The sequence below is a fragment of the Lithobates pipiens genome, unplaced genomic scaffold (assembly GCF_037356315.1).
Source record: "Lithobates pipiens isolate NorthernLeopardFrog02 unplaced genomic scaffold, aLitPip1_a1.2 Scaffold_13, whole genome shotgun sequence".
In the NCBI taxonomy this organism is placed as follows: domain Eukaryota; kingdom Metazoa; phylum Chordata; class Amphibia; order Anura; family Ranidae; genus Lithobates; species Lithobates pipiens.
Genome location: NW_027507718.1, coordinates 509,224,910 through 509,369,088, shown reverse-complemented (window position 1 = coordinate 509,369,088; position 144,179 = coordinate 509,224,910). Strand labels below are relative to the sequence as shown.

General features: G+C 43.9%; 1 protein-coding gene across 1 annotated transcript; it reads left to right on the top strand.

Moving 5' to 3' along the window:
* Window positions 1–25,416: 25,416 nt before the first annotated feature.
* On the top strand, window positions 25,417–132,939 carry LOC143975925 (extracellular calcium-sensing receptor-like). The gene is made up of 7 exons (XM_077478458.1): window positions 25,417–25,430; window positions 26,730–27,021; window positions 37,188–37,997; window positions 39,489–39,701; window positions 67,272–67,395; window positions 81,765–82,615; window positions 132,649–132,939. The coding sequence occupies exons 1-7, from the start codon at window positions 25,417–25,419 to the stop codon at window positions 132,937–132,939; spliced, it is 2,595 nt and encodes an 864-aa protein (XP_077334584.1).
* Window positions 132,940–144,179: the final 11,240 nt, after the last annotated feature.

Genomic DNA, 144,179 nt, shown 5'->3' with positions numbered 1-144,179 from the left:
GGTATATATGGGAGTAGACTCACCAAATTGACTCAACTTGATTAATAAGACAGTAATTTAAAACCCTGGACATTGATAATAGGAGACCTAGTGCTTCTTATTCATGTACACCTTTTGACAATGAGGCAATCTGTGTATTTCAATTAAGGGTATTAAACACAAATATGCATATTAGTATATGAAGGCAAATGTATATGCTTAGAAAATAGGAAAGAAAGGTGCAGAAACTGAAATAAACAATAAAAAATCAGTCTTGCTGCTCTAAACTGATAAAGCTGAATGTTACTGCAGCATTCCTATATTGATTTGTAAACTTAAATCTTAAAGTGGCTGTAAAGCTTACATTTTTCTTCTAAAAAAAGCAAACATATTTTACTTACTGGCTCTATACAATGGTATTGTACAGAGTGCTCCAAATCTCCTCATCTGGGTTTTCCCTGCCATTGTTCTAGGCACATTCCCTTCTTGATGCACCTCCATTGGTAGCTGCTTCCTATGGGGTCACACCAGTGGGCACACACAGCATGGCTTGGCCCCCGCCCCTGCTCTCTGCTCACCAGATTTGACTGACAGTGGCAGGAGTCAATGGCTCCTCCTATTCTCAGCCAAGCTTGTGAGAGTGGAGAGAGAGGGCCGAAAAGCTTAAGACGGTATCATATAAATGTACTCACCGAGGCCAAGATGCCGAGAGCGGTCGCCTTTTGCGACTTGGCGCAGACCACCCCTGAAGGTGGCACAGAGGGTGGTTGCACCAAGAGGCACAAGCTACCAGTAGGACAGTCACTTGTTAGTAGATCAGCAGGTAGCTTGAGCAGAGCTGAAAGGTGATGTCCTGTGGGAAGGTCCAGAAGCAAAGGTAGCAAGTCCGTAAGGCAAAGGCAGAATCCAGGAGACAGGCCAGGGGTCAAACACAGTCCAGATCAGAAGACAACAAGTACCAGGAATGCTGAGACAGAAGGATAATCCAAGACAAGCCGGTGGTCGAACACAGGAGATAGCAGGTAAGTCCAGATGCAGGCTGAGGGTCAAACACGTTTAGAAAGCGGGAGTCCAAGGTCAAGCCAGAGGTCGGGTCAGGAGAAGATCAGCGAGGTCGATGAGGCAATCCGGGTCACAACGGGTAATACAGATCACAGGAACAGACGTGGGAATCACAGGAAGCTGAAGACAAACCAGCAGTGTGTTTGGATGACCTCACTTCCTTTATAGGTCAGCGAGGGGTCACACCCTGTGTGTGTGTGCTTGTGTGCTTTAGTTTATTCCTATTGCACACAGCTGTGCGCTAGAGCACTTTACCCGTGCGCATCCTATGACAGACGGACACAGCACTGGATTGATACAGGTCTTAGGTAAATGTAACACTGACCCCTGAAGGAGCTGCTGGTTTTTGTTGGGCTTACCGTTACCTCACCTGTCCACTGGTCAAAGAATAGTGCTCCGAAACATAGTCCTTTTTCTGGATGTTTATTTAACAAAACACACACCTTTGCAATAGAAGGTTAGAGGATAAGATAGGATGCAGGTACCTTTGTAGTTTTGCGGGTTAAAGGTATTTCTTTGATCCAGAGGACAACAATTTCCACTGACTGGATCCAACAGCCACTGGATAAGCCTCTCTCACTGACCTAGCAGCCGATGATATGTTCAGTCAAAGTCTCTGCCACAGACTTGACAAGTTTAGCAATCTTGTTATGAAATCCTCTGCTACAGGAAGGCACAATAAGCTTCTGGTTAATGAGTTTCCCCACAGTACCTGATTCTTTCAGCCAACCTGGCGATACTGTGTGGTAGACAACCCAGGATGCATCCTCCAGCTGAGTCTCCAGGCTTTTCCAGGAGGCACCAGCCATGTTGCTCGGTCCTCTTCCGAAAAAGTCCTCCCTGGATTCTCCAGTTGCATGGCTTCTCCCCTCAGGCAAGACAGCACAGGATCATCTCTGGATCAGTAGGCCCCAGAGCCTCTGGGCCTACTTTTCAGTTGCGGAGCCTCAGGCCAGCCAGCCCAAGACATTGAATAAGGCAGCACACACCTCACCCAGGAGGGCCAGGAGCGCCATGAGGTCAGGAAAAACGAACCCCAGAAAATGGCGTTGGTACCTTAAGTACCCTTACCCAAAATGCACGGTGGGTAGACCACTCCCACTGGGTTGTTTCTGAGTAAAAGAGGTACCCAATGCATTTAGCCTGTTGCATTTCCAACACTTACCGATGGTGACAGCGACACCCATGGTCAAGTGGAAATTAGCACAACCCAGCCAAACTGGTACAGAAGCCAGAACTTTAGCATAATTAGTCTGAGCCAAACTGCAGCTTCAGATAAAATTTACATAAATACTAGGATCGGTATTAAAAATACCAGCGCTACAGGTAAATATTTGATGAAGGGGGAAGGAGGAACAGCAGGTCCTTACAGACTACTACACAGAAATACGTTTTTTTTTATCATAAAAGCCCTGCTGGGTCAGTGACTTTAAGAAACATGAAGATGTCTCTCCTTTCTCTTACCTGTAAGCCCTTGTATACACGGTCAGAGATTCCGACAACCAAATCCGTCGGAGTAATTCCGACTGATTAATTCTGGAAGAGGTCCGGAAGTGATGTTGCATACACACGGTCGGACTAAGTTGTCGGAAAATCCTATTGTACATAACGTGATGACGTTATTTCGTTACGACGGGACTACGTTCAGGCTAGTAGCCAATAGCTTTGGTCTAGGTATTTGATCTGAGCATGCGTGGCACTTTGTCCGTCGGAGTAGGCTACACATGATCGGAGTATGTCTGATAAGAGCATTTTGTCGGAAAATTTTACCGGCAAGTTGGAAAATTTGGTCCGTCAGATATTCCGATGGAAACAATCCGATGCAGACCACACACAGTCAGAATATCCGACAAAACGGTCCAATTGGACACATTCCGTCGGAATCTCCAACCGTGTGTACAAGGGCTAAGTGTGTTCAGCTGAAAAGCAACCAAGTATATAGACCCATGCTGTCTCCAATAGCTCTTCCAGCAGAAGTTTTCTTACCAAAATGACCAAAAAGAGATATAAACAGATACTTTGTTGTAATGGTGTGAAACTTGTTTGTACTGAGCTTCTACAGTTGGGCAAAGCTTTAGTCCAACAGTGCACTCTGGAGTGGATACACACCAGATTCTCTGGCAGAAGAAGTCCATTTATCATAGGAAACAGATAGTAATTAAAACAAATAAGCCTATGTTTAATAAAATCCAAGCAAACAAGGGAAACCCACTTGCCAACTTGTTTAACCATAATGTCAATTATTACTGTTAATACATCAATCGGAAACATATTTGTTTCTTGGGATTGGATCAGGCGGTTGAATGTATTGTTCAATATACTGAATAACATGATCCACAGAAGTTTCAACAGGCACATAATTAGTGGATACGACAAATGACAACAGACCAAAATTTTAATTGCCAAGAGTAGTATCTGAAACAGGTATAATCAAGGTGGGTCTTATGTCACATACACACGATCGGAAATTCGGTCAGAAGAAGACAGATGAGAGCTTTAGATCAGAAAATGTGAACGTGTGTATGCTCCATTGGACTTTTGCTGGCCGAATTCCCACCAGCAAAAGATTGAGAGCAGGTTCTCAATTTTTCGGTCTGAAAAAGTTTCAATCGGAAAATCCGATCGTCTGTAAAAATTCCGACATGCAAAATTCCTACGCAGGCTCGGAAACAATTCGATGCATGCTCGGAAGCATTGAACTTCAATTTCTTGGCTCGACATAGTGTTGTACTTCACCGCGTTCTTGACACTTGAAAGTTTAGCGAACTTTTGTGTGACCATGTGTATGCAAGCCAAGCTTGAGCAGAATTCTGTCGGAAAAACCATCCAATGTTGGCTTTCAATCCAATGGAGCATGAAACAAAAAGAAATTGATAGATAGATTCTGGATTCTTTCAAATGAGATAACCTTCAGTAAGACTCCAAGCAGCATGAAGGTTTTTTTTTAAGGTGCACTTTTTCCTTTATTGGTGAAGTATTTTTTTTTCTAATGCCGCGTACACACGGGCGGACTGTATGGCGTACTTAGTCCGTCGAAACACATTTCAGCGGACAGTCCGCTCGTGTGTGGGCTTCAGCGGACTTTTTCAGCGTGCAGTCTGGCGTACTAAGTATTTCGGATTTTTCGAAATTCTGTCCGTCATACTTTGGTTTCAGCGGACAATCCGCTCGTCAGTATGCTAGTTCGACGGACTAAGAATGGCGCATGCCCAGAAAGGATTTACACGGCGGAAGGGTGCTTTGCTGTGTATTGGACTTCCTATTTCTAGTCCCGTCGTACGTGCTGTACACGTCATCGCGCAAGCTTTCGACGGACTGTTTGTGTATCCGTGTGTGGTTAAGTCCGTTCAGTCGAAAATATGACGGACTGTCCGTCGGATTGTATGACGGACTAAGTATGCCATACAGTCCGCTCGTGTGTACGCGGCATTAGTTTTATACTCAATATAGACAAAATATACTGCAGTACTTGGACACATATGGTTAGCAACAATGGCAAGAATTACACCTGTTTAATGCATTTGGAGATATTAACACGGAAGCTGCTTGTTTCACTGTTAAATATTAAAGTTAGTTGTTTCCGGTTTTAGAAAAGGTGTTTACATGGCTAAGAAATCCTTTGCTTACTTCAGCATTTCTTTACATCCCCATATTTTTATGAACAACCCAAAGCCATCAATGACTACTTTATGTGTCACAGTAACATGTTGCACATAAGAAAACACTATGAAGGGAAAACCACATTCTTTATCAGGTAGAACTTCACCATGAAATATAGAACACTCCTTCTCTTTAGGTTTGTATTGTATGGGGAAGGATTAGAACTCCTGTCAGGTTTTTTATTGCTTTTTGTTCTCCCAATGTGAAGATTCACCTCCAACTTGTCAAGGTGACCACAAAGACAGAAAGTAATAGAAAGTGTAAGATTTTTATTTTTAACTAGAATAAGTAAGGTAAAATCTTTATTGGGGCACCTGTCCAGTGACAAATGCCTAGAAGGGAAGTTCCCTGACTTCACAGAGACTTCCTTTCACTTCCTTTTGCATTTCAAGGAGAGTAAGTGAAGGAAAATCTTCTCATTCGTATTTAGACGGAAAAAAATGAAAGGGTAGAGATTCAAAACTCCTCCTTCCCTATTCTACTCAAAACAAAAAATGTTTTTACTTTGCATATACTTTAACATTATGCTGCCTACATATCTCATACAGCATGTGCAGAGCAGTGGCGGCTGGTGCTCAATTTTTGGGGGGATGCGGCACACAAATCCCCCTGCCAAGTCTGCACTTACCCCATCCAGGTTGCAACTTCCTCTGACAATTTGACCTTAAGACCCACTTCCTCTCCTGATTGGCCGGAAGACAATAGTGAATATTGATTCACTAACGTCACAAGTGGGTGGGCTTTGAGTGCAGAGCCCAACCTTTTCTGAAGCCAATTGAGGCCTCAGGCACTAATCATGTGTTTCAGGGGTACCCATAAGGGGCACTCCTGCACCCTTTATGGGCCGGCCGCTGTTAGTGCAGAGGCAAATAGGGTGCCGCACATGTGCATCCATGGGCAGCCAAGGTTTATATGCTGAGAGCACACTCGCTGCATTTTTTCAGCATAGTGACTAATTCCTGCTCTCTCTCTTTTTTTTTTTTTTTTTTTTATAATTCTTTTTATTTATTTAATAACAGGCAAAACAAAACATCATACACATTGGAGCAAAATATTAAATCAAGTTCAAGATCCAAGCACATTACATATCAGCCATCAATTCAAAAATAGAAACAAAAATTAACACAGGAGTATTTTTACTGGGCTAGTATCTAAACATCCTATTTAACAAATTAAATATAAATGTACATATAATATAGCAAAAATAATAAAACAAAGTAAAATAAATAAACTTTAGTCCATTCCAACCACAGTGGCCCCAGGCATCCTATGTATATAAATGTCTATATTAAATCCATTGGTCAGTGGCCCTCGTGGGCATAAGATGCCGTATACGGCTTATCCAGACACTATGCCCAGACTTTGTCAAACTTACTAGGGCAGCCCCTATTCGTGTAAGGCTCTCTATATAGTAGGAGATTATTATTTACTAACTGTTTCCAATATGCAAGCGTAGGAGCAGAGGGTTTCTTCCAATGTAAGGCAATAGCTTTTATGACATAAAATATTGTAGTATTAGCAAACGCTCGCTCTGACACTGTAGGGAGAGTGGCCTCCACCAGACCCAACCAGCATACAGACATTGAAAGCTGCAAAAGAGCAGAAGTGATAGAATTCAACTAATCCACCACTTCCACCCAAAAATAATTATTTATGGGCAAGTCCAGAAGATGTGTGTGTGTGAAATTGCCCTGAATGGCTCCACACCACCAACATTTAGATGAACATGTGGGATTTATCTTTTGAAGTCTGTGTGACATAATATATTTTTTTTTCCAAAGATTTTTATTGTTTTCCAAAAAAACAACATACAGGAAAAAAAATGACATCCTAGAACTGATAAACAGAACAGTGAGTAAGCCAATAGTACAGGCGAACAAACAGTATGAAGTATCTCGTTGGAAGCATAGATATCCACAATATAAGTTTATCTGCTCAAAATACCAGACATATTGAAGGAGATCATTAAGTACATGAGGAGGAAAGAAAAAAAAAACAAAGAAAAAGGTATAACTCCCTTATCAATGATTATGGAGTAGGGTTCAACAATGAGCACAATGTGAGAGTATCAGTGCAAGGTAGACAAAAGCAGAAAAAGGAAAGAGGTAAATTAGGGAAGGAATGGAAGTAGATAGATAGATAGATAGATAGATAGATAGATAGATAGATAGATAGATAGATAGATAGATGGATAGATAGATAGATAGATAGATAGATAGAGGGGGGGTTTACGTCTGTGAAGATAAGTTTATATGAGGCTTGAGGAGGGGGGGGGGAGGAAGGGGAGGATAGAAAGAGAGAATGGGGGGGAAGAGAATTACAGGGAAGAGTAGGGGTGAGGGTGGATTCTTCAGCTGAGTGAGTAGGCATGGTAGGATTCTAGGTAGGGCTATAAGTAAGTACTCCGCCACTCGCCGTCTGTAGGTCCTGCGTAATTGGAAACGATCTTCTGGAGGGTCATGTGATAGAAGTGACGTTACAATAGATGTTAGGAAACAGTTCCAAATGGAAAGGGTCTAGGGAATAATAGGTCACATGAGTTCTTACTAAATTATGGTGAGTTAGGTAGAAGGTTGTGTCAGACGGTGAAAGTCATCAGTGGTTCTGAAGTGTTGCCAAGGGGCCCATTTCGAGGCATATTTAGTCGGTGTGTCATTATTAATGTGAATGAGTTCCTCCAGTTGTGCTATTTTATCTACTCTCCGGATCCATTCTTTGGTGGAGGGAGCAGTAGAAGACTTCCAATGGATTGGGATGCATTGCTTGGCTGCACTGATTAAATGGAGTGTGAGAGACTTACGGTAAGATGTTCTAAAGGAAGCTTCATGGTGCAAGAGATATAGAGCTGGTTGAAAGGGCAATGCTGTACCTGTAATTTTGTTAATTAGCAGATGTGTGTTTTGCCAAAAAGGTTGGATGGCCGAGCAGAGCCACCATAGGTGTAAAAGAGTGCCACGTTGATTTTGGCATCTCCAACACATATCAGAAACTTGAGCATCCCAGGAGTGGATCAGAGCAGGGGTTCTATACCATCGGCATTGAAGTTTGAACCCATTCTCCTGAGTGGACACATTTAGAGTGCCTTTATGAATATGGAGAAAAATGTTTTCCCAATCTTCACTAGAAATGGAGAGATCAAGGTCTTTCTCCCAGGCCTTGCAAGCCAAAGAGTCCCCGGGGATATATCTTTGGTATAGAAGGGAATGAGTTAAGGATATGAGGTGTGTCAGAGGCGTGGTGGAAGAACAGAGTTTCTCAAAGGGGGTCAGAGGTCTAGTACAGTCCGTTTGTTTGTTACTACAATGAAGGTAATGTCGAATCTGTTGGAAGGTCCACATGGGAATAGGAGGCATTTTCATGCCAGCGGCCAATTGCTGAACTGTTAGTAATCGTCCATTTTTGTAAAAAGATGACATCTGTAGTGGTATTTGTGTCCAGTGTTTGAGGAGAAAGGATTCGTGCATACCCGGGGGAAAGTCCGGGTTCATCTTGAGTGGGGTCAGTGGACCGGGTGTGGATGAAATATCATCCTTAGTACAGGCAGTAAGGAAGCAGAGTAAGGTCGGGGCAATGAGTGGATGGGATTTGACTGTGGGGGAAACGTGTCTGCGTTGGATCCAGGGAAGGGAGTGGAGGGGAGAATCTACGAAGGAAGCTTCTAAGTTGACCCAGTCTTTATACGGTGAATGAATATTCCAATCAATTATTCTCGTCAGATGGGTAGCTTTGTAATAACTGGAAATATCTGGGAGGCCTATACCACCTTTACTCTTGGGTAAGGAGAGTTGGAGATAACTAATTCTTGGTCTATGCGTGCCCCAGAGAAATTTTGAGCAGGTCTGCCTGTATGATTTGAAGAAGGCTAAGGGGAGTTTTATTGGTACTGCCTGTAAGAGGTACAACATGCGAGGGAGAATATTCATTTTTAAAATGGAAGCTCTGCCAAACCAGGAGAAAATTGGCTTATCCCATTGTTTTAGGTCCCTTATGATCTTGTAAAGTAGGTATATAGTTTTTGCTGTAGAGATCGTTCAGGTTTGTACGCCCAGGTAAGTGATAGCATCATCAGTCCAATTGAAAGGGAAATTACGTTTACATTGGTCTGTCGTGGTACTGGGTAGGGATATGTTGAGGGTGTAGGATTTATTAAAATTTATTTTTAGGTTGGACAACCTATTGAATAGCTCAAACGATTTCAAGAGGGATGGGAGCGTGATCAGGGGGTTGGTCAGGAACAACAAGATATCGTCCGCATATGCGGCAATTTTGTATTCTCTTAGTTTGGATCGAATTCCAGTGATATCTTGGTTTCGTCTCAAGTGATTCAAAAATGGTTCCAGAGTGAGGACATAAAGGATAGGGGACAAGGGGCAACCCTGTCTGGTCCCGTTTCGGATGGAGAAGGCATTCGATAGGGTATTGTTTACTCTTATTTTCGCTCTCGGGGAGATATACAAAGCATTAATGAAGCGTAGCAGTCGGGGTCCCAAACCAATGGATTGCAGAACAAATTGCATGTAATCCCATGCAACCCTATCGAATGCCTTCTCCGCGTCGAGTGACAGAAAGAAGCCCTTCTGTCCAGTGGTATTGATTAAGTGGTGCAAATTGATAGCTTTGGTCGTATTGTCCCGTGCCTCACGGCCCGGGACAAATCCTACTTGGTCAGGGGAAATTAATGTAGGGATGAGCGGGAGAAGTCTGTTGGCTATAATTTTGGAAAACAATTTCAGGTCGGCGTTGAGTAGTGATATGGGTCGATAATTACCGGTCTTAGTCGGGTCCTTGTCTCCTTTCGGAATGACTACAATGTGAGCCTCTAGCATGTCTTGGTGAAGGGGTGTGGCGTCGGAAATGGAGTTAAAGGCTCTCCTAAAGGGGTCTTGGAGGACGTCTGAAAAGGTCTTATAATAGACCGCGGGCAGTCCGTCCGGGCCAGGACTTTTGCCGTTTTTCGTCTGCTTAAGGGCTTTAGCCCATTCCAATGATGTGATAGGACTATCTAGGTCAGAGATAGTGTCGGGGTTTTGAATGGACGGGCAAAATTTATCCAAGAAATGTTTTATCGACAGTTGTCTGGAAAGAGCGGCGGACGGGGACATGTCAGATTGTTTAATATTATAGAGATCAGAGTAGAAGTTTTCGAACTCTTTAGCTATGTCCGCGTTAGAAGTGAGTATTTTACCAGAGGAGGTATGCAAAGAGTGTACGGTATTTTTTGACTGTTTGGCTCTCAAGGCTCGGGCCAAAAGATGACCACTTTTGTTGCCGAACTCATAGAAGAGTTTCTGGGAAAGCATATATTTTTTCTTAATGGATTTTCCAAGCTCCTCTTGAATGGAGGAGCGAACGTTTTGTAATTCTTGGAGGGTCTGCTCGGCCAACGTACGTTTGTGTGCAGTTTCGAGAGTTTTAAGTTTCGAGTAAAGATCGGATAGATGGCGTTTTCGTTCCCTATTAAGTTGGGCGGAAATAGACATCATTTTCCCACGTATTACACTTTTATGTGCGGCCCATTGAGTAATAAAGGATGTGTCTTGTGTGTTATTTTCTGTGAAATAGTCATTGAGACATTGTCGGATCTGCGAAGCTCGTGCAATATCAGTTAGGATGTTTGGATCTAGTCTCCAGACGTGTGTTCGTTCGTGTGGTACAGGGAAGGTCAAAGTGATCGACGTGGGTGGTGGTCTGAGAGAACCATGGGCTCAATAGTCGCTTGCGTGAGAAATGGAAGATCTGTCTGTGTCAAGAAAATATAGTCGATTCTAGAATATCTGTCATGGGGATTGGAATAAAATGTGAAATCCCTCTCCATTGGGTGGAGGGTTCTCCAGGAATCGTGTAGGAGGAGGGTTTGGAGAGAGAGTTTGATTTGTCTGAGGGCTCTATAGGGGAGGCGGGAGGAACCCGTGGAAGTGTCCATTTGAGGATCCAAGGGGACATTAAAATCACCCCCTAGGATCAACATACCAGATTGAAACGTCGCCAATTGATTCGTAATCGTCCTAAAGAAAGGGACTTGCGCCGTGTTAGGGCTGTATACGCTGGCTAATGTGATAGGTTTGTTGTGTATCGAACCTCTAAGGAAGACATATCTGCCTTGGTCATCGATCACCGTATCTGTAATATGAAGAGGGATCCTTTTAGAGACTAAGATGGAGACGCCTTTTGTTTTAGAATTTGGGTTGGTGGAGTGATATCCGGTTGGGTAATGGTAGTTAGAAAATTTGGGAACCGTTTGAGAGCAGAAGTGCGTCTCTTGGACGAAGACGACATCTGCTTTCATAGCTTTCATATGAGTTAGAAGTTGAGAGCGTTTTTCAGGGGTGTTTAGACCTTTTGCGTTTAAGGACACTATCTTGAGGGAGTCAGAGTCCGGGGAGCGTCGAATGCTACGAGGGTGCATGATGATGAAGATGTGGTTGAGGTTGAAGAAGCGTAGACGACGAGTGGCGGAGTCACAGACGGGGTAGCGGGAGAAGGGGTAAGGGAGGGAAGGAAATCACAGAGGGGGGAGGGGGAGGAGGGGGAGGGGCTACGCAGAAGATAGAGACGGAAACAGGTAGGAGGGAGGAAGGTGAGTAGAGTAAGAGAAGAGGGGGGGAGGGGAAAGAGAAAAAGGTTGGGGTGAAGTGGGGTAAGTACTGGGGTCAGGAGGTCTAATTAGTACCTTCCTGACAGAACACAGAACCAGTGTAGGTCAGGGATATCTCACAGAGATTCCTGTGGTGGAGGGTGATTGGTGGTCGAGCGAGGATGAGAGTGAACTCTATGTCCCTTGAGGTAAAAAAAAGGGATTGGGGAGGATACCCGCAATGCAGGAACTTGATGACTGGAAGATGGGGAGTGAAAGGGCAGAAAGGCAGGGCGAAATTATGGAAGCAATTGCGCACCCACGTGTATGCAGGGAGAAGGGATCGTAATACTAAAGGAAGCCGGGCTGTCGGTGTGTAAATGGACAGGGGCCAGTTGGTGAAATCAAGGGGACCCAGGGTGACTAATGTGAAAGGGGGTGTGGAGCAGTACTATCCTCAGCTGAGTGTCAAGAATTGTGTACAATTGGGGGGAGGATTAGAAAGGACACCGATAGAGTGACTACGTAACCCCGGAGTAGTAACATTAACATAGTCTATACATACAGTAATAACATCTGAATCTGAAACCTAAACATGTCAGCAAAGATATATGGAGAACAGTATCGGATCTGTATTACATAAGCAGAACAAGAAAACTGCGGGATCGTCATGTAAGCAATTATTCCACCATACAAACAAAACATAATGAAACATTCTGAAACATTGGTAGGACAAATCCTGAGCGTCAACATAAGCATGAGGATAGTAAGCTTTGCAGCCAAGGTATTGGCCCGGATAGGTCCAACGTCCCCTCCAATAATGCTAGAGAGGGGATCTTACTGACAGAATGGGTTTAGTAACATTACATATAGTATAACGCTCTGATATTATGGCTGCCGGCTATAGGACTAAGCAGAGCTAGAGAAATGGGAGAATGCACAATTTAGAGCAGGGGTACAATACCTTCACCCGTGGCGTGTGTCCCATTAGGCAAGCAGGCACTAAATAAAAGAAAAAACAAAAAGGAACACAAAGGAACACAAAAAAAAAAATTAAAAAAAGAAGATAGACAAGGGAAGTCAGCAAAGGATGGCAAGACACTCAAAATGTACGTGTGCGCATCTGGGATATATAGTTGTTCATGCCACCGTTGGTAGTAGGTCGGGGATATACGTTCCTCAGGTATGGAGCCAGGGTGTGAGCCAATGATTGAGGCAGAGGCAGAGGAGTAGAGTGTCACACTAACCAGTAGCGATTGGGCAGCAGGTAACATGTCACTGTCAGACATTAATAGCTGGAAGATCCCCCTCTCAGAATACTAGCAGGGAGAGGTAGCGAGGGGTGGACGGCTCCAAAGCAACAGTAAAACAAAGTGGGAACAAGTCCAAACGTGGTTCAGGTGGTGACGGCAACGTTGCACCAAGCGCAGCTTACTGTGATCCGAAATACAGGGATGGCAATAGAAGGACCTTTATGAGCGTCTCGGTTTTCTATGGTCGGGAGAAGCGGTGGGGCTGTGATTGCGTAGGTTGCCCTGGGCCCTTGGGGGAGAGGCAAGGGGGTGAGCTCTCCTGCGCCTGCCGATGTTGAAGTTGCCAGCTTCAGCTATTCCATCCATGGAATCAACTCTGCGGAGCAGGGGAAGGCGGAAGTCACTATACCAGTCAGGAACTTCCATAGGTGGCAAGTTGAGAGTGTGGCAAAAATGTTCTAAATCCTCAGGGACCCTGAGATTCACAGTATGGCCATTATGTGTAACGGATAGGCAAAGAGGGAACTTCCACCTGTATGGGATTGCGCGGGCTCTCAGTAGGTCTAGTATAGGTTTCAATTCCCTCCTTCTCTGCAAGGTGATTGCTGACAGATCCTGAAACAGTTTAATTTCAGTACCTTGATGGTGTATCCGACCCCCGTTTCTGGCCTTTCTCATTATTTCTTCTTTTAGGAGGTAGTCAGCAACACAGCATATAACATCCCTAGGGAGGTCTGCGTCCCTTCCCCTAGGTCTCAGGGCCCTGTGTATGCGCTCCAGTACAATAGGAGTGTCAGGGGGTCTCTCTAAAAGGCCATTAAAGATGGCCGTAACTGAGTGAGAGAGTTGTGTGGGCTCAATGGATTCTGGAAGACCTCTTACCCTCACATTATGTCTCCGTCCACGGTTGTCGAGGTCTTCCAGATGGCGGTTGACGTCCCTGAGGTGAATCGTGTGGGATTCAGAGACTTGCTGAACGTGGCAGAGAGTGGTGTCATGGCGGGCTTGCGTCTCCTCAATGTCTTCTACCCTTAAGACCATGGATTGGAAATCGGCGCGTAATTCCGATACTGCAGCCGCTAGGGCCCCTTTAATGTCCGCGGTCATGGCTCGTAGGTCTGCCAAGCTGAGAGCCTGTGAGGGTGGTGGGTCCAGGGAGTGATCTTGCGGACTGCGGCTTCTGGACCGGAGGGCACCCCTGCCATGTAGAGAGGCCTCGCGGTGCGTTCCGTGCGTGTCAGGCGCCGGGCCTCTAGGCCGCGCCCGGAAGATCTCCGGTATTTGCGGGCTGGTGTGGACGTCTTGGCCCCTGGAAGAGCGGGGGGTTAAGCTGGAGGGGTTTTGCGACGTGCTCCCCATTGTTTTCGTAGTACGGGTATCCGAGATGATGAGCGCTGGACCTCCGGGAGAGAGAGCTCTAGCAGCGTGCGTCCATCTTCCTCGGACACCAAGCCACGCCCCCGACATAATATATGATGTATGTACAAATTTAAATTGAATCATGCGTTCTCTCAAGGATACCGAGGATTGTGACAGGAAATCCCACACACTCTTCCAGTCTTCTAAGTCCAAATCCAGTCACATCCACCTAGCTCTAAGGACCTCCAATGGCAGGAGGGAAATTAAAGTTAAATGACCATATAATCTAGAGGTGGACATCTCCAAACATTTATACCTTAGCACTGATTCTAGAGTGGGTTGTATAATTATTAAGCTATCATGTGGAAACTGGGCATGAAAGGTATGAGAAAGTTGAAAATATAAAAATAAGTGAGAACTAGGCAAATAAAAAATTAAAGCAAGTGTAGAAAAGGTAGACAATTTCCGATCAGTAACCACCTGAGAAAATTATTCAATATTATACTCAGGTAATTTATAATATTGAGAAAGGGTAGGATTAAACCATAATGGAGCATTTGGTGAGATCGCATCCTTAAGATAATGCTCATATCTAAGGCCAGCCTCCCAAGCTTGAATAGTATTAAAAATTGAAGCAGTCAACTGGTAGGGTGCCCTACAGCCCCTATGGTACCTTAAGAGCTTCTATAGAACCAACAACCGCTGCTTCCAACTGGGTAAAGGCATTAGATAAATCTGGATTCAGGCACCATAACCACTCACCGTAACCCGGTTGAGTCACTATTTTTTTTTTTTTTAGATAAATCTGGAAAAGCTAGACCATCTTGGTCACAAGGGTGCATCAGGGTAGACAATTTATACCTGGGGTTCTTGATCCCCATAAAAAGGATGAGAAAAGTTGATTTAGTTTTGTAAAAAAGGAGACAGGGAGCCACTGAGGGTAGTGTCTAAAAAGGTACATACATTTTAGTATAATTTCAATTTTTAGGAGATTAATGCGTCCCAATAAGGATAATGGTAGAGACATCCACATTTTCAACTTTAATCCAATATCTCCCAGGATCGGAGTCAAATTCAAGGAGATAAACTCAGAAGCTTGATGAGAAATTACAACTCCTAAGTACTTGAAATTCTCTACCCACTTCAATGGAATTCCACTCTAAGCCATACTACAGGCCTTGATATCTATTGGGAATAACCAATTTACCTTGAGCCCAGTAACCGTTGAAAAATAGTCCAATATCTGTAAGGCCTTTTGGAGAGAAGGTCCAGCATTATTCAAAAATAACAAAAGATCATCTTCATACAAGGCTACCCTCTCCACCAACCAATCCGCGGCCCCTTAATATTGGGGGAAGTGTGGAGGGCCTCTGCCACAGGCTCCATTGCAATAACAAAGAGGGTGGGAGACAGAGGGCAGCTCTGTTGAGTTCCCCTAAATAATAAAAAGGAAGTTGACAACCCTCCCCTCATTTTCACTGCAGCTGTGGGATGTCTATATAGAACCTACAACCATTTTATAAATACCATTGGAAAGCCCATTCTATGGAGTATCATAAGAATATCAAAAGCCTTCTCTATATCTAAAGAGGCAACAACCCTAGATCCTTAACCGCTTCCTGCCCGCCCTATAGCCGAATAATGGCTATTGAGCAGGCGCTCTCATCCGGGAGGCCGTCCCTGGACATCCTCGTGTTTACTTCCTCAATGTGCGCTGCCGCGGGCACGCATTGGGGACGTTTTGTGTTTGCTGTGTCCCCCGGAGACAGGCAAACACAGATCGCTGTAAACGCCCAATCACTGCGGCCGTTTACAGCGCGATCGGCCTATCCAAGGGGAAATGATCTCATATGTAAACATATGAGATCATCTCTCAGCGCCGCTCTCCCTCCTCACACAGACAGCCTGTGAGAGGGGAGAGATGAACGGCTGCAGCGGCCCTAAGTGGTAAAAAAAAGTGCCATCCGCCGCAGTGTCATCCTCCCCAGTGCCATCCTTCCCCAGTGCCATCCGCCCCAGTGCCATCCACCCCAGTGCTATCCTCGCCCAGTACCACCCTCGCCCAGTGCCATCCTCCCCAGTGCCATCCTCACCAGTGCTACCTGCCCCCAGTGCCACCTGTTAGTGTTATCTGTCCCCAGTGCCACCTGTTGTCAGTGCCATTTGTCCCCAGTGCCATCTGTCATCAGTGCCAGGTATAAGTGCCATCTGTCATCAGTGCCATGTGTCATCAGTGCCACATAGTGCTATCTGTCATCAGTGCCACATATTAGTGCCATCTGTCATCAGTGCCACGTATCAGTGCCATTTGTCATCAGTGCCACCTGTCAGTGTCACGTGCTATCAGTTGTTAGTGTTACGTGTCATCAATGCCACTTATCAGTGCAATCTGTCATCAGTGTCATGCGTCATCGGTGCCACGTATTAGTGCCATCTGTCATCGGTGCCACGTATTAGTGCCATCTGTCATCAGTGCCACGTATTAGTGCCATGTGTCATCAGTGCCACGTATAAGTGCCATCTGTCATCAGTGCCACGTATAAGTGCCACCTGTTATCAGTGCCACATATTAGTGCCATCTGTCATCAGTGCCACGTGTCATTGTCTTGGTGCTCCAGGGCCTTCAAAAGTGTAATAGGTAGTCAACAAGTTAGATGTGTAATTTATGCTCCTAGAACACCTGATGACGCTCCCTGCATGTTGGGCCTCTCTATGTGGCCAGGCTGTGAAAAAGTCCCACACAAAAGTCCCACACATGTGGTATTGTAATACTCAGGAGGAGTAGCAGAATTTTTTTGGGGGTGTCATTTGTGATATACACATGCCATGTGAGAAAAATAAGCTATTACAATGACAATTTTGTGGAAAAAAAATAAAAAATAAAAAATCTTAATTTTGCAAAGAATTGTGGGAAAAAAATGACAGCATCAAAAAGCTCACTATGCCTCTTGCTAAATATCTTGGAATGTCTACTTTCCAAAAAGGGGTTATTTGGGGGGTATTTGTACTTTCCTGACTTGTTCGGGCCGCAAGAATTGAGATAGGCCACCCACCAGTACATCAGATGTGATCAATTTTGTGCGATTCGCACCACAGCTTGTAGACTCTCTAACTTTCACAAAGACCAAATAATATCCACTAATATGGGTTATTTTTACCAAAGACATGTAGCAGTATAAATTGTGGCCAAAATTTATGAAGAAAAATTAATAATTTGCATAATTTTGTCACAGAAACAAAGAAATATGCGCTTTTTTTTCAAAATGTTCGGTCTTTTTTCATTTATAGGGCAAAAAATAAAAACCCCAGAGGTGATCAAATACCACCAAAAGAAAGCTCTATTTGTGGGAAAAAAAGGGCAAAAAATTTATTTGGGTACAGTGTTGCATGGCTTGATGAGTAATTGTCATTCAAAGTGTGAGAGCACCGAAAGCTGAAAATTGGTCTGGGCAGGAAGGGTGTTTAAGTGCCCAGTAGGCAAGTGGTTAAATAAGATTTGAATCATGAATATTAGTAAACAATCTCCGCAAATTCACATTAGTGGCCCTACCGGTCATAAATAATATCAATTATGTTGGGCATCATCGGTTGTTTTTCGTTGGGAGATAAGTTTTGTCAAACTTTGGGGGCTTATAAATTAAGACTATATGGGCATGACTCATTGAATCTGGCAAAGCTCCCTCTTTTAAACAGTTAGAATAAAGGGAAGCCAGTACGGGAGCAAGAAGTTGAAAAACAGGAATATGATCTAGTTATTGTGTTTTTCTACTAATCCTACCACCTGAGCCCAAGTAGAGAGCTCTCCAGAGAAATATTTAGGGGGATTGGTCTATCCAAAACAAGTATAGTGTTAAAAGAGACTATTTAAAACAGTCCCCGCAAAAGGAAGCAGTATATACACACTAACAACTATGTATCTCTGGCCCCACAGGAGAAACACAACCAAAACATATTTACACTGGGGGTCCGAGAATACATCTTCTTCCATACATGGTAAAGATTTACTAATCAACATTGACACCCCTCTATAAAATGTAGAATATGTAGCATGGTAAGCCTTCTGTACCCAAGGCTTCGTAAGTGTTAGATGCTTGCTACCTATAAGATGGGTTTCTTGGAGTAGCACTATATGTGGAGAATAAACTTTTAAATATCTAAATAGTAATGCTCTTTAAGATTTTGAATTAAGGCCGTGAACATTCCACAACAAAATGTAAAAAAAACTATTGGTCACGTGATGTCATCTAAAGAGTAAACAATATGGTACTTCAGTGATAACGTGCATTACAGAATGATGGATCTTGAAAGCATCAAGCATTTACATCAACAAATTAAAACAACCAAAAAAAAAAAAAGGGAGGGAAATGGAAAGAAAAAAAGAGGAGAGGAGGGGCAACCCCCACAAGACAGCTTCCCTCCCACCACCCCAGATCTATATTCTGGGGCAGGGAGGGAAAGCTGTAGTTGGTACTATGGGTATCTCAATAAAGTCAGAGGGAATGCTTATTGGAGCTCCTGATAAAGGGTAATAATTTCTTAGCATGCATCCAGCCAAGTGGAAGCTGCATCCAGAGTATCAAAGAAAAATGTTTGGCCGCCCTCTATAATACACAGTCTGCTGAGATAAAGGAGCCTAAACTGTATGCTCTTTTCTCGTAATCTCTTGTGGATCTCCGTGTAAGACTTGCGGCAATGCTGAACTTCATGAGAATAATCCAGAAAAAATAATACCTTAGTATTTTCAAAAGGCAGGTCTTGTTTAGCCCTAGTGGCCACTAGGACCCTAAATCTATCTCAATAATTCACTAGTCATAATAAAAAGGGCCTAGGAGGAGCCCCCCAGTTTAGATATTAAAGAGAGAACAGGGAAAGAACCAAAAAGGGAGCTGGAGGGTAACCAACCCTGGGACTTTAAACGGTACCAAATAGAGTCAGTCTAAGCATTCAAATATAAAAGATTATTATTTTTATTCACAAAAAATAAAAACAAGGAAAAGACATCGATAAAAATATCAATACATCACAGTACATATAGGATTGGTACAAAACATAGATAGATGAAATGTTACCAATCCTACAAATAAGACAACGCTGCTATTTTCTCTACATGTTTCGCTCCCTCGAGCTTCCTCAGGAGATAGGTGATGCAGCTTACAATAGATACTAAATCAACAAAAAATACGAAAAAGAAAATTATAAATACATACGTATGAATATTCTACATACAAATAATTGAAAATACAATTTCATTCCAAGGGCATCAACAGTATATAAACTGGGGGGTGCAGAAACTGAGCACATAGAAAAATGTATCTCACCACATATATACGGACTCCAAGAACTTTGTTTATAAGATCAAAAATCTACAGGTCGAGCCGGTAGGAGCTAAAATAAAGCAGTTGAAATGATGGTGGCCGCTAAATAAGGTATACCCCGGAGGGCTTGCAGAGAGGGGCAATATATATATTATAAAAAATAAAAACAATGATAAAAATAAAATAATATAATGAAAATCAATAAAATATCATGGAAACTCCAAAAAAAAAAAAACCGGAGAATACCTGAATAATAGTAGAATGAGACAAATAGAATCAATCAGTAATGGCCAAAAAGCTTAACAGTGTGTGAACAGGTATATAGTAAATATTGTGTTGTCAGTCCTATCCAGCCTCATGCCAGTTGAATCCAACCACCAGACATCTATCAAAGAAAGACCCATGAAAGGAATATTGTTAAAATCACTGAATATATGGAAGAAGCTACAGCGGCCTCTAAAAGAGTCAAATCACATAAGTAAATACCTGTATTTGACCAAAGTGAAAAGATTGCCTTGATTGGGAAGAATCACAGATTGTAGGGCTTACACTAAGGGTAAAGTTTCTTCCGACCAGGTAAAGATGGAGATGAGACTTCTCCAGTCAATTGTCAAACAGGCAAATGAACCAGGTTGATCCACTCTTGCAGGGGGTCAGTATAAATGACATCAAAGCTATAGAAGAACTAATGGAACTCTGGGAGGAGGGGCACATCGATGAGACGGATTTGGAGGAGGCAGATTAGCTGTCTCGGGAGGCATCCGATTCTCCTCGGTCTGCCCCTCCCTACATTGTATCCGTCCCAAAGGAATACAAGCCCAAATCTACTAAGTTTCCAGCCCTACAAGGCAATCCTAACATCTGGGCCTTTACACAACAGGTAACAAATTAAATATGTAAAACCAAATGGTCGGGCCTAAGACAATCGAATCTAACTGTTCAACAAAGAGAAGCTCTTGCCTCGTTATAGCGTGATACACGCATTAATATTAAGCCCTCGAATAAGGGTGGAAATCTGGTGGTGATGGATAGCATCCAATATGAATTGATGGTTGGGAAACTCTTACAGAATATTGAATGGTATCGGAAGATTCCGGAAAGTCATGTTAATTATACTATTATCCAATATAGGAAATTAATTGGCTCCGCCTATCATAGGGGACTAATTAATAAGAAAACTTGTGAATTCCTAAATGTTTAGAACCCTAAAACTCCCACCTTATATGCATTGCCTAAGGTCCATAAACATCCATCGAATCCACCCGGACGTCCGATAGTGTCTCACCGAACATGCCAGTGCTCTTATTGATGATTTTCTCCGCCCACATGTGGAAGGTTTAACGTCCTATTTTGAGGGTATTAGATGGGATTTCGATCCCTAAGGGCTCATGGCTCGTCGCTCTCGATGTTGAAGCCCTCTACAACTCTAACCCCATGATTTGGGGGTCCGAGTTGTGGAGGGCTTCATTTCCGAGAGCGGCGAGGCCTCACCGGATTACAATCAATTTATCTTGAAGCTTCTACATTTTATCCTGACCAACAACATCTTTCTCTTTGGACCCTCCCATTACCTCCAGGTGCAGGGTGTGTCTACGGGGACTAAATGTGCCCCTTCATATGCCAACCTGTACCTGGGGGGGTGGGAGCGACACATTTTCCATCGAGATGACCTGCAAAGGTTTTTTGATGTGATCCCCATATGGAGAAGGTACATTGACAATATTTTCTTCATCTGGACGGGGACTGAGGAGGACTTGTTTACCTTTGTTGACCTTCTTGGGGTCAACATGTTCAATATCAAATTCACCATGGAGAGGAGTCTTTCGCGTTTGACCTTTCTTGATATACAAATCTGTTAACTCCACTGGCGACATTCAATCTACTTTGTTCCGAAAACCATCGGCAGCAAATATAGTTTGCTGCACGCCTCTAGTTCCCACCCTGCTCCCTTAGTGGCGAGCATCCCATACGGCCAGTATCTTCGTTTAAAACAAAACTGCAGCAATGATGCAGATTTTGAATTGGAGGCCAAAAAGCTCCAATTACGATTACGTCATCATGGGTATAGTAATAAATGTGTTAAAAGATCCTATTTGAAAGCCAAAAAACAAAATCGAACTATCCTTATTCATGGTCAGAAACCACTTAAATCCAACTCAGGAGTGAGATTGATAACACGCTTCTGTGGTCAACATTCTCAAATGCGTGATATTCTCAAAAAATATTGGTACCTTTTAAAAGGGGATCCCAATGTACCAAAACATCTGTTGGATTATCCCGAAATTACCTTTAGAAGGTCTCGGTCATTGAGGGACACTTTGGTTAGAAGCCATTATGCTCCTCGGTCACAAGGGGGCAATAAATGTCGGGGATGTAAACCCTGTCACAAATGAAACTGCTTCAGATTGTATTTTATTACCCAATGGGCGGGTATACAAACCCCATTTTCATGTTACTTGTCAATCTATTGGTATTGTCTATATCATGATTTGTGAGTGCAACGCATACTATGTGGGCAAAACAAAACGCCCTTTTTTCCACCGCATCAGGGACCAAGTTTCCCTGGTATGGGGCAAGAAAATGAAAACTCCTATTAGCCGTCACTCAGGTTTATATCACAATTTCAAAGGCACCAAGATGCATTTTTTTGCACTTGAGCATGTGCCTCCTGGTGAGAGAGGGGGCGATTATAATTGCACTTTGCTGCAATGTGAAGTAGGATGGATTTTTGACCTCAAGGCGACTCACATTCCAGGCGTGAATGATGCTTTTAGTTACAAGCCGTTTCTATGATAGAATGCCATTGTAATAATTTTCACCTTGGGGAACAATATTGGCTGGAGATTCTATTATTGTTTTATTTTTTTAGAACAATATTTGTAATACATTTAAAATAAAGTGTGAAAAATGGACCCTCGCGCTATTAAGTGCTCAAACGTGCAAAAATGACTAAATACGTGTCAAAAAATGGAAAAGTAAAAATTATAGCAATACAAAATCCACAGTGAAAGTGATACAAAAGTGCAAGTGTTGCTAAAAAATGCAGCGGGACAAAATAGTTAACACCAACTATCACATAAGAATAAACAAAGTAAAAAGTCCTGCGCAAATGGTGCCACTAAAAAATAAATGTATAAAGAAATATAAATGTATAAAAAATATAATATATAAAGTCAATAAATCAAGGTGAACACACCGATGTGTGAAAACAGTGAAAAATAGGAGAAAAGGCGGGACCAGCTGTTCAAAAATAGATAAATCCAGGCTCTCAGAACTCTCACCTCAAAGATGGAATAATCAGGCAAAGTAAAATAACCCCAGAAGATTCTCCTTAATATTTCTCTATGTAATAACCAAGGAATAATAGATGAAGCCTGTAGTATATCCTTCTGCCACTAGAGGGCCATTTCCAATACTGGAATACAACACTGCAGCTTGTAATTCCGTGGTATAGAGCTTGAAAAAAACACAGAGGAGAGGGGGATAGGGAGAAAGAGAGGGGACTCCAATAGTGTAGTAGTTGAATGAATGGAAAAATTTATTAAAGCATAAAAAATGGACTCTCACATAAGCAAAAAAAAAGGTTAACACAGAGCAGATAAAAATGAAGACCTGGCGTTTTCAGCCAGTCTTACGCTGTTTCCGGTTGTCCTACGGCCACTCCCTACGTGTTACGTCACGTCATGTGACTTCTTCAATGTAACTTTGTTTATTTAAAATAAAGTACCACATTTATTATAGGGTGTAGAAGAAGCGCGTAGTCTATCTCACCATGTATATGGATATTCCATTTACAATCCAAATATTGATAGTATCAAATGAGCTATGGAACACTTAATACTTTTTGTATTCAATTAGTTATATTTGTATTTAATTATTTATTTGCAGTGCTATTGGCCGATAGCTGTTTAAAACTTTTTTTTACGCATGTCCCCTTTAAGAGGCTTGAACGGGCATCCAGGGGCACTAGTGGGGAGGATCTCACTAATCAATCGAGTGTCCCAGTTCTATGTGCCCCTTTATTGTTTGGTTTTGCTCCTTGCACCGTTCTGTCATCTGTTTTTAGATCTGCTGGTCTTGGGATCTTTACGGGAAGAGCGGGACTCTACTTTGTTGTTTCCTGTTTTTCCCTCCTTTTTGCTCCATGCCCTTCCCTGTAGGTTAAAATGGGCATGAGGATCGTCTAAGATGGCCGCTGCACGGTGATGATGCATTCAGCGTCACTCGCGCATGCGCAGTGCTGCAGTATGAGCTCTGAACGGGACGGAGCTTCTCCTTCTGCGCCCGCAGTTTGGCGGTGAGGTCAGACGCTGTCGAGCTGGAGAGGGCTTTAAAAATCCCCAACCTGGTTCATTTGCCTGTTTGGCAATTGACTGGAGAAGTCTCATCTCCATCTTTACCTAGTCGGAAGAAACTTTACCCTTAGTGGAAGCCCTACAATCTGTGATTCTTCCCAATCAAGGCAATCTTTTCACTTTGTGATTTGACTCTTTTAGAGGCCGCTGTAGCTTCTTCCATATATTCAGTGATTTTAACAATATTCCTTCCATGGGTCTTTCTTTGATAGATGTCTGGTGGTTGGATTCAACTGGCATGAGGCTGGATAGGACTGACAACACAATATTTACTATATACCTGTTCACACACTGTTAAGCCTTTTTGCCATTACTGATTGATTCTATTTGTCTCATTCTACTATTATTCAGGTATTCTCAGTTTTTTTTTTTTCTTCGTTTTTTTTGGAGTTTCCATGATATTTTATTGATTTTCACTATATTATTTTATTTTTATCATTGTTTTGATTTTTTATAATTATATATTTTCCCTCTCTGCAAGCCCTCCGGGGTATATGTTATTTAGTGGCCACCCTCATTTCAACTGCTTTACTTTAGCTCCTACCGGCTCGACCTGTAGATTTTTGATCTTTTAAACAAAGTTCTTGGAGTCCGTATATATGTGGTAAGATACATTTTTCTATGTGCTCAGTTTCTGCACCCCCCAGTTTATATACTGTTGATGCCCTTGGAATTAAATTATATTTTCAATTATTTGTATGTAGAATATTCATACGTATGTACTTATAATTCTCTTTTTCGTATTTTTTGTTGATTGATTTTTTGTTGATTTTTGAATCTATTGTAAGCTGCATCACCTATCTCCTGGGGAAGCTTGAGGGAGTGAAACATGTAGAGAAATTAGCAGCGTTGTCTTATTTGTAGGATTGGTAACATTCCATCTATCTATGTTTTGTACCAATCCTATATGTACTGTGATGTATTGATATTTTTATCGATGTCTTTTCCTTGTTTTTATTTTTTTGTGAATAAAAATAATAATCTATTATATTTGAATGCTTTGACTGACTCTATTTGGTACCGTTTAAAGTCCCAGGGTTGATTACCCTCCAGCCCCCTTTTTGGTTCTTTCCCTGTTCTCTCTTTAATACATAATATTTGGGAAGTGGTACCTTAATTTTTGATCTCTCCATTTTTGTTTTGTTTCCCCGGTTTAGATAGTTTTAATGGGATTCTATGTGCCCGCTCCAACGCAAAGGTGGTTTGCATATTACCCAGGCCCAAAAAATTAATAAGTAATTGCTCTGCAAATTCTGTTGGTTTGTTCCCTTCTGGTCTTTCAGGTAGACCCAAGATATGAATATTATTCCTTCTAAGATGGTTTTCAGTATCAATGGCCTGTTTCTGCAGATGTCTAACTTGTAACTACAGTACCCTCAGCTCTTTAGAGTCACACTGAGTTGAATCTTCCAATGTGGAGACCCTACTTTCCACCTCAGAGACCCTGGCTTTAAACCCATCTAATTCCTGATGGATATGGGAAACATCAGAAGCTATAAGATCCATCTGCCCCTTAAGAGTCTCTTTGCACTCCACAATGGCTGCCAAAATAGCTGCAGCCAAAGAGGAATCTCCCACAAAGGTAGTCAGTGCATCATTAGATGACTTCAAGGTACAGGTAGCGGTCATCCCTGTTTTTACTGTTTTTCCTTTCCTTGTAGGGTAAATAACTGTTGCATCAATTGAGTCTGATTCTAGCTTACTTGATGTAACTGAATGAATCTGAGGCTGAGACATCTATCACCAGCCAGGAAAATAAATAAATAAATGAATGAAAAATGAATGAATGAAAAAGCATTCCTTATCCCCAGAGATAACGACAGTATTTATTACCAGTAACCCTATCACTGGCAAATTAAATGTTTGAGATACGGTAAGCAAAAAAAAAAGGAGTAAAAAAAAGGAGGAAACTGAATCTGAATGAAAAACACATCAATCAATAGCCAGAGGAACTGTCTTTACACATAACTCAAGAACCACTTATATATCCAGGCATGTATGCAGCTGAGGAGTCCCAAACAAGTCAGAGATTTTTTTTTTCCATAGACATACCTCAGGGTGTAGCACGAAGACCGCTGCTCACACCACTGGGTCAGGAACTGAAGCTCAGCCGTCCATCCACAAAAGGATATATGGTCAGTCTCTTCCAATTTCTTTTAATTTATATGTCCTTATGACATCACACACAGTTACCAGCAACTGATGAACCAATAGACAAACAAGCAGCCAACAGGCAGAAAAGCTCAGGATAATGCAGAATACCAACTGAGCACCTCAGGAGCTGAGAACCGGGAGCTGGGAAACAGCATCAAAGGACACAGCAGGCTATCGCAGATTAATGCAAATTAATGTTGCCTTTATAACTGGCAAAGAAGCCGGGCCGAGCCAGGATCAAAGGACCGAGCGGGAGGCCGGGTAAAACAGGATGACAGGATGGCAGCCCCTCTCCACTCACCACACTCCGTGCTCCACACTGAAGCCAAGTGACGCTGTAATCTCCCAACACTTTCCAGTCCTCCGTCCTCCAATCCATCCTTGGCTGAGTCAGCTGAAACAGCAACCAGCGGCCTCCGCTCGGCTATCTCCGACTATCTCCGGTCATCAGAGTAAGCATCATAGGAGCATATCAGGAGCTCTCTCACAGATGTCCACTCAGAACCTCATCCGTTCACACCCCCCTCTCATCCGGATCCCACACCCCCTCATCCATTTCTAGGAATGATCAGGAACTGGTGGTACTGGCTCACAATTATGTAACCGCTGTGGCATCTAATCACAGTGGTCATGTGACTGAAAGCCCTTTGTGCCCCTGAGCACAAAAAATATGTTAAAATGATGTCAGAGAGTGTGTAAAGTAGTAAATATGAGGAACATGCTGATATTACTGAAATAAGGTAAGAAAAATATGTATTTTTTTCATTGCCACTGCATAGGGTCCCCGAGAATGAAAATAGGCCTCCTAAAATTATTATCTATAAATATTTTCTGTGGTGCTATACCACAATTCAAAAATATCTTTTTTTTGGGGAGTTATATAGTTAGCATGGCAGCAACTGACCTCTCACCCTCTGTCACTCTGAGTGTCAAAGCTACCTGGCTATTACCATACATTCTTCACAAGTGTATTTGTTTGTAGTACTTCATCATGCATTTTTTTTCATCTCTTTTCCAGACCTTCCTTTCAAAACTACAAATATATAATTGCTTTTATATTTGCCATAGATGAGATAAACAAGAACCCCAATATTTTACCCAATGTGACTCTGGGATATCACATATATGATTCCTGTAATGATGTGAATAGGGCCATAGAGAGTGTCTTGAACATCCTGTCTGGAGCCAAGGCCTCAGTTCCAAACTACTCCTGTATGGATCAATATAAACTGGCTGGTGTTATTGGAGATTGGTCTTCACAAATATCTATGCACATAGCACAGGTGCTAAATCTATATGGAGTCTCACAGGTGAGAATAAATTATTGTTACAAATTAGTCAATATATTTAACATGGGTACTAGAATGGAAATAAAAGGCAAAGGACACTTTTTTCGATTGGGTCCAGCTCACTAGAAGGGATCAGTCATTGACATAGGATGATTATCTCCATTAACAGATGTATTTTTTTTCTATTAAAAAACAATGTAATCTTAGTTAGAATTTGATCAATATTGAATCAAATTGGAATATGTCTCCTTAATTTGTCTTGTATGTAATTGCTCCTGGGGATGTTGGAAAGGTGGTGATTTTAATGTAAACCTGCCAGGGAGGTATCTTGGTTATGGTGCTTACCAGTAGACAATTGAGTGTCTCGTTCACTTATCTAGACAATGCAAAATAGACTTTGCAGGGGAGTTTTCCCCAAAGACTAGTGAATGAGGTAAAGTTCTGCTGACTTCCATCATCCAATCATGTGCAAGCAGAATTATTTTTTTTTTTTCACAAACTAAGATTTCCCAGCACACCTACCAGCTAGCCTGCAAAAAAAAAAAAAAAAAAAAATGACCCTGTTTAACAATTCACATTAAAAACTGAGGGTTTTGTTTGTACACAATTATAAATATATGTGTAAGCCAAAGTGCCTGCCTCAATGCTCCACTGTATACTATGGTCCTAACACTATCATTTTCAGAGTCTTCAAGTTGGTAGACATATAGCAGTGAATAGAAGATGGCAGGCTTGCCTGGAGGGAGCCAACCCCTCCTTTAAGGCACATGGATGAAAGGGATGCACAGGAAGCCAAGCAAGAGCGCAATGGCAGCTGAAGACATCCAGTGAGTCCCTGCATCCAATTCGACCAACTGTACAAAAAAGTGGCAACAACCCCAACCTATAACTAGCCTTTGCACTAACGTGCACATCGAAGGGCAACACACATAACATTATTTTTCCTTGCATGTGATTGAGTATTCTTAGAAAAGTACAATTTCATCACATTAACTAATTTCATTACACATTAACTATCACAATTAACCATCAATATCACATTAACTAAGTTCTAGAGAAAATACCCTTGCAATATGCAACTTATGCCCCGTACACACGAGCGGAAATTCTGCCAGCAAAAGTCATGTGCATGGTCAATTCCAGTCTGGAGCCAGCCTAGTGCCTGCTACAGTGTGTTCGGTCAGTGCCAGCAGGGGACTGGACTGGCAGGGGCGGTGCCTGAGCATGTCATGTTATGTCATGGTGCAAGGGAGCCAAGTGAAGCAGCCAGAGCCTTGTGTGCGGGTCTGCGGGACGGGAGCAAGGCAAGCTAGGATCGGAACTGTCAGTGCTGTTTGGAATGGAGGGACCACCTGGTGTGGAGAGAGGCTGTCAGTGTAACTCAGGAGGGGACGTGGCGTGTCAGTGATCTGTGGTGCTGCACACTACTGTTAGTGTCACTGTGAGAGTCAGTTTCATGTGTGTGCGACGCCCATTATAATTTCTTGCCCTCCTGTGTCCTGTCCCTGATCGACTTACTATATCAAAAATGACAGTGCCTTGCAAAAGTATTCATAGCCCTTGGCTTTTTACCTATTTTGTTACATCACAGCCTTTGGTTCAATTTTTTTTTAAATCAAAATTATATGTGATGGTTCAGAACACAATAGTCTAAGTCGGTGAAGTGAAATTAGAAAAATATATACATAAACATATTTCTTGATCATACATCACGGGACACAGGAGCTTCATCACATAGTGGGTTATATAGGCACCTCTGGTGATTGGACACTGGTTAACCGCCAATTAAGGAGAATTCCTCCCCTATATAACCCCTCCCATATGGGAGGCACCTCAGTTTTTTCGCCAGTGTCTATGGTGGTTGGTCACGTAAAACATGTGCTCTGAAGAAAGCTCTGTGCAGGTCCCTGCAGGGGCCTAAGGGCTACAACAAACCGGATCCATATTTCGGGCCGATATTTTGACTCCCAAGATGGTATGGTACCCGGGCCTCGTCATCTGAAGAAACTAGGTTTTGCCTGTAAGTCCTCTCCTATTGGAAGACTGGGCTCTTGGAAAACAAGACTTGGTGTACTATTTACATAGTGGCACGAAAGTTTCTGGCAGAGTCTTTTACAAGGCCCAGGTAGGAGGTTCTTCTGAGAAGGAACCCCAAAAAAAGTGTAGTTGAGTTGAGTAGTTGTATGTCTTACCTGGTTTCCACCACTAGAGGGAGTAAGAGCAGCCTAATGCATACTTGCATGCCTTTCAGATACACACGCTCAGTGAAGCCTGGTTCTCCCAGATGACTCACGTTTCCACTGCACTCCCTGCCACAATAAAGGTAATACAGGGGTCCCATGTAGTCTGGGGGTCCTGCGCAGCTCTGATGGTGGCCCCCTACCCCCTGAATGTTCAGTGGTCCTTGTGCACACGCGCTAAGCGCGCTCCCGTGCTAATGGAGGGGGGAGTGTGGTTGCGAGCCGTGCACATTGGTGTGCACGGCGCTGTACTGCGCAGGCGCCAGGCGGCAATTTAAAAAAAGCCCAGAGCGCCAAGGGGCTGTAAGTGGAGACACAGGAGCTGTGGGCAGTAAGCATCCCAAGGGATTGGATCCAGGCAAACCTAAGACACCTACTCAGCATCAGGTTGCGCAGTTTAAGCATATATATTTATTGTGAGACTTTGAGCACAACAGTGATTGCACTTTGTACTAGTACCTCTGCTTTGTAGCTTAGGACTATGTCTCCTCGTAAGAGGGTCTCAGGGGGAGGTAACAAAGGCACTGGTAAATCACCGCCTAGGTCTAGGGGTTTTAAAATGCCTGTAGGTTACCATCCCCCCCTGCAAGACTGGAGCCAGCCTCACAGTGCCCCTGTCAGGTTTTGCAGCCTCTCCTAATATTTCAGCCCCGGTATATGTCACTGAGGACTCCCTTAGGGCTACATTGGAGGGTTTTGAAGGGAGAATCATGAATTTTATTTCAGCTTCCCTGAAAGATAGCAGGAAAAGGGGTAGATCCCCTCCCTCTGCTGAGATTCCTCTTTCAGATGACACCTCTGACAATGAAGAGAGATCCCTATCTTGGGACAGGGATCACGAGCAGTCGGATGAATCAGAGGAAGAGGAGAGAGTCCCCTCCTCCCAGGCACTCAGAAAACAGGTGCAATATTATACTGAATTGGTGCGTACCACATTCAGAATGTCTGCTGTTGAGGTCGCTACGTCCTCTGTTTCTTCCCTCGGATTCAGGAAAATCCCACAGACTGCCTTTTCCTTTCCAATTCATCCCTTAATGGATAAATTGTTGTATGAGGATTGGGGACATCTCGATAAACTGTTTGCTCCTCCTAAAAGGTTTTCTATGCTTTATCCTCTGGAGGAAAGTTTTGTCAAGAAATGGGCGGTCCCATCTGTCGATGCGGCTGTTTCTTGCGTGAATAGAAACCTGACCTGTCCTTTGGATAATGCTCAGGTATTTAAGGATCCAACTGATAAGAAGCTGGAAACCTTATTGAAAGCCTCCTTTTCCATGACTGGCGCAGTAGTGCAACCTACAGTCGCAGCCGCGGGGTTGTGTCAGTTCCTCAAGGAACAAGTTAAGCAGATGCTTGGCCTCCTTCCCAGTGAGGAAGTGGAGAACTATGCAGAAATACCTCAAATTCTGTGTTTTATGATTGATGCAATTTTGGATTCTGTCCAACAAGCATCTCGTTTGTCTCTCCTTTTGATACACATGCGAAGGGCCCTATGGCTAAAAAATTGGGCAGCTGAGCTACCATGCAAGAAGCATTTGATTGGGTTCCCGTTTAAGGGGGAACGTTTATTTGGAGAAGAATTAGACAAGTTCGTCCAAAGAATTTCAGGGGGTAAATCTACTCTCCTTCCAATCAAAAGGAGCAAACGTCCATCATTTAGGCGTTCTCTCTCTCCCGGAGCATCAAGCTCTAAGCAGTGGCGACGGCCTTCCCAACCTCCCTCTACAGGAAAGGCTCAAGGCCGGGCCCAGGGGCAGAAAAAGACTTGGGGGCGAAAGCCTGCCAAGCAGAGCCCAAAAGCTTCCTTGTGAAGGGGTGCCCCCCGCTCGGCCGAGTGGGGGGAAGGCTCCTGCAGTTTGCAGAAGCCTGGCGGGAAGAGATCCGGGACAAGTGGGTAGTCTCCTCTGTATCTCTGGGCTACAAGCTAGAGTTTCGGGAGATTCCACCTTCTCGCTTTCTAAGGTCAAGGATCCCCCAGGATCCAGTGAAGCAAAGACTGCTATTCCTGGCCTTAGATCACTTACTATCCCAGGGGGTGATAGTGTAAGTGGACCCAAAAGAACAGGGTTCAGGCTTTTACTCGAATCTCTTCACCGTTCCAAAGCCAAATGGAGATGTCAGACCTATCCTGGATCTGAAGGATCTGAACCGGTTTTTACGCACCCGGTCCTTCCGAATGCAGTCAATACGCGCTGTGGTCTCCTCCCTGCAAGGGGGAGAGTTTATGGCATCAATAGATATCAAGGATGCATATCTTGATGTGCCAATATTTTCCGCACACCAAAAGTATCTAAGGTTCGCGGTAGAGCAGCACCATTTTCAATTTGTGGCTTTGCCGTTCGGGCTCGCTACGGCTCCTCGAGTCTTCACAAAGATTCTAGACCCTCTCTTGGCAAACCTAAGAGCTCGGGGTATAGCCGTCATGGCGTATCTAGACGATTTGCTTCTCATAGAGAAAACAGTAGCACTCCTGAACCACAATGTTACCAGAACACTAGACCACCTGGAACGCCTAGGTTGGATTATAAATCTAGAAAAATCATCCCTACAGCCTGCTACCAGGTTGGAGTACCTGGGTATGGTCATTGACACCGCTCAAGGCGGGGTGTTTCTACCAAGGCCAAAGGCCTTGGCCATTGGGGCTCTGGTGCACCTAATTCTGGGCAGAAGATCTTCCCCATTCGGTTGTGCATGAGACTGTTAGGGAAAATGGTTGCCTCCTTCAAGGCCGTTCCATTCGCCCAGTTCCACTCAAGGCCTCTGCAAAGATGCATCCTTGCGGCTTGGAACAGGAAGCCCCAGGCCTTGGATCTTCCTATGTGTCTGTCCCCAGGGTTACAAACTGAGAATTTGCTGAAAGGCAAAACTTTTCTTCCTCTTCCATGGAAGATTATTACGACAGATGCCAGCCTGACGGGCTGGGGAGCAGTGTTGGAGGAGACGTGCTCGCAGGGGAAATGGTCTGCGATCGAGAAGCTATTGCCCATAAATGTCTTGGAGATCCAGGCAGTTTATATGGCTCTCATAAAGTGGTCTTACAGACTACGGGATCTCCCTGTTCGGGTTCAGTCCGACAATGCCACAGCAGTGGCCTATATCAATCACCAGGGTGGTACCAGGAGTCTGGTTGCACAAAAAGAGGTGAATCTCATACTTGCCTGGGGCAGAAAGGCATGTTCCATCCCTTTCTGCAGTCCTCATTCCAGGAGTGGAAAATTGGCAGGCGGATTTTCTGAGCCGCCAGCAGTTGTGCCCAAGAGAATGGGCTCTGCACCCCGACGTGTTTCAGAACATATGTCGCAGGTGGGGTACTCCAGACGTAGATCTGTTTGCGTCCAGATTCAACAGTAAGCTGGACAAATTCGTGTCAAGGACAAGAGATGTTCTTGCTCAGGGGTCGGATGCTCTGACAGTTCCCTGGGATCAGTACAATCTAATTTATGCCTTCCCCCCGTGCCCGCTTCTGTCACGGTTCCTGGGAAGAATCAAGAAGGAAACAAAGTCGGTGCTTTTGGTAGCCCCGGCTTGGCCCAGGCGACCTTGGTACGCAGAGATCATTAAGTTTGCAGTAGGCAGGCCATGGATCCTTTCTCTCCGGCCAGATATGCCCTCACAGGGTCCAATTTACCATCCTGCTTTACACAGTCTGAATTTGACGGTTTGGCTGCTGAGACCCACATTCTGAGGGATCGTGGGCTTTCGGGGCCATTCCTTTCTACTCTGGTCAATGCCAGAAAGCCGGCCTCCAGGCTTATTTACTACAAAATCTGGAAGGCATATGTTTTCTCGTGTGAACTCAGGGAACGGCATCCTAGAAAGTATGTCATTAGCAGGATCTTGGCCTTTTCTCCAGTCAGGCCTAGAAATGAATTTGGCCGTAAGCACTATCAAGGTGCAGATTTCGGCCTTGTCAGTGTTTTTTCAGAAGCCACTTGCATCACATTCCCTGGTGCGGGCTTTCATCCAGGGGGCCATGCGGATAAGACCGCCAGTCAAACCTCCGGTATTCCCATGGGATCTGAATTTGGTTCTCTCAGCTTTGCAGGGGCAACCATTTGAACCTTTGCATCTGGCTTCATTAGTTCTTTTGACTAAAAAATTGTTTTTTCTTGGTAGCCATTTCCTCGGCTAGGAGAGTGTCAGAGCTAGCAGCTCTCTCCAGCAAGGAACCGTATCTAATTATTCATAAGGACCGGGTGGTAATGCATCCCAACAGGTCCTTTCTGCCTAAGGTGGTTTCAGGATTCCATTTGAATCAACATGTAATCCTACCATCCTTTTTTCCAGACCCACAGTCCGCAGAAGAAGAATCTTTGCACACTTTGGATGTGGTAAGGGCAATCGGTATCTATCTCCAGGCAACTGCTCAGATAAGGAAAACTGATTGCTTATTTATTTTGCCGGAAGGCCCTAGGAAGGGCCAGGCGGCATCAAAATCCACTCTCTCAAGGTGGATTAGACAGATTATTTCTCAGGCCTATAGTGTTAAAGGGAAGATCCCTCCTTTTCAAGTGAAAGCGCACTCAACTAGGGCTGTAAGTGCTTCTTGGGCAGTGCATCACCAGGCCTCCCTGGCTCAGATCTGTAAGGCTGCAACTTGGTCATCAGTCCACACATTCACCAGATTCTATCAGGTGGATGTCAGAGGGCAAGAGTATATCGCCTTTGAGCGCACTGTACTGCAGGCTGCAGTTTAGGTCCTCCAGTCCATGGCAGTCTATAATTATGATCTGTGTTTCCCTCCCCTCAATCTGAGCATTGCTTTGGGACATCCCACTATGTAATGAAGCTCCTGTATCCGTGATGTATGATCAAGAAAATAGGATTTTTATATACAGCTTACCTGTAAAATCCTTTTCTTGGGAGTACATCACGGGACACAGGGCTCCCGCCCCTCTTGGGTTTTGCGTGGTTTCCTATTGCTTGCTACAAAACTGAGGTGCTTCCCATATGGGAGGGGTTATATAGGGGAGGAATTCTCCTTAATTGGGGGTTAACCAGTGTCCAATCACCAGAGGTGCCTATATAACCCACTATGTAATGAAGCTCCTGTGTCCCGTGATGTACTCTCAAGAAAAGGATTTTACAGGTAAGCTGTATATAAAAATTCTATTTTTTCAGAAATAGAAAACTGATAATTTGCGTGTGCGTATGTAATCACCCCCTTTGTTATGAAGCCCATGAAAAGCTCTGGTGCAACCAATTACCTTCAGAAGTCACATAATTCGTGAAATGATGTCCACCTGTGTGCAATCTAATGCCGTGTACACACGACCGGACTTTTTGACAGCAAAGGTCCGACAGAACGAATCATTTGGACAATTCGATCGTGTGCGGGCTTCATCAGACCTTTGCTGTTGAAAAATCAGACGGACTTTAGATTTAGAACATGTTTCAAATCTTCCCGATGGATTTGAGTCTGGTCGAAAAATCAGTCCGTCTGTATGCTAGTCCAACGGATGAAAACCGACGCTAGGGCAGCTATTGGCTACTAGCTTTGAACTTCCTTATTCTCATCACGTTCTAATCCATCGGACTTTGATATGATAGTGTGTGTCCAAGTCCGTTCACTCGGAATGTCCGTCGGAACTCCGCTGAAAAGTCAGTCGGGAAGACCGTCGGACCTAGTCTGCCGGAAAGTCCGGTCGTATGTATGCAGCATTAGTGTCACATGATCTGTCATTACATATACACACCTTTTTGAAAGGCCCCAGAGGCTGCAACACCTAACCAAGAGACACCACTAACCAAACACTGCCATGAAGACCAGGGAACTCTCCAAACAAGTAAGGGACAATGTTGTTGAGAAGTACAAGTCAAGGTTAGGTTATAAAAAAATATCCAAATGTTTGATCATCCCTAGGAACACATCAAATCTATTATAACCAAATGGAAAGAACATACAGAAAGAGACAGCCGCACACCAAAACTCACGGACCAGGCAAGGAGGGCATTAATCAGAGAGGCAGCACGGAGACCTAAAGTAACCCTGGAAGAGAGTTCCACAGCAGAGAGTGGAGTACCTGTACATAGGACGTCAATAAGCCGTACGCTCCATAGAGTTGGGCTTTATGGCAGAGTGGGCAGAAGAAAGCCATTACTTTCAGCAAAAAACAAAATGCCACATTTTGAGTTTGTAAAAAGGCATGTGAGAGACTCCCAAAATGTATGGAGGAAGGTGCTCTGATCTGATGACACTAAAATTGAACTTTTTGGCCATCAAAGAAAACGTTATGTCTGGCGCAAACCGAACATATCACATACCCAAAGAACACCATCCCCACAGTGAAACATGGTAATGGCAGCATCCTGCTGTGGGGATGTTTTTCAGCAGTCCGGACTAGGAAACTGGTCAGAGTTGAGGGAAAGATGGATGGTGCTAAATACAGGGATATTCTTGAGAAAAACCTGTACCACTCTGTGTTTGATTTGAGGCTAGGACAGAGGTTCACCTTCCAGCAGGAAAATGACCCCAAACACACTGCTAAAGCAACACTTGAGTGGTTTAAGATTGCTGTTCACAAGTGCAAACTATCCAACTTGAAGGAGCTGGAGCAGTTTTGCAAGGAGAAATGTGCAAAAATCCCAGTGGTAAGTTGTGGCAAGCTCATAGAGACTTATCCAAAGTGACTTGGAGCTGTGATAGCTGCAAAAGGTGGCTCTACAAAGTATTGACTTTAGGGGAGTGAATAGTTATGTACATTGACTTTTTCTGTTATGTTGTCCAATTTGTTGTTTGCTTCATAATAATAAAAAAAAAATCTTCAAAGTTGTGGGCATGTTCTGTAAATTAAATGATGCAAATCCTCAAACAATCCATGTTAATTCTAAGTTGTGAGGCAAAAAAAACACAAAAAATGCCAAGGGGGATTGGGGGGAAATAATGTTACAAGGCATTTTAAATAAAAAAAACGTTTTTTGCCTTAAAGCGGAGTTCCACCCAAAAAGTGAACTTCTGTTTTAAGGGAAGGTGACCCCCTGACATGCCACATTTGGCATGTCATTTTTTGGGGGGGGAGCTGTGCCAGTAAATTTTGGGCATTGTGTAAGTCAATTTCAATCTGGTAGGTTGGCAGCAACGATCTCAGTAGTGATTATCTCAAACCCCATCCCTATCCAACACTTCTGTTTAGTGTCAGAGCTTTCCAACTTTTTTCTGTATCCACGCATCCCGATTGGTTAATCATTGTTATAGGCTGCCTCATTTGGTAGGAGTGTAGGAGTTGGGATAGGGCAGGGCAAGCTACTTCATTGCCAGGTAGTGCTAAAGCTTTTCCAATTCAGAACAGTTGGGTCAAGGAGAGCTTCTGCTTTTTTTTAAAATAAAAGACAGACAAGCAGCGCCTATCTAAGTGCAGCAATATTAATAACACATTTAATTGAGTAGAATTGCACTCACTGGAAATAGGATAAAAGTAGCCACATCTTTATGAGCAGCAGATGGCCATCAGGGATCCAGTGCAGTAACCAGGAAGCGCTGTGGTTTCCGGTGTCCCTGGCTAGATGTGAAGGGTGTAGGAGGAAGCCGTCATACAAGAGGTCCCTGGTCTCTGGGAAAGAGGCTGTGATGTGCATGCGTTCGGAGCATGCATGCTCCTTCATCAGGCATGGTCTTTTGTATTCATCCCAGAGTTTCTTCTGCTCTTCAGCATGCTGCCTTCCCTGTGTCAGATGTACTCCCTGTGGTCATTACCAAGGCTATGGATCCTTGTATTATATCTACAAATACAATTCCAATAGTGACTCTTTGCTCCTCACTGGTTAGAACTTGGACTATTTTTTTCAGTATTCTGGCACCACATTTTTTCATCATCCCAGATGACACAGCTTTGCCTGCTGGAACACCCTAGCACAACAATTATTGTATTTTTGCTTTTTTTTTAAATAAAATGTCCTGTATAGTTAATACTGGAATGTTAATATCACAAAATTCTCCTATTATTTATTTAGATCAGCTACGGAGCACCCTATGCTGCACTGACCAACAGACAACTCTATACATCCTTCTTCCATACCCTGCCCAGTGATCACATTCAATTTCTGGCAGTTGTTAAGCTACTCAAACACTTTGGCTGGACATGGATTGGTGTCATCGCATCCGATGATGATTATGGAGATAGTCAGACTCAGGAGTTAATATTGAGCGCTGCCAGCCATGATATCTGCATTGAGTTTATTATTAAAATTCCAAATGATCAAGAAAATCAAATCAGAAATGTATTTTATGAGAAAGCAGAGATTCTAAACAATTCAACTTCCCAAGTTGTTGTACTTTGTGGGAAAGCTTCATATTCCGTGAAGTACTTTCTAGAATTGGAATGCAACATTCAGAGTAAGACATTTATTATGCCAGTAACATGGACTGTTGAGAAGTTTCTTCACCGACATAAAAAACCATACCATGGAAGCGTACTATTTACACCACCTAAAAAAAGTATACCACGTTTAAAGGAATCGTTGCAAAATGTTACCTCTGCCAATTGTACTGATGACTTTTTACTAGAACATATTTTAGCATCCTGCTACAATTGTTTAACATCAGATTCATATTTCAATAGGATATATGAAGATACATTCAAAGTTAAACTTCATAAATGTAATGCTATTCCTGACTTCTGGAAAAACGTTAAACCTTTTGGAACCACATACCATGTGTATAAAGCTGTCTATGCCTTGGCACATTCTTTGCACAATATGGAAACCTATTTGTCCAGAAATGCCAAAGGCACCTTCATGAAAAATCTGAAGCTTATGCAAGAGGTAATGTGTTTATTACTGTCTTGTACACATAACTACTGCTATGTATTTTTTTACATCTTATTTTTACCACAACATTTGGTTAAAGCAGTATTCCACCGAAAAGTGGATGCTCTGCTTATCTGCTTCCTCCCCCCTCCGGAGTCACATTTAGCACCTTTCAGGGGGGAGGGGGGGAGCAGGTACCTGTTTTTTGACAGGTACCCATCCCCATTTCCGAGATCTTTCTGCAGCAAAATCACTCAGAGGTTTGGCCCCCCTCCTCCTGCCCCCACCGCCAGGCCATTCAGAAAGCAGAGCACGCTTTGCACATGAGCAGTAGGGAAACAGCTGTGAAGCTGCAAGGCTTCACTGACAGTTCAATGTACAGGCAATGGTGGCGGAAGCACCTGAGAGCCAATGGAAACATTGACTGGGGTGCCAACATCGCGGGATTACAGGACAGGTAAGTGTTCTAATATTAAACATCAGCAGGTACAGCACTTTCTTTTTTTTTTTCTTGCTGGGGGGGACACTTTAATTTACTTAAATTATATCTAAATCCAAAACAAAACAAACAAAAAAATATACAGTAATATAAAATCATATCATATATTGCAGATTGCCTTTCCTTAGATCTGCTGACTGCAGAAAAAGTAGTGCATCCCAAACAATAATAATACATTTTTTTCTTAGCTCTGATGTTCACTGACTCCATCCCACCACTAATATATATTTGGGCAAACGTTTCTGGACATCAAACCATCACATTTATATAAACATGTTGGACATCTGATTACAAAACCATGGCCATAAAATCAGGCACATATCAATGCAATCTCCATTGAAAAACATTACCATTCAAAGACATTTTAGACAATTGTACATGTACACTTCCAACCTTATGGAAAGCATTTGGGAAGGCCTTTGTTTTTGTTTCAGCTTAATTGTGCCAAATCTGGCTTCATAAAAGGCAATAAAGAGATGGTTTGAGTGGTGTGGGGGAACTCAAGTGGCCTGCATAGAGCCCTGATCTCAGTTCTAGTGAACACCTTTGAGATAAATAAAGACACTGATTGTGAACCAGATATTTTCATTTAACATCTGTACCTGAATTCACAAGTATTCTTTTGGATGGATAGGTACACTGAGCACTTTATTCTATTTAAGTCCTGTGTGCAGGTACAGCAACACTGAATATTAACTATACAAAAAAACACAGGCCCCTTATAAGGTAAATATTGTTTTATGTGTGTTATATTCTAGAAGAGAGGGGTTCCTTACATGATACAGTATCATATAATATATATATTTTTGTTCAACTGATTGCATGTTGTGTTTTCAAGCTAATTTAAACCCTAGATGTATCCACAATATCCCCTAATCTGGATGATTGTTTCATTTATTGGAGAAGGAAATAATAATAAATATGTATGTAAATTTAAGTTTAAAATATTGAACGGTGGAAAAGACTTGGTATAGTCTTGTGCAATTTCGTTTTTTGTTTTTTTTTAGTTTTTAAGAAGAGTCCATTTTCAAGATCCCACTGGAGAAGAAGTATATTTTAATGAGAGAGGAGATATGGGCGCGTTGTATCATATTTACAGTTTTGGAATACATTTTAATTTTGAACTTATATTTGCACTTATTGGACGTTACAATGCATCTTCTCCTGATGGAAAAGAATTTGTGTTTGGTGGATTACCACCGATATGGAAACATGGTGAGGTTTGTGTTTTCACTTGACTACTGATTCCTACATAGATAGAAGCTTGCCACTAATTCTCTCTAACATTCCTATTGACCTATCACCAAGATGGACTGCATAATTAGGCAGAAGGGATGTGCAGGAGGTAGGAAAGGATGGACAAGCTTTAGTACTTTGAGAATGTTTTGGAGTTTGCATGACTTCTGTAGGATATTAAAGACTACTGTATGTGTAAGCATCTCTTGGAGCCCACATAATGCATTTGCAGTCCCCTAGAGATGTCTACAGAATGGTTAAGTTAGCAAAGTGCATTTTTTTTAGCTTAGTTAAGTAAGGTGAAGATATGGCTATTTTAGCCACTGCCTGACTGACTGATGAAAGTATGTACAAAAACATTTTTTTTTTTACCATTTTTTTTTTACCATTTTTTTTTTTACCATTTTTTTTATAAACTGTGACCAGAGCAGTGCCGTGTTACCATAGTGAGGTGGTGATAAGGATTTTTTTTTAAAACTAAGATTATTTATAACACTGATGATCAATGTTATAAGGGTAGCGCCATCCTCGTACAGGTCGCTGGAGGATTACTGACCTCAAAGGTTGTGCTGACCTTCCAAGCCTCCTGACACCTCTGACACTCTGGGTTCAGACATAATTCAAAGAAAGAATGCAATTGCAAAGACACCAGACTGTATCAAATAAATGAGTATTTTACTAAGGATTCTTCAGTCAACAAGAAGAAAGGAATATGTTAATGCAGATATCTTTCAATCTCAAACTTTAGTCTTAGCAAGTATACAAAGCATAGGCAATGCAAAGAAAGAACACAATAAATAAAAAGGTAACCAGTAGGCCCTGGAAGAACCTGTGACCCCAGGTATAAAAGCGAAGAGAATGACCTATCTATGGCAAACTGCTCCCTTAAAATCCTGAACACAATATGTGAACAGTGCAGTGAGCAAATTCTGAGTAAGAGTTCCTCTTAATGAGCACAGGTGTTATGTATTTAATCCTGCATGTGGGGGGAGAGTAAATAAGTCCTTGTAGAGTAGGTGTACAGAATTTTTAGCTAGCTCAACAAGGGCTCACGGAGGTTGCTGTGCAATGGCGATCAGCAATAGGGGATAGCATATGCAAGGTGTTTCATGTTAAAAGCTTTTGTGTAAAGAGATGGAGTAAAGGTGTCTGCATGCAGTGTCTTTTGTAGGATGAACTCAATTTAAAATGCACCGTAGGAAGATTCAATAATGGTGGTTGAGAGTAATCTCACTTCTGGGGACACCAGAGAGGAGGACCAATGAGGTTGTATCCATTAGGCATGGGCAAGACATGCCAGTAGTTAAAATGGCTGATTAATTACTTTGGGTAGAGCAGAACTAATGATCAGTCTCAAAACATGAAATTTTGACTATAAATAGAGTTCCTGCCAAACCACAATGAGGCTTGAAACACACGCCACAATAGGATCATACAGCGCTTTGATGATAATAGGAATAAATGATGATATCTCCATCTAAACTGCTGACAAAGTTTGGTGCCGACATATGGGCACACTATAATGTGAGTGAAATAGCCTTCTTTTCAACTTTTTTATAATACATTATATATATATATATATATATATATATATATATATTGTGCAGTGATTTTTGTCCATTTTTTATGAGGACGAATATTCCCTATATTCAACTACTGGGAGGCAGCATAGACCTAAGTGGAGTGGTTATCCCTGTTAATGAACCAAAGGCAATTTCTATACAATCCTCTGCAATGCCCTGCCAATACTCTGCAATACCCAGCAATACTCTGCCAATACTCTGTCATAAACTGCCATACCCTGCCATACCCAGCAATACCCTGCCATACTCTGCAATACACAGCCATACTCAGGGATACCCTGCAATACTCAGCCATACTCGGTGATACCCTGCAATACCAAGCCTTACTCTGCAATACCCAGCCATACTCGGTGATACCCTGCAATACCCAACCATACTCTGCAATACCCAGCCATACTCTGTGATACCCTGCAATGCCCAGCCATACTCTGCAATACCCAGCCATATACAAACAATGATGGCTTTCCGGGGTCCTGTAAGGACAAAATGCTGGATGCCGGCTAAGTATAGCCTGAGGATGTTATGAGATAGAGCCAGCTGCATGTGGTAAAACAATAAGGCTGGATGTGCTTGATGTCTCCTGTTGCTTCTCCGGGGCATGAGGCTAGGCATTCCAAGCAGGCCTTCTGTGTGTTGTGGAAGAACGCCTGATTTAACGAGATGGGTTGCGTTGTGAAGGCGTGTCTTTATCCCATGGTCAGCAGCAACCAGGATGGGATAGGAGAAGTGATTGAGTCGGCTCTTGGTTTATGCTGAATGAATTAAGTAAGTTAAGAGGGAAAGTGCACTTGCTGAGACGTTGTGCCTGCTCCGGATAGAAACGCAGTGAACATTAAATTGATGCTGCAGAGACAATTGCATCTGCCGCATAGGAAGGACATGATGGCGAGCGACTTGGACTTGCCTTGTTTATAATTTCGGCCATAGCTTGATTGCCTGTGGCAAGCCATTGTTTGCCCTGTCCAGGTATGGCCCCAGACCTGAGCAGGTGCCACAATGGGATATAGTTAAAAAAGTGAGGGAAACTGACCAAACCGGGGAATTAGAAGGATTTCTGGTGGCCATGGTCCTACAAACCAGTGATGGACAAAATTTGCAGTGAAGCCTGTGGAGGCTGCGGCATCAGAGAATACCTGAGGTGACAAAGCTAATGTAAAAAACATGAATATGCCGTTACAGTTTATGAGGAATTCGTCCTACATGTCATTGTCAATCTGCTGTAGCTGCTGGGTCAAGCCTGAGAACTTGATTTGGGTCTTGCACCTTCCATTTGATGCCATGCCACCCCCAGAGACATGGTTAAATGGACAGTAATTAAGATGCATCTGACATGTCCACTTTAGACAGCCATATGCCTGGCAGCTGAGAGGAGATTCCTGCACTCGTGGGTCAAGTGGGGTAGCGCGATGAGGCTGGTGAAACCCTGACGTTAATCCATGGATCAAGAAGGAGGTCAATGAGGGGATGGGTGGGAGGAAAGTTGAAGCCCCAGCCATCGGACATCCACTTTGCCTAGCCATGAAGTGTTGTGCTGCTTGAGGTACCACGTGACCTTAGGATGTACTCTGTGGCCTGTGACGCAAAGGTGAAGCAGCTAGCATTGGCTAAAGTTGCAAATCTCATGCATTCCTGGAGGGAAGTCTGGATTAAGTTTCAAAGGCGTAAGCGGTCCCGGAACAGAGGAGATCGAGTGTTTCGCGCATATAGTGCGGAAGCATTGTAGCGTAGGTGCAATGAGTGGGTGTGTGTCAACGTCTGTCTTGTGGTGTAGATGATTTATCCATGGTAGAGAGCGTAAGGGGAGTTTGGTGAGGGAGGACTCTAAATTTACCCATTCTTTTTGTTGTGCGTGGATGTTCCAGTCCACAATTCTGGTCAAGTGTGCAGCAGCGTAATAATTAAATAAGTCAGGTAAACCGATCCCACCTAAATGTTTAGGAAGGGTAAGTTGGGTATATTTGACTCTGGGTCTGTGCGAGCCCCACAGGAATTTAATGCATGCGGATTTATACGCCTTAAAGAAAGCTGGGGGGAGACGTATTGGTATTGCTTGTAACACATATAAGATGCGTGGTAGGACATTCATTTTTATTATTGCAGCTCTTCCAAACCAGGAGACGGGGAGTTTATTCCAATTTTTTAAATCGTCATTAATCTTTTTGAGGATGGCCGGATAATTAACATTATATACCGTATATACTCGAGTATAAGCCGAGATTTTCAGCCTCTTTTTTGAGGCTGAAAGTGCCCCCCTCGGCTTATACTCGAGTCACCGCTGTCTGACTGCCCGAACAGCGTGTCGAGCAGACAGACAGCGGCCATTCTACCTTTCAAAAGCCGCGCCTCCGCCTCCGCCTGTGATAGGCGGAACACTCAATTTCCCAGCAGTCAGTGTTCCGCCTATCACGGACATCGGCTCATCCTCGGATGAGCCGATGTCCGTGATAGGCGGAACACTGACTGCTGGGAAATTGAGTGTTCCGCCTATCACAGGCGGAGGCGGAGGCGCGGCTTTTGAACAGGGGAATGGCCGCCAGGGCGCCGACGAAGAGCGGCGATCCTGGCATGGGACGACACGGAGGCTCGGGACGGGACGACACGGAGGCTCGGGACGGGACGACACGGAGGCTCGGGACGGGACGACACGGAGGCTCGGGACGGGACCGGACGGGACCGCTCGGGACACAGGTAGGCTGGACACACAAGGCTGCACGGACACACACACACACACACACACACACACACACACACACACACACACACACACACACACACACACACACACACAGGGATGGATGGATGGACACACACACACACACAGGGATGGATGGATGGATGGACACACACACACACACACACACACACAGGGATGGATGGATGGATGGACGCACACACACACAGGGATGGATGGATGGACACACACACAGGGATGGATGGATGGACACACACACAGGGATGGATGGATGGACACACACACAGGGATGGATGGATGGACACACACACAGGGATGGATGGATGGACACACACACAGGGATGGACGGACACACAGGGATGGACGGACACAGAGGGATGGACGGACACACACAGGGATGGACAGGCATATCTCACCCTCGGCTTATACACGAGTCAATAGGTTTCCCAGTTTTTTGGGGGTAAATTGGGGGCCTCGGCTTATACTCGGGTCGGCCTATACTCGAGTATATACGGTAGATTAGTTAACTCTCTTGGTATTTTGATACCTAAGTATGTAATATCGTTTGCATTCCACTGGAAAGGAAAGTTTGTTTTGCATTGGGCTACCACGGTTGGGCTAAGGGAGATGTTAAGAGCATACGATTTATCAAAGTTGATTTTGAAGTTAGAAAGTAGGGCAAACCGATGAAATTCTTCTAAAAGGATCGGGAGAGTGGTATGTGGATCAGAAAGAAATAGTAATATATCGTCTGCATACGCGGCTAATTTGCTAATCTTATCTCCTGTATGTACACCTGTGATGTCCGGATTTTGTTTAATACTGTTTAGCAGGGGTTCCAGGGTTAGGATAAATAAAATAGGGGACAAGGGACATCCCTAAAGTTGCAAATCTCATAGCTAAAATTGAGTTGCATATCGTCAATATTGAGAGTACGTGCATGGATGGATTGAGTAACTACTGGTAGCTGTCGTGTATGTGAGGTGAACGTTTTGTGAAAGAGTGCTGCAGGGTTTATGTGACACCTAGCTGGTGCGATCCCTGCATGTGTGTTTCTATCTATGTGTGTGTGTGTATATCTATGTGTATATCTATGTGTATGTATATGTGTATATATATATATATATATATATATATATACACATATATATATATATATATATATATATATATATATATATATATATTAACGTCCAACCTGGTGCAGTCGAATGACCTAAGGGAGAAATGACAGACAGAAAATGGTGAGTGGCCGTTGTGCCACTAGAGACAGTGAGTGGCCGGTTTGAGTGCCACTGGAGACGTGCTTGCAACGATTGCAAGAAAGTAGCCTTTTCAGGAAGGTGAAAAAACAAGGATAGCAGAGAATTGAGTATGTAGGAATAAGCGACCGTATTCAAACATACGAATAGATGAAGTGAGATATGGCTGCAGTGTGCATGAGCTATGTCATGTTGAGCTGAAGATTCGAATCGTCATGCTGCCGACATGACAAGATTTGGATTGGGCTGTGAGGGGACTAAATGGCGAAGTTTTAAATCGTTAAGCCGGCGGCACGACTAGATTTGAAGCGGCCTGCGGAGTGTACAAATAGACCCGATACACATTGATGTGCCGCGGATGCGATTGGATGCGAATCAAGCTGTAGAGTGTATGTGATGAAACCGACGTGAATCGCTGTGCCGTAGATGCAACTGGACTCAAATTGGACTGTAGAGTGTGCAATATGTAATTTAAATTAATGTATGCAATAACCGATATGCAATGTTGTGCAGCCGATGCGGGACTCGACACGGGCTGTGGTAGAATGAAAGCTGGATACACCCTAAATAATCTCCTCCCCAACATTCCCCAAAACCATGGGGCCAATCTCAATGGCTTCAATTTGCATGCAATTGGGCAGGCTCCTTCACTACACAGCTCTGGTAAACCTAAAGGACATCAGACAACAATGTCGCACAGTGTGTATGGGTCTTAGGGTTGCTACATCACCCCTCCAAACTGAACACATACCAACCACTCAGGTGGGCTAATTACCACCTCAATGAGCCTCCGAACCTGTGCAATCAATACCTGCTGGCTCCAACCCCATATACTGTGAAACCTGCAAGCAGCGACATCTGTGCCGAGTAATGTTGGGCAAGGACTGACAGTGACTCGGAAGCTTGGGTCTACGAACTAATCGTATGTTCGTAGATGGGGTGACGAACAAAGCAAAGAGAACCTATGGATGCACTGGCCTGTGCTGAATGATGTCGGGACATGACCCAAAGCGACTTAGCGGCTTGGATCTACGAACGAATCGTATGTTCATGGATGGGTGACGAACAAAGCAGGGGGAACCTACAAATGCATGGGCTAACAGCTAACTACAAAAGGGATATGGTATAGGGAACAGAACGAATCACAACTTGCGTATATAAATGAAAAAGGGTTTGAATCCTACCTGCAACAGCGAGCGAGAACCGCTGACGAAAACTACGAACAGAGATGCCACAACACCCTGGAAACGAACACACAGACTTGTAAGCATGAGGTGAGCTGGGAATAGCCAGCCTAGAGACATGAAGTATCACAAACCGGAACTGACAAGGACCACAGGTGAGTGGTGTGCTTTGAATACCCCCTCCCCAGGCTCCTCCCAGAAATCCAGTCCACCATACTGGCCTTCTCATACATATATATTATATATATATATATATATATATATATATATATATATATATATATATATATATATATTGATGCACTGACTGACTATAGAGTATACACTGAATATACAGTCTATGCTAAATATATATTTTATATATAAATATATATATATATATATATATATATATATATATATATTAGACTGACTGTATCTATCCATCTATGTATCCCACTCAATAACCTGCCTGCTTAATCTAACTCAAGCTCTCTCTAAGTCCATGCAAACAATATTACACGCAGACTTATACAGTGTGGGGCGTGGACTTATTCCCTGTAAGCCATGTTGTCCACACCCTGCTTTTGGTCAATGATAGCTCTCACAGCAGAGCATGCTGTGATTAGTCAAAGAATGCAGGTCAGGTGCATGCTTTGGCCAATCATCATACAGCAATACACTGCAAACTCACAGTGAATTATGGGGGATTTTGCGGCGCTCAAATTTGCCGCAAATGCCCCATAATGTTCGCTGTTCAGAGAAAGGGCAAACACTCCCTAGTTGGCACAATGTTGCATAGTTACATAGTTAGTCAGGTTGAAAAAAAACACAAGTCCATCTAGTTCAACCACAAAAAAAATAAAAAATAAAAAATAAAATAATATCATACAATCCCATATACCCAATTCTATACCCACAGTTGATCCAAAGGAAGGCAAGGAACCCCAGCAGAGCATGTTCCAATTTGCTAAAGCAGGGTAAAAAATTCCTTCCTGATCCCCCAAGAGGCAATTGGATTTTCTCTGGATCAACTTTACCTATAAATGTTAGTACCCAGTTATATTATGTACACTTAGGAAATAATCCAGGTCTTTCTTAAAGCAATCTACTGAGCTGGCCAGAACCACCTCTGCAGGGAATCTATTCCACATTTTCACAGCTCTTATTGTGAAGAAACCTTTCCATATTTGGAGATGAAATCTCTTTTCCTCTAGACGTAAAAAGTGCCCCCTCTTTGTTGACTGTAAAGTGAATAACTCAACACCAAGTTCACTATATGGAGCCTTATATATTTGTACATGTTGATCATATGGGGGATATGATCAACATGTACAAATATATAATCTCCTCTTAACAAAAATGAATAAATTAAGTTCTTCTAATCTTTCCTCATAGCTGAGCTCCTCCATGCCTCTTATCAGTTTGGTTGCCCTTCTCTGCACTTTCTCCAGTTCTCCAATATCCTTTTTGAGAACTGGTGCCCAAAACTGAACTGCATATTCCAGATGAGGTCTTACTAATTATTTGAACAAGGGCAAAATGATATCTCTCTCTTTGGAGTCCATACCTCTTCTAATACAAGAAAGGACTTTGCTTGCTTTGGAAACCGCAGCTTTGCATTGCATGCTATTATTGAGCTTATGATCTACCAAAACCCCCAGATCCTTCTTGACTATGGATCCCCCCAGTTGTACTCCCCCTAAAATGTATAATACATGCATATTCTTAGCCCCCAAGTGCATAACTTTACATTTCTCAACATTAAACCTCATCTGCCACATAGTCGCCCAATTAGACAGAGCATTGAGGTTGGCTTGTAAATTAGAGACATCCTGTAAGGACGTTATTCAACTGCATAGCTTGGTGTCATCTGCAAACACGGAAATGTTACTTTTGATCTCAGACCCAATATCATTTATAAAGATATTAAAAAGTAAGGGTCGCAGCACTGAACCTTGGGGTACACCACTGATAACCTTAGACCAGGGGCGGCCAACCTTTTGATGAGCAAGGGACATCGAAGCGATTTGGTAACCAGTCGCGGACCAAAATAAGTGTAATGGGCGGATGACAGGTCTGTATCTACCCTGCATATGCAGAACGGATATGGACACAGCCCATGCTACTCTATGGGCCCTACAATTCAATCTGACGGAAGGGGGCGGTTCCCCTTCTGTTTATTTATTTTTTTTTAATTTTTTTTTGCGTATTGGATTGAAGGTAAGAGGTGAATAGAGGGTCCGATTTAGTTCTAAGGCTGCTTCCACACTGATGCGTCATGCGCACTTGTGGCTTTCCTGCAGGTTAGATGCCACTTTGCCATAGACTTCTATTATATCCTGATGGTATAGTGCACTTTCTGAAAAGCGCACCAAACTCACAGGTAATAACAGAAGTCTATGGCTCAGTGCAGGTAACCTGCAGGTGCAGGATTAGTTTAACAGCAGCCTTGTAACCACTGAAGAACAGATATGCCTATATATACACTGATTTCAACAAACGCACCTTCAATAACAGTCTTCTATTTCGTTTTCCCTGGCTGTTGCTGTCCCAGGCAGAGTGCAGTTGGTATCGATTGTGACAGGAGATGGCACTATACAGGAAGCATCAGCTTATGTGGCTCTGCTCTGCAGCTTCTTGCTTTCTCTACCGCTGGCTTCATTCACAACACTGATGCTCTGGGATGGTGGGTCAGCAACCTGCATTCTGGGCTTGTCAAAACACCATCCCAGAGCAGGATCAGAGGACTCCACGGGCCACATGTGGCCCCCGGGCCCCTGGTTGGGCACCCCTGCCTTAGACCATTCAGAGTAAGAATCATTAACCGATACTCTATGAATTCTGTCTTTCAGGCAGTTTTCTATCCATTTACAAACTGATATTTCAAAACCTGTAGACTTTACCTTACACATGAACCGTGTGTGCGGAACTGTATCGAACGCTTTTGCAAAGTCCAAGTATACCACGCCCACCACCACCCCTCTGTCCAAGGTTTTACTTACCCCCTCATAAAAAGAAATCAGGTTTGTCTGACAACTTCTGTCTTTCATGAATCCATGCTGTCTGTTGCTTAAAATATTTTTTTTCCTGCAAGAACTCGTCTATGTGGTCTTTTATTAATCTCTCCAGTATCTTCCCAACTATAGAAGTTAAACTAACCGGTCTATAGTTACTTGGTAAAGACTTTGTTCCGTTTTTAAATATAGGCACCACATTGGCCCTGCGCCAATCCAATGGTACTATTCCTGTCATTAGTGAGTCCCAATGTGATGTATATAAAATGGACAAAGGTACTGTTTGTGCTGCAGAATCCCAGGTGCCTCCAAGAGCAGGTGAGGAGGTGCTGCTGAGAACTCATAATGGAAGCACAATGAATTTGGACATTTGGACCATTACTAGCCATGCTAGACAAGGCTATGTTTAGCAACAAGGGTGTAGACACAAGAACTGCTATGCCAAGCAGGGAGATCACAGAGTGGCTGATGGTTGAGCGTACATTGGTACTGCAAAGTTTTTTTTTCCCTCCAGTCGGATGGACCAGATAGGCGCATGCATAGCAGATGTGTTGCCCACAGCCCAACAGCTCAATAATGTCAAGTGTCAATTGTCAATAACAATGTAATGAATGTTGACTTGCAAAGGCTCATTGTTGAGTTAGAGGGGATGAGTGGGAGACATGCATCTGACAGTGCTCCAGGGGAGCCTCAGGCTGTGATGGGTACTTCCAGTGAGGTGGAGGCCCCTATAAATGTCTTGGCTTCTTAACCACTTTCAGACCGGACCATTTTGCTGGTAAATGACCAGAGGTCTTTTTACACTTTGGCACTGCGCTGCTTTAACTGGTAATTGCGCGGTCATGCAATGTTGTACCCAAACAAAATTTGCGTCCTTTTCTTCCCACAAATAGAGCTTTCTTTTGATGGTATTTGATTGCCTCTGCGATTTTTATTTTTTGCGATATAAACGTAAAAAGACCGCAAATTTTGAAAAAAAATGATATTTTCTACTTTTTGTTATTAGAAAAATCCAATAAACTCAATTTTAGTCATACATTTAGGCCAAAATGTATTCAGCCACATGTCTTTGGTAAAAAAAAAGTCAATAATTGTATATTTATTGGTTTGCGCAAAAGTTGTCACATCTACAAACTAAGGTACGTTTTCTGGAATTTACGCAGCTTTTAGTTTACGACTGCCTATCTCATTTCTTGAGGTGCTAAAATGGCAGGGCAGTACAAAACCCCCCCAAATGACCCCATTTTGGAAAGTAGACCCCCTAAGGAAATTGATAAGAGGCATGTTGAGCCCATTGAATATTTTATTTTTTTGCCTCAAGCGATTGAATAATGACAAAAAAAAAATTTTTTTTTTTTTTTACACAAAGTTGTCACTAAATGATATATTGCTCACACATGCTATGGGCGTATGTGAAATGACACCCCAAAATAAATTCTGCTGCTTCTCCTGAGTATGGGGATACCACATATGTGGGACTTTTTGGGAGCCTAGCCGCGTACGGGGCCCCGAAAACCAAGCACCGCCTTCAGGCTTTCTAAGGGCGTAAATTTTTGAGTTCACTTCTCACTACCTATTACAGTTTTGAAGGCCATAAAATGCCAAGATGGCACAAAACCCCCACAAATGACCCCATTTTAGAAAGTAGACACCCCAAGCTATTTGCTGAGAGGCATGTTGAGTTCATGGAATATTTTATATTTTGCCACAAGTTGCGGGAAAATTACAAACTTTTTTTTTTTTTTTTTTTTTTTTAACAAAGTTGTCACTAAATGATATATTGCTCATGCATGCCATGGGCATATGTGAAATGACACCCCAAAATAAATTCTGCTGCTTCTCCTGAGTACGGGGATACCACATATGTGGGACTTTTTGGGAGCCTAGCCGCGTACGGGGCCCCGAAAACCAAGCACCGCCTTCAGGCTTTCTAAGGGCGTAAATTTTTGAGTTCACTTCTCACTACCTATTACAGTTTTGAAGGCCATAAAATGCCAAGATGGCACAAACCCCCCCCAAATGACCCCATTTTGGAAAGTAGACACCCCTAAATTTAGGGGTACACTAGTGAGACTAGGTAATAAATGGCGGGTGCCCTGAAACTATAAAAAAATAACTAATCAACCAGCGTCACCTGTAACAGTTATATGGTGATCACTGGTGAAAGGGTTAACTAGGGGGCAATTAGGGGGCTTTATGCGGTAGTATATGGGGGTCCCTGGCGCTATAAAAAGCTGCAGCGAACCTAAATACCTACCTGCCTAACTAGCGTCACCTGTGACACTAATACAGCGATCAGAAAAACGATCGCTTATTAGGCTGGGTTCACACTGGAGCGATGCGGGAACGCCACGAATGCGCGGCGGGTTCCCGCATCGCATGCCTCCCGGCGGCAGTTCACACTGCCCTATGCGAACTGCTGGGAGTGTCAGTGAAATGTTACTGACACCCCCAGATCAGTTCGCATATCGCAGTGCGATCTGCAAACTCGGATCGCATGGTGTGAACACCCATGCGATCCGATTCTGCTGCGGGCCAAAAAAAGGGTCCCGTGCGAATTTGCGGCGGGTGCGGCGGGTGCGGCGGGTGCGGCGAATGGCTGAACTCGAATCGCACAGAGATCGGATGTGATTTGCACTGCAGTGCGGTGCGAATCACATCCGTTCTCATAAACCGCTGCAATGTGAACCCAGCCTTAGTGACACTGGCGACGGGGGGTGATCACGGGGTTAAACCTTTATTGGGGGGGTTAGGGGGGTACCTTAGAACTAAAGGGGGCTAACCCTAACTGCCCTAACAGTTATTAGTCACAAATGACACCCGCCGGGTGATCAGGGGGTTAAACCTTTATTAGGTAATAAATGGCGGGTGCCCTGAAACTATAAAAAAATAACTAACCAACCAGCGTCACCTGTAACAGTTATATGGTGATCACTGGTGAAAGGGTTAACTAGGGGGCAATCAGGGGGCTTTATGCGGTAGTATATGGGGGTCCCTGGCGCTATAAAAAGCTGCGGCGAACCTAAATACCTACCTGCCTAACTAGCGTCACCTGTGACACTAATACGGCGATCAGAAAAATGATCGCTTATTAGGCTGGGTTCACACTGGAGCGATGCGGAAACGCCGCGAATCCGCGGCGGGTTCCCGCATCGCATGCCTCCCGGCGGCAGTTCACACTGCCCTATGCGAACTGCTGGGAGTGTCAGTGAAATGTTACTGACACCCCCAGATCAGTTCGCATATCGCAGTGCGATCTGCAAACTCGGATCGCATGGTGTGAACACCCATGCGATCCGATTCTGCTGCGGGCCAAAAAAAGGGTCCCGTGCGAATTTGCGGCGGGTGCGGCGGGTGTGGCGGGTGCGGCGGGTGCGGCGAATGGCTGAACTCGAATCGCACAGAGATCGGATGTGATTTGCACTGCAGTGCGGTGTGAATCACATTCGTTCTCATAAACCGCTGCAATGTGAACCCAGCCTTAGTGACACTGGCGACGGGGGGTGATCACGGGGTTAAACCTTTATTGGGGGGGTTAGGGGGGTACATTAGAACTAAAGGGGGCTAACTCTAACTGCCCTAACAGTTATTACAGTCACAAATGACACCAATGCAAAAAAAAAAATAAAAAATGACATTGGTGTCACTGTGACTGGGGGGCAGGGGTAATTGGGGGGGTGATCGGGGGGTAAAGGGGGGGTGTGAGTGTGCCTGGCATGTTCTACTGTGTGTGTAGAGTGTTGGTGCAACTTACTGATCCGCTCTCCTCCGTGTCGGAACGAAAAATACCGACACGGAGGAGAGAATACATCACTTCCTCTCCTGTGTTTACATTACAGGAGAGGAAGTGATGTCACCGGGGATTTCTATTCGTCGGGAGCGATCGCGAGGGGGTGGCCATGAATGAATGGCCGTCCCCTCGTCCGGGATCGCTCCCGTACGAATACCGACCGCCGCAGGCACCGGGCGGGGGCCCGATCGGGCCCCCGACCCGCGGGAGGCAAGGGACGTACATGTATGTCCTTATGCCTGCCCGTGCCATTGTACCGACGTACATCGGCGTGCGGCGGTCGGCAACTGGTTAAGCTGCAGTGAATGAGCCCCTCCATGTCTCTGATAAGGGAAAGGTCACTAAAAAGGTTTTGCAAATTGAGGATAAGGGAAAGGTCCCTAAAAAGTTTTTGCAAATTGAAGTGGAGTGTGTAGAAATTACAGATATGCTAGTGGAACTGCTTGAACTGGTGAAAGCACATTCTTTAAATACCTGGGTGCCTCCATTATAGTTGGATGTAGTGGTACCAATGGGTGGAGCCAGGTATTACAAGCTGTGCCATTGTTAGGGCTGAGCTCAGCCCTTCCTTTTTAGAGCTGGCTAATTGCCAGCTCCTATCTCTCCGCAGTTACTCAGCTGTTGATGATATCCTGCTCATCAGTCCTGCCTACTTAAGCCCTTCAGCCCAGTGAATCTCTGCCTTCGCCTTGGTCAACATCACAGAGACATAAGACTTGCTTTTCTGACATCCCTTCTGGGTCCAGATCCTGCTTGCCGTTCCACTACATTGATCCCTGACTTCTGGCTTGGCTGACTATCCATTCCAGTTACTGAACTTTGGCTATGTTTTGACTACATTTGTTCTTTTTACTTTTATTATTAAACAAGTGTGATTTAACTGTACTTCTGTCGCAGTCTGATGTTATGGTTTCTGACAGTAGGTGAAGGCCATGAATTCAGAAGATGCAGTCAATCCACTCGTTGGTAATATTTTTTCCAGATTGGATGAACTGGATCACCGCATGTATCAGTTTGCCATGGAGTTACAAACGCTCCTGAGTCATGTGGCTCCCCTGGAATCTTCCACTGTGGCCGCCCCAGTACATCCTATGTTGCAGGCCAAACATGCTGCTGCTCCAGTCTCTGTGCAAGTGCCCGCCTTGAGTATTACCTCTATAAGAGGTATGTCTGGTTCTGCTCCTCTTCCCCAGCGATTTGGGGGCGATCCAGTCCAATGCAGAGGGTTTCTCAACCAAGTTGAGGTATACTTTGAGATGCTGCCCCAGGCATTTCCCATGGATAGAAGGAAAGTAGGTTTCGTGATATCTTTGCTTTCTGAGAGAGCCTTGGCCTGGGCAAACCCTCTATGGGAGATGCAAAAACCTGTTGTCTTGAGCTACCCTGAGTTTGGGGCGTTGTTTAAAAGGGTATTTGACATTCCCACACTCTCTGCTTTTGCTGCCAAGTGCCTCATGTCCATTGAACAGAGTATGAGAACAGTTGCTGACTGAATTCTGCTGCATGAATTCAGAGAACCTTTAGGAGGAGGGAGAGATTGTGCCTTTATTGTGGCCAGGCAGGTCACTTTTTGAAGTCCTGTCCTACCAGTCCAAGGAATACCCAAACTTTGAGGTCCTGTCATGGACAGACCTTAGGTGGCATTGTTTCATCACCAGTTATCCAGAAGGATAAGCTCTTGGTTTGGGTCACCCTTTCTTGGGCTGAGTCGTCCGTCGAGATACAGGCTCTAATCGATTCTGGGGCTGCAGGCCTGTACCTTGATGCTGCCTTTGTATCAAAGCACTTGATTCCGCTGCAGCTGCGTGACACTCCACTTGCTATTGAGGTTCTTGACAGGAGACCTCTACAGCCTGCCTATGTGACTCATGAGACGGTTCTGTTGTCTATGGCCGTAGGGGCTCTTCACCATGAGATAACCCAATTCCAAGTTATTTCCTCACCTAAGTTTCCGCTGGTAATTGGTCATCCTTGGTTACAGTGGCACAACCCCTCTTTTGATTAGCTCTGTGCTGAGGTTCTCTCCTGGTCGCCACAATGCAGTGAGACATGCTTCCAGAAGGTAGCCAAGGTCCTGTTCACCTCTTCACTCCCCTCCCCGTCAAAGGAGTACCGCGATTTTAGCAATGTCTTTGACAAAGTTCAAGCGGGTAGTTTGCCTCCACATTGGCCGTATGATTGCGCAATTGACCTTCAACCTGGTACCATACCCCCTCGTGGCTGGGTTTACCCTTTGACGGTCTTGGAGGATAAGGCCGTGGAGGAGTATGTTGCAGACACACATTTTTGAGGTTTCATCTGCAAATCCTTGTCTCCTGCTGGTGCTGGTTTCTTCTTTGTGAAGAAGAAGAGTGGTGATCTGAGACCTTGTATTGATTATAGGGGTCTCAATTGTTTCATGATAAAGAATGCCTATCCAATTCCATTGATTATGGAGTTATTTGACCACCTCAAGGGAGCAACAGTTTTCATGAAGCTTGATTTGAGAGGGGCACACAATTTTGTGAGGATTAAGGAGGGCAACGAGTGGAAAACTGCATTTAATACCAGAACAGGCCATTATGAGTACCTGGTAATGCCTTTTGGTTTTTGTAACGCCCCGGCAGTTTTCCAGGAATTTATTAACGATGTACTCCAAGATTTGTTGCAGTTATGTGTGGTGGTTTATCTCAATGATATCCTCATTATTTTCAAGTCCCTGGAGAGCCACCACACAGATGCCTGTCGTGTGCTTCAGAAACTAAGAGAGAACAGTCTCTATTGTAAACTGGAGAAGTGTGAGTTTCATCGTGAACAGGTTAAATTCCTGGATTATGTCATTTCCACTGCTGTTTTTTTTGATGGACCCAGAGAAACTTTCAGCAGTCATACAGTGGCCCTGACCCATAAGTTTACTACCTCAGCAGGGTTTCTGGGCTTTGCCAACTATTCTCAGAAGTTTATTCATAATTTCTCGTCTCTGGCCAAGCCCCTGACTGATATGACCAGAAAGGACAGTAACACACAGAGTTGGTCTCTGGAGTCTGTTAAGGCCTTTGAAAGTCTCAAAGCTGCCTTCATTTCTGCTCCTGTGTTGGCACATCCTGATCCAACGTTACCTTTTATCCTTGAGGTCGATGCTTCTGAGACTGGTGTTGGTGCCCTTCTGTCTCAACGTCCTACCTCTAAGAGTTTTATGCATCCTTGTGGCTACTTTTCTAAGAAATTGTCACCTGCGGAGTGCAATTATGAGATTGGAGACAGAGAGCAGTTGTCGATCATTTTAGCCCTGAAAGAATGGAGACATCTCCTCGAAAGTACCACTGTGCCAGTTCTCATTCTTACTGACCATAAGAATCTCACATTCTTGTCTGAGGCTAAATGCCTCTCTCCCAGAAGGGCGCAATGGGCTCTATTCTTGTTAAATTACATTATCTCATTCTTACCTGGTACTAAGAATGTAAAGGCTGACGCTTTGTCACGACAATTTTCCTTCACTTCCAAGATGGAGTCGGTTAGGGTTCCTGTGATTCCACCTGATTGTATTCTGACTACGGTTCGCACCAGTCTCCCTTCTCCTTTCAGTGACAACATTCTTGCTGCTCAGGTCCATAATCCTCCTGAGAAACCTTGTGACCACTGCTTTGTCCCATAGAGTCTCTGTACAGCCATGCTCCAGACCTACCATTCACCCAAGGCTGCTGGTCACCCTGGGAAGAATCAACTCTTTTGCCATTTCCCAACAATTCTGGTGGCCTAGTCTACATGCTAATGTAACCGCCTTTGTAGCTGCCTGATCCGTGTGTGCTCAGCTTAAGACTCCACGGCAGCTTCCAGTGGGCCTCTTACAACCCATACCCAATGGAGAGAGGCCCTGGACCCATCTGTCTATAGATTTCATTGTGGAGTTACTCGACTCCCAGGGCAACACAGTTATCCTTAAGGTGGTTAACCGTTTCTCAAAAATGTCTCATTGTATTCCACTTAAGAAGTTGCCCAATTCTAAGGAACTGGCTTCCATTTTTGCTTGGGAGAACTTTTACTTACATGGGCTACCCAAGGTGATTGTCTCAGATGGGGTAGTCAGTTTGTGTCCTGATTCTGGTGAGCCTTTTGTGCACAGTTGGGAATTCAGCTTGCCTTTTCCTCTACGTATCACCTGCAGTCTAATGGGACCGGAGAATGAGCCAATCAGTCCTTGGAGCAATTCCTACGTTACTATATTTCTGACCATCATAACAACTGTGGAAGAAAAATTGCAGCTCAAAAGCTCCAGACCTGTTGAAGACACCCGCCCTATACGATGTTGCAGGTGTTGGAAAAAATCCTGGAAGGTGGCACACCACTGAAGGCATCTTTATTGAAAGATTAAAATCCAAAAAGAGTCGTATCTTAGGCATAGAAGACAGGTGAACACAGCTAATGTCTTTCACATCACAAACAGATGCTTAGTCATAGCTTAGCTATGCATAGTCATAGCATAGTCACCTGCCTTCCTACCAAGTTGGGGACAGGGTCTGGCTGTCATCAAGCAACCTCTGACTTCATGTTCCCTCAATGAAGTTTGCACCTCAGTTTATTGGACCTTTCCCTATTCTTTGCAGGATTAACCCAGTGGCTTATGAACTAGACCTTCCTTCTAATATGTGCATTTCAAATGTCTCCTTATTAAAACCTTTGATCTGCAACCACTTTACCACCTCGGTGTCACGTCCTCACCCTGTACAGGTTGAGAACCATGAGGAGTATGAAGTACAGTCCATTGTTGACTCCGTGGGCACATCCAGTACCTGGTGCATTTGAGGGGGTACGGTCCAGAGGAATGCTCTTGGGTCTCATCCACGTACGTACATGTCCCTATCCTCCTCCATGATTTCGATGGATGTTTTCCCCTCAAGCCTGGTGGTCCACTGAGGGGGAGGGGTTGTTGAGTAGGGGGTGCTCTCAGGGCTCAGCCCTTCCTTCTAAGAGTTGGCCGCTCAGCTGTCGGCTAACTGCCAGCTCCTATCTCTCCACAGTTACTCAGCTTTTGATGATTTCCTGCTCGTCAGCCCTGTCTACTTAAGCCAGCTCCTATCTCTCCACAGTTACTCAGCTGTTGATGATATCCTGCTCGTCTGTCCTGCCTACTTAAGCTGTTCAGCCCAGTGGATCGCTGCCTTCACCTTGGTCAACATCACAGAGAAATTCTACTGTGTTCCTGTTTAAAGACTTACTTTGCTGACATCCCTTCAGGCTCCAGATTCAGATTGCTGTTCCACTATATTGATCCCTGATTTCTGGCTTGTCTGACTATCTGTTCCGGTTACTGAACCTTGGCTATGTTTTGACTATGTTTGTTCTGTTTACTTTCATTATTAAACAAGTGTGGTTTAACTTTACTTCTGTCTCAACATGAGTTCATGGTTTCTGACAGCTGGGTAACATTAATCACCAGTGTAACTGGTTGGTTTGATGCTTTTTAATATTGTGGCAAGGGATTTTCTAGTTCCTTGTGAGGGTGTTTCCAGAGACGGTTCGGTAAAGAAGGCGCCCTGGAGAGCTGATGGAGACATTGGAGGTCTCACCTGCTAGTGTGATCTGAGGTACCTCTGAGCAGGGATTAGTAAATGGGGCAGATACTGCCTCACCCATTAGACCTCCTAAGAAGGAATATGGATGTGGAAAAAGCTGAGATCCTGTCTGTCACCTGCAAAGAGGTACAAGTTGAGGTACCCAGAGACACTCTAAAATATAGTATGGAGTGGAACAAAAATTGCGAAATGGCAAAGTGTGAGCTGGCAAAGGTTGATACTGCTAGCAATGGGTCATGCGTTACTCAATATTAGTTGTTAGGACAACTGACAACAGAGATTTGGATAATAGGTGAAGTGAAGGTCCCATAGGGGATAAGTGATCACCCGTGTGTTTTCCCTCCTTGAGCCTGGCCCTAACAAACCCTGAGAAAGAAAGAACTGACAGTATTGGTAATTGTAGAAATGGTTATTTATTACTGAATATTAATGTAAATAATGGCCTTGATATGAAAATGAATACTTTCTTGGTAAATGAGCGTGATAAACAGATGTTGAGCTCTGGGGATATGGTGGTCAAGGGTAAGGGCAAAGGCTTTGGTAAACCTAAGAGATCTAAGTGATGGGGAAAACATAAAAATGTAGGACCCCATTGAGGTTCAGGCTAGGACATGCCTGGAAAAACACCCTAAAAAAATATTGTGCCACGCAGCTGATAGCTGGCACAAAGGTGCCCCAATCATGAATTTGGGCTGGTGTGTTCCGCCCCCTACTGGGTCGAAACAAGGGGGGAGGATATGTGATAGGATGAGATGCTGTCACTGTGAAATTTGTGATTTAAAGGACATAGTGTGCACATTGGCTCAGTGCATAACTACAGAGTGTAGCAGGGGAGTGGAGAAAATTGTTTTTGCAGATTTCTCCAGGTTTTGTTATACCTGGATGGGACTCTGTAGTTTGGGAGATTCCATAGTGTCTTGGGTGGGATACAATCTCCAACCCTTTGTGCAGGATTTGTGGAGGACCAGCAGGGTGTGCTCAGGTGAGCACACTCCTTATAATGAAGGTATGGGAATACCTCATGCCTCCCAGTTGGAGACATCTCCACCAAGAGAGACAAGAGGTCTCCAGGTGTCAGAGGCTGCAGGTGGCAGACAGAGCGTGTGTGTAATACACATAAAGGGAAGGGGGAAAAGGGGAGAGCTGGGGATTTTTATGTGGTGCTGGATATAACAAAGGATCCTATCACAATGTACTAAAAATTCATAGAAAAATATTTATTGGTATACATTAAAAAAGCATAGCATCAGCACATACGATGTGTGAAATTATTAAAAACAATATACACAATGTTTACTGAGCGGATGAAATCCCAAAGATACTGGTTGACAGGCTGTCAGCACTTATTCCCAACATGTTTCGCAGATTGCTTCGTCAGGGGAATTATGCAACTAACAACAAACAATAATAGTAATTAATATTTAGACAGAAAATGACATTCACTGAATTATTAATGCATCAATGATAATTTCAAATAGCAACCTCACAAAGAAAAACACCCTGTAAGGTAACAAGCTTCAAAAGGTGTGATCTGAATGGAATGGCGCTTACCCACCGTTTGCCAGAAAGACCGCCTGCCGCAAAAAGACAACATAGATGTAAAGCAGGGTCTGCACCTGACCTAATCAAATCACCAACCGCCTCATCCTAAAGGAGGACATAGATGGGGGTAAGAGCAGTGCTAAGGTAAAGGAGAAAAATAATGAGGGGTAATGGAGAGAACAATAAAATAGATAAATGAGATGAGTAAGGAAAAGTTCTGATATAATTATATAACAACCTCAGTATTCTGAGGAGAACGGGCAGCAGCCTCAATAATTAGAATAAAGAAAAAGAGACAAAGCTGATACAAGAATGAAATAATAATGGAAAAAGGAAATACATAATAGTAAATTGAATAGGAAGTAAGAGGGGGGAAAACAAAACATTGAGAGGAAAAGGAGCTTGGTCAAGGAATTAAAGTACATTGTACCCAAAGTAAATAGACAATTAAAATGAACTTACTATTTAATGGTAAACTTAATAATAAAGCTGGTGCAAGTGTCCATTAAAGGGTTGCTCACACAGGTGATTATTAAGGGCTCACAGAGTGCCCAGCTGAGCTGATGGAAATGTGTAGAGCTAGGTTGCAGCTCTGTAAGAAATTAGCCTAAGGAACGACCAAGAAAGGAAACATAAGAAAATAAAAAATAAAACGGCCAATAGGGATACAATGTATTGATGTTGAGTAAATACAATTACCTAGAATGAATGGGATGGCGCTCTAGCGTGCAGGGATAGCACACGTCCCGCACGTAGAGCGGAGAGGAAAAGCCTGCCTTATATCTCCCCCATCCATCGAGCCGGCATCTTACGTCACCGGCTCGATGCGGACAAGGTGGGGAGGGAACTGAGCATGTGCGGGAATAGCATGGCTGTCGGCAAGGACTATGCTACCCAGCATTCCGCTGTGCTGGGAAAGAAAGCAATCAAAGCAGAGCGGACGCCAGCAGAGGGTGGAAACAGAAGGACTGGTCGTCCTCTCATTCGGCAAAGCGAAGAGAGGGGGCGGGTGCAGTCCTCCCGAGCCAATGCGTCATCCCGCACCAAAGAAATTGTGCCCTCGGACCCTCCCAGAACGGGTGTCCCCGGAAGTGAGAAGCCCACGGAGACACCCTGTGTGTCCGTATGCCCCCCAACAGTGGGCGAGGCGGTATAGCAGCCATCAGCCAGGGAAACCAAAAAATAGTTGTAGTAAGCAGAAAGGGATACCGGCAACAAGTGGGCCCCCATAAATGGATAAAAATTATTGAGAGCGGCGGAGAGTCCATATAAAGTCGCCCCCAGAGATCACACTACAGAATATACATATACAATATGCAGAATTAAAGAAAAATAGCAAGTGTATATAGTGTATTTACAGACAATAATAACATAATATATTTGGATAATGAGAAAAGAAAAAAGAAAAAAATAATATACAAAAATAGTGTAAGGGGAAAAAAAAAAAGGGAGAAGGGAGAGTTCCATGTTATTCATGGGAGCCATCAACGGGAAGTGGGGAAGAGCTGTAAAAAGGGATATATCCTCGAACAAATTGGGGGTAGAGAAAGAGGAAAAATTATAAGAAGGATCTAAAACTCATATTTTCATTAAAGCCAGGATATTGAGTGGCCTTTAGAGTGTAAATCCATTTTGCTTCGGTCTGCAGTAGTAGTTTATCGACAGACTCTCCTTGTGAATTTAGGGGTATGTGATCCAATGCTAGAAAACGGATCCAATCAGGGTCAAAGGAGTGATAAATACCAACATGCCTACTAATAGCCGTTACAATTTTTTTATTTAATATAGGTTTTATGTGATCTTTAATACGAATTGCAAAAAGTCGTTTGGTCTTACCTACGTAAAAGCCGCCACACCTGCACTGTGCCAAATACACAACGCCTGGTGTGACGCAAGTTACGCAGGACTTGGGAAAAAAACATCTACCATTGAGTAGTTTAACCTTACACAAATTATTAATATATGGACACATCTCGCAATGACCGCAAGAATATGTACCAAGTTGTGTCGCTGGATTAGGTACTGAGTTATCGGTGAAATGGCTTTTGACTAGACAGTCTTTTAAAGATTGTGCTTTTTTGAAGGTAATTTCAGGTGAGTCATGTATGTATTGATTCACAGTAGGATCCGCCTGTAACCGATTATGTTGGTTAAAAAATTTAGTGACAAGCCGAACAGTATCAGTTTTAGTTAGATTTTTGGTGGAAAAAAGCAACGTAGCTCTATCATTGTCTTTCACTCTATTGTACGATTTTTTCAGGGAGACGTGGCTATATCCACGTGCCCTGAGTCGTCTGTAAAGGTCCTTAGCTGCCACGCGAAAATCTTCATTATTACTACAATTACGTTTGATTCTTAGATACTGACTGTAAGGAATGCTTTTCAATAGAAGTTCAGGGTGAAAACTGGTGGCCTGCAATATAGTATTGCCTGCGGTGGGTTTTCTATACAGAGCAGATTGAAGATTACCTTGCGAGTCAATTTTGATAGTTAGATCCAGAAATTCAATTGATTCTTGGCTATATTTAAGTGTAAATTTGAGATTAAAGGAATTCAAAGAGATTAAATCAAAAAAACGTTTTAAGTCGAGTTCCGAGCCTGACCAAAAAAACAAAACATTGTCGATGTACCTGTGCCAGGTTAAAATATTGTCCAAAAGTACGGTAAGATCCTCACGTGAAAAAATGTCTTTCTCCCACCCCCCCCCCCCCCCCCAGGTACAGGTTGGCATACGATGGGGCACATTTGGTCCCCATCGCAACCCCCTGCACCTGGAGGTAGTGGGACTGATTGAACTGGAAGACATTATGTTTGAGAATATAGTCCAACAATTCAAGGACAAAAGCATTATAGGCCGATGCCGCTGAGCCTCTTTCTTCCAAGTAGGTGCGCACAGTATGTAAACCTTTGTGGTGTGGAATCACATTATACAGGCACTCCACATCAATGGTCACCAGCCAGCAATGTTGGGGTAACGAGATGCCTTCAAGTATTTTTAGGAGATCAATTGTGTCCTTGACATAGGAAAACAGGGAAAGGACATGTGGGGTTAAATAGTTATCGACAAGACAGCTGGTGTTTTCAGTTAGACTTTCACAGCTCAAAACAATAGGGCGATCGGGAGGGTCCTCGAGCGATTTATGCACCTTGGGTAGGGCATAGAAAGTGGGAAGTTTAGGGTCCTTTATATTTAAAAAAGTCCCATGTGTTTTTGTCGATGATGCCAGACTGGTATGCTCTAAAAATGATTTTACGATACTGAAAGTCATAATGAGAGATTAAGGAGATGGAGATAGGACGGTACCAATCACGATTTTTGAGTATTTTAGAACACATAGTAAGGTACCGAACAACATCCATAATTACGATGTTCCCGCCCTTATCGGCGGGTTTGATGACAATATTAGAATTAGTTTGAAGTTGTTTGAGAGCTGACTGTTGATCATGGGTTAAATTATGCAATTTGTTAGACAAAAAATTATTATTTTCTATTGCTTTGCAAACTTGTTGGGTAAAAGCCCAGATATTCGGATTGGTATTAAGAAGTGGAAAGAGTGTGGATTTTGATTTAAAGGTCTGCGGTGGGGGGAAGGAAACGGACCCTATCGACAAACCAACAGGGCTAATTGGCCCCTGGTCCTCGGAAACCCCGTGGCCTTCCTCCCACAAATCCATCAAATTAGAGAGCACCTGATGTTCCAATATATCATCCACCAAAGAAGGGTTGGATATAGACGGCCCTGTGCAATACTAGGTTTATGAAAAATTGTTCTAAACAATAGTTTGCGAGCAAACAAGTGTACATCCTTGATAAGGGAAACTTATCTTATCAGTGTTAAAATTGGGACAGAAAGTTAGTCCCAACTTTAAGACATCTGTTTCAATATCCGTAAGAGCATATGATGATAAATTGATAACTGAGAGTTCCATACCCAGAGAAGATTCCTGATCAACAATTGCATCATCAATTACATTGGTGTCAGGGGAGGTTCTTTCCCTAAAAAAATAGGGGCAAGGCGGAGGTCCGCCGGTAGGGGAGCACCACTTGGTGAAATAATAATGTTTTTGTCAGTCTGTGGTGTAGGGAGTGGGAGAAGTGGGGAGGTAGTGGAGGAAGAGGTGTGAGAAGTGGGGGGAAGAGTGGTACTATTAGGTATGGGGAGGGTACGTGATGGAGGTAGTGCAGGATGATGAAACATAGTGATGGGACGGGCAAGTGCCTGTTTAGAAAAAGAATGTGTACGAGGTGGTAAAGGGGTACTTAAGTGTGAGTTGGGTGCTTCCGTAGCGGCGGGGTCCGGATCGCCCTTACGTCTCTTCGGGAGTCTGTCTCCTGAGAGGTCTCGATAAATTGTAGAGTGGCTTGAGAAGATGCATTAGATCTGGTGTCCTCATCATTATAACCTCTGGCATTGAAAGGACGTGAAGATCTAGAGAATTTATTTTTATTTCCGGTACCAGATGGCCATTTATAGGCCATCCCATTTGAGTAGGAATTATTATCCCGAGTAAATTTGTTCTCTTTTGTACGGATAATATCTAATGTGTAGCTCTCAATATGTTTAGATAATTCTTGTTCCTTACGTTTAAATTTAGAAGTAGTGATCAATTTGGCGTGATCATCGTACCATTGACCTATGGATTTATCCACAAGATCAATGTCATGAGCGTATTGGATGGAGAGCAGGGACATCATGGCAAATGAACAGGTTTGGAGGTTCTCCTCCCATTTTAATTTAACCAAGTCATTAACTTTACTTAAGTTTGGAAAAATTTGAATTCTTAGTCCCCATGGGACAATTTGTTGCTCTATATATTTAAGAAAAAAATTTCTATGCCAAAATATCCGAGCCTTACGTTCCAAAAGGCGTTGCAAATATTGTAGAGCCAAGTCAAGGTCTTTTTCAGATAATTCACTATTTTTTTGAAGCTCATGGACCTTATCCATAAGACCCTCCCAGGCCTCCCCGCTGAAGGCAGCCATGAACAAACGGAAAAGAGGAGAAAAAAAAAAACTCAATAGTGAAATGCACAAAAATCAACGGTCAAAAAATGAACACTCTTATTTCAATAAATAATTAACAGTATTGTGTCATGAGGGAGTGGACCAAAGAAGGACAATACGCACTAAAACGCTAAATAGAATGATAGAGGTATGGTCCAAACTGCCTAGTGGCACCTACAACGATAGACACCTCATCCCCAAAAAAAGTTATTTAATACACATAAAGGGCAGGGGAAAAAGGAGAGAGCTGGGGATTTTTATGCGGTGCTGGATATAACAAAGGATCCTATCACAATGTACTAAAAATTCATAGACAAATATTCATTGGTATACATTAAAAAAGCATAGCATCAGCACATACGATGTGTGAAATTATTAAAAACAATATACACAGTGTTTACTGAGCGGATGAAATCCCAAAGATACTGGTTGACAGGCTGTCAGCACTTATTCCCAACATGTTTCGCAGATTGCTTCGTCAGGGGAATTATGCAACTAACAACAAACAATAATAGTAATTAATATTTAGACAGAAAATGACATTCACTGAATTATTAATGCATCAATGATAATTTCAAATAGCAACCTCACAAAGAAAAAACACCCTGTAAGGTAACAAGCTTCAAAAGGTGTGATCTGAATGGAATGGCGCTTACCCACTGTTTGCCAGAAAGACCGCCTGCCGCAAAAAGACAACATAGATGTAAAGCAGGGTCTGCACCTGACCTAATCAAATCACCAACCGCCTCATCCTAAAGGAGGACATAGATGGGGGTAAGAGCAGTGCTAAGGTAAAGGAGAAAAATAATGAGGGGTAATGGAGAGAACAATAAAATAGATAAATGAGATGAGTAAGGAAAAGTTCTGATATAATTATATAACAACCTCAGTATTCTGAGGAGAACGGGCAGCAGCCTCAATAATTAGAATAAAGAAAAAGAGACAAAGCTGATACAAGAATGAAATAATAATGGAAAAAGGAAATACATAATAGTAAATTGAATAGGAAGTAAGAGGGGGGAAAACAAAACATTGAGAGGAAAAGGAGCTTGGTCAAGGAATTAAAGTACATTGTACCCAAAGTAAATAGACAATTAAAATGAACTTACTATTTAATGGCAAACTTAATAATAAAGCTGGTGCAAGTGTCCATTAAAGGGTTGCTCACACAGGTGATTATTAAGGGCTCACAGAGTGCCCAGCTGAGCTGATGGAAATGTGTAGAGCTAGGTTGCAGCTCTGTAAGAAAGTAGCCTAAGGAACGACCAAGAAAGGAAACATAAGAAAATAAAAAATAAAACGGCCAATAGGGATACAATGTATTGATGTTGAGTAAATACAATTACCTAGAATGAATGGGATGGCGCTCTAGCGTGCAGGGATAGAGCGTGTGTGTCTCTGCAAGAGGCAGTAAACGGAGGACTAAGGACTAAGGCTAGAGTGGAGCTGTGGGAGCTAGAATAAAGCCGTCCACACTGAAGAATCCTGTGGTCTGTGTGACCAGCATAAAGAGCAGAGGTACTGCTAAAGAGAGTCAGGTGGGCTAGAATTTTTGTGAATTTACTGGAGAAGAACCTCTGCAAGGGGAAAGCGTTGTTACTGACTTTTTTGGTGCCTTTTAATAAAAATGGGCTACCAGGCCCTTTAAAATATAGTTCCTGACTACAGTGAATCACTGGAAAATGCATAGAGCTAGAGCTAATGGTCCTCCATGTCAAAATATATATATATATATATATATATATATATATAAATTATAAAAAAAGAAGAGGGAAATAGATATCTATTAGACTTGTTGGGGCACTTGATCTTTATTCTGCCATCAGTCCTCTATGTTTCCTTGTTTCCATTTAATGCTTTATAAATATCTCCTTTAAGTTTTATGAATGAGCCTATATAATGTAATACAATGTTCTCTCTTTCTTTTCGTAATATGATTGGTTTCTAGGTTCCAGTGTCAACGTGCTCTGAAGACTGTCCTTTGGGTTCCAGAAGAATGATGAAGAGGGGGATTCATCGTTGTTGCTTTGAGTGTGTTCAGTGTCCAGAGGGGGAAATATCCAATGAGACAGGTGAGAAAATGAAAATTTTCATAGCTTTGTAACATTCACCTACATAGATAAAAAATAATGCAATGTGGTGCAATACTATGGCCTTTGTGTTGTAAAGCTATCTGTGTGTGTGTGTGTGTGTGTGTGTGTACACACACACTATAAGGAAGGGACAAGATCTCCAATACAAAAAGTTTTACTGAAATGTCTTCATCCAATACATGTGAAAAAGCTACTGTACAGTTTCAAGAAGTCCATGCTCTTCATCAAGCTTTGTGTAAATAGCAAGAACAAACATCCTACCTATACACCCAAATCACAAAGTGTGCACACAAGTGTATCTCACATCGCCCTTCTTATCGAAATTAACCCTCTCAGTTCACTTTATATACACACAGGTCTATCTAACTATCCAAAGCCATTCATCAAAGAACATACAAATTTTACCAATCATATTCCGCCTCTAAGTTTACTTATCAACTACACTAATCATACATGTGTACATAATATCCTAATTCATCACATCTTTGTATATTATTTCTTCCTGTGTAATCTTCTTCAAGTACAGTCAGTATCTTTCTTAATGTATATCTGTTCATACCTAAAAAGAGGGCACAGCAATTAATCTTCATGTCTACTATTCATAAAAAAAATGTAGATCCTAATCTCTGTTCATCCCATTCGGATGCAAGGATTGGAGTTTATTGATCCACCGTACTTCTTTGTTTTAGTTTGAAAATCCTGTCCCCACCTCTCCTGTCCCTAGGCACTTCTTCCAGAATCATAAATCTCAAGTCTAAGGCTATGTTTCCACTATTGCGTCCCCAAAGTCGTGCAATTTTTCCGCAATTTGTTTGCCACAAATTGAAGCAATGCCTGTGTATTCTTGAGGTCTATGGACCTCAAGTCGTATCAAAGTGGGACCAAAGTAGTGCAAGGACTACTTTGAAGTCGCTGCATCTTGACGACACACATATATGAACGGCACTCATTGGAAATCATGGGGTACGACTTGTCATGCGACTTTTCAGTCCCAAATCGCATGAAAAGTTTCACTAGTGGAAACCTAGCCTGAGTTTTTATGTCTATGTTCTACAAACTGGCAATCCTGGTTGTTTCCTCCTAATAGAGGTACGATGTTGGGCTATTCTGTCTTTTATCTTTTGCGTGGTTTCTCCCACATACATCAGCTTACATGGGCATGTGAGGATATAAATTACATATGCCGACTGGCACGTCTGGAAATATTTTATCATACATTTGTGACCATTTCCAGGATGAATATAATTATCCCTTTCATTATCAATTTACACTGTATGCAGTTAAGACAGGGAAAACATCCTTTCCTGTCTTAACATGATGATTGCTTGATGAAGAACATGCCATGAAACTGTACAGTAGCTGTTATTTTCACATGTATTGGATGAAGAAATGTCAGTAAAACTTTTTGCATTGGAGATCGTGTCCCTTCCTTTCTTCCATTGAATATTGGTGGGTTAATTGGAATATATATATATATATTCCACAAGTAGCTAATAAGGGTCTATGGAGTAATAGATATAAGTCCATCTGAGGATGGAGTCACAAAGCCACAGGGGTGTCAGCATATTAGGGCAAGCCTCTTGTTAGGAGCAGAAGCAGTCTCCAGGATACATGCAAAAAAATTAGAGATATAAAGGCACCTCTAAATGTGGATTGTAAACCATTTATTCAATAAAAGAAAGGTATATATCAACTCACATTAGATAGAATAAAAACAGGCACTGGTTATTTTTCGTCTGGTGAGATGGGGAACAGGGCTCACGCTGTTGGTGTAGCCACCACCACTCAGCTGGGTCCAGGAAGCTGACTAGTCTGTGGAAGGGAACCAGAACGAGGGGTGGAGGGCAGCATGGAACGCAATGACGTCACCAGACATATCGCAATGTGTTTCAGAGCATGCGCACTAAGGATCCTGAAAACAGCTCAGTTCCTTTGTCAAGCTACTAGAAAAGGACTAAAAATGCCATTATATAGCATGCTATTTAGTGGCCATAATTGTGAACACTTGTTCTATAGCAGTGATGGCGAACCTTGGCACTCCAGATTTTTGGAACTACATTTCCCATGATGCTCAAGCACTCTGCAGTGTAGTTGAGCATCATGGGAAATGTAGTTCCTGAACATCTGGAGTGCCAAGGTTCTCCATCAACGTTCTATAGGCTACAGATATAAACCAAATCTACATAAAAATAAAGATTAAAAGCAATAACAAATAATTGTATTAACCAAATTGTTGACAGTAAATAGTAAACAGAACAGAATTAATTCATGATTAATCAGTTGCTATTGGATAAAAGACAGTCTATAGATATCTAAAAGGTAATAACCTAATATTAATAAAAATGTATTAGTATCATTAAGTTTTTATAATAAAGCTTCTATAATTAAACATTCTATACCAAAATGCACCAAGGCAATTTATTGTTTAAGTAATGCAAAAATCAATACAAGTTGAAAGATATACGTATGTATCGCCCACCACCTTTGGGTGCTAGTTAAAGCGGTAGTAAACCCGCAATTTTTTATTTATTTTTTTTAAACCTGCAAAGCAAAATGCATAATGAGCTAGTATGCACCGCATACTAGCTCATTATGAAATACTTACCTTAGAACGAGGCCCCGACATCTGGCCCGATCCACGCCGAGGGAGCCGACATGCTCCCTCAGCGTCTCTTCCGGGTATCGCGGCTCCGGCGCTGTGAGTGGCCGGAGCCGCGATATCGTCACTCCCGCGCATGCGCGCGGGAGATTTCAGTCCGGCCGCACGAGCGCTGCCGGATTTTCGCGGAGAGAACCCCCTTGTGCGCATGCGCCGCTGCAGTCAGCGGCGCATACCGAGGGGAATATCTCCTAAACCGTACAGGTTTAGGAGATATTATTTTTACCTACAGGTAAGCCTTATTATAGGCTTTCCTGTAGGTAAAAGTTAAAAAATCGACCATACTACCACTTTAAGTAAGTGATAGGTAAATTTGCCAGGGCCTTGCACTTTAAGGCCTGGTTGTTCTGTTTGGTTTGGATGGGAGGAGTGACAGAGTAGAGAGAGGAGGGTGTGGCCACCTGCATTCTGCCCTGAAAGATCTCCCTTACCTTCTATTGAAAGTTCTAGAAGGAAGGCGGGCTGGGGAGGGGATGTAGGCAGTTTGTATGGAGAGCCCTGGTTGAATCATTAACTTGTATTTGCAAGGGCAGGCATCGCATATAAACTGGTGGTCACATATTTCTAGAAGGAGATGGGAGGAGTTGGATCCAGAGCAGCAGCAAAGATGTAACCCACAAGGAGCAGGCTTGAAGACCTGGGGGTTCAGAGACCCCAACGCTGGATAGCAGGAACAAAATCTGAAGGCCTGAGGGTTCAGAGACCTCAGTGCTGGATGGTTCTACAGAACCCAAGTCACCAAGCATCCCCATCCGGGATGATTCTAGCCATGCGGAAGTAGCTGCAAAGAGGATGGAGTAGACTGGGATATCATCCGGGACTTTCCTGAACTGACGCGGGAGGATCGCAGGAGTCAAGGTAGGCAGGTGAGGCCTGGGGCTCCTGCATCGATTTAACACGGTGCTTTTCAGAGGGACATTGGTCAGTTCACTATGGGAAAAGGACTTTAACTATTCTCAGGAATTAGGAGGAAGAGGCAGCTCATATTTCTCAAATATCCCTGTAACATACTGCAACTAAGAAGAATAAAGCTCCTTTGAAAAGTTTGATCGTCTGTTGTGCTATTCGGGCAGGGGTGGAAGAACGGAGGCATGTTATGTTAACAGTAAAGGTATGAACTAACTTAGCAACTCCCAAGGGAGTAGTGCGCTACAAATATATATATATATATATATATATATATATATATATATATATATATATATATACAGAGAGAAAGAGAGAGTGTATCTCTCACAAAAGTGAGTACATGACTCACATTTTTGTAAATATTTTATTATATCTCCACAGGTGACAACACTGAAGAAATTACACTTTTGTAGAATATAAAGTAGAGAGTGTACAGCTTGTATAACAGTGTGAACTAGCTGTCCCCTCAAAATAACTCAACACACAGCCACTATGATCTAAACCGCTGGCAAAAAAAGTGTGTACACCCCTAAGTGAAAATGTCCAAATTGGACCAAAAGTGTCCATATTTTGTGTGGCCACCACTATTTTCCAGCACTGCCTTAACCATCTTGGGCATGGAGTTCACCAGAGGTTGCCACTGGAGTCCTCTTCCACTCCTCCATAATGACATCATGGAGATGGTGGATATTTGCGACCAATATACAATCTTTGAGAAAAATGGCATAGGTCTCATCAGCCCATTACAAGGATCTTTGGGTCTGGTATGGATACTAAGGGGAACCCCGCACCAAAATCAAAAAAAAAATAAAAATGGTGTGGGGTGACCCCCAGGCACTATATACTCTGAACATAAGTATATATACTATACGACCTGTCCTAAAAACTCTGCAGAAAATTGGGCCTTAGGTGTTGGTGGTGCCAGAACACTGTAAGCCCTCATAGTTATGCTTGTTGGGCTCAGGAACAGATCCTGCTATGAAATATTATATCAAGAATTGTAATTGCATGCCCCTGTTAAACAAGGTCAGAAACATTGGGCCTTAGGCAGTGGTGGTGGTGCCAGAACATTGTAACTCCTCACAGTTATGCTTGCTGGGTGCAAGAACAGGCTCTGCTGTGAAATATTTGATCAAAAATTATAATTACATGCCCCTGTTAAACAGGGCAGCTAAATTGGGCCTTGGGTGATGGTGGTGCCACAACACTGTAAGCCCTCACAGTTACTCTTGGTGTGTGCAGGAACAGGCCCTACTGTGAATTATTATATCAGGAATTGTAATTACATGCCCCTGTTAAACAGGGGCAGAAAAATTGGGCCTTAGGCAGTGGTGGCAGTGGTGGTGGTGGTGGTGGTGGCACAACACTGTAACCCCTCACAGTTACGCTTGTTTGGTCACAGGAACAGGCCCTGCTGTGAAATATTTGATCAAAAATTTTAATTACATGCCCCTGTTAAACAGGGGCAGAAAAATTGGGCCTTAGGCAGTGGTGGTGGTGCCCTAAACCAAAAATATTGTTGGTCAGCTAGCATAATCAAGACTGAGGAGGAATAGGATAGTCAATCAGCACAGGCAATCAGCACGAATCCTAGGGTTCTTTCGCAGACTTTGCAGAATCAGGGAGGCTGTGCAGCATAAATTTGCAGGCACATTAGATTGTGAGTCCTCTGGGTCGCTGAGGATGACTCTGTCAGAAACTACCTTCTCCCAACCATGTACAACTCCTTGGGTTTCTGGGGACTGAAAACCATCTCTTAAAGACTGCTGCTGAGTGTTATCCTTTACATCCATGCTGACACAATCCTCCTCCCCCTCCTCCTCCTCTTCTTCCTGTGTGTTTGGCTGTCCCACAGGAATACTATCTGGATAAAGGGGGCCTTGAGAGGTAAGGAGGTCCTCCTCTTCCTCCTGCTGTTCTGCCTCAAGTGTCCTGTCCATTATTCCACGAAGCGCGTGATCCAACAGGAAGACTAGAGGGACAGTATCACTGATGCATGCTTTGTCGCTGTTCACCATCCTCGTGGCCTCCTCAAATGGTGACAGGAGAGTGCATGCATCCTTGATCAGTAGCCACTGGCATGGCGAACAAAAGCCAAGCTCCGCTGACCCTGTCCTGGTGCCATAATTACACAGGTACTCATTGATGGCCCTCTGCTGTGAGTACAGCCGCTGAAGCATTGCCAGTGTTGAGTTCCACCTGGTGGGCATGTGCAAATGAGGCGGTTGGTGGGCAGGTTGAATTCCCTTTCAATGTCAGCCAGCTGAGCACTGGCATTGTATGACCAGCGAAAAATGACCAGAGACTTTTATGGCCTGCCTCATTAGATCCTGTAAGCCTGGGTACCTGCTCAAGAACAGCTGCATCACCAAATTCAGAACGTGTGACAAACATGGGACATGGGTCAAGTGTCCCTGTCAGAGGGCGGAGAGAAGGTTGGTGCCATTGTCGCATACAACCATTCCTGGCTGAAGTTAGCGTGGCGCCAACCACCTCTGAGCCTGCCCCTGCAGAGCTGACAGAATCTCTGCCCCAGTGTGGCTCCTGTCTCCTAAGCAGACCACCTCAAGCAGTGCATTGCATCTTTTTGCCTGAGTGCTTGCATAGGCCCTTGACCGCTAACGGAGCACCATTGGTTCTGAGGACAAATCAGAAGAAGAGGCCATAGAGGAAGAAGAAGAGGAGGGAGTGGAGGAGAGAGCTGTGGCAGAATGACCACTAGCATTTTTGGAGTCATGGTGGCAGAACAAGCTCTAACAAAAATGAACCCTGTCCTGTATCCTTCCCAGCTTCCAGCAGAGTTATCCAGTGTGCCGTGAAGAAAAAGTAACATCCCTGCCCATGCTGGCTGGACCATGAGTCAGCAGTAATATGCCCCTTACTGCTGATCGCCCTGTCCAACGAGGCCAAAACATTGCCTTCCACATGCCGGTAGAGAGGCAGAATGGCCTCCTGTGAAAAGAAATGGCATTTTGGAACCTGCCACTGAGGTACAGCACATTCCACAAATTCACGGAAGGGGGCAGAGCCTACCATCTGAAAAGGCAGCAATTGCAGTGCTAGCAATTTAGTCAAGCTAGCATTCAGACGCTGAGCATGTGGATGACTGGGACCGAATTTCTTTTTCTAGTTTAGCAACTGGGGTAATTTGCCTGATAAAATCAGATTGAGGTGTACTGATAGCAGATTGGCTGCAAGTATTTGGGACACCTATTATAAAAGGGGGGATTTTGGATGGGATTTTTAAGGGTGCCAGTGAAGAGAAACAAGTCATTTCAATCCATAGTAGGTATAAAAATTACAAGATTTGTATTGTTACATTTATTTCTCTTTGCTGGCACCCTTAAAAATCCTGCCAAAAATCTCCTTCCTTTATAATTATTTACAGGAAAGTTGGTGCCTCTTGTCATTGTCATCTACCCATATTGCTACTTTCCATGTGCTTGGGACACCTATTACTACACCTTCATTCCTCTCAGTGGAGGTTTTTGAGAGGACTGGAGGTATAGTGGGGTTGGAGATCCCAGATGATGAACAAGGAGAAGTCTGCCTTTTTCTTTGATGTGGGTCTTTCAAGTGCTGTTGCCAATTGGTCAAGCAAGTGGTGCTTAAGCGGCTGCTGTTCTGGCCACGCTTGATCCGCTTCAGACATATGCTGCAAATCTGCTCCACACATGTCAAAAAAGGCCCACACCAAGGAACTTTTCAAAATCAGTGAGGAGTCAGCAGCGCCCTGCACCTGCGGAGCTCTGTGGAGTGATGCAGTAGGGGGATTGCCCTTAGACTGCCCCCTAGAGGACATCCTGCCTTGTTAGAGTTGTGCCTCCTCTCTTCTATAAGGCACCCAAGTAGAGTCAGTGACCTCAACGTTCCCTCCCTCCTCATCACTGGAGCAAACTTGGCAGTATGCTATGGCTGGGGGAATATAACTGTCAGTTTCTAGTCCTTCCTGGGCACCCCCACTCTGTAGGCTCACGTTATTCCCTTCCTCAACCTCAATCAACATCGGAGCCTTCTAATTTCTGTGCATCCTCCATCAGCATGAACACAACACTGTGGTCAAATAGTTCGGAGGACTTTTGCATGCATGATGGTGGGGCTATGGAAGGAACGACTGTGGACAAGGAGCCGGAGGAATTGGCCACTTTGGTAGCTGTATTGGAAGGCAAACTACTCTGAGCCTGCGTGACAGAGGATGAGGAGGATGAGGACGGCATTGTTATCCACTCCACCAACTCTTCTGCATGTTCTGGCTCAATAACAGGGCCAGCAGCAGGAAAAAATTACAAACATGCCCCACGGCCACCTGCAGAGGATGCACCAAATCCGTGACCAGCACTGCTGACTGTAGACACAGAGTCTGCTTGAACATCTCTTTGGAGGCCTTCTGGACATGATGTATATTTTGTTTGGCAACACCACACTGAACTGTATTGTGTGCTGTGTACACCACCAGTAAAGTAGGAGCAACTGCACTACAATTGCACTGTTTTGTGTGCTGTGTACACCACCAGAAAAGTAGTAGCAACTGCACTAGAGTTGCACTGTTTTGTGTACTGTGTACACCACCAGAAAAGTAGGAGCAACTGCACTACGGAAAAATTAGCAGATTTAGAAGACAAATCCAGAAGAAACAATGTCAAAATACGTGGGATTCCCGAAATGGTACAATCCTCTGATCTGCGCTCCTACACTACTGCAAAGCTCACTGTCCTTATGCCTGATCTCTCTGCCATTGAGCTTTCTATAGATAGGATTCACCGCTTGCCAAAGCCCTCATTCATCCTAGAAAATGCGCCCAGGGATATTCTATTCTCAATGCATTTCTACCAAACAAAAGAATGCTTGATGTTAATTACACGCAAAGGGGACCATCACAATACTGACTATTACACATTGCAATTTTATGCGGATTTGTCGCAGTTCACCTTGCAACTGTGCAAAAATCTGAACAACATCACTAAAGCATTAAGAAACCACAGTATTACTTACAGATGGGGATATCCAACTAAACTGTTTGTTACTAAAGATGAAGAAAACCACGTGATTACATCCCCTGCCAAAGGCTACTGGTTACTCCATAAATGGAACATCATTTCAGATGAACATTCTACCCCCTCTGATACAGGGAACTTCAACAAAATTCCACCTGAGTGGAAACAGGCCTCTGCCTCTAAATAGCACAAGTCATATGAAAAATTTTCTCATTGTGCCTCAAACTGCCTACCCTAACATAGGGCCCCGCTTTTTGGAGCTTCTTCCACGCCACAGACTTCCACAACCTAAGCAGACATGATATGCACCTGGGTTATAATTACCCTTCTTTTAAGTTCCAGTTTATGTTGTTGTTTTTTTGTTTCCCAGTTTTATTTACAGAAACTATTTCTGCCATTCTACTCAGAACTTCTCAACTATACTCAAGCTGCCAGACACGGCAACGACAAACCTTGTGTGAACTGCTACAAACAGAACAACCAAACAATCATCGCCTGCAGATTGCCTGCACCTAACCCCAACTGTGAGTACACTTACCTGACACAAAAAGCACCACCTAAAAACCACCATGCCAGTTAAAATTCTCTCTATAAATGCACATGGACTGAACCATCCAGCCAAAAAGGGCATCCCTCTGGAAAAGAGGCGGATTCCTCTCAGTGTGATTTGCTATGCGTCCAAGAGACAGATTTCCATCATAATACACCAAAGTGTACTCACAAATCCTTTCAACACTATTTTTACTCCAATATGACAGCCAGAAAGAGAGGAGTGATGAATGCAGTAAAATACACACTTTTCTTCCACCTAATTTCAGAAACAAACAATTCATCGGAATAATACCTTATTATCATCTGCGACATAAACAATGTCCGCTACACTCTGCTGAATATCTATGTTCCCAATAAACACCAAATTAAATTTCTCAATGGACTATATATATATATATATATATATATATATATATATATATATATATACACATATACAGTAGGGAGAACAAGTATTTTATACACTGACAATTTTGCAGGTTTTCCTACTTACAAAGCATGTAGAGGTCTGTAATCTTTATCTTAGGTACTCTTCAGCTGTGAAAGACGGAATCTAAAAATCCAGAAAATCACATTGTATGATTTTTAAGTAATTAATTAGCATTTTATTGCATGACATAAGTATTTGATACATCAGAAAAGCAGAACTTAATATTTGGTAATGAAACCTTGGTTTGCAATTAAAGAGATCGTAAGTTTCCTGTAGTTCTTGACCAGGTTTGCACACACTGCAGCAGGGATTTTGGCCCACTCCTCCATACAGACCTTCTGCAGATCCTTCAGGTTTTGGGCTGTCTCTGGGCAATATGGACTTTCAGCTCCCTCCAAAGATTTTCTATTGGGCTCAGGTCTGGAGACTGGCCACTCCAGGACCTTGAGATGCTTCTTACGGAGCCACTCCTTAGTTGCCTTGGGTAGGGTCATTGTCATGCTGGAAGAACCAGCCACAACCCATCTTCAATGCTTTTACTGAGGGAAGGAGATCGTTGGATAAGATCCTGCAATACATGGCCCCATCCATCCTCCCCTCAATACGGTGCAGTCATCCTGTCCCCTTTGCAGAAAAGCAGCCCCAAAGAATGATGTTTCCACCTTCCTTCTTCATGGTTGGGATGGCGTTCTTGGGGTTGTACTCATCCTTCTTCCTCCAAACAGTGGGACCTTGCGTGCACTGCAGGATTTTAATTCATGATGGCGTAATGTTTAATTAATGGTTTTCTTTGAGACTGTGGTCCCAGTTCTCTTTAGGTTATTGACCAGGTCCTGCCGTGTAGTTCTGGGCTGATCCTGATGAGGTGAGATCTTGCATGGAGCCCCACACCGAGGAAGATTGGCCATCATCTTGAACTTCTTCTATTTTCTAATAATTGCGCCAACAATTGTTTCCTTCTCACCAAGCTGCTTGCCTATTTTCCTGTAGCCCATCCCAGCCTTGTACAGGTCTACAATTTTATCCCTGATGTCCTTACACAGCTTTCTGGTCTTGGCCATTGTGGAGAGGTTGGAGTCTGTTTGAGTGTGTGGGAAGGTGTTTTTTATACAGGTAACAAGTTCAAACCGGTGCAGTTAATACAGATAATGACTGGAGAACAGGAGGGCTTCTTAGGCCCCTTTCACACATGCGGACATTATGTCCATATTTCATCCATCCGTTTGCGGATGAAATACGGACATACATGCATTCCTATGGGATAGCGGGTGTCTGCGGATAAACATCCGCAGACACCCGCTATCGTCCGCCTCCGCTACTGTCCGATTCTGCAGACGGAGGAAAAGCCTATTTTTCTATCCGTCTGCAGTGCGGATCGGATGAACACGGACAGATGGTCCGTGCTCATCCGATCCCCCATAGAGGAGAGCGGAGAGCTGACAGGGTGGTCCCTGCACAGTGCGCAGAGACCGCCCTGTCCACCGCTGGCTCAGCGGGGACAACGGAGCAATCGTGTGAAAGGGGCCTTAAAGAAAAAATAACAGGCCTGTGAGAGCCAGAATTCTTACTGATTGGTAGGTGATCAAATACTTATATCATGCAATAAAATGGAAATACATTTTTTAAGAATCATACAATGTGATTTTCTGGATTTTTGTTTCAGATTTCGTCTCTTACAGTTGAAGAGTACCTATGATAAAAAATTACAGACCTCTACATGCTTTGTAAGTAGGAAAACCTGCAAAATCGGCAGTGTATCAAATACTTATTCTCCCTACTACATACAGGAATGTACAATGTAATACTGACATAGAAACACACACACAGATTTGACTTGATGGACTTGTGTCTTTTTTCAACCTCGCTAACTATGTAACTATGTAACTGGAAGGCAATAGGGAATAACCCACAGTCGATTTGCTATAGTTTTGGGTATGATATTATAGTATTATCTTCACGACCTACCTCAAGGTCCAAAAAGGCTAGTTTTTCTGTATCCAATACAAGTGTTCGACTAATGCTGCAACCAGGTCTTGAAGACTGTCCCAGATGATAATAATGTCCTCTGTGTGCCTCTCAAAAAATATCAAGTTTTCTGTATAGGAATTGTTGTGCCATATGTACTGGGATTCCCAAAATCCCATAGCCAGATTTGCATACGAGGCTGAACAATTTGCAGCCATGGCAGTCCTTTAAACGTATCCATTACTAAAACTAAAATAATTATGTGTGAGACAAAATTCTCTGCCCTCTAATATGAAGTTGGCCTGTCTCTGATTAATGAAAGAGTCTGTATACATAATTATTCAAAGCTGAAAGACCAAATTGGTGGGGAATACACAGTACGTTTTAAAATGAGCTGGGGTCTAAGGACACCCATGAATAATTAGGTTCCTATCTGTAGGGTTGTAACAGTTATAGTAAATAGGTACTGTCCCTTATGTACGATTACAGGCAGGGGGGGTGGTCTGGTTCTTATGGATCTTGGGTATATAGTAGAAGTAGGTGGTTTGGTAGAACTTCCTACACATAAAGGAGGCTTCAACGTTGTCTATAATACTGCTCACCAAAGAGTCTGCCTCAATTTTGTATTTAGTTAGGGGATCTTTTTGACATAACTGGATGTGTCTGACAATAATCTGTATGCCTCAGCTATATCATTTATTTTGTCTTGGGTAACTATGCCCCCTCTCTTATCGGCAGTTGTGATGATGATATCATTGTTGTCCATGAGCTTTTGAAGTGCTTGATGTTCAATAGAGGTTAAGTAACCTGAATGATTACATTTTAGTGTAGGTTGTTGACAAAGTTTTATAAAATTAATATATACCATTTTGTAAAATGTCTCAAGGTATGGGCCCTTGGCATGATATGGGTAGAAAATGGGTCTGGTCTTAAGTGAAGAGTGTACTATAGGGGGAGAAGTGATGAGATGTTGGGTGTACAAGCTGAGGTCCTCATAAGAGCTCTCTTGGTATAGTTGTTCAAATGTGTCAATAATATCAGCTTCAAAATCAAATTCTATGGGGCAAGAAGGGTAAGGTGTGGGTGCAAGTCCCCGATTCATGGAAAGGGAATGATTTTGTTTTGACCTGAAAAAACCTTTTTAAGAGTCAGGTTTCGTATATATCTATTAAGATCTTAACACAAAAGGTAGGGGGTGGGTTTATTTTAGGGGGCAAAATAAGTCCATGATTCAGCAGTAGTTTTTTGACTTCTGAAATATTTTTATAATCTGCAACATTTTGTTTTGTTGCTTCCTATTTGTTCCTCGTACTCCTATATAGCCTCTCTTATGTGTTTTCTTTTTTGGGAACTGTCTAGAGGGGGGTTTATCTCTAAAAAAAAGTCTCTACCACTGTGTTGTAAAACAATAGAGACAGTAAAAGGTGTCAGGACGGTATGGTTGACATAAAAGGACTTATACAGAAGGACTATTGCGTCATTGATGGAAGGTTGTTAAACTAGCACTCCAGCCTTCATTCTGGTTCCCTTTCACAGATTAGTCAGCTCTCAACTGAGCAGCTGACACTTGCAATGTAAACAACCTATTTGCCTTTCATAAATAAGCCCCACAATTTATTACTGTGTCGCTGTGTCTGTAGCCATCTTGGTAGAACCAGGGCTTTTGCTCTCTCATGTCAGAGCCAGGGATGAGTCAACAGATTTGATCTGAACCTAGGTTTTTCTATAGGTATTTGTACCACTTCTATATATGACAGCTTTCTGCTGTCACTGGTTCCTAAGAAAGGAGTGGGTGCTATTTCTGTCTGAAAGTATTTTATCTTACCTTCTGCTCTGCTAGCAAATATTAGGAATTCAGGAGAAATCTCTCCAACTTAGAAAAAAAATGATAAAATAATTTCTGTTGCGAAAATGTGGGACCGTTTCAAGTTTTTATTGCAGTGCCTCTGCTGAGGAGATTTCTTCAGCTTACTGCCCAAAAGTCAATGATAAAGGGGGGAAGGAAAATGGAAAAATCTTGTCAAACAAATCACAGATAGCAATTGTCCCCAGCAGAGGTTCTAAAATCCCCTATTCTGTTGCCCCCTGATATTATAAACTTATATTTTTTTACTGTTAGATATTATTTAAAATGAGTCCTAGAAAAAAGTATTTGAAATTATCTAAATATATTGTGCATCTATAAATAGTATTACCTTACTGAAAAACTATTCTTTAGGTAAAAACATGTAAAAACATTACATCGTCAGTATTCACAACAAGAATGCATGGTTACATTTAAGTCCATGTTGGTGAACTGCATCAGTGGGAAGTCAAGTCAAGTCAAGTCAAGCTAAGCTTTATTGTCATTCTACTACACCCATCTAAGGGAAGTCCTTAGATGGGTGAATACTCATGATGTAATGACTGTGCATTCTTTCCACTTGGTCTAGTAGAAGTAAGCACGACTCCCTGTACATCTAGCACCTGACCCCCGGGAGATGTTGGAAAGCATTTTGGAGCGGAGGATGGTCTTTATCTTCTAACTGTTAGTAAACATAGGGGATTATTTACGAAAGGCAAACCCACTTTGCACTGCAAGTGTACTTGAAAGTGCAGTCGCTCTGAATCTAAGGGGTAGATCTGAAATGAGGGGAAGCTCTGCTGATTTTATTATCCAATCATGTGCAAGCTAAAATGCTGTTTTTTATATTCCTTTCATGCCCCCCTCGGATCTACAGCGACTTTACTTCCAATTGCATTTGCAGTGCAAAGTGGATTTTCCTTTAGTAAATAACCCCCAAAGTGTTTGAAATAAAGATCTTGCATTTGTTTTTCACACTGTACACTTTTTCTTTAGATAAAGATGTGTGTCATAAGTGTTCAGAAGAGGAGTGGCCAAATGATCACAATCAGTGTGTGCCAAAACCCATTGAATTTCTGTCTTATGGAAATGACCCGGTTCCTCTCGCAGTCTCAATTATTTCTGTTTTACTGTTGGTTAAAACATCTGCTATTTTTTGTGTTTTTATTGTATTTCGAGAGACTCCATTAGTCAAAGCTAATAACCAAAACTTGAGCTTCATTCTCTTGGTCTCCATTTTCTTGAGCTTCCTCTGTGTGTTTTTGTTTTTGGGTAGACCTGGACCTATCAGCTGCATGTTTCGTCAGACCTCCTTTGGAATCATCTTTTCTGTGGCTGTATCTGCCATTCTAGCCAAAACCATTATGGTCTACATGGCCTTCAAGGCCACCAAACCTGGAAATTTCTGGAGAAAATATATTGGAGTAAAAATATCAAACAGTTTTGTTCTTCTTTGCTCATTTATCCAGGTTTTAATTAGCATCATTTGGCTATTGACTGCCTGTCCATTTCCAGAAATGAACACTGACCTATATGCTGATAAAATTATTATTCAATGTAATGAAGGATCTATGCTGGCATTCTCCATACTCCTGGGTTACATGGGCCTTCTAGCAGCTGTGAGTTTCTTTGTGGCTTTCCTGGCCAGAAATTTACCAGACCGTTACAATGAGGCCAAATACATCACCTTCAGCATGCTGGTGTTCTGCAGTGTCTGGATTGTTTTTATCCCAGCCTATATGAGTGTTACAGGGAAGAACACTGTGCTTGTAGAGATATTTGCTATAATAGCTTCTAACTTAGGAATTTTGGTTTGCATATTTACTCCTAAATGTTACATTATACTGGTGAGACCAGATTTAAATTCAAAAAGTAAAATAGTAAAACAAACCAAAACCTGACAATATTTTTTTTATTCAATTTTGTTTATAAATTATTACATTGTATTTGAATGGAGATCCACTTCATCATTTCATTTATACATCGAATATGATTTTTCTGTAGGATTGATTGGGCAAAACCGGTTCTCCAAAAAATTATTGTCACAAAGAATTATTATTGATATTTTTTTATACAATACTTATTTAAACTGTTATTTTGCTCTCTTTATTTCACAAATACTAGAGAAACATGAAACATTGAAAGTTCCATTAACCGCTTCCGGACCAGCCGCCACAGTTTTACTGCGGCAGGCTGGCTTCTCTGCGTGAAATCACGTTACTGTGCGTGATCTCACGAGGTCAGGATAGCAGGCACGCACCCACTGCACAGAACAGGGAAGTGTGTGTCTACACACACTTGTCCATGTTCTGTGTCTCCTGGTCATGATTGCTCATGGCCGACGGTCTATGAGACCATCGGCCATGAGCAATCGTGACCAGGAGACACAGAACAGGGGCGAGTGTGTGTAGACACACACCTCCCTGTTCTGTTCTGACAGGAGTGACAGATCGTGTGTTCCTATTTGCTAGAATCACCTCCCTAGGACACACATTTAACCCCTTCACTGCCCCCTAGTGTTAACCCCTTCACTGCCAATGACTTTTTTACAGTAATTAATGCATTTTTAATCGCACTGATCCCTGTATTAATGCCAATGGTTCCAAAAATGTGTCAAAATTGTCAAATGTGTCCGCCATAATGTCGCAGTCATGATAAAAATGCTATAAATCTATCTCCTATTTTGTAGACGCTACAACTTTTGCGCAAACCAATCTATATACGCTTATTGCGATTTTTATTTTTTATTTTTTTACCAAAAATATGTATAAGAATACATATCAGCCTAAACTGAGGAAAAAAGTTTTTTATATATTTTTGGTGGATATTTATTATAGCAAAAAGTAAAAAAACAAAATGCCCTTTTTTCAGAATTGTCGCTCTTTTTTTGCTTATAGCACAAAAAATAAAAACCGCAAAGGCAATCAAATACCACCAAAAGAAAGCTCTATTTGTGGGAAAAAAGGACCTCAATTTTGTTTGGGTACAACGTCGTACGACCGTGCAATTGTCAGTTAAATCAATGCAGTGCTGAATCGCAAAAAGTGCTCTAGTCGTCAGGAAGGGGGTAAATTCTTCCGGGGCTGAAGCAGTTAAACAAATAAAATATAAAATCAATTGAAAAGAAAAGATATAGGAGTATGTTTTAATACTACCAGTTAAATTTCCTATTAAAAATCTAGCTTCTAGTTCTTTTACATTTTGGTGTTGTAGTAACTGTAAGCCCTTGTACACACGGTCGGAGATTCCGACGGAATGTGTCCTATCGGACCATTTTGTCGGATATTCCGACTGTGTTTGGTCTGCATCGGACTGTTTCCGGCGGAATATCTGACGGACCAAGTTTTCCAACTTGCCGGTAAAATTTTCCGACAAAATGCTCCTATCGGACATACTCCGATCATGTGTAGCCTACTCCGACGGACAAAGTGCCACACATGCTCAGATCAAATTCCTAGACCAAAGCTATTGGCTACTAGCCTGAACGTAGTCCCATCGTAACGAAATAACGTCATCACGTTATGTACAATTGGATTTTCCGACAACTTAGTCTGACCATGTGTTTGCAACATCACTTCCGGACCCCTTCTGGAATTAATCAGTTGGAATTACTCTGACGGATTTGGTTGTCGGAATCTCCAACCGTGTGTACAAGGGCTAAGTGTCAAAATCATGTTTTATTCACTTAACGCTATACTAATTGTAGATTATTGAATCTAGTTGATGTGGTTCCTTTTTCTGGATGATTACTTTATGAAACAGGCCCTTAATCTTGGGGTTTCTATAAATATGCTAAATAATTGCCTTATTCAGTAGAAAATGTAAGACCTTCATTTAAAGTGGTTATAACGTAGAAGGTTTTTTTTTTATCTTAATGCATTTTATGCATTAAGATAAAAAAAAAAAAAACTTCCGTTTGCAGCAGCCCCCTTAATACTTCTCTGAGGCCATCTCAATCCAGCAATGTTGCAGGACAGACTCTCCCTTCTCATTGTGGTTATAACGTAGAAGGTTTTTTTTTTATCTTAATGCATTTTATGCATTAAGATAAAAAAAAAAAAAAAAAAAAACTTCCGTTTGCAGCAGCCCCCTTAATACTTCTCTGAGGCCATCTCAATCCAGCAATGTTGCAGGACAGACTCTCCCTTCTCATTGTCTGAGACAGCAGCGTGGTACCATTATAAGTATGACATGTTTGTTATTTTTAAATAATAAAACTGACCTTATTATCACTAAAGTCAACCATAAGGTTTTGTTCTTGGATAGAAAACTGGCTATGGGGCATGTCCAAAGGGTTTTGGTAAGTAACGTATATACTCAGAATGGTCTAGAGTGGTTAGTGGGGTACACCAAGGCTCTGTCCTGGGACCAATTCTGTTTAATGTATTTATAAATGATATAGAGAATAGGATAAATAGCTCGATCTCAGTGTTTGCGGATGACACAAAAATATGTAGGACAATAATAACACAGCAGGATATAGAAAATTTACAGGAAGACCTGAATAAATTAATGGAGTGGGCTACAGCATGGCAAATTAAGTTTAATATTGAAAAATGTAAGGTAAGTCACTTGGGGGTATAAATATAAGCGCAAGTTACTCATTAGGGGGAGAACCTCTAGGGGCTTCAAGGATGGAGAAGGATTTAGGGGTCCTAGTAGAAGACAGACTGAGCAATAGCATGCAGTGTCAATTTGTGGCTACCAAAGCCAGCAGAATATTAGCATGCATTAAAAAGGGAATTTACTCCAGAGATAAAATGATTATTCTGGCACTTTATAAAACTCTGGTTCGGCCACATCTGGAGTATTCCATTCAGTTCTGGTTGCCAATCCTCAGAAGGGATGTGCTGGAGCTGAAGAGAGTCCAGAGAAGGGCATCTAAATTAATATGGGGACCTCAATTCTATGAAAGGACTACAAGAGCTAAGCTTATTCTTCTTGGAGAAAAGATACTTGAGAGGAGATATGATAGCGATATACAAATATAACAGTGATCCCAGCGTAAGTATGAAACTTTTCATTCACAAGGAGTGTATGAGGGCACGGGGGCTACACGATGAGACTGAAAGAGAAGTGGTTTAACCTTCAGCTACGTAGGGGGTTTTTCACTGTCAGGGTGGTAAGGATGTGGAACTCTCTTCCACAATCGGTGGTGTCGGCAGGAAGTATGGATAGTTTTAAAAAACTCTTACAGGGATATGGGAAATGATTTTTCTACACACAGGCATCTACATACGTTGAACTGGATGAACCATTGTCTTTATTCAACCTTACCAACTATGTAACTTTAAGTCTAAACAATATTTCTACAGCACCAATAATTTTCCCCTTTTCTCCCAAAAAACACAGAAGATAAGTTAATTTTTAGGTGAGGGAACAGATGGTATTTCTATGGTAAAATTATAGGTAAAAAGGGAAAGCAGAAGCATGCATGGCTGCAATAGCAATTGCTACAGTGTGAGTTAGAACCACTCTTTGGGAAAAATGTAGATTTGTTGCCACTACCTTTCAGTCAGAAATAACAGATTTCACATTCCTTGAAAATGGTGACCTGGCATGTGTCAATTGATGTAATTCTAAATAAAATAATAATAATAAATTTCATCTCTCATCCTTATTTTTTTGAGTGCTCTCTAGCTATGTAGAAATCTTTTATTACAGCTTAGAAGTTCAAGTCTTCAACTATATTGAAGTTGGATGTAGAGCTTACAAAGTGAGAAGCTCCAGTGATGTCTAAATGAATAAAAGTCATTAAGTGCTTTGAGGTATTGATTTGGCCCCTCAGAATTAATTACAGTCTTCTAATAAGTTTCCAGATATTTCCTAGTCTCCCTCTCTCTCTTCAATGACATCACCACCATAAACCAAAGTGATACTATAGGGTAGTATGTTTATTCACCATATTAAAAACCATCAAAAGTGTTGCACTTACATACGTGTGCCCTGTATAATGTATACAGCTTTGTGTTTTGAATACCGTCTCTCTTCTCCCTCTCTGGATCGGTGAGCATTCCACCGCCAAGAAGTCTGGGCCAGAGGTGATGTCAGACATACCCGGAGGTGGTGGCGGCTGGACAGCTGTATACATTTGTGCCGAGTCAGAGCACATATATGTAAGTGCAATACTTTTAATGTCTTTTAATATGGTGAATAAACATACTACACTATAGTATCTCTTGGGTTTATGGTGATGTCATTGAAGAGAGAGAGAGGGAGATTAGGGAATATTTGGAGGCCTAATGGAAGACTGTGATCGATTCTGAGGGGCCAAATCAATAATTAAGTACATGGAAATCAACTGCAGATGAATAATTCTTGGAACCAGCATCTTAGTGACATCACCTATACCATTTATCAAACAGGCAGGTTGCTATGTATTTTAAACACATATGTTCATATTTCTCCCCAAATTGTCAAAATGCACACAATCATAAGGAATTAATTTATGTTTTGGCCAAAATTAAAAACCACCATTCTTGCCAAAGGTTCTCATGTCTGTGAAGTCTACAATAAGGACCTGTTCACACCAGCCCAAACTGCTGCAGTGAATTACACACAAGTGCCACAATTTCATATTACAGTAGTATGAGTTTTGTCAGGGGCAATCATTTTGAAAGAGCTAACCAACACACTAAAAACAAGCATTTTTGTCAGCCCAGAGCACTTCTGTGGGTACATTGGGGAGGAAGTCAGAATGAATAGTAGCTTTTTGCAAACGTGCACATAACGCATGTTACCAAACTTTACGAGTTACCACACTGCAAAGATGTTAGTGTGCCCTGATACTTTACAAATAAATATATACTTTTTTGGCTTACCAGATCTATGTCTGAAACCACACACAAGTAACCCCTAGATAGCAACATAATGAAATACTAAGAATTTAAAGCTGGAGTCCGCCGGGACCCCGCGTTTTTTTTTTTTTTAAAGTCAGCAGCTACAAATACTGCAGCTGCTGACTTTTAAAATAGTGACACTTACCTGTCCAGGGCACCCGCAATGTCGGCACCCGAAGCCGCTCTCTCGATCATCTCTCGGGTGCTGCCGCCATCTTGGGTATGGGAATCAGGAAGTGGAGCCTTTCGGCTTCATTTCCCGGTTCCCTACTGCGCATGCGCGAGTCGCGCTGCGCAATAAGGATGGACCCGCTGCCTCTGGGATCTGTGTGTTTCCCAGCAGGCAGCGGGGCACTTGCGGGAAGGGGCGGGCACTTGCAGAAAGGGGCGTAAGTTACGCCCCTTTCCGCAGAGAGCTATCCCGGAAGTGGGTGCAGTTACCTGGATTATCCAGGTAACTGCACCCCCCTCCCCCCTGAAAGGTGCCGATTGTGGCACAGGAGGGGGGGAGGGTTCCGATGAGCGGAAGGTCCACTTTAGGGTGGACCTCCGCTTTAAGCCTAATTGGTTCCCTACTGCGCATGCGCGAGTCGCGCTGCGCAATAAGGATGGACCCGCTGCCTCTGGGATCTGTGTGTTTCCCAGCAGGCTGCGGGGGGACTTTCGGAAAGGGACGTAATCTACGCCCCTTTCCGCAGAGATCTATCCCGGAAGTGGGTGCAGATACCTGTACTGTACAGGTACCTGCACCCCCCTCCCCCCTGAAAGGTGCCAATTGTGGCGCCGGAGGGGGGAGGGTTCCGATGAGCGGAAGGTCCACTTTAGGGTGGACCTCCACTTTAAATGTGTATGCACAATACTTATAAACAGTATTTCATTTTCCCTTCTTTGATATGTTTGGAAGCATTATACCTGCACTATATAGCTACGCTACAATGCAGGATGTTCAAGAAAGAGCAGAGTTGATTGTTTTAAGCTCTGTTTATTGTTCTTAAAATGGTTGTACAACATTTACAGATCTATATATATTTAGTATGTTATGCACAAAATGTAAAAAATGTAACAGTGGTTGATAAAACAAAATACAATAATTAAACAAACTTCAACAGTATTGAATGAGTCATTATAATATAACAAAAAATTAGTCAGATACACCTTTTATGGAAAACTTACTGTGAATTTCCAAGATCCTAACCTATCTACAACCCCTTGAGATCCAGGGCTTCTTCTAGGTTTTGGACATATGATAGATTCTCTTATGATAATTTTTTTATTTTGTAGTCAACTAAGCCAATGTTGTTTTTTTGTTGTTTTTTGGAGACAGATAGTACTTTCTTTTAATACCATACTTTAAAGTATATATTCGATAATCCAGGGATATATTCCCTGTGCCACATTTAACAAATATCCCATTACACACATATATATACTGTACCCAGTTATTGAATTATATACTTAACTGTTTATTTTGTCCACATAAATACGTAAAAGGGGGGGGGGGGGGGGATAAATGGTGTAGAAGCAACGATGAATGAATTTGATTTTATTTACAAAGCTTTTTACTCATACAATGACATAAAATGAAGGCACTTTGTCAGAATGTGTGTGTATCCGAAATTACTTTAAATTTGATTGACATGACTTTCTGACCTTGGCTTAGCAAAACACCATTAATTGTGTAAAGGTTGACAATCAAGTGTCACTATCCCCAGCCATCCTGCCACTTCTTTAAAATATATAGGCATGAGAACAAGCACCCACACAATTAGTTAATGGCAAATGCCAGTAAAGTGAATTTATACCTTGAATTACAACCTCGCAAGTACAGCACCTAATACTTTCATGTCAATGCAATCTTAGAACCTGAAGTCAGTATTCTAATGATAAACATAACAGTTTCATGAACAAAATTCTTCATAGGAACCCACACTTCACCCACACTTGCAACCTTATAATAATATATAGGTTTATATATGAATAACTAATACAGATATATTTATAACCATATTATAAAAGAAAACATTATTTAAAATACAATACGATAGTAATTGTGAATAAGCCCTCTTGTCTCTGTTGCTTAATTCTGGAAATACCAATTAGGTCTGTAAAGCTCAAGTTCCGTTATCTTGACTAAGTGTTCAATTTATGGTCTGGGAAGGTGGTACAGACAAGACTTATACAATCTTCATGTAAGACAGAAAAACAATGTCTTTTTTAACCACTTAAGCCCCGGACCAATCTGCAGCCAAAGGACCAAGCCCCTTTTTGGGATTCGGCACTGCGTTGCTTTAACTGACAATTGCGCGGTTGTACGATGTGGCTCCCAAACAAAATTGGCGTTCTTTTTTCCCCACAAATAGAGCTTTCTTTTGGTGGTATTTGATCACCTCTGCGGTTTTTATTTTTTGCGCTATAAACAAAAACAGAGCATCAATTTTGAAAAAAATGCAATATTTTTTTACTTTTTGCTATAATAAATATCCCAAAAAATATATAAAATTTTTTTTTTTCCTCAGCTTAGGCCAATACGTATTCTTCTACATATTTTTGGTAAAAGAAATTGCAATTAGCGACTATTGATTCGTTTGCGCAAAAGTAATAGCATGTACAAAATAAGGGATAGTTTTATAGCATTTTTATTAATATTTGTTTTACTAGTAATGGCGGTGATCAGTGATTTTTATTTTGACTGCGACATTATGGCGGACATATCGGACATTTTTTACACATTTTTGGAACCATTGTCATTTATACAGCAATCAGTGCTATTTAAATGCAATGATCCCTGTGTAAATGACACTGGCAGTGAAGGAGTTAACCACTAGGGGGCAGTGTAGGGGTTACGTGTGACATTATGTGTTTTTTATTGTAGGGGGCGTGGCCTAGCATGTGACATCACTGATTGTCTTTCCCTATAACGATCGGTGACAACCACAGTAGGAAGCATGGGGAGAGGTTTCCTCCTCGTTCTTTAGCTCTTTGACCCGATCGCGGTACACCAGCGGCGATCAGGTCTGCTGGTCCCGCGGCCGCGGTCACGGAGCTTGGGACCGAGGCGGGAGCGCGCCGCCAGTTGTGCACTTAAAGAGCCACGTACAGGTACGTGATTGTGCCCAGCCGTGCCATTCTGCCGACGTATATCGGCGTGAGGCGGTCCTTAAGCAGTTAAAGACAGTGAACTCAAATTAACTCTAAAAAGAAACTCCATGTTACAAGATGGCTTTGGTTCTGCTCAAAGCATCCATGAAAATATACATAATATAAAGGTCTGTATATATTCTTTCAACCCCAAATGTTCTGACAACTTTTTGAAAATATGCTGTGAAAGGGCTCAAAAATTATGCAATTTTGAACAGTAAAAAGTTGGAAGTTTCAAAGTTTTAAATATTTGTAATTTACGGTTTGATACGTAGCTTGTTTGAAATTAGAGTTAGAATGCTTCTAGTTGTTTTTTTCTTAGTTTTTAATGTGGCTAATAAGACTAAAAAGTAGTTAATACTAACACTCCTATACTCAAGAACACCACATATGTATGCTTTGATCACTTGGTGGTAACATGGCTGAGCCCAGAAACGAGTGAGTGTATTTTGGTCATCAATGAGTGAGACCTGCCATGTAAATTTTTTGGCACTGTACTGCATTTCCAGTGGCTCAGAAATAAGAACACAACAGAAATTACCCCCAAATAACTTTATTTAAAAAAGTAGCCACCCTAAGGTTTTTGGCAAGAGTTATAACTTGGAATTTAAAAAACTATTTTCCATAATGCATATGGCAGCAAAATTAGGTAAAAGATGGAAATACCACATTTTCAACCAAAAAGAGGAAAATCAAACAAAACGCAGCGATGACATGGTCAAAACATCCAACAATATGTTCAGCTATCTCTCCGGTGCACAGAGATGCCATAGAATTATGCCTTAGTCACTTGGTTAGAACATGACAGGATCCAGAAACAAGGGCTTTCAATGGCTGAAAACTGCTATGTCATTAGGTTTTAAAAAAACATATTTTTTTTTATTCCAACTACCCCCAATACTGGCTTTCTGACAACCACCCAACCTCAGACATAAACTAATCAGCAGTAAACTTTACTCTGATTATGAGGTCACAAATAATGAAAGCAAACCCTGCAATAAAAACAGCTGCACACAACTATGAAAACAGATCAATCTATCAAAAAGTGTCACACACAAATGGGGCCTTCAATATCATGGGGTCATATAGCTGTACCTCTAGTAATGCTGTGTGCCTCATTCAATGCAAAAGATGTTGCAAAGGATCTTATGTTGGCCAAACAGCACAGACGTTACAGACAAACAATGAATTTTCACAGAGACGCCATCAAGGAACGTAAAGAAGATCATGTCTGCACTCCTGTGGGACATATTTCTCACAACTGGACCATACTATAGAAGACCTCAATGTTTTAGTTCTTAAAGGGAATTTCAGAACTATCCAGAAAAAGGAAAACTTTTGAACTAAGAATGATACTTCTATTTGACACAAAAATTAAAGGCCTAAATTTAGATATGGGTTTCCTTACTCATTATCCAATAGTTTTATGTCCCCCTATGTGACTATAACCCCCACCCCGCCCCCCCCAGTTTATGGCTTTACCCCTGTCTTATCTCACTAATTATCCTGGTTTTGTTACCATTACCAATGAAAAAAAGTCCCTGTAATATTTTCCCAAATCAACATTTACATATAAAGACGTAAAAGACAAGACAGATTTTTTTTTTCTTAAATGATTTCTTTAATTTGTCTTGCATCATACAACACCAAATGTTATGGGGAAAAAATTGTAGAAACAATGATGTATGAATTAGATTTTATTTACAAAGTTTTTCACTCATTGAGGTATAAGTTGGTATCAATGACAAAGTTAGATGAAGGTGGAGCATCCTAAAAAAGGAATTTAAGGATTTAGTAGCTACATTGAAGAGAAGGACATCGAAGGTGGAGAAACGGCCTGTGTCTCCAGCAACACGAAAGAGGCAGCAGGAGCAGCAGGAGTCTTTTGCTTGGTCCGAACTGTTCAGCCGATTTTAGTCTCAAGCCCCAAAAATTATCGTACAGGGGGACAGTATTAGCCCTTGTACATACGGTCGGAGATTCCGACGGAATGTGTCCTATCAGACCGTTTTGTCAGATATTCCGACTGTGTGTGGTCTCCATCGGACTGTTTCCGTCGGAATATCTGACAAACCAACTTTTCCAACTTGCCGGTAAAATTTTCCGACAAAATGCTCCAATCGGACATACTCCGATCATGTGTAGCCTACTCCGACGGACAAAGTGCCACTCATGTTCAGATCAAATTCCTAGACCAAAGCTATTGGCTACTAGCCTGAACGTCATATAACGATATAACGTCATGACGTTATGTACAATCGGATTTTCTGACAACTTTGTCCGACCGCGTGTATGCAACAGTTTTGGACAAAATCCGTCTGACAAAATCCAACGGATTTAGTTGTCATAATGTTAAGATTTTAGGAATTGTTTTTAATGAGGAGAACTTTGTATGTTACAATTGGGAAATGGTTCTTAACCACTTCAATACTGGGCACTTTCACACCCTTCCTTCCCAGACCAATTTTCAGCTTTCAGCGCTGTCACATTTTGAATGACAATTGCACAGTCACGTAACACTGTACCCAAATGAAATTTTTTCACACAGATAGAGCTTTTTTTGGTGGTATTTAATCACTGCTGGGGTTTTTATTTTTTATGCTACAAAAAAAAAGAAAGAAAATGTATCAAAAAAATGCATTTCTCTTAGTTTCTATTATAAAATTTAGCAAATAAGTAATTTCTCTTGAAAAATGTTGACCAAAAATGATGCTGCTACATTTCTTGTTAAAAATAACCCAAATCAGTGTTTATTTGGTGTTGGTAGTTATGGGGGACAGACAGATTTTTTTATTGGGACGCTGAAATGTGTATAGAGACAAGGGTATATCACTGGTTCTTGGTGTACTTTGTGGGGTGATCTGTAACAGCTCTCTGTGTAAAATCATCCTCACACAGAGATCTGTCACAGATCTTGCAGATTCCCCCCCCCCCCCCCACCCCCAGCACTGAGCTCTCAATGAGCTTGGCGGGGAGAACTGTCACAGAAACATGTGTCTCTGTTTACATTTTAACAGCTGTGATTGGACTCAGCCATCAGGTGATTGGGACCCAAAGGGCCTGGTAATGGATGGGGGGGATCCCATGCTCTTTTTTTCAATGAGTTGTATCTATATTGCTGAGACTTGACAATTCATTTTAGCCGCATTCAGTTTTAAATGACAATTTTTTGCTTTAGAAATGTCATTTTGCTGTAGTACTGTTCTAAACATGGTAAACATGTACCACTTTACAGGCATACTATAGACACCCTCCCAGGCATGATATTTAAAGGAATATTTAATTTTTATTGTTTCACTTTAAGCATTAAAAAAATCACTGCTGCCAAAAAAACTGCAATTTTAGAAAAAAAATATTTGCATTGATACATGTCCCCTGGGGCAGGACCCAGGTCCCCAAACACTTTTTATGACAATAACTTGCATATAAGCCTTTAAAATGAGCACTTTTGATTATTCATGTTCGTGTCCCGTGCACTTTAACTGTGTTCGTGTGTTCTGCCAAATTGTCTGCCGTTTGCATGTTCTGCTGCGAACGGAACAGGAGGATGTTCGGCTCATCCCTACTTGTGACCACAAAACACGTTGACCGTGTAATATGTGACAATGGGATACAAACATGTGAAAATAATCTTTTACTGTTGTATGATACACAATGAATTCTGTCTTACTCTTTGATAGTTTTTATGCTGTTTTGAATAAATGAAGATTTTAATAATTATGTTTGTGAGCCATTCTAGACCACGCAGCTTTGTTCTTTTTTTTTTTCCATGAAAAATGTATTTATTGAAAATCAGAACAACATGTAGCTGCTGCTACATCTTTTTTTTGTATCTGTTACAAATTGGTTTATCTATTTTGAGATAGTCCTTGCTCTGTGGTAGAGAACAGGGATCCTTTAAATGTAAAACTTTAAACAATGAACTCAGTCTGTCTCTCTAAGCCCTTGTACACAGGATCGAGCATTCCGACTACAAAATCCATCGGATTTTGTCTGACGGATTTTGTCCGAAACTGGTGTTGCATACACACGGTCGGACAAAGTTGTCGGAAAATCTGATCGTTCATAACATGATGACGTTATTTCGTTATGACAGGACTACGTTCAGGCTAGTAGCCAATAGCTTTGGTCTAGGAATATGATCTGAGCATGCGTGGCACTTTGTCCGATCGGAATTCTCTACACACGATCAGATCATGTTGTCAGAAAATTTTATAGCCCAGCTCTGTTTCCGACGGAAACAGTCCGATGGAGCCCACACACGGTCGGATTATCCGACAACATGGTCCGATCGGACATTATCCGTCGGAATGTCCGATCGTATGTACAAGGGCTAACAATTTTTTTTTTAAGTAGAACCTGGATAACTGTAAAAACAAGACAGAGGTTCTAACCTCTAAGCAGGGAAGTGATTCCTCTGGTGGTGGTAGTGATACAGCCACTAAGTCAATGGCTTCCAGCTGCAGTAGAAGCCAGTTGTTCAGTGCAGGTGTACAGACCAATTTAGGTAGTCCATTTGGCAACCTTGAACAACTAGTGTTCGGCAAAAACTGGAAGCTAATTCCTAGTTTATTCAATGTATCTTTGTGATACCAATATCTTAACATGTGCCAATCGTGTGCATGCACATATTCAGTAAATCCAATAATTGTAGTTTGCTGATTAACTATTCTCTGAAAATGAATTCCCCTTCTCTTTTGATGATATCACTATTATCCACCTTAAAGCTGAACTCCAGGAATTCAGCTACTTTGATAAAAGTGACAGCATTTTATAAGTTAGGTCCACCAAGCTGTATGCCACCTCTTGGACTTATCTCTTTAATTTACACTCTGACAGTTTTATGGACCTTCAGAAGAATAGCTATCGCTATAGTTCCAGAGCTCTGATATTGGACCTTCTGGTCTCAGCTACGTCCCCTGCAGGCCCTCATGCAGCTGCTCTGCCCGCCTCACTCCTCTGCTGCCCATGTGTACTCTTTCCCAAAATACCCAGTCTTGTATGAATGGACAGCAGAGGGTAGAGGTGGGCAGAGATGCTGCTTCTCAGAGCCTTAAGCCTTGTACATACGGTTCAATTGTCGTACGACCGAGTGTCTGATTTTTGTCAAAAGCACATGTGCAGGATTTTGTCTAGCATACTATCTGCAAATTGTCGTTCGACAAACACGAACGTAGTGACGTACCACAAGAGTATAAAGAATAAGTTAATTTCTCGGGTGTCACCCTTTGGGCCCCTTCTGCTAATTTTGTGTTAGTAGAAGTTTGGTGAGCGTTGATTCACAAAATTGTTCCTGATCTTCAAATGACAGTTTGGGAGTAGGCAGTTACATTAAAAACAACACAATGGAAAATTAACAAGGGGCACCAAAATAGTTGTATCTTTGATCTTAAAAACTCAGGGATAATGGTGTTGTGGTAACTTCCCCAAAAAATCAAACAACAACCATAATATTAATATTATTTATATCACTACAAAGCAAATGTCTTTTAAAATAGTTTGGCATAACTATATCAGCAAAGAGGTACTCACCGAGGCCAAGATGCAGAGAGCGGTGGCTGTTGCGACTCAACGCACACCACCCCTGGAGGTGATACAGGGAATGGGTTGCACCAAGAGGCACAAGCCTCCAGCGGGATACCTGACTTGAGTGAAGGTCTGGAGGAAGGCTTGTGCAGGATGGACCGGACCAGAAGGTAAGCAGCCAGCAGGTCTGTAAAACAAGTAAAAAAAGTGCAGAAACAGGCCGAATGTCAAACACCAGTAATCAGTCCTGGAGCCAGCAAGGCTGAGTGCAGAGGATAATCCAGAGGCAGGCCGAGGGTCAAACACAGGTGATCAGTCCTGGAGCCAGCAAAGCTAAGTGCAGCAGACAGAGAATAATTCAAAGGCAGGCCGAGGGTCATACACAGGTGATCAGTCCTGGAGCCAGCAAGGCTAAGTGCAGCAGACAGAGAATAATCCAGAGGCAGGCCGAGGGTCAAACACAAGTATCAGTCCAGTGCGCAGCAAGGCTAAGAGTAGAAAGTCCGTTTAAACAAGCCAGGGGTCAGGTCAGGAGAGAATCAGCATAGTCTTCAGGCAATCCGGGTCAAAACAGGAAGTGGCAAACAGGAACAGGAAGCAGGGAAACACAGGTGAGCTGAGACAAACCAGCAACTTGTCTGTGTGCTAAGGATCCTTTTAAAGGCTGGTCAGGGAATTCACGTTATGCGTGTGCTTGAGCGCACTCGCACACGCCTCTCAGTAGGGCTGCGAATGTGCGTGCGCCGGAGCGCCGATCCATGGCAAATTTGTGTGCATCTATGCGCAGGTAGATGGTGAGTTTGATTCAAATTACTTCCCTGATAAACTACATCAGTAAAGCAGCTTCATTATTATCCCATTAAAGAAGATGCATTTCGACATTTCATCAATTGCCACATCACGAATGTTAATTCTATATTACGAACACTAGTTTACAAGACCAAAATCTTCCCAGTTGTCCCTTGATTCCAAGCATGCATGTTTGTACTTTCAACATTTGTGTGATGATTTCTGTACTGACCATCTGAAAATCAGATGTTGAGTTCACATTCTACAAAAAATGTACAGCCTGCACATCCAGCTTTTGTGTGATGAAAAAGTCAAATCACCTGTCGAAAGCACCATACTAACGATCCGAAGATCCGCAGACAGCTCGTTTTTTTCCCTTCTGATTTTCGTATCATGTATCTGTATTGGAGTTCAAATTCCCAACTGTTTGGTTGTTCTGTGTTCATTTATCCAGGTTTTAATTAGTATAATTTGGTTATTGACTGCCTGTCCATTTCCATAAACTAACACTGACCTATTTTCTGATAAAATGATTATTCAGTGTAATGAAGGATCTACTTTTTGGCATTCTCCATACTCCTGGGTTACATGGGACTTCTGGCAGCTGTGAGGTTCTTTGTGGCTTTCTTGGCCAGAAATTTACCAGACAGTTTGAGGCCAAATATATCACCTTCAGCGTGCTGGTGTTCTGCAGTGTCTGGATCAGTTTTATCCCAGCATATATGAGTGTAACAGGGAAGAACACTGCGTTAGTAGAGACACTTGCTATAATAGCTTCTAGCATGGGAATTTTGGGTTTCATATTTATTCCCAAATGTTATATTATGCTGCTGAGACAAGATTAAAATAAAAAATAATATATATATATATATATTAAAACAAAATGTGACAAATACATTTTATTATTGAATTTTTTTTAAAAATCATTACATTGCATTTGAATGGAAGTCGACTTCATTATCCCCATTATGCATGGAATATGTAAGCAGATTTTTCAGTAGGATTGATTGCAATGGGACAAAAGAAAGAAAACTCGCACTCTAGAGGTAAAGTAATACAAATAGCATTGATGTGGCCACATTGGTAATTTACTTCATATCCTCTGGACTTTTAAAAATATGCATAGTTTTTGGCGGAGTGTGTTCCAGCTTCTCTCCAGTGTCTCTGGTATCCTTACTGCCCCAAATCCGACTTTGGAAATCCTAAATCTTAGAATCAACAATTTCCCCCCTGCTTTCTGAAAAATAATCCCTTGTATTTTGATGGCGGCCAAACTTACCATCACAAGACATGCGGGAGGTCATATCTATTGTTCAATCCCACTATACCTTTGAAAGACTAATAGCTCTTAGAACGGATTCATTGAAGACTTTTGAGAAAGCTTGGCAACCTTGGATAGACTGGTACAGTGAATAACTTACTGACTTCAGAACTTTGTATTGAGAAATAATTTATGTGGATACCCTACTGTCTTGTGAGGCAAACCCTTATGTTTACTTCCTTTGTTGTGCTCCTTCTGCGGTTGCTGGTTTCTTGTATGTACACTTTAAAACTTTAATACAAAAAACGTTAATACAAAAAAATACGTCCTTGCTTCCGAACATGTGTGTTTGTACTTTGGACTTTTGTCCGACAGACTTGTGTACACACGCTCAGAAAATCCAACAACAGACATTTGCCTGTGGAAAATTTTAAAACCTGCTATCCAACGTTTGTCTGCGGAAAATCCGACAATTGTCCGATGGAGCATACAAACGGTCAGATTTTCCGGCAACAGCCTGGCATCACATAATTCCCGCCAAAAAATCAGATCGTGTGTACGAGGTTTAACTCTATAGTGCAAATATAATGATTCCAAACATATCTAAACAGAAGGGAAACTAAAAGACTGTTATTAAGCATTGTGCATCCACTTTCAATTTCAATTTTTTTTTGTATTTGTATTTTAATATGTCGCTGTAACCAAGGGGTTGATTGTGTGTGATCTCAAATTTAGATCTCATAAGCCTTGAAAAGTATTCGTTTTTTGTAGTCTATAAAGTGTGTTGGTCAGCCCTTTCAAGCCGAATGGCCCTAACAAACCTCACATTACCATGACAAACAATGCACTTGTGTGTAATGTACTGCAGCAATTTGGCTGCTGTAAATAGGCCCTTATTGTAGACTTCATAGACATGAGGACCTTGAGCAAGAGTAGTGAGTTTATAAATTCTGGTCAAACACAAACGAATTCCTTATGACTGTGCATTTTGATAATTTGGTGTGCACATTAAAATGACAGGTTTTAAAATACATTACAATGTGCCTGCCTTGATAAATGGTATAGGCTAGGGTTAGGTTAGGGTGACCAGATGTCCCCGATTTCCAGGTACAGTCCCTGAATTGAGGACACTGTCCCTGGAGACTGTGTGTTCCCGGATTGCAGTGGCATGGGGAGGGGGGGCACATGCAGCATGCCTACTCCGGACATCTTCACGTTCAATGAGGCATGTCCCGGGCGTTGCTCTGCACCGCCTCTCCCCCTCGCCACATGCCAGGGACTCCTATGGTCCAGCCAGTCCTGTGTCTCCCATGATCCCTCAGCTGCGGATGGCCTGTGTGTGTAAGAACAGCAGAGGGGGAGGGGCAGTACAGAGGATGTGGCAGTGGCTATTGGAAGAGCTCTCAGCAGAGGAGCTGCTGGATGTGCTGGGGAGAGCCCTGCTCCCATGGATTATCATAGAGGAAATTAAGAGGTGAACAACCAAATCTACACTGTACATTGGGGTGTGTGTGTGGGGGGGGGGGGTGAGTAGTGTAGGAATCAGTTAGGTATCAGGTAGGACAGTGTAATGTCAGTGTAGGGATCATGTAGTTCAGTGTAGTGAACGGTGTAGGGATCAGGTAGGTCAGTGTAGTGGACAGTGTAAGGAACAGGTAGGTCAGTGTAGTGGACAGTGTGGAAATCTGGTAGGTTAGTGCAGTGGTCAGATAGGTCAGTGTAGAAATCAGGTAGGTTAGTGCAGTGCTCAGGTAGGTCAGTGTAGGAATCAGGTTGGTCCATACTACTGTACTAGTAGAAAGGACTCAAGGAGTGCTATAAGTCTGCATCTTAGGGGGCACAAATTTCTTGTCTTGTCCCGGTGCTGACAACCCATGCTGCACCATTGACTGCATATTTAATTTGAGGTAAATATGCATATAACATAGTTTACCATTTGCAAATAAAAATCTGGTCATGTTAACATAGGTGACATAACTAAGATCCTAGTTCCAAGCATTGTTCATATGCAATTGAGTAACATGCTTTCTGCATTTTAGTGTATTGCTGTAAGTAATCAACAACATACCTGGAGGTCTAGCACCAAACTCACATAGCCCTTGAACTACTGTCTTTGTGCTTTGAAAGGGAAAGACTATTTTTATACTGTCTTTAGATGTTACTCTTAATCCCAGACATCCACTGCATTTTATAAAGTGATATGAATTCAATACACCTTATTAAAAAAACAGAAAGTCCGATTGTCATCTAAGTTAGAAATAAAGCTCAAAATGGTGCCCAGCCAGTCTCTTCATATCGACATGCATAATGGATAACAGAAGTAGTTCAATCTGGAGAGCTGTCAATAGGTTTGTTAGTTGTCGCTTTGTTTGCCAAGGATACTAAGCTAATCAGGGCAATAACTTCTCCGCAGGATGTGGAAACCTTGCAAGAAAATCTGAACAAATTAATGGGGTTGACAACTACATGGCAAATGAGGATTAATGTGGAAAAATGTAAAATAAAATATTTGGGTGGTAAAAATATGAATGTAATCTACTCACTGGGGGGGAGAACCTCTGAGGGAATCTAGGATGGAAAAGGACCTGGGGGTCCTAGTAGACGGTAGGCTCAGCAATGGCATGCAATGCCAAGCTGCCTCTAACAAAGAAAACAGAATATTGACATTCATTAAAAAGGAGATTAACACCAGAGATAAACCAATAATTCTCCCACTCTACTAGACTCTGGTCCCGCCGCATCTGGAGTATGCTGTCCAGTTCTGGGCACCAGTCCTCAGGAAGGATGTACTGGAAATGGAGTGAGTACAAAGAAGGGCAACAAAGCCAATAAAGGGACTGTAGCATATTAGTTATGAAGAAAGGCACTGAACTTATTCTCTCAGGAGAAGAAATGCTTGAGAGGGGATATGATTTCAATTTACAAATACCACACTGGTGACCCCACAATAGGGATAAAATGTTTCCATGGAAGGGAGTTTAATAAGACATATGGTCACTCATTAAAATGAGGTTTAACCTTAAACTGCGTAGTAGAGGGTTCTTTATTGTAAGAGCGGCAAAGCACCGGAAAAAGACGAAAACATATAGGCATATTTTTACGTAAACGGGTGACCCGCCCCCCCCTCTGACATCACAGAGAAAGCCATAGAGAAGTTCTTGTGCTTCAGAGGGGGTGTGGTCACTGGGTAGCCCCGCCCTCCATTATAAGAGCTGTCACCTGAACAGAAGCGTCACACAACGGGAGACTCCCATTGAGGCGGATCGTCCGTAGTGGAGAAGAAGCTGGAGGAAGATGCCGGACGAGAAGACTGGAGGAAGAAGCGGAGGAAGATAAGAGGAAGAAGCGAGGGAAGAAAAAGATGGAGGAAAAAGAAGAACGCCGAAGGAAGGCCAGAAGAAGATGGAAGAAGTGGGGAAAGAAGAAGACATTAATAAAGGAATTGTCAAAAACCTTTTATTGTCTTTTTTTAACATTATTGACACTTTTTTTGTGAAATGGTAGAGGTACATTTGTACCCCATTACCAATTCCCACAGGGGGGGCTAGGATCTGGGGGTCCCCTTGTTAAAGGGGGCGTCCAGATTCCGATAAGCCCCCTGCTCGCAGACCCTCACAACCACTGGGCAAGGATTGTGGAGATGAGGCCCTTCTCCCCATCAGCATGGGGACAAGGTGCTTTGGGGGGGCTACCCCAAAGCACCCTCTCAATGTTGAGGGCATGTGGCCTGGTATGGTTCAGGAGGGGAGGACTGCTCTCTTGCCCCCCTCTCTTTTCCTGCGGCCTGCCAGGTTACGTGCTCGGATAAGGGTTTGGTATGGATTTTTGGGGGGACCCCATGCCATTTTTTTTTTATTTGGTACGGGGTTCCCCTGTGGGGAAATCCCATGCTGTTTTTATCAATGAACTATTATGTGTATTGCTGGGACTGACAAGTTGTTATAGCCAAGAGTAGTTTTAAATTACCTTTTTTCCTTTAGAAATGTAATTTTGTGCAGGGACTGTTCTAAACACAGGAAACGTGCCACTCTACAGGCATACTATAGACACCCCCCAGGTATGAAATTTAAAAGAATATTACACTTTTATAGTTTCACTTTAAGCATTATTAAAATCACTGCTCCCGAAAAAACTGGAGTTTGTAAAACGCCTTTAAAATTAGAACTTTTGATTTGTCATGTTTGTGTCCCATAGACTTTAACGGTGTTCGCGTGTTCAAACAAATGTTTTGCCTGTTCGCATGTTCTGGTGAGAACCGAATGGGGGGGGGGGGGGGCGTTCGACCCATCCCTTATACAGTATATAACAACCCCAAGATTAAGGACCCATAAGAATATTATTTACAGCAAAAGCAAGACATTTTGAGTCAAGTGAAAAGTACCTGAGCAAATCAAAGTCATCTTGTAATTGTTTAAAAGATGCATAATGTGTATATGGTTTCATCCAGAAAAGGCAACCATTTTAAGTGGATTCAGTTATAATTTTCTCCAATAAATATAGAGTTATATAAAAGAACTAGAAGGTATATTTTCTTATTATGAAACTAAACTGGTGGTACTAAAACATACACATATATAATATATATATATATATATATATATATATATATATATGTATATATATATATATATATATATATATATATATATATATATATATATATATATATATATATATATATAAATATATAAAGATAGAAAGCAAAGTAACAGGAATGGTGCTCCAACTCACACTTTAACATTTGCTATTGCTGCTTCACCCTAGAAATAACATCCATCTGATTCCTAATCTAAAAATCAACGTATCCTCTGTGTCTTTTGGGAAGAAAAAGAAGATTATTGGTGATGTGGAAATATTGGCACCCTATTTTTTTAAAGGCAATACCAATGTGGGGGTGTCACTGGAAAGATTGAAAGTCATAGTAAGGTAGAAAATGTATCCTTAATATTTAAAGGAAGGGCATCTTTTTTTTTTTTTTTTTTTACTGAATAAAGCAATTATTTAGCATTTACAGCAACCCCAAGATTAAAGAGGAGGTAAACCCTGATGGGTTTTACTTCCTCTTTTTTCCTCTGCAAAGTAAAAGCATAATGGGCTAGTATGCATCCTATACTGGTCCATTATGTTGCACTTACCTCCAAACAAAGCCTGCCATATCACCATTGTCCCCGCTGGTAGGTAAAAGTGGTGTAACTAGGTTTACAACCACTTTAAGGACCCATAAGAGTATTATTTACAGCAAAAGCAATACATTTCCAGACAAGTGAAAAGTGTCTAAGCAAATAGAAGCCATCTTGTAATTGTTTAAAAGGTGCATAATGTGTACCGTATATACTCGAGTATAGGCCGACCCGAATATAAGCCGAGGTCCCCAATTTACCCCCAAAAAACTGGAAAAAATTATTGACTCGTGTATAAGCCGAGGGTGAGACATGCCTGTCCATCCCTGTGTGTCGTCCATCCCTGTGTGTGTCCATGCATCCGTGTGTGTGTGTGTCCATGCATCCGTGTGTGTGTGTGTGTCCATGCATCCGTGTGTGTGTGTGTCCATGCATCCGTGTGTGTGTGTGTCCATCCATCCCTGTGTGTGTGCATGCATCCGTGTGTGTGTGTGTGTGTGTGTGTGTGTGTCCATGCATCCGTGTGTGTCCATCCATCCCTGTGTGTGCATGCATCCGTGTGTGTGTGTGTGTGTGTGTGTGTGTGTGTGTGTGTGTGTGTGTGTGTGTGTCCGTGCAGCCTACCTGTGTCCAGCCTGCCTGTGTCCGTCCAGCCTGTGTCCGTCCCGGCCTGTGTCCGTCCCGGCCTGCGTCCCGTCCCGGCCTGCGTCCCGTCCCGGCCTGCGTCCCGTCCCGGCCTGCGTCCCGTCCCGGCCTGCGTCCCGGCCTGCGTCCCGTCCCGGCCTGCGTCCCGGCCCGTCCCGCAGCTCTTCGTCGGTGGCCATTCTAGGATTCAAAAGCCGCGCCTCCGTCGGTGATAGGCGGAACACTCAATTTCCCACTGACTGCTGGGAAATTGAGTGTTCCGCCTATCGGATGTCCGTGATAGGCGGAACACTCAATTTCCCAGCAGTCAGTGGTCCGCCTATCATGGACGTCCGCTCATCCTCATACTACGGACGAGGATGAGAGGACGTCCGTGATAGGCGGAACACAGACTGCTGGGAAATTCAGTGTTCCGCCTATCACAGGCGAAGGCGGAGACGGAGGCGCGGCCTTTGAATCCTAGAATGGCCGCTGTCTGTCTGCTCGACACGCTGATCGGGCAGACAGACAGCGATGACTCGAGTATAAGCCGAGGGGGGCACTTTCAGCCTCAAAAAAGAGGCTGAAAATCTCGGCTTATACTCGAGTATATACGGTATATGGCTTCATCCAATAAAGGCAACCATTTAAATGGATTCAATTATAATTTTCTCCAATAAATATAGAGTTATATAAAAGAACTAGAAGCTAGATGTTTTATTATGAAGCTAAACTGGTGGCATTAAAACATACTCCTTAACCACTTCCCGACCGCCGCACGACGATGTACGTCGACAGAATGGCACGGGCAGGCATATTGGCGTACATGTACGTCCCTGCCTTCCCGCGGGTCGGGGGCCCGATCAGGCCCCCGCCCGGTGCCCGCGGCGGTTGGTATTCGTTCGGGAGCGATCCCGGATGAGGGGACGGCCATTCATTCATGGCCACCCCCTCGCGATCGCTCCCGACGAATGAAAATGCTCCGTGACATCACTTCCTCTCCTGTAATGTAAACACAGGAGAGGAAGTGATGTAATCTCTCCTCCGTGTCGGTATTTTTCGTTCCGACACCGAGGAGAGAGGATCGGTGAGTTGCACCAACACGACACTACACAGTAGAACATGCCAGGCAAACTCACACCCCCCTGATCACCCCCCCAATTACCCCTGCCCCCCAGTCACAGTGACACCGATGTCATTTTATTTTTTATTTTTTTTTATTTTTATTTTTTTTGCATTGGTGTCATTTGTGACTGTAATAACTGTTAGGGCAGTTAGGGTTAGCCCCCTTTAGTTCTAATGTACCCCCCTAAACCCCCCAATAAAGGTTTAACCCCGTGATCACCCCCCGTCGCCAGTGTCACTAAGGCTGGGTTCACATTGCAGCGGTTTATGAGAACTAATGTGATTCGCACCGCACTGCAGTGCAAATCACATCCGATCTCTGTGCGATTCGAGTTCAGCCATTCGCCGCACCCGCCACACCCGCCGCACCCGCCGCAAATTCGCACGGGACCCTTTTTTTGGTCCGCAGCAGAATCGGATCGCATGGGTGTTCACACCATGCGATCCGAGTTTGCAGATCGCACTGCGATATGCGAACTGATCTGGGGGTGTCATTAACATTTCACTGACACTCCCAGCAGTTCGCATAGGGCAGTGTGGAGTGCCGCCGGGAGGCATGCGATGCGGGAACCCGCCGCGGATTCGTGGCGTTCCTGCATCGCTCCAGTGTGAACCCAGCCTAATAAGCGATCGTTTTTCTGATCGCTGTATTAGGCCGCGTACACACGCACGGACTGTTTGCCCAACCTTGTTCGTCAAACAGTTTGGGCAAACAGTCCGCTCAAAATTTGCATGAGCGGACTTGCCCACACACGAGCGGACTGTTTCAACGAACTGTTTGCCAAACAGTCCGCTCAACTTTTGAAATGAACGGACTCGCCCACGTAAGGCGGAGGCAAGTCCGCCCATTTCGAGCGCGTGTACAGGTAGGCGGGGCCCGCGAAGGAAACGTCGCGGGCTCCGCCGCCTGGAATGGGCTTAAAGGGGAACCCCAACGCCGAAAAAAATCGGCGTGGGGGTTCCCCCCAAGTCCACACCAGACCCTTGTCCGAGCACGCTACCCGGCCGGCCAGGAAAGGGGGCGAGCGAGCGCGCCCCCCCCCTCCTGAGCCGTACCAGGCCGCGTGCCCTCAACATGGGGGGTGCCTTGGGGAAGGGGGGGCCGCGCGGACCCCCCCACCCCAAAGCACCTTGTTCCCATGTTGATGAGGACAAGGGCCTCTTCCCGACAACCCTGGCCGTTGGTTGTCGGGGTCTGCGGGCGGGGGGCTTATCGGAATCCGGGAGCCCCCTTTAAGAAGGGGGCCCCCGGATACCGGCCCCCCACCCTATGTGAATGAGTATGGGGTACAATGTACCCCTACCCATTCACCTGTGAAATAAAGTACAAAAAAAAACACAACACATGGAAAAAGTATTTTATTGCACAGCTCCGGGGGTCTTCCGTCTTCGGGGGTCTTCTCGCCGGACTCCTCCGCTATGTGTGTGTAGCTCTTTTGCTAGCGGAGGAGTCCGGCTTTCTTCCTCCCCGCCGCCGGCCTCTTCTCCCGACTTCGGGGGTCTTGTCCCCCTCTTCGGTTCTTCTGCCGGGCCACCGCGCCTGGTCCGGTGGCCCGGTCTTCTGTCGCCGTCTTCCGTTCTTCTGTCGCCGCCTTCGGTTCTTCTGCCGGGCCACCGCGCCTTCTTGTAGCTCTTTTACAGGCGGTGGCCCGGTCTTCTGTCGCCGCTGTCGTCGTCGCCGCCGCCGCCGCCTTCCGTTCTTGTTCTTCTTCTTGTTCTTCTTCTTCTTCTCCTGGAGATGTTGACTCGACGAGCTCTCCGGCCGGAATGCCAGGGACACGCTCCGCTGCCACTTATATAGTGACAATGGGGCGGTGTCACATGGTATATGTCACATGGGTTGGTCACATGGGTTGATGTCACATGGGGACTATGACATCGTAAGGGGGCGGGGTCACCATGTGACCAACCCATGTGACATATACCATGTGACACCGCCCCATTGTCACTATATAAGTGACCGCACAGCGCGGCTCTGGCATTCCGGCCGGAGAGATCGTCGAGTCAACATCTCCAGGAGAAGAACAAGAAGAAGAACAAGAAGAAGAACAAGAACGGAAGGCGGCGGCGACGACAGCGGCGACAGAAGACCGGGCCACCGCCTGTAAAAGAGCTACAAGAAGGCGCGGTGGCCCGGCAGAAGAACCGAAGGCGGCGACAGAAGAACGGAAGACGGCGACAGAAGACCGGGCCACCGGACCAGGCGCGGTGGCCCGGCAGAAGAACCGAAGAGGGGGACAAGACCCCCGAAGTCGGGAGAAGAGGCCGGCGGCGGGGAGGAAGAAAGCCGGACTCCTCCGCTAGCAAAAGAGCTACATACACATAGCGGAGGAGTCCGGCGAGAAGACCCCCGAAGACGGAAGACTCCCGGAGCTGTGCAATAAAATACTTTTTCCATGTGTTGTGTTTTTTTTTGTACTTTATTTCACAGGTGAATGGGTAGGGGTACATTGTACCCCATACTCATTCACATAGGGTGGGGGGCCGGTATCCGGGGGCCCCCTTCTTAAAGGGGGCTCCCGGATTCCGATAAGCCCCCCGCCCGCATACCCCGACAACCAACGGCCAGGGTTGTCGGGAAGAGGCCCTTGTCCTCATCAACATGGGGACAAGGTGCTTTGGGGTGGGGGGGCCCGCGCGGCCCCCCCTTCCCCAAGGCACCCCCCATGTTGAGGGCACGCGGCCTGGTACGGCTCAGGAGGGGGGGCGCGCTCGCTCGCCCCCCTTTCCTGGCCGGCCGGGTAGCGTGCTCGGACAAGGGTCTGGTGTGGACTTGGGGGGAACCCCCACGCCGATTTTTTTCGGCGTTGGGGTTCCCCTTTAAGCCCATTCCAGGCGGCGGAGCCCGCGACGTCTCCTTCGCGGGCCCCGCCTACCTGTACACGCGCTCGAAATGGGCGGACTTTCCGAGCGGGAACAGTCCGCTCATTTCGAAAGTACAGCGGACAGGCCCACACACGGGCGGACTGTTCGCTCAAACACAGTTTCAGCGGACAGTTTTTCGGAATTTCCGAAAGACTTTGTCCGTCCAACTGTCCGCTGAAACTGTCCGCTGAAAGCCCACACACGAGCGGACTGTCCGCCCAAACACTGTTCAGCGGACAAGGTTGGGCGAACAGTCCGCCCGTGTGTACGCGGCCTTAGTGTCACAGGTGACGCTAGTTAGGCAGGTAGGTATTTAGGTTCGCCGCAGCTTTTTATAGCGCCAGGGACCCCCATATACTACCGCATAAAGCCCCCTGATTGCCCCCTAGTTAACCCTTTCACCAGTGATCACCATATAACTGTTACAGGTGACGCTGGTTGGTTAGTTATTTTTTATAGTTTCAGGGCACCCGCCATTTATTACCTAATAAAGGTTTAACCCCCTGATCACCCAGCGGGTGTCATTTGTGACTGTAATAACTGTTAGGGCAGTTAGGGTTAGCCCCCTTTAGTTCTAAGGTACCCCCCTAACCCCCCCAATAAAGGTTTAACCCCGTGATCACCCCCCGTTGCCAGTGTCACTAAGGCTGGGTTCACATTGCAGCGGTTTATGAGAACGGATGTGATTCGCACCGCACTGCAGTGCAAATCACATCCGATCTCTGTGCGATTCGAGTTCAGCCATACAGATAGTATGGCTGAATTCGTGTCGCACCCGCCGCACCCGCCGCAAACTCGCACGGGACCCTTTTTTTGGTCCGCGGCAGAATCGGATCGCATGGGTGTTCACACTATGCGATCCGAGTTTGCAGATCGCACTGCAATATGCGAACTGATCTGGGGGTGTCATTAACATTTCACTGACCCTCCCAGCAGTTCGCATAGGGCAGTGTGAACTGCCGCCGGGAGGCATGCGATGCGGGAACCCGCCGCGCATTCGTGGCGTTCCCACATCGCTCCAGTGTGAATCCAGCCTAATAAGCGATCATTTTTCTGATCGCTGTATTAGTGTCACAGGTGACGCTAGTTAGGCAGGTAGGTATTTAGGTTCGCCGCAGCTTTTTATAGCGCCAGGGACCCCCATATACTACCGCATAAAGCCCCCTGATTGCCCCCTAGTTAACCCTTTCACCAGTGATCACCATATAACTGTTACAGGTGACGCTGGTTGGTTAGTTATTTTTTTATAGTTTCAGGGCACCCGCCATTTATTACCTAGTCTCACTAGTGTACCCCTAAATTTAGGGGTGTCTACTTTCCAAAATGGGGTCATTTGGGGGGGGTTTGTGCCATCTTGGCATTTTATGGCCTTCAAAACTGTAACGCCCTTAGAAAGCCTGAAGGCGGTGCTTGGTTTTCGGGGCCCCGTACGCGGCTAGGCTCCCAAAAAGTCCCACATATGTGGTATCCCCGTACTCAGGAGAAGCAGCAGAATTTATTTTGGGGTGTCATTTCACATATGCCCATGGCATGCCTGAGCAATATATCATTTAGTGACAACTTTGTGAAAAAGAAAAAAAAAAAAAAAGTTTGTAATTTTCCCGCAACTTGTGGCAAAATATGAAATATTCCATGGACTCAACATGCCTCTCAGCACATAGCTTGGGGTGTCTACTTTCTAAAATGGGGTCATTTGTGGGGGTTTTGTGCCATCTTGGCATTTTATGGCCTTCAAAACTGTAATAGGTAGTGAGGAGTGAAGTCAAATATTTACGCCCTTAGAAAACCTGAAGGCGGTTCTTGGTTTTCGGGGGCCCCGTACGCGGCTAGGCTCCCAAAAAATCCCACACATGTGGTATCCCCGTACTCAGGAGAAGCAGCAGAATTTATTTTGGGGTGTCATTTCACATATGCCCATAGCATGTGTGAGCAATATATCATTTAGTGACAACTTTGTGAAAAAAAAATAAAAAAAAATTAAAGTTTGTAATTTTTCCGCAACTTGTGGCAAAATATAAAATATTCCATGGACTCAACATGCCTCTCAGCAAATAGCTTGGGGTGTCTACTTTCTAAAATGGGGTCATTTGTGGGGGTTTTGTGCCATCTTGGCATTTTATGGCCTTCAAAACTGTAATAGGTAGTGAGAAGTGAAATCAAAAATTTACGCCCTTAGAAAGCCTGAAGGCGGTGCTTGGTTTTCGGGGCCCCGTACGCGGCTAGGCTCCCAAAAAGTCCCACATATGTGGTATCCCCGTACTCAGGAGAAGCAGCAGAATTTATTTTGGGGTGTCATTTCACATATGCCCATGGCATGCGTGAGCAATATATCATTTAGTGACAACTTTGTGTAAAAAAAAAAAATATTTTTTTTTTTGTCATTATTCAATCGCTTGAGGCAAAAAAATAAAATATTCAATGGGCTCAACATGCCACTTATCAATTTCCTTAGGGGGTCTACTTTCCAAAATGGGGTCATTTGGGGGGGTTTTGTACTGCCCTGCCATTTTAGCACCTCAAGAAATGAGATAGGCAGTCGTAAACTAAAAGCTGCGTAAATTCCAGAAAACGTACCTTAGTTTGTAGATGTGACAACTTTTGCGCAAACCAATAAATATACAATTATTGACTTTTTTTTTACCAAAGACATGTGGCTGAATACATTTTGGCCTAAATGTATGACTAAAATTGAGTTTATTGGATTTTTCTAATAACAAAAAGTAGAAAATATCATTTTTTTTCAAAATTTGCGGTCTTTTTACGTTTATATCGCAAAAAATAAAAATCGCAGAGGCAATCAAATACCATCAAAAGAAAGCTCTATTTGTGGGAAGAAAAGGACGCAAATTTTGTTTGGGTACAACATTGCATGACCGCGCAATTACCAGTTAAAGCAGCGCAGTGCCAAATTGTAAAAAGACCTCTGGTCATTTACCAGCAAAATGGTCCGGTCTGAAAGTGGTTAATAAATATATACCTTTTGTTTTCAATTGCTTTTTATATCTTATGTAACTTTCAATTTTGCATATTTCTCAAATATGAAATATAGAGCAAAGTAACAGTTTAAATATTTTTATTGCATAACAAATAACAATAATAAACCTTTGTGACAACAATTTTTGGAAGAACCATTTCTGCCTTATCAATCCTACTGGGGAAAAAAAGTGCAATGCTTAACAAATTATACCTTGCACAATCTAAGCCAAACAATATGTGTAACAGTGCTAATGTGTACCATAAATAAATTCATCAGAACATGTGTATCAATAAATTCAATTATAGTGCTACTGTGCAAAAATAAAAATAAACTAAAAACATTACTCAAAATTATCAGATGACAATAAAATCCAAGTGCTTGTGCATACTAATAAGCCAAATATTACATGTAGCAATAAAGTCCTTATCACATGATTATAAATAATTGTTACCAAAAGAAAAAAAGGGAAAAAAAAACTGCGCTAAGGTAAAATATATAGAAATGTGAATATACAAGATGTGAAAAAATATGTGAAATATATTATGAGATGAAAGATGAAGGTATTCAGCTGCGGCTCAACTGTGTCACATAAATACAGGATGGATAAAACAAAAGAATCATAAGCCACGCTAAACAAATGCTAGCAACTAAAAAGGCAATGTGTAATAATATTAGAATGAATATTATACAGGGTATAGCAACCCTATATGTTTACGTGATGCAAAGCACATATGTGTAAATATATCAAAACCAGAACCTAGCTAGTATGATTTAACATATACATATACAATAAGGTTTTTTAACATAAACCTCTAAAGACATAAAAAGAAAACTTAAACACCCAGTGTGCACAAATAAGTCCGTGTATAAGAGCCGCCAAAATGGTTGAAGTAAAACTGTACATAGGAATCTTCTATAGATAAACCACAATATTCCTAGAGGTTCACTGTTAAATCCAAACTTGAAAACGTTGTGTTCAATCCACCACCAACATATGGTAAGGTTTACTGCTTACCAGATAGATATGACCCCCCACTACAGAGGGTCACACGAGGCTTTATGGAATTAAACGCCACTTCCAGCCAAGGGGGGGAGGGTTCCTCGATATCCTCCTGATTCCACTGCTCCAACAGATCTCAAAAAGGGGACTCACTCCCAGATGCTTCACTTTGAAGTCCAAAGGAAGAACTCAAAGGCAGGGGCACCAAAGATCATAAAGGGAAAAAGAAGGGCTCGAGATAGTGTAAAACCCTTTATTTATAAAGATAAAAAAGTAAAAATGCACTTACAAGTATGTAAAAGAAAATAAGCCTTAAGTCCGTGGCGCCGGCCGGACGCACACAGACAGACCCGTTCTCCTGGAGCCCGTCACAAACACGAGGTGATAAGTAGCGTACCGTTCAGCCCTACGCGTTTCGCAACAAAATTGCGTCATCCAGGGGCACGAGCGGCACGCTGTGTCACCTCCATTTATATGTCTCCAACCATCCAAACCTCACTCTGGGCACCTGGCTTTTTCCCGCCAAACCAAGCCTCATCCTGATGTCAGTACCTGATTCGTCAGGCACTGACCCCAACGACCAATCTGGGAACTAATCCCACCCCGATGAACGCCCCCATAATCAACCAATCATATTAGTCTTAGTAATCAGCCAAATCATGTCAGGACAGGTGATCCAATGTGTGTAAAAATACTGGTCAATGGTATCTAATTGTATCTTTGGGCTATATATCAATCCACATAGGTACATACCTCTATTATGGCAAAGATAATGGAGAGGAAGGGAAGAAAGTAAATGTGGGACGCCATAGTGTGTACATGTACCGCCCCACTTCCGGTTCATGACCCTCCCGAGTAACCAAGCCTCGCTGTCAATCTCCTATGACTTCCGGTCCAGCAGAACCTGATACGCCAGTTAGTGGTAGTGAAGTGCACATAAACCCCCAGATTACTACTCCTTAATAAGTAGGGATAAGTCTCCAACCTACTCCGAACAGAACGGCTGGGAAATTTGTCTAAACGGACCTGTATGTCCGAACGAAAAAAAACCATGCCCCACTTCCGGTTTCCGGTTCTCGGACACAGGCCCCACTTCCTGTGCCCACTCACTTCCGGTTAGGTGTGTACTATTAATAGCTGAGCCAAAGGCAACCAAGCCTTGCTCCCACTCTATGAGGTCACTTCCGGTATACGGCCGAGACGACCTCACCCGCACCAATCCGCATTGTACACAGCGTCCGTACCGACGCAAGGGACGGGCCACGACGTCACAAACCTACATTCCCCTAAACGGATTACATCTAGTAATCCCTCAATCTCCGCGCATGTGCAGGACCGCCTAAACTAGCTAAACTAGCAACACACTACACTCCACATAAATCCCAATTGAGACAGCCATAACAGCACCTCCCAATGTACTAATAAGGGACTGCACCCTCCCCACTTGTAACAAACCTACATCACTGGTTTATATTGATAGATATCCCCCAATCTCACCAATTCGGGCACCTGGTTCCGGCCATTACAATAGCCACCCAGCATACCCCAAGGGGGGGGGGGAAGTGTGGAGATGTCCCACCCAAAAAGAGGGAGGAAGAAAAGTTAAAAAATTAAAACATAAAATATATAATAAAAAAGGGGAAACTAAGGCTTATTAAATACTGTCCAAAACCATATAATGGGTAATTGTTCCGCTATTGTTCAGCAGTCCCTCAAAAGATCAACCCACAATAGACAGAAAAATAGAAAAAAACAGAAAAAAACATTATGTGAGTAACCCCCCTGTTTTATATATAAATTTTTTATATATGTATGAATCTTATATATGTGATTTTTATATATGTATTCCTATACATATACTTATTTTCTGTATTTTAGTTTTTTAATTATAAACGTCTGGTTAAATGGGAAAAGACTAAGGAATGTCATCTAGATTGAGTATGGTTTATGGGTAGGCTGCAGTGCTCCAAGGCTAATTATATCTGTCTTCCCTAAGGGCGCTAGGGGGAGTAATGGTATTCATCCCCAGCAGAGTAAGGGCATCCCACACCCAAAATGGCGCTGTTATTTCAGCGCAGGCGTAGTGGAGCACTGCACCCTATTTAAGCAATAAGGTGCACCAATATGGCCGCTCCAGAGGACGTTGTAGTGACGAAACGCGTAGGGCGTGGCCACGTTGTGTGCACTCGTTTGAGACGAACGGCGGAGTTTTTTCTATACGCATATGCTTTTAATGTAAAATGTGAGTAGATTTTAATATTAATAAACGAACGATTTGGTTAAGAACGTATTACACTATGGATATGTCTTCCCTTATATAATTAACGTTGGATACCATACGGATGGAACAACGAAGCTTCACCCAGTGCACCAGCAGCAGCCAGAGAGCGACACAGTGGCTTACATTGTGAAGGTCCATCCAGCCCCACAGGGGCATTAACTCTGGTGAGAGCATTCACATATTATAGCACAGAGTGGCGCACCGGGGATGAAGTTCTCTAATTGAAAGCCCGCACTGTTTGCACGAGTGAATCAAATACCCCCCATTGACTTTTTGTAACAATTACAACAATAATCTGAAGAGGCAGTACTATCAAGCCAAATATTAATTTTGGACTTATATTGGACACAGATGCATTCTCATGCGATTATTGGTTGAAAATATTGTCTATTTGCACATTTAGCGTTTTCATGCGATTTTATGGTTGAATTATTTTTGATCCTTGGTTGCTCTGACCTTTAGTTGCTTTTTTGCACATTTTTTGCACATGTTTGCACAATCTGTTTTAAACTAACATATTTTCGAATATTAACATTATTTCCACTATTTTGCACATTTAATGAAGGTTTACATGTTTTTAGTAGGTTGATACGTATAGGATAATTTAACACCCATTTTTAGGTTTTAACTATAATGGAACATGAATGTTGACTCCACATTAATCACACACAATTTGTTTTGGATAAAATTGTTTTAGGATATCTCTGCACGGTATCACCAACAACTTTTTCTTTTTCTCTTTCTTTTTATATAAATAAACACTAGGATTTGATAAGTCAACTCATCTCATCACTAATAGGGTTTAGCGCCATAACCTTTTTATTTCACATTTCTCATTTCCCTCTCCTCCCCAATAAGGAAGTGAGGGCTTCAGGCACAGGCAGCTCTAACCCAGTATATTTCCTTTTCCCTCTCCACTCTTTAAAATTTAATTTATTTCACATATTTCTATCACATTGGAGATCTGATTTTTCCATAGCGCGACTTTATTTATTTATTTAATTATGTGAGTAATGAATTCCTGCATTACATCACCATGTTTACTACCTCACCACAACCTTAGACTCGGGGCATATTGAAAATCAACCATATCTATGGCTATAGGGATACCACCATATGGACCCTGACAATTACCTCAAAGCCCCCGGCCCAGAGTGCGGGTCTAATGGGAGGAGCTCACAATGACATAAAACAGCATAATAGTGCAACAAAAAATCAGATGGTTGACATCAATAACATAGTAATGAAAATAATTTTTACGTTCACCAGTCTCAAAAACATATCCGTCATATACACATGGAAAGATATTCCGGATGTTTTGGGACAAATATCTATAAAGGATTCAAAACAGTCCCCAATCGAGACCCCACATAATTTAGAACATCTGACACCCCAAAGGGCGACTAGGGAGTAACCAGGGATTGGAAGAACGTAGCAAGGGTGTGCACGCCCTCACGAATTACTAATGAAGGCGTTCACATCCGTGTCAACGTTCAAACCAAAAGGAACATAAGTTTTGAGCCTATGGATCCATGCCATTTCTTGTCTGGAAATCTCCCTGACAAGTGACCCACCCCTCCAATGGGGTCTATACTTATCAATACCCACATATAATGTGTTGGAGGGGTCTCTATTGTGAACTTGGTCAAAATGGCGTGACACCGGATGCTTATCGAAACCTCTCCTGATATTACCGATATGTTCATTGAGCCTCGTTTTCAGTGCCCTTTTGGTCCTCCCCACGTACTGGAGGCCGCAAGAGCACTGTATCAGGTATACTACACCCTCAGATGAACAAGTAATGAATGATTCAATGTCATAAGATCTTAATGTACTTGTAGATGAAAACTTATAAATCCTCCTATCCTTACAGCCATTTAAACTGCAAATCTGACAATTTCTACATTTATAGTAACCTTTCATATCCTGAAAAAAGGATCTGATTGTCCTAGGTGGGTCGTGTACACTTGGTGCCACACGGCTCCCCAAGGACGATGCCCCCTTAAAAATTACCTGTGGTTTGGGTGGTAAAATAGTACCTAGGACCGAGTCACTTGTCAACAAGTGCCAATGTCTTTGTATTAGTTGTTTGATGCTGCGGTGTTGCACTGAGAAAGTGGTAATAAATGGAATTCCATTCACTGCCATTGTATCCACAGATCTGCTCTCCCCTAACAGAACTGTCCTATCTTTTTCTCGAACCGTTTGAAGGGCTTTTGACAAATACTCGCTACTGTATCCCTTTTCCAAAAATCTATCTGAAAGAAGGGTTGCCTGTTCCTCAAAAACGCTCATTTCAGTGCAGTTCCGCCTCAGGCGCGTAAACTGTCCCTTAGGTACAGCCCTCAACCAAGGTTCGTGGTGACAGCTGTCTAGGGGAATATAGGAATTCCGGTCAGTTGTTTTGAAAAAAGTTGATGTTACAAAGCGGTCACCCTCTATCTTAATTCTGAGATCCAGAAAACAAATCTCTGTTTGACTGGCCTCAAAATTAAACTTAATACCCCTGTTGTTAACATTGAGGTTGGACATAAAAGATTGTAGTTCAACCTCTGTTCCGTCCCACAGGAGGAGGACGTCATCAATATATCGTGCCCATAGGGCCACTTCCGGTCTCCTGGGGGCATCGATGACGTCCTCCTCCCACTTGGCCATGAATAAATTGGCCAAACTGGGGGCATATTTGGCCCCCATGGCCACTCCCCTATCCTGGCGATAAAATTGATTATCAAACCAGAAATAGTTGTGACTTGCTGCGTATTCTAGAAGTTCCATAATGAACTCGATCTGTGTGGGAACAAGGCCTGACCCTCTCTCTAGATATAATCTGACCGCTTCAAGGCCCAGTTGGTGTGGAATAATAGTATAAAGTGACGTAACGTCAGCCGTTACTAACCACAGGCCCCTCTTGGGGGTTAAGCCGGCCAAGGTGTTAATAACCTGTTTCGTGTCCTTAATATAGGACGGCATGGTGTGAACCAATGGCTGTAAGAAATTATCGATTTGTGACGTCGTGGCCCGTCCCTTGCGTCGGTACGGACGCTGTGTACAATGCGGATTGGTGCGGGTGAGGTCGTCTCGGCCGTATACCGGAAGTGACCTCATAGAGTGGGAGCGAGGCTTGGTTGCCTTTGGCTCAGCTCTTAATAGTACACACCTAACCGGAAGTGAGTGGGCACAGGAAGTGGGGCCTGTGTCCGAGAACCGGAAACCGGAAGTGGGGCATGGGTTTTTTCGTTCGGACATACAGGTCCATTTTAGACAAATTTCCCAGCCGTTCCGTTCGGAGTAGGTTGGAGACTTATCCCTACTTATTAAGGAGTAGTAATCTGGGGGTTTATGTGCACTTCACTACCACTAACTGGCCTATCAGGTTCTGCTGGACCAGAAGTCATAGGAGATTGACAGCGAGGCTTGGTTACTCGGGAGGGTCATGAACCGGAAGTGGGGCGGTAGATGTACACACTATGGCGTCCCACATTTACTTTCTTCCCTTCCTCTCCATTATCTTTGCCATAATAGAGGTATGTACCTATGTGGATTGATATATAGCCCAAAGATACAATTAGATACCATTGACCAGTATTTTTACACACATTGGATCACCTGTCCTGACATGATTTGGCTGATTACTAAGACTAATATGATTGGTTGATTATGGGGGCATTCATCGGGGTGGGATTAGTTCCCAGATTGGTCGTTGGGGTCAGTGCCTGACGAATCAGGTACTGACATCAGGATGAGGCTTGGTTTGGCGGGAAAAAGCCAGGTGCCCAGAGTGAGGTTTGGATGGTTGGAGACATATAAATGGAGGTGACACAGCGTGCCGCTCGTGCCCCTGGATGACGCAATTTTGTTGCGAAACGCGTAGGGTTGAACGGTACGCTACTTATCACCTCGTGTTTGTGACGGGCTCCAGGAGAACGGGTCTGTCTGTGTGCGTCCGGCCGGCACCACGGACTTAAGGCTTATTTTCTTTTACATACTTGTAAGTGCATTTTTACTTTTTTATCTTTATAAATAAAGGGTTTTACACTATCTCGAGCCCTTCTTTTTCCCTTTATGATCTTTGGTGCCCCTGCCTTTGAGTTCTTCCTTTGGACTTCAAAGTGAAGCATCTGGGAGTGAGTCCCCTTTTTGAGATCTGTTGGAGCAGTGGAATCAGGAGGATATCGAGGAACCCCCCCCCCCCCCCCGCCTTGGCTGGAAGTGGCGTTTAATTCCATAAAGCCTCGTGTGACCCTCTGTAGTGGGGGGTCATATCTATCTGGTAAGCAGTAAACCTTACCATATGTTGGTGGTGGATTGAACACAACGTTTTCAAGTTTGGATTTAACAGTGAACCTCTAGGAATATTGTGGTTTATCTATAGAAGATTCCTATGTACAGTTTTACGTCAACCATTTTGGCGGCTCTTATACACAGACTTATTTGTGCACACTGGGTGTTTAAGTTTTCTTTTTATGTCTTTAGAGGTTTATGTTAAAAAACCTTATTGTATATGTATATGTTAAATCATACTAGCTAGGTTCTGGTTTTGATATATTTACACATGTGCTTTGCATCACGTAAACATATAGGGTTGCTATACCCTGTATAATATTCATTCTAATATTATTACACATTGCCTTTTTAGTTGCTAGCATTTGTTTAGCGCGGCTTATGATTCTTTTGTTTTATAAATAATTGTTGTAGATGGAATGGTCTCCAAATGTGAAAAAAATTGTTCTTATATAAATAGATGCAGAAGTGTCACCAGAGAAGGAGAATGCAAGAGATGTCGAGACACCCAGAGAAAAAGGGGTCACGCCACCTTAGTGTAGCAAATGGGAGACTTACTGGAAGCTATTGATCAAACACGGTGGTCAGTACAAGCCTTAGTGGGTACAATCATCCATTAACCAGCTCCAATCCTAGTCCCACCTACCTTTAACAGAGCTTCTTAATATTCCTGTCCACTCAAACAACACAGTTTACAGACCACCCTGTCAATCTCCTCCATCATATACTTGCAACAAGGGATGCAATGTCCTACCTCCTTTAAAAATGCTGATCTTTAGCAGGGATTGGCACATTAGTTTACATTACTTCTGCGACATATCAGATGAAGTCAGATATGACAAAACGTGTAAGTGACCGGAAGTGATGTATGCGCCTCATCCCCGTGTTACGCGAGCCCAAGTAGCAGGAAGTGACTCGCTGATGTGCACAGCCAACGCTTTACACTCTTCTGGCAATCAGGATCGAGATAAATGCACAGTGCACTTTATTTTTAACTGCTGTTTAACTGATAATTTCGGGTACGCTTAATGATTATTGGGGGCTATTGTATTAATAAAAGGGTAAAACAGGATTACACTATGGTTCTATGTTTTATTCCTTCCTCATGGTACACCAGAGCCCCAACCCGCTAATAGTGGCATCTAGTGGATAAGGAGGAATCAACAAGGGATTGATGATTTTCTGAAGGTCTATTATTTCAGTTTTTTTGGTGAGTGCATCCCCAAAGGGGAATCCCAAGCCACAAGTGGTGAAAATTTGGGTGCAAGCTTTCTCAACCACAATAAGGACCCACCAATCACTCCTAGCACGTTTATATCATTAATAAGATTGGAATATAGATGGAGACTGCTACAATATACAAAATTGACTTTATTTAAGTATCAATTTTATATTGTTTTTTTACAGGTGTATTATATTTTAAAGCAGCCGCTTGATTTAGATATTGATTTTAATCATTTTAAAGTTAACTGTTTATCCGTATGACTGAGCCATAGGTGCTGAGCTGTGTTCAATAGGGTGCAATTTTTGGGCATATTATTGTTTTGAGGCATTTCTAAAGGTTGATGAGTAGAGGTTGTTTTATAATGTACTGCTCCAAAAGGATCATTGTAACATAGTTTGTCCTTATGGACTGTATCCTCTGGTTGTCTGGACATCTCTGAAATTCCCCTTCTCTGGTGACACATCTGCATCTATTTATAAGAACTCATCTTTTCATCTTTGGAGTCCATTTCATCTGCAACCACTATTTATAATCTTGTGATAAGGACTTTATTGCTACATGTATTATTTGGTTTGATTTGCATGCACAAGTAGTTTAATGGCTTTCATTGTTATCTGATGATTTTGGTGGGGTTTTTTGCAAATTTTTTTGTATTAAAGTTTTAAAGTGTACATACAAGAAACCAGCAACCGCAGAAGGAGCACAAAGGAAGTAAACATAAGGGTTTGCCTCACAGGACAGTAGGGTATCCACATAAATTATTTCTCAATTATTTCTCAATACAAAGTTCTGAAGTCAGTAAGTTATTCACTGTACCAGTCTATCCAAGGTTGCCAAGCTTTCTCAAAAGTCTTCAATGAATCCGTTCTAAGGCCGCGTACACACGGGCGGACTGTTCGCCCAACCTTGTCCGCTGAACAGTGTTTGGGCGGACAGTCCGCTCGTGTGTGGGCTTTCAGCGGACAGTTTCAGCGGACAGTTGGACGGACAAAGTCTTTCGGAAATTCCGAAAAACTGTCCGCTGAAACTGTGTTTGAGCGAACAGTCCGCCCGTGTGTGGGCTTGTCCGCTGTACTTTCGAAATGAGCGGACTGTTCCCGCTCGGAAAGTCCGCCCATTTCGAGCGCGTGTACAGGTAGGCGGGGCCCGCGAAGGAGACGTCGCGGGCTCCGCCGCCTGGAATGGGCTTAAAGGGGAACCCCAACGCCGAAAAAAATCGGCGTGGGGGTTCCCCCAAAGTCCACACCAGACCCTTGTCCGAGCACGCTACCCGGCCGGCCAGGAAAGGGGGGCGAGCGAGCGCGCCCCCCCTCCTGAGCCCTACCAGGCCGCGTGCCCTCAACATGGGGGTGCCTTGGGGAAGGGGGGGCCGCGCGGCCCCCCCACCCCAAAGCACCTTGTCCCCATGTTGATGAGGACAAGGGCCTCTTCCCGACAACCCTGGCCGTTGGTTGTCGGGGTCTGCGGGCGGGGGGCTTATCGGAATCCGGGAGCCCCCTTTAAGAAGGGGGCCCCCGGATACCGGCCCCCCACCCTATGTGAATGAGTATGGGGTACAATGTACCCCTACCCATTCACCTGTGAAATAAAGTACAAAAAAAAACACAACACAGGGAAAAAATATTTTATTGCACAGCTCCGGGGGTCTTCCGTCTTCGGGGGTCTTCTCGCCGGACTCCTCCGCTATCTTATTCTATCTGCTATCTGTGTGTAGCTCTTTTACTAGCGGAGGAGTCCGGCTTTCTTCCTCCCCGCCGCCGGCCTCTTCTCCCGACTTCGGGGGTCTTGTCCCCCTCTTCGGTTCTTCTGCCGGGCCACCGCGCCTTCTTGTAGCTCTTTTACAGGCGGTGGCCCGGTCTTCTGTCGCCGCTGTCGTCGTCGCCGCCGCCTTCCGTTCTTGTTCTTCTTCTTGTTCTTCTTCTTCTTCTCCTGGAGATGTTGACTCGACGATCTCTCCGGCCGGAATGCCAGGGACACGCTCCGCTGCCACTTATATAGTGACAATGGGGCGGTGTCACATGGTATATGTCACATGGGTTGGTCACATGGGTTGATGTCACATGGGGACTATGACATCGTAAGGGGGCGGGGTCACCATGTGACCAACCCATGTGACATATACCATGTGACACCGCCCCATTGTCACTATATAAGTGACCGCACAGCGCGGCTCTGGCATTCCGGCCGGAGAGATCGTCGAGTCAACATCTCCAGGAGAAGAAGAAGAAGAACAAGAAGAAGAACAAGAACGGAAGGCGGCGGCGGCGGCGGCGGCGGCGGCGGCGGCGGCGGCGACGACGACAGCGGCGACAGAAGACCGGGCCACCGCCTGTAAAAGAGCTACAAGAAGGCGCGGTGGCCCGGCAGAAGAACCGAAGAGGGGGACAAGACCCCCGAAGTCGGGAGAAGAGGCCGGCGGCGGGGAGGAAGAAAGCCGGACTCCTCCGCTAGTAAAAGAGCTACACACAGATAGCGGAGGAGTCCGGCGAGAAGACCCCCGAAGACGGAAGACCCCCGGAGCTGTGCAATAAAATATTTTTTCCCTGTGTTGTGTTTTTTTTTGTACTTTATTTCACAGGTGAATGGGTAGGGGTACATTGTACCCCATACTCATTCACATAGGGTGGGGGGCCGGTATCCGGGGGCCCCCTTCTTAAAGGGGGGCTCCCGGATTCCGATAAGCCCCCCGCCCGCAGACCCCGACAACCAACGGCCAGGGTTGTCGGGAAGAGGCCCTTGTCCTCATCAACATGGGGACAAGGTGCTTTGGGGTGGGGGGGCCGCGCGGCCCCCCCTTCCCCAAGGCACCCCCCCATGTTGAGGGCACGCGGCCTGGTACGGCTCAGGAGGGGGGGCGCGCTCGCTCGGGTAGCGTGCTCGGACAAGGGTCTGGTGTGGACTTTGGGGGAACCCCCACGCCGATTTTTTTCGGCGTTGGGGTTCCCCTTTAAGCCCATTCCAGGCGGCGGAGCCCGCGACGTCTCCTTCGCGGGCCCCGCCTACCTGTACACGCGCTCGAAATGGGCGGATTTGCCTCCTTACGTGGGCGAGTCCGTTCATTTCAAAAGTTGAGCGAACTGTTTGCCCAACCTTGTTCGTCAAACAGTCCGCTCGTGTGTGGGCAAGTCCGCTCATGCAAATTTTGAGCGGACTGTTTGCCGAAACTGTTTGACGAACAAGGTTGGGCAAACAGTCCGCGCGTGTGTACGCGGCCTTAGAGCTATTAGTCTTTCAAAGGTATAGTGGGATTGAACAATAGATATGACCTCCCGCATGTCTTGTGATGGTAAGTTTGGCCGCCATCAAAATACAAAGAGATTATTTTTCAGAAAGCAGGGGGGAAATTGTTGATTCTAAGATTTAGGATTTCCAAAGTCGGATTTGGGGCAGTAAGGATACCAGAGACACTGGAGAGGAGCTGGAACACACGCAGCCAAAAACTATGCATATTTTTACAAGTCCATAGGATATGAAGTTAATTACCAATGTGGCCACATCAATGCTATTTGTATTACTTTGCCTCTAGAGTGCGAGTTTTCTTTCTTTTGTCCCATTGCAATCAATCCTACTGAAAAATCTGCTTACATATTCCATGCATAATGGGGATAATGAAGTTGACTTCCATTCAAATGCAATGTAATGATTTTTTTTAAAAAAATGCAATAATAAAATGTATTTGTCACATTTTGTTTTAATATATATATAGCGATCAGTCTTGTAAACTAGCATTCATAATGGAGAATTAACATTCATGACATGGCAAATTATGAAATCTTGAAATGCAGTGCACATTCTCTTCTTCTTTAATGGGATAATAATGAAGCTGCTTTGCTGATGATACTGATGGAGTTATTGCAAACACATTTTCAAAGGCTTTTTTTTTCTAGTGATATCAAAAATAATATATATTTTTTTTATTTGGGCAAGTTACCACAACACCATTATCCCATAGTTTTTATGATCAAAGATACAACTATGTTGGTGTCCCTTGTCAATTTTACATTGTTTTTTTTCTTTCAAATGTAACTTCCTACGCCCAAACTTTTATTTGAAGTTAAACACATAGCCAAGTATTATTCTCCACAATTTTTCTATTGTGCATTAAAAAAGGAAACAAATAACATTAGACATGCAATCTGCCAATAGAACATAGACAAAAAGTGCATTCTATGCATCCAAAAATATAGAAAATATAACAAATCAAATCAATATTATTCAACCAACAAATAAAATAAAAGTCTCATGCATGTGTCCTGCTTCTTAAAATAGAGGGGCAACAATGCCATGAGCTGGTGAAAGCAGGGTCCGTCATCCAGAGATAATTCTGAAAATCATCCAGGATTATTCTCCTGGAGCTCCCACAGCAAAGGCATATGACATAATTGGTGACGATTAATAAAGCAACCAATTTTTGGTCCTAGAAATCCTCCTCCTCCTGTTCCTGGACTGGACTTAGGTCAAAGCAATAACTCCAAGGCCAATAATAAATAACACGTTATCTCCTCCAATTCCGCAGCATGTCTGGTTGACGAACGGCCCTTCAGAAATTAACTGAAAAGCGCAAAATAAAAAGCGCAAAATGAAAATTGCAAAATGAAAAGCACGAATCAACACTCACCAAACTTCTACTAACACAAAATTAGCAGAAGGAGCCCAAGGGGTGGTGCTAAAGAGCTGAAAAAACACATAGTACGTCACTACATTCGTGTTTGTTGGCTGACAATTCCTTGCCATTTGTATGCAAAACAAAATCCATTCACACACCTTCGGATAAAAGTCTAAGGTTTTGTCTGTGAAAAATACGATCGTGTGTACAAGGTTTTACTCTACAATCAGGGATTTTCCAGAAATACAATTTTTTAAGCTCTATTTATTCCTCTCAAAATGGTTGTACAAAATTCACAAATGCATATGTAGCACTGGGATTTTTGCCTCTAATGTTATACAACAATGTAATGCTATTAGATTAGTATTTGACTCCCTCTAGTGGCCAGAACATTTATGCTTCTTGTGACTTTGTTTACATATCAGAACATGCTGTAAAGCATATACAGGAAGTGACTTAAAGTTTTATCTGAAAAATACTTACTTACTCACAGTGCCTCACTTACCTACCCATGAGGCCAAGTGGAAGAACTGCATGCTGGGCAGAGAAATAAAAGGCCCATCACGGCCATGTTTGGCCTCTTCTTCCTGGGACGCGTGACCTGCCGGCAGGGACATGTGTGGGAGTGTTCACAGGATCGCGGCCTGTTCAGAGCGTAATGAAGTCGATGCCACCGGAGAGGTGTCGGACACAGAGTACTGGAACAGCGTGGGACCGGGACGGAGGATCAAGGAAGCCTGAAGGAGCCTGAAAAGAACCATTGTTCATCTGACGGATCTACGCAGTGTATCGGAGCCCCCTGGAATCGGAACTGAGATCACAGAGACGCAGTAACATTGTCCGGGCTTGGTGTGGTGAGAGGGATGTTGCCCAGAATTTATATAAAGCACTTAACACGCTATAGAATAGTTTCACAGTGTGCTGAGACCTACAGTTCCACAGAACGGTCTCATTTAAATAGACTGTATTCAACCAGGCCTTAAAGGTTGTACTCCACTAGATACTGACTGGCGGCCTGAGTGCATTCTCACGGAAGGAAGTTATAAATGTGTTGTGCAATTGGAGTTGCTGTTATCTACTACTGTATGTTACTTTACCATCTGCTATCCCTCTGGAATACAAATACGGCAGTATAATGGCTAGCTGAAGAAATAAGACAAGAGACTATACCACTCACTGTAAGGCCTTGTGTTTCCGCTACATGCAAAGGACTGCATTACAAAGCAGGGGGAGCTCTTGAGCAATTATACTGTGTTGTATTGTTTTAATAACTGTGCGGACGTACTGGAAGTGGGAAGGTGCCCAGTGTCAAGGTCTTATCACCCTGAGTCCCACTTGGAGATGCGCCTGCAGGAGTCATTTAAGTAATCCTTGAGTGATAATTATTCACATACACTTAGTTTATTATTATGTTAAGTCTGTATACCAAAATTGTAATTATCATTACTGTTTTAAACCGGCTTTCAGTAAACGTACAGTGTGGTTAAGGTATAATTGGTGTGAGGCTTGTTTATTCTCATAGCAGGTGGAGCAACAGATAGGGATGGCCGAACTGTTCGCCCGGCGGTCGTTTCGCGGCAAATTTTGCATGTTCACGATTCGCCCGATCGCCAGACTATTGCCGCTGTTCGCCCCGGCGGACATATGTGTTTACAGTGTGAAAGAACTTTGACCCATGATGACACATCCATCATGGGGTACAGGACAGCCAATTGAGACATTTCAGCACATGGACAATTGGACATTCCCCCTACCTTATAAATAGACCTGATCTGGCGGCCATTTTACATTCTGTCTCATGTCATTATAGGGAGAGGTTGCTTGGTGGAGCAGGGAGAGACTGTAGTGACACAAATTGCTAGCTATTAGGTCCACAAAAGTCCTTTTAAGGACTGGTATGGTATAGGTGTAGTACAGTATATAGGGTTCAGTGCACTGCTGTTCTGGTTATTGCAGCAGCCTGTCTTTTGTCAGTGCAGCAGGAACAGTCAGTTTAATCACTAGCTATTACTATTAGGTCCACAAAGGTCCTTTTAAGGACTGGTATAGGTGTACAGTATATAGGGTTGTACACACATAATATACTTTCTTCCAAAATAGAAAGAATATTATACTTGACTGCTGCCCTATTCTGCAGCAGTCCTTTATCAGTGTAAGGACTGAGGTACAGTCTGAAAATCACTAGCTACTAGGTCCACAAAGGTCCTTGTAAGGACTGGTATAGGTGTACAATATATAGGGTGCTGGTGCAGGGCTATGCTGCAGATTACGGCCCTATTCTGCAGAAGTCATTTATCAGTGTAGGGACTGAGGTACAGTCTGCAAATCACTAGCTACTAGGTTCACAAAGGTCCTTGTGAGGACTGGTATAGGTGTACAATATATAAGGTTGTGGTGCACTGATGCAGATTACTGTCCTATTCTGCAGCAGTCTTTTATCAGTGTAGGGACTGAGGTACAGTCTGAAAATCACTAGCTACTACGTCCACAAAGGTCCTTGTGAGGACTGGTATAGGTGTACAATATATAAGGTTGTGGTGCACTGATGCAGATTACTGCCCTATTCTGCAGCAGTCTTTTATCAGTGTAGGGACTGAGGTACAGTCTGAAAATCACTAGCTACTAGGTCCACAAAGGTCCTTGTAAGTACTGGTATAGGTGTACAATATATAGGGTGCTGGTGCACTGCTGTAGATTACTGCCCTATTCTGCAGCAGTCCTTTATCAGTGTAGGGACTGAGGTACAGTCTGAAAATCACTAGCTACTAGGTCCACAAAGGTCCTTGTAAGGACTGGTATAGGTGTACAATATATAGGGTTGTGGTGCACTGCTGCTGACTGCTGCCCTATTCTACAGCAGTCCTTTATCAGTGTAGGGACTGAGATACAGTCTGCAAATCACTAGCTACTTGGTCCACAAAGGTCCTTGTAAGGACTGGTATAGGTATACTCTTTGGTGTGCAGTATATAGGTGTGTAATACACGTATAAAATACTTGAACATATAGAAAGCATAGTATAGTGCATTTCCACTGTGCAGCATTGTGACTGCTAAACAGTTCTGCAGCGATACTACAGTGTGACAAACGCAATAAAAATAAGTATTATAACTGGTGTGATAGACCAGTGGCCCCAAAAAACAACAGATTGAAGCGGGGTGTTATATACCTTCTTCCACATACATACTGCACTTCTCTAGAGACTTTTGTCACAGGGTCATTTAAAAAAGTACAGGCAGAGCAAGAGGCAGGCACTTCCACAAGGGTGGTAGGGGTAGGGCAGAAGCAACAGACTTGAGCTAAAGTGGCAAATTGAAGAAGGTGCATGCGATTACGTCAAAGGACGCACCAGACTTGGTTGAGTGGCTCACTCAGCATTACTCTTCTGCTCCCTCCTCATCCTCTCGATCTGCACCCTCTTCTTCACTCTCTACTATGTGCACCCCCAAAGACACTACCACCAACACCACCACCAACATATACCTTCCGCTTGAGTCACAGGAATTATTTTCTGATTCATATCAAGACATTTCCGATGTGCAGCCACTCTTGGCATTGAATCAGGAAGAGGAGGTAGCAACAACCGCCGCTCAGCAGTCTGCCGACTGACGACTGATGACAGTACCCAGATCAGCCCAAGGAGGAGGTTTGTCCCCACTGTTGCTGCCTACTCCGAGATCTCTAATTATAGTGGTGGGGACGGTGACGTCGATGATGACGTGTCTAGTGATGCCACGTGGGTGCCCGCAAGAGAGGAAGAGGAGGGGAGTTCAGAGGGAGATATGGACCAGCAGATAGGGAGGAGAAGCAGGAAGAACTTAGATTGCACAGGAGGGACAAAGCAGAATGCAAATGTATCAGGAGCAAGGCATCATCCATGTACGGTCACATCTGGCGCTCCCAGGATGCCGGCACATGGCTCCGCAGGGTGGTTTTTTTTTTAACGTGTCCGCTAATGACTATAGTGTTGCCATCTGCAATCTTTGCAGTCAACGCATAAGTCGCGGTAAGCCCAACACTCACCTAGGGACGACCGCCTTAAGAAGGCACATGAACTGCCATCACCGAGCCCAGTGGGAGCAACGGAACACACAAAGCAACACTCCAGGCTCTCACCGTCCAGCCTCGTCTTCTACTTCTCCTCTCTCCTCACAATTGTCCTCGACTCCACCTTCCATCATGCCAAGCTCACGTTTTTCTGCAAAAAGGCAGGCTTCCGTGGGCTAAATGTTCGAGCGTAAAAAAATTATGACGCCGCATAACCCTCTTGCCCAACGGTTTACGGCTGGCTAGTCAGAACTGATAGCCCGCCAACTACTGCCATATAAAGTGGTGGACTCGGAGGCCTGTCGAAAATTTGTGGCCAATGGAACACCACAATGGAAGGTCCCAGGAAGGAAGTATTTCTCACAGAAGGGCATCCCAGAGCTATATGGCCATGTTCAGCGGTGTCGGTGACACACAGTGTCGGTGCCAAGATACATCTAACCACAGACACGTGGTCTAGCAAACACGGGCAGGTAAGGTATATCACTTTTACTGCCCACTGGGTCAACCTTCTGACGGCTGTCAAGCATGTAACCCATGGCACTCATATAGATTTGGTTTTACCGCCATGGATTGCATGCAGGCCTGGCTCTTCTTCTCCTCCTCTTCCTACTCCATCCTCCTCCATCTCCTCCTTGGCTGACTCCTCCTTTTCCGCTGCTAGCGTCTCTTCCACTGCGCCGCCCAAGCTCCCCAGGACCTATTCGACATGCTAGGTGAGACGTTGCCATGCCGTGCTGCGTCTGTTGTGCCTGGAAGCCCAGAGCCACACTGGCCCAGCACTCCTTTCAGCTTTGCGTTCACAGGCAGATCAGTGCCTAACACCGCTCAATTTGTCAGTTGGTAAAGTGGTGTGTGACAACTGTGCCAATCTGCTTAGCGCATTAAACCAGGGCAAAATTACGCACGTGCCATGCATGGCACATGTCTTAAACTTGGTCGTGCAGCAATTTGTTGTCAAATACCCTGGGGTCCAGGACATCTTGCGGCAGGCAAGGAAAATCTCGGCCCATTTCAGAAGATCTTACACGGCCATGGTTTGCCTTGCTGACATTCAGGGGCGACACAATCTGCCGGTCAGACGTCTTATTTGCGATTGCCCAACGCGATGGAACTCAACCTTCTATATGCTTGATAGGCTGCTCCAGCAGAAACGTGCAGTTAACGTCTACCTGTATGAACTCTGCGGCAGAACAGGTTCTGGGGAGCTGGGTTTTTTTTCACCGTGCCAGTGGCTGCTCATGCGCGATGCATGCAGACTTCTGCAGCCATTTGAGGAGATCACCAAACTGGTCAGTCGCAGCCATGGCGCCATCAGTGACATGGTACCTTATGCCTTCTTTATGGAGCGTGCATTGCGTCGTGTCATTGATCAAGCTGTGGAGGAGCAGGAGCGGGAAGATGAGGAAGTCGCAATGCTGGATGAATTCCCAGGGGGGGCTACTCTATCTGAGACAAGTGAACAACAGGAGTCTGAAGAGGAGTCAGAGGAGGATGGTGCCGGGCAGATGAGGAGGAGCAAGAAGAGCATGCTTTAAACCTTTCTGGGACCCCTGTTGTTGTGCGTGGATGGGGAGAGGATGATGAGCAGGAGCCTGGCCACCACACCGCTTCCAGTTTAGTGCAAATGGAGCCTTCATGCTCCAGTGTTTTAACAGGGACCCTCGTATAAAAAGCATAAGGGTCAAGGACCAGTACTGGGTGGCAACGTACTTAGACCCCCGGTACAAACACAAAATGGCGGAAATGTTACCACCATCACAGAGGGCTGTCAGAATGGAGCACTTCCATTCCTTGCTTTGAGAAATGCTGCATTCTGCTTTTGCATGCGGTGGCAGAGGAGCAATTCCCACTCCCAGAGAAAGAGTTACGGGTACCAATCCAACAGCGCCTGCAAGAAGAGGGCGGTTTGAAGATGTGTTGGTGACTTCTGATATGAGGTCATTCTTTCAGCCGACCCATCTACAGGTGTCATCCGGATCCAGCATCAGAGAACGCCTAGACCGACAGGTGTCCGACTACATCGGGTTAATGGCCAATGTGGACGCTCTGAGGAGTGATGAACCCCTGGACTACTGGGTGGGCAGACTTGACCTCTGGCCAGAGCTTGCCCAATTTGCAATGGACTGTTGGCTTGCCCCTCATCCAGTGTCCTGTCCAAAAGGACGTTCAGCGCAGCAGGGGGGATCGTTACCGATAAGTGCACTCGCCTAGCTCACGACAGTGTTGACACCTCACATTTCTAAAAATGAATGAAACATGGATCTCGGAGGAATTCAACACATGTGACCAGTAGACCATGTATATCTCTATAAACAATTTACTTAATTGAGCACACAGACCTTTTTTCTACATTTGGCTCACTTCCTTGTACAAAATAATCACACCGTACTATATGCCTGTACCCTCCTGTTTGAAGAGGTTGAGCAGTGTCATATTTTTGGGGCCCAGCAACGAGTTGCTGGTATCAGTGCTGCTGTCAGTGGTCTCAATCTCGGTGCTGGTCTCAGTGCTCTCTATCACGTTGCTGGTGTCAGTGCTCTCTATCTCGGTGCTGGTGTGGTCTCAGTGCTCTCTATCACGGTGCTGGTGTCAGTGCACTCTATCACGGTGCTGGTGTCAGTGCACTCTATCACGGTGCTGGTGTCAGTGCACTCTAACACGGTGCTGGTGTCAGTGCACTCTATCACGGTGCTGGTGTCAGTGCACTCTATCACAGTGCTGGTGTCAGTGCACTCTATCACAGTGCTGGTGGCAGTGCACTCTATCACAGTGCTGGTGTCAGTGCACTCTATCACAGTGCTGGTGTCAGTGCACTCTATCACAGTGCTGGTGTCAGTGCTCTATATCACGGTGCTGGTGTCAGTGCACTCTATCACGGTGCTGGTGTCAGTGCACTCTATCACGGTGCTGGTGTCAGTGCTCTATATCACGGTGCTGGTGATCATCTCCTGCATCCTCTTCATAGCCTACCCTGACCTTTCCTCTCCTCCATTGCCTTCATGCACTCCTGTCTCCTGAATTGTCAAAATTGCACATATAAAAAAAGAATGCTTGTAGTTGTCGATCCCAGATTCACTTCATACATGTGTTATGTCAGTAGCCATGTGGTGGGACTATGTGTGCACAGCTAGAATTATTTTGTGGCTGGAAATATGACCTGTAGGTTTTTAAAGTTCACCTGCCACTGAAGTCAATGGAGCCCGCCGTGAACTTTGCAGTTCGCAAACTTTCAGTCGCGTTCACGGTTTGCGTTCGCAAAACGTCCCGTTGGAAGTTCGTCCATCTCTAGCAACAGATACCCAGGTAATAATAGAGGTATATGTATATTGCTATTGTTGGGTTGTTCCTGGTTATTGGTTTTACACAGCAACACTGTTACAAAGCTGTGTGAAGTGGGTTGAGCCAATTCATTGGGGGTTGGAAAAGCAGAATGCAGGCCCAATCAATTACAAGCAGCTCCACTACATGTGGGGGCTCGTTCGGGATTCCTGTTATTCTGCAATCAAACCCACCCTCTTGGCACCAGTATGGACCCCATCACTGTGGTCCAGTGGTGTGAAGCGGAAGGCACCCACTCAGAAGTGAGTGTGGCAATTGAACTCCCAGGAGAAGCATGGGAGGAAGAACAGGTCAGTCAGGTTTTAAAGGCATTGTCCCCAGATAGGAAGGCCTGGGGGGTTGCCGTTAGACCAGATCCTGGGACCCCCCACACTTATGCTCTGTTGTAGTTGAGAAAGGGGATCCCTGAAAACTTCAGTGGCACAAGTGTAAAACTGGTTGACAAGACAAAACTGCACCTGACACACCCCGAGGGACCAGGTGAAAGCCCTATCCGCTCCACACAGGTGAGATCAGCCAAAGCCAAAGTTCCCTCCCAGTCACCTCTGACCGCAATTGAACCAGAGCTATTTACAGCCCTAGGGAACTGTGTGTCCCAATGCCAGAAGGGCAACCAATATACCCTGGAACTGGATATCAGAAGCTCAGCGTCTTCTCTGGAAGACGGCCCATACCTCCAGATGAAGAGTGGGTAGAGCAAACCACACAAGCCTTGGATTGGATGAATGGGACATCCCTGAGGCTCACAAGAATCAGAATCACAGAGAGCTTAAGAGGGCCTGCCTCAGAAGCCAATCCGAAATTTGAAGCTCAGCAAATGAAGCTGTGTGGCTCAGGATTACCTGAACATTCTGAATGATGTGTTTGGGTGCACAGATATAGTTTCTGATCTGATCTATCAATTGGAGCACACTTACCAAGATGAGGGAGAGAAGCTGTCAGAATACATGAGGCGTTTGCACAAGATTATTCACCAGATCCTGCTGAAGAAGGGTCTAGACCCTCAGAGGGTGGATGAAGTCCGAGCCAAGCAGGTCTTGAGGGGTGCTCAGCCTTTGGACCCCGTCACTCTCCTGTTGGGAACCCATCAAGATGGTGGCATCCTGAAGTATCCAGATCTGATCTGAATTGTACCTGAAGAGGAGGCCATACTTGAGCACAAGAAGAAGAAAAGCCAGAGGCCAAGATCTGTTGTTGAAGTCAGGAAGGCTATTGCGGCTGATGGCAACCCCCAGATCGAGATTCTCAAGACCCAAGTGGCGCAACTAATAGAAATGATGGCTCTGTTGACCGCAAGGTCCACTATTCCACCTGAAGAGAGAGTTCCAATGCTCAAGAAGTTGTTAAGCTCTACAGTTGCAGAAAACAAGAAACTTGCTTTAACTGTGGAGGAGTTGGATATTATCGACGAGTGTGCCCAAGTCCAAAGTCGGCGGGAAACTTCAGAGGGCCCAGGTGAAGGAGACAACTGGGTGCCCTATTACATCAGTAAGCTCCACAGGTTCAAAAAATACCAAGAAACTGCAACAATCTTTCAAACACTAACACGAGACCTCAGTTATTACCTCCGAGAAACTCAGTGCCCCGCTCCCGTCGACTCAGGCTACATGGCATTGCGGAAATTAATGCACACAAAACCAAACAGAAACAAAAGCCAGGTCAGAATATTTGCAAGGAGCCAGGATACGACTCACCAAACAGGCCAAATCTGCATCATCTCATAAGTTCCCTCCCAAACTAGTGGGACCTTCCCCAGCTGTCCCCATCCCGATAGAGGGGATCTATACCAAGGCTCTTCTGGATACCGGAGCGCAAGTGACTTTCCTTTACAGGGATTTCCATGAAAAGCACCTAAAACACTTGCCTGGCAGTGGTTTGTCCTCATCCTCCAGGGGCTGAAAGAAGTTCTCTCATCGTAGGGACTAATACTGATCTGGTGAGGAGGCTGCTAGTACCTCTCATTCAAGGACAGAACACGTCAAAATCCAGTGTGCACCCTATGTTGCGACCTGCTTATAAGCGCTTGCTACAGGAAGAAAAGGCCCCAGCAGAAGGAGTGGGAAAGATCTGGCGGTTGGACGAGAAGATATTGCAGCCGGTGAAGTAGTCTGTTTGAGAGCTTCTGTCAAGCTGATCTGGAAACAGCCAGGTCCTTTCATTGTCATTGAAGGGGACAGTCAGAAGGAAGACAGAGGATTGGAGATGGTCCCAGAAGTGATCTCGACCAAGGCATTACAGAGATGTCACGGGAAGGTCTCAGTCAGGGTTTGTAACAAAACAGCCCGCTAGGATGTTGCTGGGACAAGTAAACCCTGCCACTCCAGTCCAACCGTGTGACTTAGCGGGGGGAGAAAAACATAAGATCCCAGTGGAAGAGTTCTACCCGAAGAACACTCCTTTCACACCTGCCTGGAAGGAAAGGGCCAAGACTGATCTCCTAAGATGGCGAACCACATTTTCGAAAAATGAGTTTGATGTGGGGCTTACAAAAAGTGCAAAACACACGATCTGATTAGAGGAAGACAAGCCTTTCAGAGAAATAGTCAGACGGATCCCTTTGGGAGACTTAGAAGACCTGCGAGAACAGCTGGCCGAGCTGAAGAGAACAGGGATTGTCTGCGAGTCTTGGAGTCCATATGCTTCTCCTATAGTGGTGGCGAGGAAGAAAAATGGGTAACTGAGGGTATGTATTGACTACAGGACACTCAACCAGAGGACCATTCCCAACCAGTACACCACACCCAGAATAGAGGATGCCTTACCTCTTGCCAGGGGCAAAGTGGTTCAGCGTGCTGGATTTGAAAAGCGGATATTATCAAATCCCTATGCACCCTGAAGATAGGGAGACGACCACCTTCATCACCCCCGTGGGATTCATTGAGTTTAACCATATGCCACAAGGTCTGTCTGGAGCCCCATCCACTTTTCAGAGATTAATGGAGAAGACTGTGGGAGACATGAACCTGATTGGAGTGTTGGTATACTTGGATGATATCGTATTTGGCAAGACATTGGAAGAGCATGAAGAGCACCTGGAGAAAGTCCTGTAGAGACTCCATGATGAAGGACTGAAGCTCTCCGTTGAAAATGCCAATGTTATCAACCTTCAGTAAATTTCCTGGGTCACATCGTGTCTGCCTGAAGGAGTGGCCACAGATCCTCAGAAGCTAGAAGCTATCACCTCTTGGCCCAGGCCTACAAACGTAACTGAACTTAGGTCGTTCCTAGGTTTTTGTTCATACTAGCGGAGGTTCGTAGAAGGGTTTGCTAAGATAGCTCACCCACTCACTTAGCTGTTGAAGAACCAAGAAGATGTTGGTTTAGACTCAGACAAGCCTGGAAAACCAGTAGAGGGACCTAGGAAAAAGAAAGAGTCCATCAAAGACCAGTGGACCCCTCAATGTGAAGAGGCTTTCAGATAGCTGAAGGCAGATAACAACCCTCTCGCGTACTTACTCACTACAGCAAAACTGGATGCCACAGGTCATAGATGGTTGGTAGCCCTCTCGGGATTTACCTTCAGCCTGAAATACAGACTAGGGGTTGGGAACCTGAGATGCAGATGACTGTCAAGAAGACCCCACTGCCCCCAAGACCTCTTAGAAGAATGGACCCAGCTTACCTCTGAAGGAGTAAGGGCCCTTTGTGAAGGGGCAGCACAACAAGCAAAGGGTGGAGCCAGAGCTGAGGAAGTTGGAGTATAAGCGGTGGGGGTACCCAAATGTTATTGTGACATCACTCAAGTTGGAGATGACGCTTTGCCAAAACTTTCAAAAAAGGATCTTCGTAGGGACCAGCAAGAAGATCCCCTCTGCAGTTTGGCACTAAAAGCTTTGGAGTGTCAATGCTCAGATTTACTGCTCACTAACACTCTGAAGGAAGCTTGCCTGTTACATAAGGAATGGGATCGGTTGCAGCTAAGACAAGGGGTGGTCTACCAAAGCGGCCCCTCTGAGGATCCCGAAGAAAAGTGGCAGTTAGTTCTACTGGAGAAACATAGAGAAAAAGTGCTGATTGCCTTACATGACCACCATGGTCATCTAGGGTCAGAGAAGACTTTTCAGTTAGTGAGAGACAGGTTCTTTTGGCCTTACATGAGGACGGAAGTTGAGAGTTATTATCATTCCTGTCTCAGATGTATCCAGAGGAAGACCTTGCCGCAGCGAGCTGCCCCAATGGGCCATTTGGAGAGTCAAGGGCCAAATGGACCTGGTGTGCATTGATTTCCTATGTTTGGAGTCTGACTTGAGTGAACGGGAAACATTTTAGTGGTGACGGATCATTTCACCTGTTATGCCCAGGCATTCCCTACCAGAGACCAACAAGCATCTACAGTGGCGAAGACCCTGGTAGAAAATTTCTTCATACATTATGACCTACCCCAGAGAATCCACTCAGATCAGGGAAGAGATTTTGAGAGTATACTTATCAAAAGTCTACTATTTGCATATGAATGCTGTCACTATTTACATATGAATGCTGGTAATTGGCATGTAAACACAGGGTCTGCAGGTGAGTCATCTGTACACAACAATAGGGCAGAGCTGGGCAGCAATAGTAGCAGCAATTCACACTGAGATATTGTAACACAGCACGGGACTAAAACCTTAAGGGATGGGGGAATTTAAATCAGGCTAGTTGGCAAGTATGAGGCAGCTGTTTTGGGCCCCACAACAATGACAGGGCCCAGGGCAGCTGCCCCTTTTGCCCTGCCTTAAAAACGGCCCTGTATAGGAGAATATATACACAAAGATCAAGAAGGATTCATCCTGGGAAGACAAGGCCCTGACCAAGTTAAAAGAGCAGTGGATGTGATCTTACAATCTGTATGGGATGGCAGTCATAAACAAGCCGGGATCCTGCTGTCGCTAGACCTGCAAAAGGTGTTAAACTCTTGGTCTTACTTATTCTCTATAATGGAGCTCTGGGGCCAGGGTCGGACTGGCCTACTGGGATACCAGGACATTTCAGAGTAGGCTGCCTGCCCTGGGGCCGCTTTGAGCTACGCTGTGGCTGCAGCATAGCTCAAAGCAGAGTGCCACTGTTTTACTGGGGGTCAGTGTGAAGTCCCGCTGTGACAAAAGTCCCGCCCTCCTTCTAGACCAGCTCGTGTGATAGACGCAGTGGTCTGTCTATCACACGAGCTGGTCTAGGAGGGGTGCGGGACTTTTGTCACAGTGAAACTGAACTTGCCTGTACATAATTCTTTGGCACTAACTGTGAGGCAGCAATGATAAGCACAGTAAGACAGCAGTAACAGTAAGGCCGCGTACACACGCGGGGACTGTTCGCCCAACTTTGTCCGTCAAACAGTTTCGGCAAACAGTCCGCTCAAAATTAGCATGGGCGGACAGTTTTTCGGAAATTCCGAAAAACCTTGTTCAGCGGACTGTTCGCTGAAACTGTCTGCTGAAAGCCCACACACGAGCGGACTGTTTGCCGAAACACTGTTCAGCGGACAAAGTTGGGCGAACAGTCCCCGCGTGTGTACGCGGCCTAAGGCTGTAATGCTTGGTACGGTGATGCGGCAATGATGGGCGCGGTGATGCTACATTGCTACATGCTACATTGATTGGCATGGTGAGGCAGTAATGGTTGCCACAGTAAGGTGGCAATGATGGGCAAAGTAAAGCTGCAATGATGGGCACGGTAAGGTGGCAATAATGGGCATGGTGATGCTACATTGATTGGCACGGAAAGGTGGCAATGATAGGCAAAGTAAGGCTGCAATGATGGGCACAGTGAGGCGGCAATGATGGGCACAGTGAGGCGGCAATGATTGGCACGGTGAGGCGGCAATGATGGGTGCGGTGAGGCGGCAATGATGGGCACACTGAGGCTACATTGATTGGCATGGTGAGGCAGCAATGAGGGGCACAGTAAGGCTGCAATGATGGGCACAGTAAGGCTGTAATGATTGGTATGGTGATGCGGCAATAATGGGCACTGTGATGCTACATTGATTGGCATGGTGAGGCAGCAATGGTTGGCACTGTAAGGTGGCAATGATGGGCAAAGTAAGGCTGCAATGATGGGCACGGTAAGTCGGCAATGATGGGCATGGTGATGCTACATTGATTGGCATGGTGAGATGGCAATGACTGGCATGGTAAGATGGCAATGATGGGTAAAGTAAGGCTGCAATGATGGGCACAGTGAGGTGGAAATGATGGGCACAGTGAGGCGGCAATTATTGGCATGGTGAGGCGGCAATGATAGGCTCGGTGAGGCAGCAATGATTGGCATGGTGAGACAGCAATGATGGGCACAGTGAGGCTACATTGATCGGCATGGTGAGGCGGAAATGAGGGGCACAGTAAGGCTTTAATGAGTGGCATGGTGATGTGGAAATGATTGGCACGGTGATGCTACATTGATTGGCATGGTGAGGCGGCAATGGTTGACACGGTAAGGTGGCAATGATGGGCAAAGTAAGGCTGCAATGATGGGCACATTAAGGTGGCAATGATGGGTATGGTGATGTTACATTGATTGGCACGGAAAGGTGGCAATGATGGGCAAAGTAAGGCTGCAATGATGGGCACAGTGAGGCGGCAATGATGGGCACAGTGAGGCGGCAATGATTGGCACAGTGAGGCGGCAATGATGGGCCCAGTGAGGCGGCAATGATGGGCACACTGAGGCTACATTGATTGGCATGGTGAGGCAGCAATGAGGGGCACAGTAAGGCTGCAATGATGGGCACAGTAAGGCTGTAATGATTGGTACGGTGATGCGGCAATAATGGGCACTGTGATGCTACATTGATTGGCATGGTGAGGCAGCAATGGTTGGCACTGTAAGGTGGCAATGATGGGCAAAGTAAGGCTGCAATGATGGGCACGGTAAGTCAGCAATGATGGGCATGGTGATGCTACATTGATTGGCATGGTGAGACGGCAATGATTGGCATGGTAAGATGGCAATGATGGGTAAAGTAAGGCTGCAATGATGGGCACAGTGAGGTGGAAATGATGGGCACAGTGAGGCGGCAATTATTGGCATGGTGAGGCGGCAATGATTGGCTCGGTGAGGCAGCAATGATTGGCATGGTGAGGCGGCAATGATGGGCACAGTGAGGCTACATTGATCGGCATGGTGAGGCGGCAATGAGGGGCACAGTAAGGCTTTAATGAGTGGCATGGTGATGTGGCAATGATTGGCACGGTGATGCAACATTGATTGGCATGGTGAGGCGGCAATGGTTGACACGGTAAGGTGGCAATGATGGGCAAAGTAAGGCTGCAATGATGGGCACATTAAGGTGGCAATGATGGGCATGGTGATGCTACATTGATTGGCACGGAAAGGTGGCAATGATGGGCAAAGTAAGGCTGCAATGATGGGCACAGTGAGGCGGCAATGATGGGCACAGTGAGGCGGCAATGATTGGCACAGTGAGCCGGCAATGATGGGCACACTGAGGCTACATTGATTGGCATGGTGAGGAAGCAATGAGGGGCACAGTAAGGCTGCAATGATGGGCACAGTAAGGCTGTAATGATTGATACGGTGATGCGGCAATAATGGGCACGGTGATGCTACATTGATTGGCATGGTGAGGCAGCAATGGTTGGCACTGCAAGATGGCAATGATGGACAAAGTAAGGCTGAAATGATGGGCATGGTAAGTCGGCAATGATGGGCATGGTGATGCTACATTGATTGGCATGGTGAGGCGGCAATGATTGGCATGGTAAGATGGCAATGATGGGTAAAGTAAGGCTGCAATGATGGGCACGGTGAGGTGGAAATGATGGGCACAGTGAGGCGGCAATGATTGGCATGGTGAGACGGCAATGATTGGCTCGGTGAGGCGGCAATGATTGGCTCGGTGAGACAGCAATGATGGGCACAGTGAGGCTACATTGATTGGCATGATGAGGCAGCAATGAGGGGCACAGTAAGGCTTTAATGAGTGGCATGGGGATGTGGCAATGATTGGCACGGTGATGCTACATTGATTGGCATGGTGAGGGGCAATGGTTGACACGGTAAGGTGGCAATGATGGGCAAAGTAAGGCTGCAAGGAGGGGCACATTAAGGTGGCAATGATGGGCATGGTGATGCTACATTGATTGGCACGGAAAGGTGGCAATGATGGGTAAAGTAAGGCTGCAATGATGGGCACGGTGAGGCGGCAATGATGGGCACAGTGAGGCGGCAATGATTTTCACGGTGAGGCGGCAATGATGGGCACACTGAGGCTAAATTGATTGGCATGGCAAAGTAAGGCTGCAATGATGGGCACGGTAAGTCGTCAATCATGGGCATGGTGATGCTACATTGATTGGCATGGTGAGGCGGTAATGATTGGCATGGTGAGATGGCAATGATGGGTAAAGTAAGGCTGTAATGATGGGTGCGGTGAGGCGGCAATGATGGGCACAGTGAGGCGGCAATGATGGGCACAGTGAGGCGGCAATGATTGGCATGGTGAAATGGCAATGATTGGCACGGTGAGGTGGCAATGATGGACACAGTAAGGCTGCAATGATGGTCATGGTGAGGCACCAATTATTGGCATGGTGAGGCGGCAATGATAGGCACAGTAAGACTACATTGATTGGCATGGTGAGGTGGCAATGATTGGCATGGTAAGGTGGCAATTATGGGCAAAGTAAGGCTGCAATGATGGGCACAGTGAGACCACCTCAACCTGGAATTCCATCAAGGAATGGACATCAAAACCTTTTGATGCTGGCTGAATAAGGGGAAGTACCGGATCAGGCACTTCTTCACTAGACATGTGCAGAGTAAAATATTTCGTTTCGGAATTTCGTTTTCGTCCGAAAACTTAATTTATTTAGTTACTCCCGAAATTCGTTTTTATTTATTTTGTTTTTCGTTCAAAAATTGCATTTGTCCGAAAATCCACATGAATTACGGTCGAATCTGTCTTTGAAGGCTTATGGTGTCTGTCAAATGTATAAAGAAGATTCGACGGAGCTAGTATATAGCATACTTTAGAACCCTATTAAAGTCTATGGGACTCCAACGTTCAAAATCTAAAGTGCTAATTTTAAAGACTAATTTGCAAGTTACTGTCCTAAAAAGTGTTTGGGGACCCGGGTCCTGCCCCAGGGGACATGTATCAATGCAAAAAAAAGTTTTAAAAACGGCCGTTTTTTCGGGAGCAGTGATTTTAATAATGATTAAAGTGCAACAATAAAAGTGTAATATTCCTTTAAATTTCGTAGGGGGGGGGGGGGGGTGTCTATAGTATGCCTGTGAAGGGGCTCATGTTTCTGGTTTCTGGATTACCACCACTGGAATCTTTTTTTTATTTTATTTTTAATAAAGGAATTTTTCAAAAGTGTGTTTGTCTTATTTAACTATTTTTTACACTTTCTTTGTGAAATGGTAGGGGTACTTTTGTACCCCCTTACCATTTCAAACAAGGGGGGCTGGGATCTGGGGGTCCCCACGCTTTTTTATTTATTTATTTATTTATTTATTTTTTTATCAATGACTTTCAATGAGTGTTCTCTGTATTACGGAGCCGACAATTCATAATAGCTGCGAGTGATTTTAAAGGACTTTTTTTCCTGCATAAATGACACTTTGTGCAGGGACAGTTCTAAGCACCAGAAACATGAGCCCCTTCCCAGGCATACTATAGACAGTTAGACACCCCCCCCCCCCCCTACGAAATTTAAAGGAATATTACACTTTTATTGTTTCACTTTAATCATTATTAAAATCACTGCTCCCGAAAAAACTGCAGTTTTTAAAACTTTTTTTTGCATTGATACATGTCCCCTGGGGCAGGACCCGGGTCCCCAAACACTTTTTAGGACAGTAACTTGCAGAATCTTTTCTCTCTGTCAAATCTTTTTTCTCTGTCGAATATTTTCTCTATATAATCTTGGACTAATAGAGTTAAGGTTAGGCACATTCGACCACAGGTTCTATAGACAGATTGTTATTGTCAGAGTCACGTCGAATCTCCTATTCTATATCGAACTGTTGTAACAAGGAAAACGAAAATAAAGCATTTATTTATGTCGGATCTTTCATTTTTCGGATTCTGTGCTTTTGTTATCGTTTGTCAAAACGAAAACGAAAATAGCTGAAATTTGGACGAAAATGCATTCGGACGAAAACGAATGCACATGTCTATTCTTCACCTCTGCATGACCCATCTTGCTTCCCCATTGCATTAAGATTCTGGATCTACCTGATTTGGAGAGATTCAGATTTCAACAACTATCACACTACCTACATTCTATCTGGTCTACGAAACCTAACCCACCTCAATTCACTCCCTAAGAACAATGGTGCAGAAAAGTCATGGAGCAGAGGGGAGGAATTTCCATAATGTATTCATCACTTTCCCTAAATAGCCAGAAACCCCCCTATATGCTGGCTTGGGAGGAAGATATTCAGGAAACTTGGGACTTGGACACCTGGCATAGAGCCTTTTCCAGATCCTTCAAGGGTATCCTTAATATATCATTATCAAAAGCTAGTCTGAAGGTCATCACCAGATGATACATGACCCCCTCCAAACTTTCCATCATATTCCCATCAGTATCCCCCCATACTTTCGAGGGTGCCAGATTAGGTGAACCATGATGCATATATTGTGGGAATGCCCCAAAATCTGAAGCTTCTGGAACAAGATTTTCCAAATAGCATCCAAAGTTACAGGAGCCATGATCCCCAAGTCCCCTGCGACAGCCCTTCTTAACCTGTTAATACCCAAGATACAGAAGTTCTCTCAAAAACTAATCTTATTTATCTTCCTGGGCTTCTAGCTCACCATAGCTAAAGCCTGGGTGCATCCTATCATAGCGGCCAAACACAAAATATCATGGATTATGTCCCAAGTGAAGATGGTGGATACCTCTACTCAGTTCAGGGAGTTCCAGACAGCTGGCGGTGTATTCCCCTTCTCTTTGTTTCCGTCTTTCTTCCCCCTAACCTACTCTCTCTTATCCTTCCACACCCCTAGATATACTGTTTGGGTTTTGTTCCCAAATAACGTTGTCCTGCAGTGGACACACACTGTAACTTCCTTAACTGGGAGGCATAAACCTCTCTATACAATTTAAAAACATGAGCTTATGAAGCCCCCATGATCCACCAGAGTTTAGGGGGAGTTTTAGTGGACGGAGGCCGAGGGGTAGGGGCCTGCTCACTCTTCTTCTGCACAGTTAGCTCCCTTTTGGGGTGCACCCCAAGACCCTCTGGGTATCCGGTTCATGAGGTGTCATCTTAAATGACTCCCCAGTATTATGAATGCTAGCTCCAGACCACATGATATACCTATTGCTCATTCTCATATGATATTGTACTGCTGTCTTTCTTTGTTCATGCATCTGTATGCTATGTTTATCCATTGAAAACCAATAAAAAAAACATTGAAAATAAGAAATTCTGCACCACCAAATTGAGGGAATGTGGACAGGAGGTTTGTGCTATTCTCGCACACCACCATTCCTTGCTCCAGCTGATGTGGAACCACCTCTGAGCCTTCCCCTGTAAAGCTGCAGGAATCTCTGCTCTGGTGTTGCTCCTATCCGCTACACAGAACAGCTAAAGCACTGCATGGCACCTTTTAGCCTAATTCATTGGATAACCCCTTGAACGCTTAGGGGATACTGGTGGTTTATAGGACAATTCAGCAGAGGAGGGCAAGGAGGAGGAGGATGGGGTGGAGCTACTTGCATCATATCCAGTAGCTGTATGGAGGAATGGAGGCACAACAAGCTGCAGCACTGAGCCCTGTCCAGCATCCTTCCTAGGTTGCAAGCAGAGTTATCCAGTGTGCTGTGAACTAAATATATGGTCCCTGCCCATGCTTGCTAAACCACGTCTCAGCAGTAACGTGGACTTTGCGTCTGAGTGCCTTGCCCAACAATGCCACAACATTGCCTTCATGTGATGGTACAGAGCTGGAAATGGCCTTAAAAGGAAAAGAAATAGAGACTGGGAACCTGCCATTGTGGTACAGCATATTCAGCAAAATCACAGAAGGGGACAAAATCCACCAGATAGAAAGACAAAAGTTGTAAACCCATCAGCTTTCACCAACTTGAATTTAGATGCTGGGCATGTGGGTGGCAGTGACTGTATTGTTTTGTTTCGCTGTAGCAGATGGGGAAGAGAAATGTGCCTGCTATAGTCTACAGCTGGGGGTGTGTTACTGGCAGACATGCTGCAAGGACCTGTGATACCCTTTGCAAAATCATCATCCCTGTCAGTGGAGGCTACTGAGAGGTCATGAGGTATAGTGGGGCTAGACCAGAAAGGTGAGAAGTGCGGAGGAGCAGAATTTTTTCCCTTTTGTGTGGCTTTCAGGTGCTTTTGCCAATGGTCTGAGTGGTGGGAGGTTAAATGCCTTGTCAAGCCACTCTGGCAG

Bases quoted from the DNA above. Each gene is read 5' to 3' on its own strand.
- LOC143975925 (XM_077478458.1), top strand. The intron at 27,022-37,187 runs GTGAGAATAAAT...TTATTTATTTAG, and splicing joins ATCTATATGGAGTCTCACAG to ATCAGCTACGGAGCACCCTA. The intron at 82,616-132,648 runs GTGAGACCAGAT...TGTGTGGCTCAG, and splicing joins CTAAATGTTACATTATACTG to GATTACCTGAACATTCTGAA.